Raw genomic sequence first — 121,896 nt, forward strand, 5'->3', positions numbered from 1 at the left:
GGCCGGCTCTCACGGCCGCCGGCAGCTGTTGGAGGAAAATGTGGGCGAAGAGGAATCCCCCGTCGTCCGGTCCGAGAAAGGATAGCATGTGCTCCATCAGTTCGAGAGCCGTACCGCCACCCAGGCCTGAGAGGGAGAGGAGCTTCTCGGCTCGCTCTGCATCGGTGAGGGCATAGCGCCGAAGAAGCAGCTCCTTAAGGGCGGCGTACTTCCCTCGGGTGGGTGGGTCCCGGAGGAGAGTCAACGCACGACGGGTGGCTAGCGGGTCGAGAGAAGCCACCACATGGTGATATTTCGTGTCGTCAGCCGAGATGCCACGAAGGGCGAACTGAGCCTCCACGTGCACGAACCACGACGGGGGATCGTGAAGCCAAAAGTCTGGCAGCTCGAGCGCCACAGCAAATGTAGCTGCAGCCGGAGGCAGAGGGCTGGCGGCTGCTGATGCATCCAGAGCGGAGTCGGCGCCACCATCGGACTGCAGCATGTTCGAGTCAGGGGTCACCAATGTGGAGGTAAACACAGACGACACGAGAGCTCTCGATAAACACTGCTCGTTTATTACTCATCACCACAGAACTGAACACTTTCCCTCCAAAACACAGCAACCACACTTCCTGAGAACTGGGTGTGAGTGGAGCCCTCCAGTGGTCCACCACAATTACAATATTTTATTTATATTTTACTTTGTATCCACCAAGGGCTGCGGGTGATCTGCAGTTTCACCCTTTCCCAAGCTGGAGACATTTTCCTTTTCACACACTTTCCTTGGCTGAACAACGACACAACCTTAATATACCTTATGCATCTCTCTATTTCATTTAATATGTGTTTGTGTGAATTATCTGCTTTCATTCATTCTATTCATTCTGGGCATGGTCTTCGTCCCAACTATGTTTCATTGTTAATACCAGTTTACAGGTTGTTATCCTTGCTATTATCAGTTTGAATACATTACAGTTAAGCTCTAATTTAATTTAGCCTTCTGTTTATTTTACTTTATACCTCTTGTATTTATATTTATTCAGTCGGATCTGTTTCCAGCCCTTTTTAAACTACTTTAAACCACTTTGATCTCTAATTTTCACTTGGTGAGGGATTATTATGTTCTTCCTAGTCTGAACTGCTCTCTTCACCTGAGCTGCTATCCTGTTCTGAGTCACTGTCTTCTTTGTTTCTTACAGTCACGTGCAAGGTGTCCCTTTTTTCCACACTCCCAGCATGCAGCGCTAAAATTACTGTTTGGTGTGTATCTAAGTCTGCCTTTACCTCTTGCTCTTCCAATATGCATTCCTCTCCCTTTCTTTTGGATTATTCCTGCTCCGGCTTATTGTTTTTCTAAACATTTCTCATCAGGTGTTAATTTTACTTGTTTATTTCCCATTTTCAAAGATTTTGCTGGGCCGTCACTGGCACGCTTGACTTCAGAGTGGTTGCTGATACTCCCTTCTACTTCACTTCTAAAAAATGAAGCGGTATCAGTTGAGATAAAACTCAACCGTTGTCCTTTGTCACCAGTACGTGAGCCTCAAGCAAAGAAAACAAAAACTGGAAGTAGATCAGCAGCATATTGTGCTGTAAAATCAACTTACTTCCAGACAAATACACATAGACATTTGCGCCCTTCTACAATTTGTTACGAAGTAATTACAACTACCTCTAAAACCTAAGTCTAATTTGGTTCGTTATGGCGTAATTGCGGCTACTTCTAACCTATTTTACGCGTTTCATTAAACCTTTGCGGTGGTTTAATATACCAAAATAATGTTTCTCACCCTCAGATGTCTCACTGGTGGTTCGGATGGTCAGACTGAATCCCACCGCCGTGGACCAGACTATAAACACCTGCCCGGACCCGAATTCACGTCCCGGGGCTTCCATCTTCCATCAGTGGTCAGTGACAACTCGTACTTTTCGACTCTCCTTTTTCTCCCTCCTCGCGCTCACAGAAACATAACCGGTATTGCAGTCCATTCTCCCTGCAGCACAGACTACACTGCCCATGAGGCTACTTTCTTTCAACACTCTGCCTATTGCCTTCATAATAAATTATTTTGAATAATAATTTTTAAAAATATTTCTTCAAGTCATTAGGCGGCCGCAAGTACAGGTGACATGGGGCGCGAGATTCAGACACAGGCATTAGAGCCTCTTAATGCGTGCTTTCTTTGGGTTTCCACTGGCGTGGAATTACCAAAAATAGAGAGGGCATAGCCTAATATATGAAACAGGGAAAGACTGCCGTGTAATCCATTTATTTCAATAAAGTAACTGTATTCTGAATACCACCTTTTAAAACGGTAACTGTAATGGAATACAGTTACTCATATTTTGTATCTTAAATACGTAACGCCCGTACAATTATTCCATTATGCCCCAACACTGCCGGCAGGGTGCAGGTGTTGATTGGCCAGATGTTGTTCTTCCCATTCAACTGACTATTCAAAACTTGCTTTAGCTTGAAGTTGGCCTTTAGTGTTGTTCTGTCATGGTTGGCTGTGTGGCAGGCAGGCAGGAGTGGTGGACCCAAAATGCAGGACTCTTAGGAAACGAGGTTTAAACTGAAAATGCAGCTTTATTGCTGGAACAAAACTTCAACATAAAATAAAACTCACAAAAGCAAACAAAACTCTAACTGAGGTGCAGGAGGCCTGGAAGTCATGAACACACAGCAAGTTGAGGGTACGACAAGACAGGGAGCACAGGAAAACACAGGGCTTAAATACACAGGGGAGTAATTAGGAAATGGACAACAGGAGGGAGACACAGCTGGGAGAAATTAGGCTAACGAGACAGGAGAGAGGTAAAACTGAACACATTGACATGAGACATGAACTTTCAGAATAAAACAGGAAACTAACAGACACAGAGAACCAGACAGGACACTGAACTTGGCAGGCAGACTCACGAGCAGACACAGTGACACCATGGACAGACAGAGGGAACACAGGCAGGCATGAAACAAACACACTACCACATAGCAAACCTAAACAAAAGACAAGGCAGGATAAACAAGAATATAGAAGAATATAAAGAAACACAAAACACCGAGTCCTCAGACTCAAGACCATGACATGTTCGCCACATCCCCACTGAATTGAAGGCTCTTAGCATTCTATGCATTCCATGATCCACGAGTGGGTCATTGAGTCAACGGCTTTCATTTTCATTTTTCTCCTTGTTTGACTAAGTCTTACCTGTAGGCCATTCTGTGGATACAGTGATGTTAAGGATCTCTGCCTGTAAAATCTCCTCAAACACACGCATAGCAAAGTAGAATATTACCAAGCTCTCAGAGCTTCGCGATTAATAATCAATACTCTTTTGATGTATTTGTTTCGCAACTACTTTCTTCTCCTTTCCCCGTTTGCCACTGATGAACTGATAACACTATCGGAGTTATTACTGTACAACTGTGATATTTAGGAAATCAAAATATCCATATTTTCATTCATTCTTGTGTGTGTGTGTGTGTGTACATGCGCACTCGCATACGCCTTAGAAGAATGAAAAAAGGTACTTCAAACTGTATGATGCAATTTACTTCATAATATCAACATGGCCCCTTAAGGCGAATTCATGACTTTAACATTTGGCTACACAAAGCTGCCCCCTGGTGAGTAAGGAGCCGGCTCGCGTCGTTTACTTCAAAGAGTTGGCTCTAAGAGCCGTTTTTGTGCCATTTCGTTCGCGACCGACACGTCACTAATTTGTATTCAGCCAATCTTGATATCTTATCACTCAGCTTTATTATGCAGCGTTGACCTGCCCCACACTAAGACTAGGGCCTCAACATAGTCAAAATTAACATACTGTCATGTCTTAATTTCCTTTTATTCATGTTGCCACTTCTCCCTCCTCTGTCTTGCTTTAAGAATATACACTCTGTGGTGTCTAAATTTATTTGGAATGGGAAAAGGCCATCAACATTGCTACAGTTTTACTACTGGTCATTCAAAATCAGGGTGCTTAGGGGGTTGTTACTACCAGAGATGGGCAGTAACGCGTTACTGTAATCCGATAACTTTTTTCAAGTAACGAGTAAAGTAAGGGATTACTATTGCAAAAACGGTAATTAGATTACCGTTACTTTCCCGTAGGAACGCTGCGTTACTGCATTACTAAAACCGTGATTTTTTTGCGAGAATGTCTCATGACAGTGACGTAAGTGAGTGGACGTTCATGACAACAGCTGTGTGCAGATCAATGGATAATATATCGAGTGTGGGAGAGAGTATGAGCGTGCAGCGTTTAAAGCGTGGAAGTACTGACCTTACTTTGAGTTTGATTCCATAAAAAGTGACAAAAACATTAGTGTCCATCGTGCGTGGGAAGAAAACTTCTTTTTACAGCGAAAAAAACCTCTAAACTTCCGAGCAAGCACCAAGTGTGCTACGACGTAATGGGAAACTCACAGAGAAACTCGCGGATTCTTCTACTGACCGCTGCGGCACACCTGCACCAGGGTAAACCTCTGCCTACCCCACTCCTGCTTTACAGGTGAAAATAGAGCAACAGGACCGCTAGTCTTTGACTTTATTTATTTTCTGCTGTGTTTTACTTGCATCTATTTGAAAGAGTGAGTGTAAACACACAAAAATATTTTTATTTTATGTGCTGGAATGTGCAGAAAATAGGTTTAAATATTAAACAAATTTCTTCCAGTCAGAGAATGTTGCATATAATTACATTTTTGCTTGATGCATAAAGTTAAAAGATTAAAACTAATAAAACAAGTTTTAAAAAGAGACTTTTCCATTTGATTACATTTTGTATGATGGATTATGTAGAAAAAGTAGAATTGGACTGAAAGCTCTATCGCTTTATCACCTATTCAGGTTGTAAATCGTGTTTTTACAAAGTAACTAAGTAATTAATTACTTTTGAAAATAAGTAATCAGTAAAGTAATGGGATTACTGTTTTGGGGAAGTAATCAGTAATTAGTTACTGATTACTTTTTTCAAGTAACTTGACCAACACTGGTGAGGAGTAATCTGAAGCGAACACAGCAGCCGCCCTGCACAGCGCTACCCTTCCAGCGCGTCACACAGACCCGCCATGTTCCCCCGCAGGAAACAAGTAACGAAGGCATTTGGAAAGGGAGGGGGATAAGTGTGTGCTTATCAGTGTAAGTGTATGTGTGTGCGTGTCCATAGTTCGCCCTGCCAGGCTAAGTAAACAGTCTACCAGCCAACCCAGGTGGCCTTGCATGGAATGGGAAGGAACAGACTAAACACAGTCGTTATCAGGGTGTTTTTGTTCGGCTCCAGCCTTGCAGCTGGTGCCAAAGGGGCTATCCACATGAAGTGATGGTGCTTTTTACTTTAGTGCGAACAGCTCATATGAATTTCAAAGCAGTTCTACAGTCCAACACTGGTCTCTCAATCTCCCGTTGGAGAGCCGCGAGCTTCGCCATACTTGCGTTCTTTGATGTTGTCATTTCTTGTGCTCATGATGTTGGTTTTGACATCTGTTGAGAGGGAAACATGAAGATGAAACCAGAAGATGTCCTTAAGTGGTCATGTGATGTAAACTGTTTAGAACTCATACATATATACCAACAAGACAGTGTACATCACTGTCACAACAGCGTTTGTTGTCATCCAAAGGCTTTATGGTTTTTCCTATAATACCTGGTGGCCACTCTCTAGTCAAAATGCCCTGACCGATTTTTTGTCCCAGTCCAGCTGACCAGGTGGTCAAGGTGCGGCCTCACGGTCTCTTGCTTCTACAGCCGAACAGAGCAGGCGGGCTAAAACTTTGTTATCGGTAAGCTGAAGAAATTAATCTCTAACGAGTTAAAATACCATCTAAACTGATAATGTTCACAAAGTATAATTTTGTACTTGTCGTAGAGGACAGAGTGAAACCAGAAGGTTTACTGAGCTGTGGCTTCATGTAAATGCTGAGCATCCACTCGACGGCGGTAAGCTAAATGTGGCTAATCAGACACGTGATGTGCGGAGTGTGGGTACAGTTGTTGGGTGTCTCTGAAACGCACTGTTGATATGCTATTTAGATCGTTAACCAAGTCATTAACATGTGAAAAGCTGTAAATGGTTAAAACAGCTGAAAATAAGTTTATGAGAGATAATTGTAAGCAGACTTTATGCTGCTTCCTGCTTAATTTTTTGATGTCAATCATTTGTTTTACAATACAGTGGAACCCCGACTTACGAATACCCCATTTAACGAAAAATTCAAGTTACGACGGCACTTAACGGCAATATTTCTGCCCGTGTTACGGCAAAATGCCCGTGTAACAAAATCCGCTGGCTCTGATTGGCTGAGCCCAGAATGCCTACAATGCCCACAATGCCTTCCAAATCATGTGACAACCCCCTTGGCTTTCGTACTTGAGCTTCGCTGTTCCACTTGAACGACGTATTGTTGTTGCAGTTAGCAATTAGCCTATAGCCTATCATTCACTCAAAAGGCACAATGGGTGCTTCGACTTACGAAAATTTTCGACTTATGAAAGACCCTCGGGAACGAATTAATTTCGTAAGTCGGGGTTCAACTGTACTCAGTATTGAATACTTGGAGGTAATTTTTAGTGTATTTCCACTTGTACTAGTAGGCCTATGATACAAGCGGGATTAAGCATATCTATTCTAATACTCCTATTCGTGGACTGAGTCCTTGTGTTTACATGTTATTGAAATTATTTGCACTTTGTTCGCTTTCTGATAAGCGTTTGTTTATTGCTCCAACAATGACTTTATATCTGATGGATCTAATGAATGTTTACCATGAAAAGTGAATTATATGGTGACTATAATTCCTGAATGTTTGAAGCCTTGTAGATAATCTTTAACATTGCTGCAGGTTACAACTTCAGGTCTCAAAGTCAAATGAACACTGCAGCATCACTGAGAGTTAAAAACTGTCTAAATTATTTCACCTTTAATAAAATGGGTGTTCTGTTTTACAAAGTGTAACAATTACATTTAACATCCAGGTATTCATGAAAACAGAATTTAGTAAATTTAACAGAGTTAGAAATTAGCATTGAATTTACACATTACACTATACAATACACTATATTATGTTTATAAATAATGAGTTATGGAAAGTTCAAAAGAATTTTTCATTAAAAAAAACTATATATATATAACTGAGAAAACAGAAGACACTGTGATGAATATTCACATGCTTGTCAGCATCAAAGAGAGACTTCTACTAATTGATTCATTCTACTAAATTATTTTTATGTGAATATACAATAGTAAATAATAATCTATGACAATAAAGAAGGGAAAATGTGAAATGCAGGCATATGAGATGTTTAGAATTTAAACATTACCAGAAACAGTTTAAGAAATTGTTTGTCTTTGTTTTATGGCCATTATGTTGTCATCAATAGAAGAACAGAAATCAAAATTTACATAAATGTCATGACATTTCTATAAATTTGATCTCTTTTCCTCTGTCTAGTATGTAAAATCGGAGAAAAGGTACTCCATTGTCTAGTTTGCATTACAATTTCAAATTATATGCCATACATTTGATAATAGGGCAGTAATACCAGTGTTATTAAACTTGACAACAATATTTTGATATGTTTGAAAATTTCATTCATTTTAAGTCCATATATGATTGGATTTAAAAGAGGATGGAATACAATTGACTGAAACGTCAATGTCAAACGAAGAGTTTTTGATAGATCAGAATCCAGTCGAACTATAATTATATCAAAGAAAATAAAACAAGAAAAGTTGATTAACACCAGCAGGTGGGGTAAACATGTCTTTACAGCTTTTTTCCTCACTTCTCTACAACAATGGTATGATATTCTAATAATCCTGATGTATGTAAAAAGTATGAAAAGCAAAGGTAGAAGGGCAATGTTTATCAACATGACCACACCATATATAGATATTGCTACTGACGGCACACACTGAAGCTTGTAAAGTGAATTATTACAAAAAATTCCTGTCAGAGAAAAGCTACAGAGTTTGACATTCGAATACAACACACCCATCACTGAGGTTTCAAAAGCAGGTATAAGCCAAGCTAAAATCAGACATACATATATAGTTTTTCTATTCATAATAACTGGATATTGCAGGGGTTTACATATAGACACATACCTGTCATATGCCATTGCTGCCAACAGTAAAAAGTCTGAACCAACCGAGGTGTAATATGATAAACCTTGGAAAAGACAGAGTGGATATGATATCATCTGTTTTTCAGACAAAACATCAGATAAGAGCTTTGGATAGATAATCATGCTGTAAAGAACAGAGTTGATTAACAAAGCTGCAATAAATATGTACATTGGCTCGTGAAGGTTTTTGTGAGTCCAGATAAGGAAAACTATAGTGGAATTAAAGCAGAGTATCAGAATATAAAGTGTAAATATGGCCACAAAATAAAGATATCTGTATTTGTGCAATTCTGCAAACCCACCTAGAGTTAACAATGTTACATTTAATTCAACATCCATTCAATGAACAAAAATGTTATTTACTATACAACTAGATGACATAAATGGTATTCATTAAAAAACAAATGAAAAGAAAAGTCTTAATGTATTTGTTACGACCCCCTCTGCTAGGCGTCAGGGGAGGAGTAACATAAACAAGCCCCCCACACAAACTGAGTAAAGTAAAAAGTTTTAATTTCAAACTTTAAACAGAAAACCGACAGGGCTGTTCAACAGACCACTGGGCATATAATTATTACATAAAGAACAAACGAAACAGTCACGCGTAAAAGCTAAGGGTTAACTAAAGCAGGCTGGCAGCACACAAAATAAAAGCTAAGGGTAACTAAGGCAAGCCAGCATCACAAAACTCTAATGAAACTAAGTTCAGCTGTATATCAGGTTTAAACAAAGAGCAACACAGCAAACAGGTTTAACAAACAAGATTCACATGCAAAGCAGACGAGAAGGACACTGCATGTTCACTTCAGAGCAGCAGTTCCCCCTAGTGTGAAGGATCTTCAGCCTTTTATACTCCCAGGTGCAGACAATCAGCCAGTCAATTGGTCATGGAGTGGTCATGGGATCTCCAGGCAGCCAATCGTCCGCGAGGTCTGGCACACTGTGATCTGCATAAAAGAAGGCTGGCACCGGACTCCCAGCAGCCAGTCATCCACGAGTCCTGGCACACTTAGATTTGCATAAGCACAAAAGGGTAGTCTCACTCTCTCCAAGGCCCAGGGCCGTAACACCACTCCCCTTAAAATACAAGACTACGTTTTGTATATACAGATTTCAATATTCATGACAGACAACAAAACAAGTCATACTCACAACCGGGAGAGGCCATCAGCTAGTACATTTTCTGATCCTTTTATATGCCAAATCTCCAAATTGTACTCTTGCAGCAGCAAGCATCGCCAAATAAACAGGGGTACTCATGGACCAAATTAGCTATGTCTTCTTGTTGCTCGGAATGATTTTAACACTTCAGAGTAAGGCAAGCGGGGCTTAGAACCACTGGAGTCATTCAGTTTTAAACCATCAGCCTCGTCTGTGCTTTCTACCTCTGAGTGACTGAAGACGGCCACAGGAGCACAGCTCCCAGTGGGTTTTGGTTAGGGTCGGGAGTGGTATAACTTTAACATGTTTATATGGCAAACACAGGTTTTGCGTCTTCGATTCGGCGTGCTGATTATGTAATCAGTTTCTCCTACTTGTTCGTGTACCTCATAAGGCCCCTCATACTCAGCAGAAAGAGATGATCCGGGGACAGGGAAGAGGACAAGTACTTCATCTCCTGTCTGGAATTGTCGTTTGACAGCAGCCTTATCATAAGCGTGTTTCATTTTTCCTTGTGAAACAGTGAGATGCTGCTTAGCCAGAGCATTAGCCTGACTCAAACGCTCACAGAAATCCTGCACATACTTGGTCACTCCCACTCTAGGGCTCCCTTCCTGGATCAAATTTCTCTTTCATTGATTTAAGCGGGCCACGAGGCGTGTGGCCAAACACTAGTTCAGAGGGACTGAACCCGAGTGACTCTTGGACAGCTTCGCGAGCAGCAAACAACACAAAGGGAATCCCTTCATCCCAATCCACTTTGGCCTCTAAGCAATACTTGCGGAGCATGGCTTTTAAGGTTTGATGCCACCGCTCTAAAGCTCCTTGGGATTCTGGGTGATAGGCAGAAGACACAACCTGTTTGATTTGTAGGTTTTTAGCTACTTGCTTGAATAATTTAGACTGAAAGTTAGAACCTTGATCTTTTATGACGACTTTAGGCAGTCCGAATGTAGAAAAAAACTTAGTAAGGGCTCTCACAACAGACCTTGCCGTAATTTGTGCAGTGGAATAGTCTCAGGGAAACGTGTAGCAGCACACATAATGGTGAGTAAATATTGGTTTCCCGACGTTGTTCTTGGTAATGGACCTACTCAGTCTACTATGACGTGATCAAATGGTTGATCGACTACTCGGATGGGACATAATGGTGCAGGGGGTATAACCTGATTTGGTTTACCCGCAAGTTGACACACATGGCAACTACGGCAGAAAGCAGCCACATCATGTTTCATGCCAGGCCAGAAGAAGTGTTTTAATAGTAACTGATACGTTTTTGTGATGCCTAAATGTCCTGACCACTGGCTTTCATGAGCAAGCGCCAGGATCTTTGACCGATACAGCGTGGGTATGACAATCTGCTTAACCTTACTCCAGTCCACACTCCTAGCACCCAATGGAAACCATTGACGCATTAGCACAGCTTGTTCTATGAAAAAGGCTTGTTGCTCATTCTTAGCTTGCTCAGCACTTACCACATGCTTAAAACATCGCTGCAACAATTCATCAGCCAACTGGGCCGCCGACAGATTTTCTCTGGTTAAAGGCAGTGGTATTTCTTTTACAGATGGACTAGGCTCCTCAGGGTTTACCAAGTCTGGAGAAGACAAAACATTGTTGTCGTCAGGTAACGCGGCACCCTCCTCAGAAAATGAGGACATCAACACAGAATCAGCGAGGGTAACGTCACCATCTTTACGGGCTTGGGCACGAGTAACCACACAGGCTGGGTACAGCTTTGGGGTCACAGAAATATCTGGGCCATTAGAACTGAAGGGCTTATCCAGCACCTCCAGACTAGGACGCACTAATTCGCCCGTAATATCATTTCCTAGCAACATGGCCACCCCCTCTATTGGTAAGGACGGACATACTGCGACAGGGAAAAATCCCGTAATGAGTTCTGATTTGATATAGACCTGGTGAACGGGTCTGGGAGCATAACCCATCTCTATTCCACGCAGCACAACATTAAATCCGCATGCACTGTCTGCTGAGAAAGGTAAAGCACTAGAAAGGATTAAGGTCTGAGACCCTCCGGTGTCTCTCAGTATGCGCACCGATTTTAGATCAGTGAATTTATCAGTTAGCGATACAAAACCATCAAAGATAAATGGATCAATACAAGGGTCTGGCACCTTACCACCACAGTCAAGCACCTCAGGATGGAACGCTGCTTTCACAAAGGCAACACCTTTGGGTTGCTGAGAATTCACTGTTTTGCGTTTCAGGGCCAAACAGTCCGCAATGACAGTAGAAATACTCTCGACTCTATTTAGGGCCTAAGGTTTTAACAGTGCGAGCCTGCTGCGCAGCACTAAACTGTGACTTCTCTTTAACCAGAAAAGAGGACTTATGGGTGAGCACATACTCGTCTGCGAGAACTCCTGCAGTCGCTAAAGTGGTTACTTTCTGTTCATTCAGGTATAACACTATACTCTCTGGAATACACCTTTTAAAGTCTTCCAGCAACATCAATTCACGCAATGAATCATAGTCACTGGCTTTTGACGCAGAGCACCACTTGTCAAAGAGGATACCTTTTTCCTTGGCAAACTCCACATACGTTTTTGGAGGGACGTTTCCTCTGTAGCCGAAATTTCTGCCTGTATACTTCTGGAACCAATTCATATGCTTGCAACACAGCTGATTTAACACAAGAATACTCTAAACTGTCTTTTAAGGGAAGCGCAGCTACCACCTCTTGGGCTTTTCCAGTTAGTTTACACTGTAATAAAAGGGGCCAGATCTCACTAGGCCACTGCAAAGCACCAGCAATGTGCTCAAATGCTGCAAAATAAGAATCCACCTCAGCCTCTTTAAAAGCAGGCACTAAAGAAATGCACTTACTAATATCAAAAGGAGAAGCGGACGAGGAGGTGGAACCGGAATTGTCAGCAGAGACAGATGAGGCTTGAGACTGAGCCTCCAGCTCAAGCTTTCACAGCCTAACGGCTTTATCTGCCTCTATCTCCAGCCTTCTTATTTCGAGCTGAACCCGCCTGTTCTGGGCCTTCTCCTCAGCCTTCAATTGAAGACGTGCCAGCCGCACCTTCAGCCGGGCCCCGTCCCGTGCTTCTGAACTTCCAGAGGAAAGGGGATCATAGCGAGGGAGCATGCACAGCGTCTTCCCCCGCTCATCTCCCACACTGTCATGACCCGTACCATCTTTATGGTCCCCCTCAAATGAGGAAGTTTGACTAGGCTCAGCAGAGACCACAGGCACTTCAGGCAGATCAGGGACTTGCATTAGACCAGCCTCCACCAACTCGTCTACTACCCGCTTTTTCAGGTCACTCTTACGGAGTGTTTTAGAGACCTGTAGCTTAAGGTGTTCTGCAATTTGCAGCAATTCGCATTTGCGGCAGCTCTCAAGGAGCACAACAGATGGAGCTTTTAAAAAATCCTCTAAACAAAATGGAGCCGACATGGCGCTCAAAACAGGGAAGAGGGCAGAAGAAGAAAACAAAATGGAGCAAAACACACGTTCTGGGGAAAAGGAGATCTCAGACGAGCCCCCACTTATGTTACAAACCCCACTGCTAGGCGTCAGGGGAGGAGTAACATAAACAAGCCCCCCACACAAACTGAGTAAAGTAAAAGGTTTTAATTTCAAACTTTAAACAGAAAACCGACAGGGCTGTTCAACAGACCACTGGGCATATAATTATTACATAAAGAACAAACGAAACAGTCACGCGTAAAAGCTAAGGGTTAACTAAAGCAGGCTGGCAGCACACAAAATAAAAGCTAAGGGTAACTAAGGCAAGCCAGTATCACAAAACTCTAATGAAACTAAGTTCAGCTGTATATCAGGTTTAAACAAAGAGCAACACAGCAAACAGGTTTAACAAACAAGCTTCACATGCAAAGCAGACGAGAAGGACACTGCATGTTCACTTCAAAGCAGCAGTTCCCCCTAGTGTGAAGGATCTTCAGCCTTTTATACTCCCAGGTGCAGACAATCAGCCAGTCAATTGGTCATGGAGTGGTCATGGGATCGCCAGGCAGCAAATCGTCCGCGAGGTCTGGCACACTGTGATCTGCATAATCAGAATCAGAATCAGCTTTATTTGTCACAAGCAGGTTGCCCTGCAGTGAAATGGGACCCCCCGACCTTACACACATAACACAGACATCACATGGGGTTACAAGTCGGAGATCGGTAGCGTTACAGAAAAGAACACTGAAATGTACACAACAACGGGAGGGTACAAGAGGAAAAAAAGAGACCTCCACTCATGCTGTGCTTCCATGGTAGGACAGCACGAGAACAGGAAACAAAAAAAACTCCTCTGCAGAAAAAAAAGCACATTAATGGCCACAGCACAACATTATGAAAGACATGACAAGCCACATGGTTGGGTAGGGGATATCATAACACAATAAACACAGTGTGCACATCTGATCTGGGACTGCTGCAATCTTTCGACTGCGCCGCCAGCTGACCCGATGTCCAAATCATGGGGGAGGTAAGCATCGAAGGCGCTGGAAGGGGAGGGGGGATGAGTGAGTGCTTATCAGTGTAAGTGTATGTGTGTGCGTGTCCATAGTTCAGCAGAGACAGTGTCCTTCGCCCTATCAGGCTAAGTAAACAGTCCTCCAGCCAATCCAGGTGGCCTTGCATGGGATGGGAAGAATAGTCATCACACAGTCGTTATCAGGGAGTGATTGTTCGGCTCCAGCCTTGGGCCTGCAGCTGGCGCCGTGGTGGTGTCTGCATTACGATGTTGATTTTGTTGATTTTTTCATGCGAGCAGCCCAGGAGAATGTCAAGCTGCTCTTTAACACTCTGATGCTGGTCTCTCAATCTCCCGTTGGAGAGCCGCGAGCCTCCCCATGATGGTATCAAACTTCTATTCCATGGTGTTGTCATTCTTTTGATTCTGAGACCTCACAACTGCAGTGAGCCGTTCCGCGATGTGTTCCAACTGTCGCTCAAGGGTCTCATTCTGAGCAGGCCTCTCTTTGATGTATCCCCCCATACGCTCAATGGTGTTGTTTTGAGTCTTCACAGCAGCTGTAAGCGTCTCCAAGGTGTTAACCATGCTGCGTTCGTTGTGAGAGGTCGCGCCTCGTCCCATCGTTTCAATTCCAGCGGGCAGCCTTGGGGGGGTTTGAACAGCTGTCATGGTCCGCGGCCCGGCGTCCGGGGTGCTGTTGGGATGCCCACGCCCACGGGCGTGGCTGCTAACTCTACACCTGCATCCCATCCCAGGCGATCACCAGGTGGACTATTTAATCCTGCCCTACCTGCTGCTCCACGCCAGTCCGTAGTCGCCTCTCAGCGGTAACGTACACTTGCGGGAAAAAACCCCTTATGACAAACTGTCCATTGGAACTGACTCTGTTTTACCCTGTGTACTCAGATCACAACTCGGCGTTTTTGCGAGCCACCTGCCTGTCCACCTGTCCGCCTGAGATCCGGAAGCACTATCAGCCTCGCCGTCTCGACCCTTTTGGAGGCCCCCCCCCCCTTCTGGTTCACTCAGCCCGGCTACCTCCGTAAGACGTATACTCCACCTTCCCTCGTATGCTGCCTTTTTTCCGCACCCCAGTAATCTGTTTCTCCTTTTGTTTTGCAGCTTCTCACAGCCCCGCTCTCGGCGTTCCCTGCGCAGTTCACCTCCCCAGCCCCTCGGTTTTTTCTGGCTCCATACGTTGTCTTTTCGGCTACCCTCACGGGACACCTTTAGTTGTAATAAATTTGCTTTCTTTATTCCCTCCTACCCTGGTGTGTGTGTTCTGCTTCTGGGTCCAGCTTGCGCACGGAACTTCGGTTCATGACAACAGCCAGTTCCACTCTCTTATTTCTCCGATAAACCAGGGCCAAGCCAGCTCCGATCAGCAAGAACCCTGTTATCATGGTTCCGAATAGGTAGATATCTTCAGCGTCCTTGATCGACAGGCACATGACCCTCCAGTTCTGCCACCCGTCCATCGTGTATCCGGCAGGGAAAGTCCCTCCAGGGCACTCAGGCTCTCCCGAGCCCAGACTTCTCGTTGAGAAAAGGGTGTCAATAGCATTCAGAGACCAGTTGATCAAATCCATAATTCTCTTTTAGGTTTTAGAGAACGACAGTGAGAGACTGTTCCAGGGAAAGTAATGCACACGAGACAAGACAAGGACACAGAGGCTAAGCAGGGAAGATAGGGGTAAGAAGGCTGGCACAGGACTCCCAGCAGCCAGTCATCCACGAGTCCTGGCACACTTAGATTTGCACAAGCACAAAAGGGTAGTCTCACTCTCTCCGAGACCCAGGGCCGTAACAGTATTGTAGTAATACTTTTCCAGCACCGAACTAAGAAGTAATTGGCTCTGTGGCTTTGTTTTATCAGACAACTTCCCATTCTCAATGGGACTCATTAAGTTCTTCAAGAACATGTAAACAACTTCACCAAACTTTATCAGTTGATATTTTTGTCTGTATGATCTATCATCATACATCATACCTCATACAGAGGTGGGTAGACTTAGTAGTGTAGATAAAATAATAATAAAATATCATTATTATTATTATTTGTATATAACTTTCCATAACCAAAGTGCTTGCTGGTACAGGAGAAGCACTTCTAGTATATATTCTGAGCCCAGGCCATGAAGGACAGGTAATTAGTAAAATCTTAAAATCAATTCTAATGCAATATGCTAATTTTTCTTAGTCTTTAGAAGATGTCTAGCTGCTGTATTTTGCACGATCTACAGTCAATTTAATGCTTTCTGAATGATACCTGTTAGAAGACCATTACATTACTGTATTTTTTGGATTATAAAGGTGCACTTTAAATCCTCTAATTTTCACAAAAATCAACAGTGCACCTTATGTATGAATTCTGGCTGTGCATACTGACCTTGAACCAATTTTATGTGGTACACAGTGCTCAAAAATCTGTGAAAAAATGTCTTAGCACGGGTCCAAAACTCTGTCCGCTTCAGGTCTCAAAGTCAAATGAACACTGCAGCATCACTGAGAGTTAAAAACTGTCTAAATTATTTCACCTTTAATAAAATGGGTGTTCTGTTTTACAAAGTGTCACAATTACATTTAACATCCAGGTCTTCATGAAAACAGAATTTAGTAAATTTAACAGAGTTAGAAATTAGCATTGAATTTACACATTACACTATACAATACACTATATTATGTTTATAAATAATGAGTTATGGAAAGTTCAAAAGAATTTGACTGCCTGCTCAACCATTTGGTTTAGCATATTTTGAGAGACTATATATAATAAACTGGAGCACTTAGCTTAACTCAACCTTATTGAGCCATCTCTACCACTTGGTTGAGTTATGTTATCCTAAAAAAAAAAAACACTAGATGGCACTGTGTCAGGATATGGCAGGCCTCATCTGCCACCCTCCAACCAGGAAATCAGAAAGCAAAAAATCACTCTGGACACATGGACTGTTTTGGCTAAAATTTTTAAAGGTAAGTACATTTTTCTGCAGTATAAACATGTCAGAGTCTTTACTGAACATGATTATGTCATTTGATACCTGAAAATAGCTGTAATAAATCCATAATATTTTTTAAAAACATGCTCAACCAAACGGTTGATTTGTCAATTGATGGTAAGAGTAGCAAAACTTAGCTAATGTTTAGAACTGTTGTTTTAACATATGAAATTGACTATTTACTATTGAATATAAATAATTTAATGATCTATACATGTAAATATGACATGTTTAAATTTGGATTTGCATTGGCACTGTTCGACCAAATCGCACAGGTGGAGCCACTTTGATGACAGACAAAGAGCTGATGAAGAGAGGGCGTGGAGCTTTTGACTACAGGTCTGCTGAAGGTGTGATCGCAGTTAAATGGTTTGACAACAAATGTGTGAACCTGCTAAGTAATGCTTCTGGGATCATGCCACTTTCAACTGTCAAACGCTGGAGCAAAGAGTCCAAGGCGAAAGTTATGATCCCATGCCCATCACTCATCCCTGCATACAATGAGCATATGGGAGGGATAGATCTCTCTGACATGCTGGTACACCTGTACAAGACCCCAGCCAAGTCTACAAGATGGTACCTGCCATTCTTTGGTTACATGCTTGATCTGTCCATTGCAAATTCCTGGCTGGTCTACAAGAGGGAATGTGGACAACTAAACCAGAAACCAATCACACTCAAAAGATTCCGCCTGGCAGTTGCGCATAGCTTGAAACAAGTCAACAAGCCAGCATCCAAAGTTGGCCGACCATCATCCAGCTCTCCACCACCACCAAAGAAACCACAGCCAGATGTGCGATATGACTGCTTTGGGCATTGGCCACTTCACTGTGACAAGCGAGGCCGATGCAATTACTGTCCAAAGGGCGTCTCAAGATGGAAATGCCAAAAATGCAATGTTTTCTTGTGCTTGAATGCCAGTCAGGAATGCTTTGCAGTGTACCACCAGAAGATCTAATCATCAAGGGGTATTGGTGAAGTTGCATGAACGGCAAAAGAAAAGAGCCAGAACTGTTTCAGTGTGTTCTCAAATTTTTCAGTGCAAAATGGCAATGGTATATAATATACCACCAGAATTTTCTGGAAAATAAAATAAAAAATGTTAGTGCTGTTCCAACACTACAGTGAAAAGTTTATGTTAACAACAGGTCAAAAGTGAATTTGTATGTTTATGAATTTTCGGTAATTGCAGATCAAGTTTTTGATCAAATTTACAATATTTTTGTGTTTTATACATTTTGTGGTTTGTTATTATAACGCCCACTGTTGAAATGGAATCCAACAATGTTTGATGTTTTACTACCACAATAAAGTGGGTCAAACACAAAATCGGGTAGTTATTGTTTTGCAAAATGAGTATAACCTTTACTTTTTTCTACTAGTTATGTCTGTAGAACTTTATGTAGTTGTACCATAGAGAGACATCTCAACCGTTTGGTAGAGGGTAATATTTAAAAAACTATAAGGTGTGTATAAATTTTTTTTTTGATTGTGATCATTATTGACCTAAAGGAATAGAAAATATGAACAAATAATTTTTTCATTGTATTTTTCTTGGTGAGGCAGTCAAAGGGTTAAAAAAAACTTTCTTTTTTTTTTAAGTATTGTAAACTTCATGTAGCTGGTGGAGGTGACTTTGCAATTGGTCATGTGGTCAGCCGTCGACCATCACAAGCCACAACGTGAGCGTGTGTCAGTGACTGTCTATCCTTTTTCTACAAATACCTACCACATTACATGAAGAGATACACCAAATGGATAGATGGACAAATTAAAGGCTTCAAAATGTTCTGATGATAGGATCAACAGAAAAATCTAAATTTTTACCCAGAGAAGTGTAAATTTTAATTAGCTTATTTAGCTGCATAAATATATATAACTGAGAAAACAGAAGACACTGTGATGAATATTCACATTTGTCAGCATCAAAGAGAGACTTCTATTAATTGATTCATTCTACTAAATTATTTTTATGTGAATATACAATAGTAAATAATAATCTATGACAATAAAGAAGGGAAAATGTGAAATGCAGGCATATGAGATGTTTAGAATTTAAACATTACCAGAAACAGTTTAAGAAATTGTTTGTCTTTGTTTTATGACCATTATGTTGTCATCAATAGAAGAACAGAAATCAAAATTAACATAAATGTCATGACATTTCTATAAATTTGATCTCTTTTCCTCTGTCTAGTATGTAAAATCGGAGAAAAGGTACTCCATTATCTAGTTTGCATTACAATTTAAAATTATTTGCCATACATTTGATAATAGGGCAGTAATACCAGTGTTATTAAACTTGACAACAATATTTTGATATGTTTGAAAATTTCATTCATTTTAAGTCCATATATGATTGGATTTAAAAGAGGATGGAATAAAATTGATTGAAACGTCAATGTCAAACGAAGAGTTTTTGATAGATCAGAATCCAGTCGAACTATAATTATATCAAAGAAAATAAAACAGGAAAAGTTGATTAACACCAGCAGGTGGGGTAAACATGTCTTTACAGCTTTTTTCCTCACTTCTCTACAACAATGGTATGATATTCTAATAATTCTGATGTATGTAAAAAGTATGAAAAGCAAAGGTAGAAGGGCAATGTTTATCAACATGACCATACTATATATAGATATTGCGACCGAGGGCACACACTGAAGCTTGTAAACTGAAGTGTTACAAAAAATTCCTGTCAGGGTAAAGCTACAGAGTTTGACATTCGAATACAACACACCCAGCACTGAGGTTTCAAAAGCAGGTAAAAGCCAAGCTAAAATCAGACATACATATATAGTTATTCTATTCATAATAACTGGATATTGCAGGGGTTTACATATAGACACATACCTGTCATATGCCATTGCTGCCAACAGTAAAAATTCTGAACCAACCGAGGTGCAATATGATAAACCTTGGAAAAGACAGAGTGGATATGATATCATCTGTTTTTCAGACAAAACATCAGATAAGAGCTTTGGATAGATAATCATGCTGTAAAGAACAGAGTTGATTAACAAAGCTGCAATAAATATGTACATTGGCTCGTGAAGGTTTTTGTGAGTCCAGATAAGGAAAACTATAGTGGAATTAAAGCAGAGTATCAGAATATAAAGTGTAAATATGATCACAAAATAAAGATATCTGTATTTGTGCAATTCTGCAAACCCACCTAGAGTTAACAATGTTACATTTAATTCACCATCCATTCAATGAACAAAAATGTTATTTACTATACAACTAGATGACATAAATGGTATTCATTAAAAATCAAATGAAAAGACAAGTCTTAATGTATTGTAGTAATGCTTTTCCAGCACCGAACTAATAAGTAATTGGCTCTGTGGCTTTGTTTTATCAGACAACTTCCCATTCTCAATGGGACTCATTAAGTTCTTCAAGAACATGTAAACAACGTCACCAAACTTTATCAGTTGATATTTTTGTCTGTATGATCTATCATCATACATCATACCTCATACCAAGGTTATTATCGTTAACAAAAACTAACGTAATAACGAAAACTAGAAGTGAAAAAACATTTTCGTTAACGGAAATAAAAATAAAAACAAAAAAAGGAAAACTAACTAAAACTGTAATAAGTGTTCACAAAACTAACTAAAATTAACTGAATTTATAGCAAAAATGTGTTTAGTTTTCATTGATGTGTGCGTGTCATACAATAGTCATGGGTGAAAATGAAGTTTAGTTTCCAGATTTTTTTCTTGCTGTCTAATTATGCCAGCAGGTGGCAGTACGTTAGTCGAGTCGTCTGTGTTGCTCCGTCCACGCGCAGAATCATGTCAGGAAAAGTCGGGAGAAAGCGCCAGAGTCCAATTTGGGATTACTTTGAATATGACTGTGTTTTGGATAAAGCAAGTGTCTTGTAGTGGAAAGAGACAAATTATGATATCAGATTATAATATATAATATCAGATTGTGAACCACAGTGCAATGTGGAAAGAAAACAATAATTAATGCATTTTAGGAGAATTATATTTCTTACATTTTTTACTGTGGAGAGGGGAACACTTGAAAAAGTTAGCAGAAAAGTGTGGGCTTTTGCCACAAAAGAATGGCAAAGCAACAATCCACTCAACTTTGTCACAGATGTCTGAAGTTACAAAGAACCGTGGTTATCTTTGAGATTTCCATTTCATGTTATTCCCTTCTGACTGCTAGTGGCATTGAACAATGTGAAAGACTCATAACAGCAACTTATCTGTCAGACAGTGGCGTGGGCCCTGCGGTCACATGAACCTGGCAGAACATATAGAAGTCGTTGTCTGGGATGCTGCTGCACAGATTTTCTCCAGTGGAAAAACTGTTATTGTTGCATGACCACACCACAATAGTGACAGATAACAACTGAAAGGGAAGGTGTACCTGGAACTTCTTACATGGGTTTTATTGTGTCAACAGCTCAGTGGGAATTTCACTCTCTGGACAAAGCCTTTTCCCTGTTCTTCACATTACAAAAAACTAAGAGCCGCTCTTTGCATCTGAGTCTAAAAGACTCAGTGCAGTCAAATTCCGTCCAGCAACAAAACTTGCAAACCACAAAAATCTTTGATAACTTTCTCAAAAATTTGATATAGTGTAACAATTACCAGTGATCAACTACCTGAATTGATTTGTTAGACTTACTAAGACATATTTTGAAAAACTAAATTCTGAAACTAATATTGCAATGCCCTGGCGTAGCGATCCCCAGCTACCAAGAATAGCAACTGGGATATGCAACGTCACTTCTCTGGTGGGGAAGGAGCCTGAATTAGTGCATAAGACTGAGAGATACTGATCAGATATAGTTGAGCTCACCTCAACGCATGGCTTGGGCTCTGGAACCATTCTCCTGGAGAGGAGCTGGACTCTGTCTCAGTCTGGAGTTGCCCTCAGTGAGAGGTGGCGGGTTTCAGAGATGGCACGATACCACTTTTTTATGTCCGATACTGATATCATAATTTTGGATATCAGCCGATACTGATATGAATACGATACAGTGTATTTTATAATCAATAAAACGTTTTGGGGTTTTTTTTTAATATCTTGCTGCATTTTGTGAAAGTTCATACTCAAGTTTTAAAAAGCAAAACACTAAAGCTATTAAAAAATACACTGCACCCAAAATATTTCTTTATTCAGCAATACTGATCAGTCTAATAAACTTAAACCTACACCATCCGCTCTAATCTGGTATTTTAAAGAGTACTTAGCAGAAATATTAAACACCCAGCAAAAACCACCCCCACCCTCCATCTCATAATGCTTATTATCGTGCGATTGTGGCTCAAGATTTAGGAGTTTGCCTTGTAATCGGAAGGTTGCCGGTTCAAGCCCCGGCTTGGACAGTCTTGGTCGTTGTGTCCTTGGGCAAGATACTTCACCCGTTGCCTACTGGTGGTGGTCAGAGGGCCTGGTGTCGCCAGCGTCCGGCAGCCTCTCAATATTATATAAACAAAAGTGTCCAACACAATCTGAGTGCTTGTGGGCAAGAATTAGTGTGCAAGTGGGTCGGGGGATTCAGTGAAAGGGCAATGGTAGAGCTCCAGAGAAGCACCCATGATCCTCTCTGCGGCTCTCTTTCTCTAGAAGGTTTTGATGATGGGGGTTGAAGTTCTTGCTCTCCTCAGTTTGTGGAGAAAGTAGAGTTGCTGCTGGGCGTTACTAACCAGTGATGCTGTGTTTTTTGGCTAGGAGAGATCTTTTGAGATGTGCACACCTAGGAACTTTGTGCCGCTAACCCTCTCCACAGCAGCACCATTCATGGTTAGTGGGGTGTGCAGGGTGTGAGTTTTCCTGAAGTCTATGATGATTTCCTTAGTCTTCTCCACATTTAGGGACAGCTTGTTGTTGCACGTCATTGATGATGTGACCTACCACAGTTGTGTCACTTGCAAATTTGATGAATAGGTTGGAGCTGTGTGATGGTGTGCAGTCATGGGTCACCAGAGTGAAAACAAGGGTCTCAACACACATGCAGAGGGAGCCCCCGTGTTCAGCATTCTAGTGCATGAGGTGTTGCTGTCGACCTGTACTGTCTCCTGTCTTCCTGTCAGAAAATGTAGTAGCCAGTTACAGAGTGAGGTGCTGATCCCCAGCAGATCCAGTTAGTGAATGAGTTGCTGGAGAATGATTATGTTGAATGATGAATTGAAGGCAAAAAAATACTGAATACAATTCTAACAAGCTTGAAAGTCAATATGTGTTCAACACAGCTTGAACTCTTTTGAGCAAATTTTACTGAATGTCTTTAAATAGTCTTCAGGAATAGTTCTCCAGGCTTCTTGAAGGGCATCCTAAACCAGTAATGTTGAGGTCCTGGTGCTGTGGACACCAGTCCATGACTGACAGTGTTCTGCAGTGTTGTTGTTTTTTTCGTTGTTGTTGTTTTTTAAATCCAGGTTATTGAAAGCCATTGCTAATTAGATATTTTCTAAATTATATCACATGGTGGATCAAACTCTGACATGACTTATGAAAGTGACCAACATTATTAGAGACAAGGAAACAGAAGCAGGGCTATGGAGTCAGAATACAAACAGACTAAAGAAGTCTCTCCATAAACAATCACTGCCCAGTATTTACATCATAAGTGCCAGAATGCTCAGAAATCAAACAAATAAGTTGGAATTTGTTTGATTCCAACTCATCCCCAGCATGTCCAGTTTGGAAGTCGAGGTATACCATCAGCTCGACTTCCTTCTTTTCTTGTGGCGTTCGTGTCGCATATATATGATGTCAGGGGACGTTTGGCGACATCGCTTTTATGACCCCACTCGGTGGTACTCAATTTAAATTTAAACAAGCTGAGTCAAGTTGAGTTGCCTTGAGCTGATCCGAGTATGTACTGATTGAAAAGGGGTATTACTGTGATCTCTTTGCACAAGAAAACATAGAGAACTACACAACCACTCTCCTGTTTTATATAAAGAACTGTCTGAATAGTGTCACTATTGATATTCTCCTGATAGAAGATTCACCATGGGCGTCTGTACCATGGGCTTGCTTACAAATCCAGGTCTTATGGAAATGTGGAAATTCTTAAAGGGAGATAGTATGTTAATCGTGTAGTATACCCTGAAGAACCTGGAGAGGTTAATTCTCAAACATCTCACAACTCTGGTGAGTAAACTGCTGGATCCCCTGCTGGTCACTTACTATCCTAGAATTGGGGTGAATGATGCAGTCATGTACCTCCTGCACAGATCACTGTCACACCTAGAGAGTACTGGAAGCACTGTGAGAGTCATGTTTTTTTTTTTCTCCCTTCCTAACTGCCACCTCCAGAAATTCTCTGATGATACAGTCATTGATGGATGTCTGAGGGGAACGATCTTGAGTATAGGAAGATCATCACCGACTTCATCATCTGGTGTGAATTCAACCAACCACCATCCATCGCACCAGTGAACATCCATAGTTTGGATATTGATGTGGTCGACACATACAAATTCCTGGGTGTTCACCTTAACAAGTTCCATCTGCTGGGCAAGCTGAGGTATTTTGGGTTATGCAGGACATTGCTGAGGACCTTTTATGACACTGTGAAGGCTTCTGCTACCTTTTATTTTGTTATCTGCCCTGGAGGTGGTAGCACAGAGAGGGACAGGAAACAGACTGATAGACTGGTAAAGAGCGCCACCTCTGTCCTGACCACTCCCATAGATCTCATAGAGGAGCTGGGTGAAAGGAGAAGCCAAGCTTTGCCCATTGTGCACACTCAGCCCATGCATGAGACTGTGGAGGCCCAGAGCACCTCCTTTATCAGTAGGCCGTTACGGACACAAAAAAATATAAATAAGGAGAATCTTGGAGTATTTTATTGTATAAAGTAACCATCTGTACATAGTATAGTACTTGGTCTTTTTTATGTTTCTTATTCTTTTTTTCTATTATATTGTTTTCTAGTATATCTGTAATTCAACTTTTTCTTCCTGCCCCTTTTACTGCTGTTAGAAGTAAATTTCCCTAGTGTGGGATTAAAAAGTCTATATTTCTATGTATAATGCTGGGTGGCTAGAAAGCTATGTTAAACATGGCAGAAATGAAATAAAAAACTTCAGGCAAACATATGTCAGGTCCTTTGGAACTGAGGCCAGGTTTTCTCTGTATGGTGAAACAAAAGGACTTCATTGCTGTAGTTTGGATCAACTAAATCAGATTCAGGATTTAATACAACTTTATTAGCATTTAGATTTTTACATTTTCAAATTACTTACTGACTATATTGTTTTTTCTTGGTGCTATCTGTTGCAGTAGAAAATAGGGCATGTAAAAAAGGCACATTTTACTGTGAGGCTTAACTGAGATTATATGACATGATAATATTTCCCTTTAACAAATACAGCTTAGGTTATAAATGCTGTGGTGTGCAACATGCCTCTTGCTACATACACAAAAAAATCCACCATTAATTCACCAAGTACTGTAAATTAAAGATAAGATACATATGCATGCATTACAACTATTGCAGTGTGTACAGTGTATAGTGTGTGTCAAATACACATTTGATAATTGAAAAAAACAGATTAGCAGATCATGAAAAGTAATAATCAGATTTTACATATTGATCCTATAAAAAGCAGAGGCTTAACATTTCTAACCCTTTAGTTTATCCATCCATCCATTTGCCATAATGGGGCATGTAATGCAGCAGTATTTTTTATAGGAGTTATGTCAGGCATAAAATTTTCATGCTACCATTATGTTGCTTCTATGGAGTGGACTTTTTTGTCCAGCACATCTCACAGATGCTAAACTGAATTGAGAAATGGGGGGTTTAGAGGCCAAGGCAACATCTCAAACTCATTATTGTGCTCCTCAAACCATTCCTGAACCATTTTTGCTTTAAGGCAGGGAACATTATCTTGCACATTATCAGGGAATACAGTTTCCATTAAAGGGTGTACAGTTGTCCCTAACTATAACATGGGACAACTGTTTTTGCAGTGTAATTATCCTCTGCACAGCCTTCCTGTTCTCAGTAGTGGCCCCTTTGTACCAAACACCCAGGCAGTAGGAGACCACGCACTCTACTGAGGGGTGGTAGAAGGCCAGCAGCAGCTTCTGGTTCAGGTTATTCTTCCTCTGGTCCTGGCAGAATAGGACCAGAGGCATTGAGGCATTTGGGATGTTTTGATGGAGCCAGGATGGAGCCAGGATCCAGGATTCAGTTACAATCAGTAAACGACACTCATAGACAAATCTGTTATAGTAGGTTGTGATTGTAGCTCCTCCATTTTCTTTGTGAAGGATCTTGCATTGGTCAGGAAGATGAATAGATACATAACATGCAGGGGCCTGTCCGTCAATGATGGTCCTTCTCCTTGCTCCTCTTCTTTCTTGGGTTTCTGCTCCCTGAGGTATTCAATAAGCAGCTGTGAGTTGTGGACATTAAATCAGGAGAAGGAGCTTTCTTGTCTTGATGTCAGTTGCTTCTATTTCCTTTTTTGGCTAGCTTATTATCCCAGTACAGTGTTGGGAAGGTTACTTTAAAAATGTATTATTCCACTACAGATTACAGAATACATGGCCCAAAATGTATTTTGTAACATATTCCGTTACGTTACTCAACGAGAGTAACGTATTCTGAATACTTTGGATTACTTAATATATTATCATGCTTTTTACAACTACATGAATGTACTATTGCTGTGTGATTTATTACTAATACTGAAGGTTACTCGCCATATCAATACCAACTAGATTTTCAAATCTTAATATAAAATGAGTAAAATTAGGTAAGGCTGCACTTTTTGAAGCCATCTATTATATAAAACTATTCCGCGCATATATAAAACAGGTCAGCAGCTCCGAACCGTAGTAAAGGGACCTCTGGCTAATATGTCGGGTTCCATGTCGGGGTCATAGCCAAAAACCTTTTGGTGGCAGTGGTTATTATTATATTCACATCTCCATCTCCCGTTTCTGGTCGGTGACAACTCGTACTTTTCAACTCTTCTTCTTCTCCCTCCCTCGCTCACAGAAACATAACAGGTATTGCAGTCCATTCTCCCTGCAGCACGCACTACACTGCCCATGAGACTACATTCTTTAGGGCTATGTCTGCAACACTCTGCCTATTGCCTTCGTATTAAATTATTTTGAATAATAATTTTTAAAAATATTTCTTCAAGTCATTAGGCGGCCGCAAGTACAGGTGACAGAGCGAGATTCAGACACAGGCATTAGAGCCTCTTAATGCGTGCTTTCTTTGGGTTTCCACTGGCGTGGAATTACCAAAAATAGAGAGGGCATAGCCTAATATATGAAACAGGGAAAGACTGCCGTGTAATCCATTTATTTCAATAAGGTAACTGTATTCTGAATACCATCTTTTTAAACGGTAACTGTAATGGAATACAGTTACTCATATTTTGTATCTTAAATACGTAACGCCGGTACATGTATTCCGTTACTCCCCAACACTGCCGGCAGGGTGCAGGTGTTGATTGGCCAGATGTTGTTCTTCCCATTCAACTGACTATTCAGAACTTGCTCTAGCTTGAAGTTGGCCTTTAGTGTTGTTTGCCACATCCCCACTGAATTGAAGGCTCTTAGCATTCTATGTATTCCACGATCCACGAGTGGGTCATTGAGTCAACGGCTTTCATTTTCATTTTTCTCCTTGTGTGACTAAGTCTTACCTGTAGGCCATTCTGTGGATACAGTGATGTTAAGGATCTCTGCCTGTAAAAGCTCCTCAAACACATGCATAGCAAAGTAGAATATTACCAAGCTCTCAGAGCTTCGCGAAAGAGTATTGATTCGCGATTCGCGAATCAATACTCTTTTGATGTATTTGTTTCGCAACTGCTTTCTTCTCCTTTCCCCGTTTGCCACTGGTGAACTGATAACACTATCGGAGTTATTACTGTACAACTGTGACATTTAGGAAATCAAAATATTCATATTTTCATTCATTCTTGTGTGTGTGTGTGTGTGTGTGTGTGTGTGTGTGTGTGTGTACATGCGCACTCGCATATGCCTTAGAAGAATGAAAAAAGTTACTTCAAACTGTATGATGCAATTTACTTATAATACTTACTTACTCATAATAATATTATTTACTCATAATATCAACATGGCCCCTTAAGGCGACTTCATGACTTTAACATTTGGCTACACAAAGCTGCCCCCTGGTGATGTAAGCATACCTTAATGAGTCATTAATGACCTATACTGTGCCTTTGCATCTATCTCACTTGCACTGTGGAAAACAACAGGCCAAGCCTCAGAGGAGTGGCCTGACTACAGCCAGTCTCTAAACCTCTAATTATGACCCAGTGGCAACAGTGAGCTCATGGGATGTTCTCCCATTTACCTCTGTAATTACAGGGATCCAGTGGTATTGATCTAATGTGTTATTTCATAACAACCACTCAGTACACCTTTGGGTTTTTATAACAGAGAATTTGTGGTGGTCAACAGGTCATTATGTCTTTTGCCTCTAGAGAGCAATTAAAATGCAGCTTGGTATTAACTCTCACAAATACAAGCTCTTCAACAACAACAATAAACGTACTGTTTATAATAGTAGTTTTCTCTTTCATAAAACAAGTAATGATGCAAATGCACCAAAAGTTTAAGGAGTCAAGTAAATGTTTCTGATTTTCAGAAGAGAGTGAATCTTATATTTTAAATGTAGACTTTCCACAGGTCTACAGCCAACATCTCTTTCAGAATTAATAAATCATTCTTCTTACAGGTTGTGTAAAAATTACATTCAGCGTTTCATGTTCTTTATGACTTTCAGTCTCATGAACCTTGCAGTTCCTTTCTAGAGGGCTGGTGCTGGTAGGGTAACCTCGTACTAAAGATCAGTAAAACTGAAAAATATTATGTTAACTTAACCAGAAAGTATCAGGGGAGAAGATGTGAGTTTTGTCACATCATTATGATAGTCAAAAAAGTCTGAACGAGTCTTGACCACTTCATTTATGCCCAAAGAGATTTTAAAATGTGAATCAGGATCCAGTATTCTCAGGAAATTGCAGTAATTTCACTGTAGTTTTATCGTAAATAAACACATGTCGTTTATACTGTATAGTAAAATTATTATTTTGCTGGACTCCCTTAAAACAGCCATGTGTTATGGTGAGCTGTGTGACAGGCAGGGGTTGGACCCAAACGCAAGTCTCAGACACAAAAACGTAACTAAAAGCGACAGCTTTATTGTTGAAAAAACAAACTAAAACAAAAAGAGGTGAACACTAAGGACACTAACAAAAGATACTAGAACTAACAACTGGACGTGACAGAACATGACACGACATGACATGGCATGACATGACGGGAGAACACACAACTAACAGAAGAAAACACAGACTCTTCACACACTCCCGTTCTCTGTTACCTGTTGGGGGGGGGGGGGGGAGTTTGCTGTCCGATTGAGTCTGGAATGTGGGGCTTCCCTGCTGCTGCGGAGTCGGGGAGGTCTGCTTCTCTCCACCCCAGGGAAGAGGGTAACACCACCTGAGTCTGGGTGCAGTTTCCCCCTCTAGGGGCAAGGGTACCTAGACCTGGGGCATAAAGTACGCTTGGGGAGTGTGATCGTGTGTACAGTGTCTATTTATGTCTGTCTCCACGTTGGGTGAGTGCTGAGTAATTGCATATGAGAGCATGAGGGTGGGAATGGATGTTTGTATCTGTGTGTGCCTGTTTGTCTGTGTCTAAATGTCAGGTTGGGTATCAGACGCCACCTCTCTAGGGACATCTCAGGCCCTCCATGGTATGGAGGCCTATCTCCCCCCCACCACTCCCCTGCCAGTGGCAGACACCCTCAGTCATCGGTGCATTGGTGGTTCTTTGTGTCTGGGGATGGGGGTCCAGGTACGCACTGGCTCACTCCTGGTGGCTGCTTGTCAGGGCCTGGAGCCTGGGGCTTGTTCGGGCCCCTTCGGGGGGTGGGATGCCCTCGGCAGAAAATACCGCTAACAGGGAGAATGCAACAATGAACAGAGGGAGACCGAAGACTTAAATACACATGCAGGATAACAAAGGGATGGGAGACAGGCAGGAACACAGTTGGGACTAATCAGACCAGAAAACATAGGGAAGAAGTTAAACTAAATACAATGAACACAGGACAAAGGACTACGAAAATAAAACAGGAACCAAGAGACACACTCTAAGATGTGGAATGACTAAATACAAAGAACAGGGGGGAGCGAGAGACACGACAGGGAAACAGATCAACTAACACAGAAACAGAACTTAACATGCACAAGAGAGAGACTACATAAGCAACAGGGACACAGTGGAGGCACAGCACACTACCATGACTAAAACTAAACACAAGGATATGAATAAAGCCAGGAAACTGGATGAATGTCCCAGGACCGCGACAAATACTAAACAAAACAAGAACCAAAACCAGGGAGATGAACTACATTTTAGAATAATGTATAAACCATAATCTCAAAAAGACGAAAACGGAAACGACACCATGGAAGAATCCTAATATAATAAATAATAAAATATTAATTCGTCCTGTAGGCCCATCACTCTACAGGAGGAATTAACAGATACTGTTCATAATTTTTATGGATGTAATTTCTAGGCGTAACCAAGTGGTGAAAGGCTTCCGCTTGGGTGGTCTCAGAACCTTGTCACTTCTATTTACATATGATGTGGTTCTGCTGGCTTTAGGTGGTGGCCTTCAGCTTCCACTGGAGCGATTTGCAACCAAGTGTGAAGTAGTGGGAATGAGAATTAGCATGTCCAAGTCTGAGGCCATGGTCCTCACCCAGAAAAGGTTGGAAAGCCCAGTCTGGGTCAGTGCCGAGTTGCTGCCCCAAGTGGAGGAATTTAAGTATCTCGGGGTCTTGTTCACAAGAGAGAGTCGAAGGGATCGGGAGATTGACAGATGGTTTGGTGCTTTGGTTGCAGTAATGCTCTGCTGGTCTGTCGTGGTGAAGAGAAAGCTAAGCGTAAAAGCGAAGCTCTCGATTTACCAGTTGATCTACATCCCTACCCTCACCTATGGTCACAAATTTTGGGAAAATGACCAAAAGAACAAGATTGCGGATATTAGCAGTGGGAATGAGCTTTCTCTGAAGTGTGGCTGGCCTCTCCCTTAGCAATCTGCAGTCTACAAACAAGCATATGATCAGAATCCCCAGTGTGTCAGCTAGGATATTAATATGTGGTTCTGAAAGGAGACATAGTTTCAGGAATGCAGCCACAACACACGACAAATGATCCACTTTAACTTTTTAGGTGGTAGCTTGGAATAGTATTACGTTGTGGCAAGTTAAGAAGCAGAGTTTTTAATTCACATTATGGATAATGTTTCTACAGTGAGAATTTTTAATCTGTTAGCATTCAATGAGACAGCTAATTACAGAGCTGCTCTCTTTTCTGCCACTCTAGTGTGTTACTTTGCAATTGTATTTCTTAATGTCACAGTCATCATGATTATTGTCTTAGATGAAAGCTTACATGAACCTATGTATATTTTAGCTACCTGCCAGAGAGCAGCAGGTAAGCGCATAGCCCCTCCTGATAGCCCTCAATATATACGTGTATTTAAAATTGAAAGGTGGGCAATGGCGTCAGGGGTGAAGTTGTACATCCTGATGGTCTTCTGGATGCCCACCCCCAAGGCCCTATATGTATGTGTTATGAGAGTGTGAGTAATGTGAATGTCTAAGTTGTGGGATAAAATTGAGGCACAGGCAGCCAGAAGGGGACAGAGGGGGGGATGCCTCCCCTGCACCCTGGTGACACACCTGTTGTGGGTTCGAAAATGTTGAGCAATGGAACAAACCAACAGAGGCCCAGAAAAGTTCAGTCAAACAATGATTTATTGAGTACACGCGTGGGAAGATGTATACTGCCACACCAGCATCAATCTTCCCCGAAAAGGTCTATTCACAATGGTTTCATTCATCAGGGTTACGCCCCTTCATGCGTCACAAATGAACATAATATGCATCAGTTATAGTAAATGGTCAATCTTAAACCCCTAAAATTAGACAAAGAAGTTCCTTTTTCTATCACACCTTCCATACAAGGCAATAAGTTGCAAGCGTAAATGGTCCCTGAGGGCTTGTCCTTTTCTTGACTTGTCTTCTGTCACCTGTTACTAGGCAAGCTAAAAGGCACTTACACCATTGATCGCCTGGACAGTCACGCCACGCGAAGCTTAAGAACTTTAATAGACCGAACATCAACTCTCTAGAAGCACAATCCTGCAATGTGTGTATAAAATGATTATAACTGCACCTGTAATGAAAATGTTAATATGTGATTATGATAACACCTGTAATACAAGTTTTAACATAATGCCAACAGCTTCAATAAATGCTTTGATGAAATGATGATGGTTATGAATAGTAGCAGTAAAATATTTCCCTCATCTCCACACACCTTTACCCCAAGGCCCTGCATGTGTGGGTGATTGTGGTGGAGCGGGAAGAGGGAAGCAGCTGGAGATGGGGAGGGAAGGAAGGGAGGGGCAAGTGGCCCCTCCCTGGGGCCAGCTCAAGGTTCAAGGTTCTTTATTTGTCACATGCATAGTTATACAAGTATAACACACAGTGAAATGTAGCCTGACACGCTCCTCGACATGTGCAAAAATTGGGGGGGGGGGGGGGTGTAGAGGAAGAATATTATATATATATATACAGACATATAGTATATACACTGGGTGAATGTGCAGTAGTAGCAGCAAGCAGGTGAATTCTGTACATTAATATGAATAGACATCTGACTATTTTACAGGATAGACAATATAAACATATTTAAAATTAAAGGAATTGAAATGTACATTGTGCCTTGGTTTAGTGTCTGGAAGAGTCCTGTCTCAGTCAATTATAGATGATGTGAGAGGGCGGGTGTGTGTGTTTAGGGCACGGATGGCTTGGGGATAGAAGCTCCTCTTGAGTCTCTCTGTCCTTGCCCGGAAGATGCGGAACCTTCTACCAGATTGCAGAAGTTGGAACAGTTTGTTGCCAGGATGGGACGGGTCCTTCAGTATCTGGCACTATTGTGTTAAACGCTGAACTGTAATCAACAAACAGCATTCTCACATAGTCACCCTGTTTCTTGTCCACGTGGCTGAGAGTGGTGTGTAGGACGTGGGTGATGGCATCCTCTGTGGATCTGTTGGATCTGTAGGCGAACTGCAGCGGATCTGTGGTGTCTGGGATGGAGGAGGAGATGATGTTCTTCAGCAGCCTCTCAAACACCTTCATTACTACCGAGGTCAGTGCAACTGGCCGGTAATCGTTCAGGGATGAGGGTTTGCTGTTCTTGGGCACAGGGATGATGGTGGATCTTTTGAAGCATGTGGGGACCACAGACTTCGCCAGGGACTCGTTGAAGATGTAAGTGAACACACCTGCTAGCTGGTCAGCACAGCAGCGCAGCAGACGGCCGGTGATGCCGTCTGGCCCCGCCGCTTTCCTTGTGTTCACTCTCCTCAGTGCCGCTCGGACGTCATGCTCCGCGATGCTGGTCACCGGGCTCTCGCTGATGACGTCACTGTCCTCGGTAGTCAGGCGGTAGATAGCATTAGCCGCCTGGCTAACCTCGAAACGGGCGTAGAACTGATTCAGCTCGTTGGTGAATGCAGAGTCGGCGTTGATCGGCGCAGTGTCCCTGGCTTTGTAGTCCGTAATGGTGCGTAGTCCGTGCCACATACTCCCCGGCTGACCTAGTAGACACCCCCATACCCTGGAACCCACCTGGGCAAGGGGGCCCAGGCCCATCTGGACCATCCGTCTTGAATGTTTCTAGCTAATAATGACTATTTTAAAAATACATAAGCAGTACATTTTCAGGAAATAACAAAAGTAATATTTTTGTCCACTATAAAAATATTGTGGAGATTCACAAGCATTCATGCAAAATGAAAATAATTATAAGGCAATGTAAATAAAACAGAATGCAATGATTTGCAAGTCTAATAACCCCATATTTTATTCAAAATAAGATACAGGCTTATTAGACCTCCCCCCCCCCAATTAACCCTATATTTTCATTGGGGGGCGGGGTGGGGCTATCCCAGCTGTCTTAAGGCAAGATGCAGTGCTAACAAATAGACACAGACAACCATTCACACCCACACCTAATTTTGAGTTTCCAATTAACCTAACCCCACTAACTGCATGTCTTGGGACTGTGGAAGGAAGCCGGAATACCCGGAGAGGACCCTCATAAACACGGGAAGAACATGCAAACTCCACACAGAATGACCCCGGCCTGATGTTGGAATTGAAGTCAGGAAATTCTAGGTGTGAGGCAACAGTGCTAACCAAAATTTCATGAAAAATATTAGCTCATTTTGAATTTGATGGCAGCAACAAGTCTCAAGGAATTTGGGACAGGGCCATATTCACTACTGTGTAGCATTCCCTTTCTATAAACATCTGAAAACAGAGTTTTCAAAACCATCAAAAGCAAGAAAACACATAAGTTAGCTACTAAACAATGGAGTAAGTTAAGAAGGTTAAATGATCAAACTTTTCACAGAGTAAGCGTAAACAGTCACACATCCACCTAACAGCATGCAACGCAAAAAGTTCCTCTGGTACGGGAATGCTTTTCTCCTTGGACTTAAGTACTCCGGCCTAATTGCTAAATAGAATCAGCTGTAAAGAAGGGCAGCGTCTAAGACTGGAAAGACAGCAAGACCACACCCACTGAGTCAAAATCACAGAGGCCCTTATATGGCCCTAATAATCTCCCTTTATCCTAGTCATGACACGAAATCTATATTCCTAATTTATCACTTAATTTATCACTTGATCACGTATTGTTATGTGAATTTTGCAAAGAACTGTAGCTGGTCAGTTATTGAGAAAGAATTGCTGGAAAAACATGGTACTACTTTTCCATGTTTTCTTGCATCTGTTTTTGTTATATGTCCCCTCTCTCTTTCTTTGTGTTTTTGTCTACCACTGATCCTTCAGAAAGCAGAATAATCCTGGAGGAGGTGACCCAGTGACCATTACCCTGCAATAACCCCCAACACACACATACACAAAGCAGACACAGGCTGGCCTCACCCAGATGTTGCAGTGGGATTTAATGCACCAGAAGTACTGTTATTCTTTGCTGCCACTCTGATTCTGGTTGGCTTGCTGACCTGCTGTTTGTATGTGCCAACAGTTATTGTGAGAATCAAGACCAATGTTCCGCTTATGAGGACATTAAAGATAAGGGATCATTTTGTTGATCTTCACATCGTGACAAACCTGCCGCTTGTCACGGCTCTGTCTTAGGCTTTGATTTGGAATTAAGGGAAGATTAAGATAAAGGGCAGGGTAATGCATTATGCCACAAAGGGTTCTCACAAAGACAGCTATATAAACATGTGTGATTATACTGTGTGTGTGGGGGGGGGCTAAAAGCAGTGAAGAGTTAAGAAGCTTTGTGATTTGATGACTTACTTAAAGTGAATGAGAGAGTGAGTTGATGAGGATGGCTGAAGAATACAACGAGAAAGCAGGAACTAGAATAAAAGTGGACATGGGAACACTGACAGGGTTAGCGATAAAAACTTCAAGCTGATAACGAAATGTTTTTTTAAAATATTGCAAAAATCAGCAAACAGGGAAGAGAGAAGGGGGAGCAGGAGACAGCGCAAGGGAGTGAGAGAGGGAGATTGGTGGTTGGTGGATTAAGTCGGGTCAGAGAGGATTAGTGTCAGTTCAGGTTTGGTAGTAAACTCACATTCATGTTGTTGCCGTTGACTGCTTCTGACACACTCGCCCTACTGGTTCCTTTCAACTGAGAAATCCCACACTGAACAATTGGACCACAGGAAGGGAATGTGAGTTTACCTTTTTTGACACTTCTGACTCTTGTAGTGCAATTGATTAAAAAAAATCAGACTAAGCATATACAGCCTTCCTGCTTGCTCTATGGGGCTTTACTTACAGCTGATGAGCAAATAAGCTGAGTGCTTATTTGCTCACTGTACTTTTTATATGCCTTTTTGGGTTTGCTTAGTAGCACAGCATTTGAAATACCAAGAACTTGAGGGATGAGGGATGAAGGATTTACGCACATACAGAATAATCACAAAGAAATACTAATAAATGCTGCCATCCACTATGGGACCCTCCTGGCGATAATGTAGACACAATAAAATATTGCATATTTTATATACAATAGCATAGCAACAAAGTTCTCCCTGGTGTATATAGGTCTGGATTCAATTTATTTTTTAAATGATAATATGTATCTTACATGATTGATAAGCAACACCAACAGAAATAGTCCAAAAGAAGTTCCGTGAAACTGTGTAACGAGTTTCACAGAACCCAAGGTTTCGTGACTAATGGAAGCTCTTCCCGGACAGTGTAAGTGGAAACGGAAGTTGAGCCGAGATAAGCAGCTGAAGAATAGCCGTAACCTGAAATTAGTCCACATTTAGTAACCTGCTGCTGTAACAGGAAGTTCTAAAGTAGGATAAGCTGCATTTAAAACATTCACTTCATTCATTGTTTCCCTCTCTGCTGTTCAAAGGAACATAATTTTTAAACATTGCTCTGCAATTTTGATCATTTGTTGTTCTTTTTTAAAAATAAATTTTAACATTAACATTTTATTTGTAAAATATTCATTTTATGTATTTATTCAAAGTAACCCCTAATAACGACCAAAACTACACAATAAAAATAAAAAATAAAAACAATCACAGCATGATTTAAGTTAGTTATTTGGACACCATTTGAGGTAGAATGTGTATTACAACATGGTATAAAGATACACCTATTTTCTACAGCCATAACATTTAATCATAATAGTAAGACTTTGCTATGATCTCTCAAAAGTTACAGACTCTTAACTTTGAAGTACAATTAACTTAAAAACTACTCATTTTATCCAGCTGCAGTCAAATTGTTCAGGGCATCAAGATCTGTTGTTGATCAATTTTGAATGAAAATCATGGTTATCAGCCATAACTTCCAAACTCTGAAGATTATATCCATACCAAGTAGTAATTTTGAGTGTTTTCATGCCTTGAAAACATGAAGATCAACCTGATATTCTGCCTAAGGTGAAATGCTTTTGGAATGAAAATGTAAATGTGTCATCTTTCTTTGTCTGTTGTAATAAAACAAGATGATAGTCACACAACATGAATTGAATTATGTTTAATAATGACATGGGTACTAACTAAAGATTGTTAAATTATCTAGATTTGTTTTATTTTTAATATGTAAAACATGAGGTTGTTACATAAATCTGTTTTTTATTTCTTTCTCCATATCTTTTCAGTGGAATAACCCTTTCATTCTCTTCTGAACAATTACCATGAAACAAGCAATGGAGGATGGTGAGAAGCACATACACGTATACAGACAAATTCAGTAGACTTGAATTCACCTGTCTCAGTCATGAGTAGGTGCTTACTTGAAAAGACTTATTATAAAAGAAGGGTCAGGGCTTCTCTATAATGTTAATCCTGTCTGGTTCTGTCGGCTTTTCACCTTCTGCTCAGGAGAAATGTGAACCCTCAAACATCTGCTGTGATATTAAAGGCAATTATATTAAAGACATTCATTGGAATCTGTCAGTCACAGTGTAATTAATCATGCAGTACCCCAGTTTTAATAATAATAGATTGGATTTATATAGCGCTTTTCTAGGCACCCAAAGCGCTTTACAATACCACTATTCATTCACTCTCACATTCATACACTGGTGGAGGCAAGCTACAGTTATAGCCACAGCTGCCCTGGGGCAGACTGACAGAAGCGAGGCTGCCATATCGCGCCATCGGTCCCTCTGGCTAACACCAGTAGGCAAGTAGGGTAAAGTGTCTTGCCCAAGGACACAACGACCAGGACAGAGAGCCCAGGGATTGAACCGGCGACCTTCCGGTTACAAATGCGATTCCCAACCCCCTGAGCCACGGTCGCCCTAATGCCCCAATTCTAACTATTTCTGACAATACCAAGTGAAAGATAAAGAGACAGTTAAGCAAACACTGGAACAATACAGTAATCAAACCAAATTTGGACAATATGAGAGCACTTTTATTTTTCAATTACTAAAAAACTTTCTCCACTGATATTATTGTACCAATGTGAAATAAAGTAATATGGAAATGTGGTTTTACTCTAAGCACTTGAACCACTTTTTAATGTCAACATTTCAGACAATGCAAATTTGTTCCCCAAGCTAACCAACTTGAATTAGCTACGGATCACTTCAGCATCTGTACTGGATAGCAGTATCTCCAGTTTGTTTAAGCAAATATTTGATTTGTACGATTATTTATCTTCTGTGCTGCCTTGACTACACTCTAAAGCCTCACTCTATCCGCCTTAGTGCAGCTGCCATACCATACTGTGATATATGTCAGCAGGCTCTCAATGAAGTGGTAGAAGGTCAGCAGCTGGTTGGAGTCCAGTTTGCACTTCCTGAACTGCTGCATAGGCATAAGTGCCATATGATTGTGTGTGTAATTTGATTAATTAGTTGCAAGTGCTTTGAGCACTCAGCTGTGTAGAAAGGTAGTGCATAACTACCAGTCCATTTACCAAGAATTCCCTGTGTCTTCCCTAATTCCCTATGTCATCATTTGTTTTTCTCTTTTTTAAATTATGCACATGTGTTCAGGTGTCAGTGTGGTACTGTCCAGTGTGGTGAAGGATGTTGACCAAGCTGTTAGCAGGAACATTAATGGTGCTCAGCTTTTGCATGAACTACTGAGTGCACCGTGGCTTTGTGCCCTGCTGAAGGTACATGATTCAAAGGTCCTGGCGTAAAAGACATACACCTACCATCTGTCTGCAAACTAAAAGTTATCATTTGGTGCTTTGTCTCCAGATTTATGAGTGCCTGTTAAAGTTCCAGAGACTGACACCAAGCCCCGTTTTGCCTTATGCTGCAGGACTCTCACATGAGGTGTGTATATATACAACACAACAAACAAGCAGCCATAGACGAAATATTTAGATCCCTAAATATCAGTCATTAGTGTTCTGTAAAATATCACCTTATCACAGCGGATTCAATTGGAATTTTAATCCTGCATCTTGCAAAAGGTAACAAAATTAAAACTAAGTAAGCCTGATAATGTAATCAATACAGAAAACAACCAGAACATGTCTGCTTTCTGTAAATAATACAAAGCACAACAGGAGACACCCTCTCTACATTTACATTTAGATTTAAACCTTTCCTTTTTGAAAAAGTTTTTAGAGGATGTGGATCAAGTGACCAGATGACTGTGATAAGTCATTTTAACCTCCTAGGACCTGGCGTCCACATATTAGGACATCACACTTTGGGTTATTTAGACCAAAATACTCAATTTTGCTCTACAAGGGCCTGATATCCACATTATGCTGCTACTGTTCTATCGAAACAGTAGGTGGTTAAAGTCATTAAAATTATGTCTGGATCTAAAGTTTCTTCTGGAAATATTTCCATAGAAATAAGTGTTTTTAGGTCTCTTGCTTTCCTTTTACATATGTCTGGTATTCTGTCTTGCCAGTATAATGTAATTTAACATCTAATTCAGGAATCTTCTTAATTTTTCATTAGGTCATAACTGCAATACTGACAGCTCAAAAGCCTTCAGCGCCAGCTAGAGAGTTGTGCAGCCTCCTGAGCTCACCTCATATCCAGGTACATACATACATGTATATATATATATATATATATTAGGGGTGCAACGATACACAAAATTCACGGTTCAGTTCGATACTTTGGTGTCACGGTTCGATATTTCTTGATACAAAAAAAATGTTCATGTATTTTTAATTTGTCATTTATTAAAATTATAAATATATATTTTAACTCAAAAGTACAGTTTTTAAATTTAATGTTACTGAAACAACAAAGTAATAAAAAAAATAATAAATCTATCTGATCGAGAAATCACTCATCTTTGGAAAAGAGAGTTTATTACAGAGAAATGGCTCTTTCCAAAATAAAAGCTATACTATCCGCTTCTTCTGGGCTATATTCTCAGCAGCATATTAAACATATCAGGTCCCCATAAGGAGAATCATGTGCTAACGGCTGTCTAAATGACTCGGGTAAAGTTTGTAGCATGCGTGCTTGTTGTTTTTGTCTGCTTCCACTTGTCTTTGCACTAGGATGATGTCGGTGTAAATGTGCAGTCATATTCGTTGTGTTCCTACTAGTGCTGTCAGCGTTAATCTCGTTGAAATGACGTTAACGCCACAACACGACAACGTGGGGCTGGACGACCAACACGTTAACGAGCTAACTGCGCTAACGCAGTAGTTCCCACCCATGTAATTGAACATTGCGTGGCACATCCGACATACTGTTTTACTTTTGTCCATGACTCGCTTACCTTCAGGGTCATACGTCACATGAAAACCAAAATAGTTCCAAACGCCAGATCTGAATGAGGGTGGGGGAGGTTAAATTTGCCATGTTGCGACGAGAGCTTAACTTGTGTCTCGCGAGCTTGCCCTGCGGTCAGTGAATCTGCGTTCGACTACTCCGCCTAGGCTGCACTGCTGAGCGCAGATCCACTGAGCGCTCAACACAGACAGCATCATCAGAAGAAAAGTTGATAAAATAAATTAAAAATTTTGTATTGTTCGATACATATGCGTACCGAACCGAAAGCACTGTATCGAACGGTTCAATATCGATACGAGTATTGTTGCACCCCTAATATATATATATATAGATTCATTTTATATATTCATTTTAGAATCCATGTTCATCATGGCATGCCTTTCTTAACTTATAACTTATATTTGAAGTTTCTGGTTACCCATTACTGATTATCTATCTCTCTGTATATCAGGCTCTCTTGTCATCTCATGACAGTGTTGCACAGTCAGACTATGAGCCTCTCTTACCCCCTCTGCCTGATGAAATACCAGAGGATGAGGAGGCAATGAGGATTGTGTGTCTTGTAAAGAACAACCAGCCTCTGGTAAGACATAAGCATTTTCCTCATAAATGTAAACTTTTGCTCAGAAATATAGTTTTGTTTGCAGTTCTTGAGTTTACACGAAGGACCTTATGTATATATTTCCTATGAGTATATATTCCTTTTTAAATTGTAAAAGGAGTAAAAGGAGTTAAAAATCCTGGTAGCTTTAGTGCAATCAGTCACCCATGTCAGGAATTCATAGCAGGCAGAGGTGTACATTTGTCTTTTCTCTTTTCAATTATAACTACTCAGAATAATTTGACCAAAAGGTCCTTTGAGAGTATGTGAATGAGTTGATGAATAAATCATTCAAGACCAGTGTTTCATCCAACAATAATTTTTTGATGACCTATTACTAGTATTTTTTTAACTGTCAGCTATAGAAACCTATAAATATACATAAATGTGTTTTTGTCATTTTTTGTCCTTGTTTTTTGTTTTAGATAAGCTAAGGTACCTTAGCTTTCTATTTACATGGCGTTATTAGTCTCAATATCTATGTTGTCCAAAACTCTCTGAAAGAAAAATGACAAAAAACATTGCTTATAAGCACAATCCAGAGAGTGATTACATTTTCAAACAAACCAAACAAATTAGTAATATATTCCTGGAAGATAGGGATGCAGAAATGATCACTTTTGTTAAACAGAATCTATGAAGTCAACAAGATGGCTTGTTGACTTCATAGATTCGATGACAAATCTGAAGGTAGCCTTGCAGGGTGCCCTCAGATTAGTCATAAAGTAGTTAAGTCTTAAATTGCTTAACTATAAATTACATTATGTTAACTTTAAAATGTTCTAATAAACCCTAAAAACTCAAAGTTTCTCATCTTTCATTCATTAAGAGTGGAGAAGAGTGTAGAAGGAGTGTAGGAGAAATTCACAGCCGCTGGAGCAGCCTGCACCGCTTTACATTGGAACGCCTCATCCCTGCAAGAAGAGCTCAGTCAGGGGAGGAGCTCAGAGTGCCCGAAAGTGAAGCAAAGCTTCCCCTTGTTCATAAAGACGGCAGGTCCCACCCCTTTCTCCCTTGCTATGAATCCACAGGAAGTTGCTATTTGTGTTCGCCAACTGTAAAACTTGGGAACAAAGGACTCAATCAGTCAGCTCCCTCTGTTTTGAACCCTGCTACCTGCACTGGTAAGAGGAGGAAGAACAGATGATGACAGTCCATACAATCACCAATCATCTGACCATTTTCATTTGATCATTCTTTGTCTGTATTTAAGCCATCAAATATAAAAAACAATGGCAACATATCATAGAAACGCAGGCCATCCATCAGTACCTTCACTAATCATAATCGAGGATTCATTCTTTCTTGTATCTAATCATTCTAGTATTTGGTACTTTCTGGGCAAATATTTTCATATGTCTAGCAATGGCAATGAAAGGCAACAACCACTTCATCTATCTTGGTGTTATTCCTCAGTGCAACCAAGTGTTCATTTCTTCATGAACCTGCCATCATCTGGCAGTCTATAAGTCTTTTGGCCTTTCCTGCCATTACATTTCTTTTCAGACATAGTTTGCTAATGTCTTTCTGTTCTCTTGAACTGCAAATTTATTTGGTGGTTCATTTTCAGAGGAACTCAAACCCAATGGGAAAGATGGTGCTTCAACCAGAGAGAGCAGTGATGACTACGCATACCCACCTCCTCCAATCCCAGCTTACAGTTTTAGCCTTCCCAACTCTCCTGTGTTGTACAAAAAAAATTCTACAGGAGGACAGTCAAAAAATATCCCCACACCTGGAAGGACCTCCTCTTGTCGTGGCATGAACCCTCTTAGATCTCGCACTGCTCCTTCTAGTCCTGCAGCTAGAAGGAGTACTCAGGAACAAGGGGTCAGCACTATCTCCAGAAGAGATGGTTGTCAAACCACTCAAACCAGACCTCATAACACACATCAGGAAGAGTCTTTAAATCATCCATTAATGTTCCACTACGCTACAGCTCCTCGTCACAATGAATGCCAGAACATATCAAAACGTAAACAAAATGCGCAGCAGCAGCAGCAATCAAGACACCATAATCAGCCTGCTGAACTCAAGAAACAGTGCAGTGTGGAAGAGCTTAGGTCCACTGTTCAGATGGTGGCCAGCAGTATTGAACACAATAGTCAGGATGTACGCCAACTTGGTGAGAGGATGGTGGCAGCATCAGAGATGATCACAGACAGCGTGGAAGAGAACGCCCAGGCACTTAACCTGCTTGCCGAGGTGGTGGACAAGCTTCAGGGGCTAATCGTAACCAAAAAACACCTCGAGTCATCTCCTCCACAGAGAAAGACACAACAATATCCACCCTCACCTCCTCCAAGGGTCTCCTCATTATCTCCAAAACTTGTCCGCAAATCTCCAATACCATACCCAGGCCCACTCTCACCATCCTCTTCCACTACTTTCTCCTCTTCTTCATCCACAAGTTCTTGTGCAGATGACTTTACAACATCTAGGAGTCCAACACAAATTAATGGTGGATCCAAAAGGATGGTGGCAGCTCCTCAGAGGGCAGGTAGGGGTGGTAATAATGGACAAGTGAGGTTCAACACTGGAACCATTTCAAGAGCTCCTCTGGAGGACCAACAAGACTGTAAGAGTACAGGCTGCTTAAAAACAAAGAAGAAGAAAAAGAAAGAGTAACTAGACTAAAAACAAACCTTTTCATCTCTTTCCAGCATTTGTATTGGAAAAACTGTGACAGTGACAAAAATACCTAATGTTTTAGTCTAAAAAGAAATATCAGCTACAACAACATATGGACTTTTTTTTTTTTTAATTTGAAGACTTTTTCGATTTTTCAAACAATCACTCAAAGGAACAAAAGCAAACAATATAAAGGTACAAAGCAATTTCTTTCTGTCTTATTTTCTTCATCTAGTCCAACTATTCTTAGAAAGTATGACAGCTTTCATTTTTTTCATCAGCTCTGATTTATTATTTTGGGTTCTTGACTATGATGGTCTGAATATATACATTGAGAAAAAAAGGAGGAAAGTGTTTAGGGTTAAATTTATTTTTAATAATATTTGCTATGGATTATTTTGTACATGTTGAACTGCATTCATCTTGACTTATTGTTTGTATATTTACGTGGTATCTATTGCACATCAAATACAGCAATAAAACCCTGTGGAAACACCTAAGAAGTTTTACATTATTCCACATATAGAAACATCAAAATTAATTTTCATGAGCACTGTTTTAGCGCCTGGTTGGAGCTTATGTAATTTGCATTTTTTAAAATAATTTATCATTTTCATTTCCCAAAACTATGGTAGAAAATTTGCAGGACTACTAAAGTTATCCTTAATTTTCATGAGCCCTTGCTACCAGTTTGCTTCTAGCAATGGCCTGTAGTGGACATAGTATTGTGTTGATAGTGTTTACCTTTAGAGTCCCCATGATATTTTGATGTAATGCAAAATGAGTTAATATCAAATGCCCAAGCATTAAAATATAAAGAAAAAAACCCTTTAGTTATCTATTTAACTTTGATCTACCACCAGCACTAAACTGTGTGGTTTTGAGTTGAATGTATTATGTTAGTGTGTATATTAATATTCCTCACAAAATGGCACAAAAATGGAAGGCCTTATAAAAAAAAGTAATAATAACTGGCGTACAAGAAGAGCTTTTACTTAATTTGCTGATTTTTTAATGAGGATCTCATGAAGAGAAAATGTGTTTAAACAAAGTATTTATTATTTACTTTTAAAATTGTGTACTTTTAAAAATTAATTTAGTCAAAATTTTCCATTTGCTAATCTTAGAAGACATTTTGCCTTTGCCTTAAGATCTCTTGTCACTATTTTTGCTTGCTTTTTACTTTGTTGTTAAATTTTGAACAACTCTCTATCTGTTAGGGTGCAACTATAAGAAAGGATGAGGCGACGGGAGATATCTCTATTGCCCGGGTGATTCATGGAGGATTGGCTGACCGCAGTGGTATACAAGTATTTTAAGTGTGTGTGTGTGTCTGTGTGTGTTACATGTTTAGACAGCTTTGTGAGGACAGAAAATTGACATGCCACTATACTTATACAGTCGCTTATAACAAAATGTCCGTTCGAGTTTGAAGGTGAATGTGGTTTTAGTGTCAGGGTTACAATTAGGTTATGGTTAGGTTTAGGCTGAGGGTTAAAGAAAGCAGTATGTCAATGAGATGTCCTCACTAAGATATGAAAATGTGTGCATGTGTGTGTGTGCACGCGCGTGTGTGTGTTGCATGTGCATTTTTGCTTATGTCTGTGTGTGAGAGATGAAAACATCACGCCTAGCAATAATATGTCTTAATAAATATGGGTTTTTGCCTGTATCAGGACTTCTACATCCTGGAGACCTATTAGTGGAGGTAAATGGAAACCCAGTGGTGGGCCTGGAACCAGAACAGGTCATCCATATACTGGTATGTTATCAGCATCTGCTAAAAATAAAAAAAACATTTTAAAAAGAAAATACTATTATCAATGCTATTGTATAAATTTTAGAAATACTAAAGGCAGTTTTTACCACCTCATTCAAAAGCCATTTAAAGTAAAAAAAAAAAAAAAGAAGAAGAAAAAAAAAAGAAAACGAAAATGTTAAACACAAGCTTTATAGTATTAATAATATGTATAAATGATAGTATGACAACATGCTTGGTGAAAGCGTGTACATTTGATTATTAAAAATAATTCTCACCATGTATACTTCTTGTGTATGACTTTCCCTGTCAGGCCAATTCCCAAGGCACTATCCTGTTTAAAATCATTCCAAATCCATCTCAGGCCATCCTCAGCCAGACACCAGTAAGAAACACACACTTTATCACTTTACCTCCAGTATCACTTTATTAAAAGCACATTTTGTTGACATTAAACTTATTTATGAGCAGGAAAATCCCTGTACAATTACTGACATGATTCACTGATTGTTATTTTCCAGGCTGGTGTTCCAGGTTTAAAAACATGATTTCCCTCAGTACATCTGTGAATGTTTCACTTTTTGATTAATTTATTTTTTAATCTGCAATAAAACAAAGTTTATCTGTCTGTCTTCCAGGTATGTATGAGGGCAATGGTAGACTACTGCCCTCTGCAGGATTTTTCCATCCCATGTCCAGATGCAGGAATGGCATTCAGCAGAGGAGACCTTCTTCAGGTGGTTGACCAGTCAGATGGACAGTGGTGGCAGGCCAGGAAACTGCCATGTGCTACATCCTGCGCTGGTCTGATTCCCTCGGCCAGCATGCTGAAGAGGTGAGACGCACTCACATACTGTGAAGATGTGACGAACTTACAGGCCGCAGCCAGAGGAAGCGGTTAGTTTACAGATCTGACATTATGAGAGTAAGAAAACATTTATAACATAATTCTAAGTAACTTTAAAGGGCTACATCACTTTTATTCTGCACATTTAACTGATGGCAAAGCCTTAACACTGTTAGGTAAAGTTAGCTTATAATAATGTCAGAAAGAATATATCTTTGCAGTTTGGCTCCATGATTTTAGCTGAAGACTCTAATACATTGGTTGCATTTAACAATTTATTTCTCTTTCTACAGTAAACAGAGGGAACAATGGTGGTGTCAGCCTTTACAGGTTCATACCTGCATCAGACCACGTGAGGAATCATGGTTGTTATTATTAAACGTGTGCTTATTTAATGGTTTATATATTATATGTACATTTATTGCAGAGTTGTTTGTAACTTGGATATTTCTCAGTAATGCCTAAAGTTTTACAAACCAGTGTGATTATATGAAGCACTTTTAATGTATTTTTTAGTCTTTAAAATATTTGAAAGATAAGTCAGTCACTACAAAAATAATGTTATTTTAAGTCGGTGTGTGCATAAAAGTTTTTTTTTCTCACCTGTGTGTAAATCTCTACCTGCTGTGACATAAAATGAGCAATGCTTTTAACGGCTGTTTATTTTTTCTGTTAACCCTGCTGCTCTTAGTGACCCTGACTGCTAACGGTGGGTGTGACATGTGAAACATCATCCATGATAGTCATTTAATGTCGTAGTTTAGTTCATTTTATTTTTCTGAGTGTGCTTGTTTGTTAGCTTGTTTTGATGACACCTTTTTTTTTTATTATTCAGCTTTTTTATTACTGTTATCTGCACTAACCTGTCAGTTAATTCCTAACACAGAGAGGTGTCGCTTAGGCTAATAATAAACCACCAATAACAAAAACAAGAAACCACAGAAGACTTTTTTTTTAAATCATTGAATAAAACTATAGTAATTGAGGTCTCTGAGACTATTAACAGAAACAATAATCTATACTACTGGTATACAATATCTCCCAAACATCACTTGTTCGTCATGTTAGGGAATATCTTGTAGTCAAAACCAGCTATCCATGCATGCATACTTATCCAGAGTCAATCACAGCTTTCATAGGATGAGAATTCTATGAGAAATCTATCCACAGGTCACCAATCTACCAAAGAGAGAAATACAACCATTCGCACACATGAATCACCAATTGAACTACAGTGTTAATTAAGCTGCTTCTGCAGCTGCTTATTTCATCTTCTCAGAGATCTCAAAGGTAGAAACAAGAGCTAAGATCATGCCAGGCTGCTCCTTTCACAGTAACTGAAGTGTGTTATGTTGTGTTACAGTCTGTCACATTAACACTTTCAACCAAACATAGTTTTTGTGCCTTTCAGCCATACAGTATGTTGTCTTTGTTGGTGTATTTAAACCCAGCTACATGTATATGAAAATAAGCTTTAACTAACTTTTCTGTTATTTTGTTCCAGAGGAAAATCCTGCAAATTCTGATGAGAAACATGCAATAACAGGTGAACATAATAAATACATATTCATATATATTTTAAATATTTAGTTTTTATATACGAAAGCTATGCATTATTCAACAACCCATTGAATGTCACTATTTTTATTTATTTTTTTCAGATCTGGTGGAAATAAATTTTGGTAGGTAAGTCTGTCCAGTGATGAATGTGTAAAAAGTGCAACCTTTTGATTGCATGACACTCATTGCTGTTCCTTTCTATTTCTTAGTGGGGGTTTTTCTCATATTTATGTCTATTGAGTTTCTCATCAATACTTCAGAGTGACAGACAACCAAACAACAAATTCTTTACACATGAATAAAAAAATTTTTTCACAAATTATCATAAAAACAATGATGCAGAAAACTGTTGTGCCTCATGTGAACAGTGCTAGTTGAAAAGATAAATTATTTAAAACAAACAAACAAAAAAATATATGTATTATATTAAAAAAAAATCCCCACTCGCCCCTGTGGGCAGTCAATCCTTCAAGCTCGGGTCCTCTACCAGAGGCCTGGGAGCTTGAGGGTCCTGCGCAGTATCTTAGCTGTTCCTAGGACTGCGCTCTTCTGGACAGAGATCTCCGCTGTTGTTCCCGGGATCTGCTGGAGCCACTCGCATAGCTTGGGAGTCACCGCACCTAGTGCTCCGATTACCACTGGGACCACCGTCACCTTCACCCTCCACATCTTTTCGAGCTCTTCTCTGAGCCCTTGGTATTTCTCGAGCTTCTCGTGTTCCTTCTTTCTGATGTTGCTGCCATTCGGAACCGCTACATCGATCACTACGGCCATCTTCTCATGTTTGTCTACCACCACTACATCTGTATCTGGAAGTCCCACAGGATCTTAGCTCGGTCATTCTCCATCACCCTTGGGGGCATCTCCCATTTTGACCCCAGGACTTCCAGGTTATACTCGGCACAGATGTTCCTGTACACTATGCCGGCCACTTGGTTATGGTGTTCCATGTATGCCTTGCCTGCTAGCATCTTACACCCTGCTGTTATGTGCTGGATTGTCTCTGGAGCATCTTTACACAGCCTGCACCTGGGGTCTTGCCTGGTGTGATAGACCCCAGCCTCAATGGATCTTGTGCTTAGTGCTTGTTCCTGTGCTGCCATGATTAGTGCCTCTGTGCTGTCTTTCAGTCCAGCTTTGTCCAGCCACTGGTAGGATTTCTGGATATCAGCCACCTTCTCTACCTGCCGGTGGTACATACCGTGCAGGGGCCTGTCCTTCCATGATGGTTCCTCGCCTTCCTCCACTTTCTTGGGTTTCTGCTGCCTGAGGTATTCATTGAGCACGCTGTCAGTTAGGGCCATCTTCGTGATGTATTCTTGGATGTTCGTTGTCTCATCCTGGACTGTGGTGCTGACACTCACCAGTCCCCGGTCCCCTTCCTTCCGCTTAGCGTACAGCCTCAGGGTGCTGGACTTGGGGTGAAACCCTCCATGCATGGTAAGGAGCTTTCTTGTCTTGATGTTAGTGGCTTCTATCTCCACCTTTGGCCAACTTATTATGCCAGCAGGGTACCTGATCACGGGCAGGGCGTAGGTGTTGATAGCCCGGATCTTGTTCTTACCATTCAGCTGATTCCTCAGGACTTGCCTGACCCTCTGCATGTACTTGGTGGTTGCAGCTTTCCTAGCGGCCTCTTCATGGTTCCCATTCACCTGTGGGATCCCCAGGTACTTGTAACTGTCCTCTATGTCTGCAATGTTGCCTTCTGGTAGTTTGATCCCCTCCATTCTGACTACCTTCCCTCTCTTTGTTACCATTCGACTACACTTCTCCAGTCCGAACGACATTCCGATGTCATTGCTGTATATCCTGGTGGTGTGGATCAGTGAATCAATGTCTCGTTCACTCTTGGCATACAGCTTGATGTCATCCATGTACAGGAGGTGGCTGACAACTGCTCCATTCCGTAGTCAGTATCCGTAGCCAGTCTTGTCATTTATCTCACTGAGGGGGTTAAGGCCTATGCAGAACAGCAGTGGGGACAGAGCATCTCCTTGGTAGATCCCGCACTTGATGGTGACTTGTGCTATGGGCTTGAGGTTGGCCTCCAGTGTTGTCCGCCACATCCCCATTGAGTTCCTGATGAAGGCTCTCAGGGTCCGGTTAATCTTATATAGTTCTAGGCATTCCAGGATCCAGGTGTGGGGCATTGAGTCATAGGCCTTCTTGTAATCAATCCAGGCAGGACAGGTTGGTCAGTCTGGTCCTGCAGTCTCGGCTGACTGCTTGGTCTGCCAGTAGCTGTTGTTTTGTGCCTCTGGTATTCTTGTCCATCCCTTTCTGTGCCCCGCTTATGTGTTGACCCATATGCCTGTTCATCTTAGCCACTATGATACCTGACAGGAGCTTCGACATGGTGCTGAGGCAGGTTATTGGTCGGTAGTTGGAGGGGATCGGTGCCTTCTGGGGGTCCTTGAGGATCAGGACTGTCCAGCCTTCGGTTAGCCATTCCGGGTGTCTCTCGTCAACTAGCAGCTGGTTCATTTGTGCTGCCAGGCGCTTGTGGAGTGCAGTCAGCTTCTTCAGCCAGTAGGCGTGAACCATGTCAGGGCCTGTTGCTGTCCAACTCTTAATACTGGAGACCCTTTCTTGGATATCTGCCACGGTGATGGTTACTGGACCCTGTTCGGGGAGGTCGCTGTGGTCTGCCTTCAGATCCACTAGCCACTGAGCATTGCCGTTATGGGTTGCGTCCTTCTTCTATATGCTCTTCCAGTATTGCTCCGTCTCCAGACTTGGTGGTGCTGTTCTCTTATTGTTCCCTTGCCACTGAGAGTACACCTTTGCTGGTTCTGTGGAGAAGAGAGATGGACCGATCCGATATTACGTATCTGTATCAGTCCGATACTGACCTAAATTACTGGATCGGATATCGGAGAGAAATAAAAAATGTAATCCGATCCATTAAATATCAGAAAAGCACCTCACAAAACTTGCAACATGGCGTAACTCGGCTCATAACCGTAGCATGTCGGAGCAGTGTGCTCACGTGATAGAGCGGCTATGTGTATTTGTAGCCTCGCTACAAAACCAGAATTTCATCTCCGATGAAGTGATCCCAGAGAGAAGTAAAGCAAGTGTGTAAGTTCATCTCTGAATGTTTATAAAGCATTCCACCGTTAAGCTTAACAACTGATATATGGAGCGACTGCCTTTTAATGAATAATTATCTGAATCTTACACCCAAAGTTGTAATCTTGTGTAAAATATATAGAAGTCCATTACTGTATATAGTAACTGTTAAGTCTAATATACCCTAGTAAGCTATACTACCTTTTCCTTTGGGAAGATACCATTTGTGCAGTATGCAATTCTGTAGAATACAGATGTTGAATTTATTTAATTATTCTTGAAAAATAATTTATTTCTGTGCATTTTTTTTCCACACTGCATCAAATTAAAGTTGATTACGTCGATTAAGCATCATGAGGTGGAGGGTGGGGGGTGGTTCCCTATTTTTTTTGCTGGGAGTTTGTAACCCTATTAGTTAGGTTGCTTAATATTTCTGCTGAGTACTCTTTAAAATACCAGAATAGGGAGGATGGAGTAGGTTTAAGTTTATTAGATTGATCAGTATTGCTGAACTATGAAATATTTTGTTGTATTTTTTACATACAGGTATAACACAATAGCTTTAGTGTTGTTGTTTATTTAAACTTGAGTATGAACTTATACAAAATGCAGCAAGATATTAAAAAAACAGTTTTATTGATTAAAAAACACACTATATCGGATTCATATCGGTATCGGCAGATATCAAAATTTATGATATCGGTATCGGACATAAAAAAGTGGTATCGTGCCATCTCTAGTGGAGAACAGCTGGTTTATTCTCCTGCCTTCTATCTCTCTGGTGTACCTCCTCAAGTGGCTGGCCAAGGCTGTGAGTCTTTGCTTGGCAGTTTCCAAGGCCTCCGGTATGGACAGTTTCCTGTACTTCTTAGGCACCTTCCTCATTGCGCCTTTCTGCATCTCCGATAGTTGGCTAACCTCCCTCCGTGCTACCTTGATCTTAGCCTCTAGCCTCCTTCTCCATGGAGGGTACTGCCCCTTGTGGCTGTTCAACTTGTAGCCAAGCATCTCGCTGATCACTGCTGCCGTATTGTAGATCAGCTTGTTAGTGTCGGTAATCGTGGCTGTAGGTATCGTTCGTAGTGCTGCATTAACATCATCTAGCAGACCTTCTGAGGGTACTTCACGTAATCTTGGTAACCGGCTATGGGGGGTCCAGGTTTCAAGCTTGGCCATGATCCTATCTTTCAGGTCAGTTCATCTCACACTCAACGATCCTTCTCCTATCGCACTTGGGGCATGGTACCCAATCTCGGGTGGCCCCCCTGACCTGGCGTCCTGGCTCCCCCTTGCCGTAGCATTTATGTTGTACCTCATCAATCTCTAGCTGTGAGAGCAGTCCCTTCTTTCGAATGTTGGAACACTGAGCTACTAGTTGTTTCGCCGTCATTGTGGATGTTGGGTATCGAAGAATCCATAGGTCCCTCATCCTATTCATCTAACCCCTTCCGCCAGGGTTACTTGCGTAGTAGCATTCCAACAACGCCTTGTTTTTGTCTCTTGCCCACCGATGCCTTCTTGTTCCAGTAGCCCACTTCTCGTCAGGGTGCCCTGGTTCCTCAACACCTGACGCGGACCTTGTTGAACTTGTACTACTGGAACTTGTTGAGGACGCGGCCAGGAATCCCGTCCGGACCAGTAGCTTTGCGTGCGTTCACCTTCCTAAAGCACTTCTGCACATCCTCCTCAGACATAGTGTGCGCGCTGACGTCATCCGCAGTGCGCACACTGTCCGGTCTCATGGTGTTCGCTGTGTCGAATCTAGCGCAGAATACGTTTAGATCCTCACACAGAGACGCCGTGGTCTGCGGTGTGCTGGTTTTCCCTCTAAAGTCTGCGATTGTGTTTAGTCCCTGCCACATACTCCGAGGGTTGTCAAACTGTTGCTCCACCCTGTCCCTGTACTCATGTTTGGCTGCTTTGATCGTCTTCCGGAGTTGGTAATGTGCATGTTTGTAGTCCGATGTGTTCGCGGAGGCAAAAGCGGTGCTCCGTGCCGCGCGAACATCTCCAGGGTTTTTGATTTGGGAAGGATTTAACTGTTCTGGATGGGACGACATCTTCCACGCATTTCCTGATGAATCCGCAGACTGAATCTGTGTACTCATCAATATCATTAGCAGCCACGTGAAACATTTCCCAGTCCGCATGATCAAAACAGTCCCACAGCGTAGACTCTTTTTGTATATGTACTTGTTTATTCCGAGTCATAATTCGAAAAAATTATTTTAATGAAAATTTTAAATGGCAGTAATTTAGGTGCATTTTTAATATGACCATGAAAATTAAGGTCAGGCTTACAAACAAAAAATAAAATGTAGTAAATACATATAAAAATAAATGCTTACTTGTTTCTGTACTTAATAAAAAGAAGAAATGTACTGCCTGGTGATAAATCTAGGAGTTTGAATGTTTCTTTCCTTCAGATGAAGCTGAATCTGATGTTACTGATGGAATCTACCTGGGTAAGACATATATGCTATTCAGATAATTAGGTAGTATTTAAATAGTCATTAAGTGGGTAGCACTGATAATAAAATCTATACTGAAGGATGGATTTAATAAGACAAGTTATTATTTAATAATAGTTTCCTACAATCTAATGAAATCATATCTATAGAAAATATATATTATCAATAATAAATCATTTTACTGCTGTCTCTAAACTTTGGTAACGTTCACCTTATAAGGAGAAGTGTGTGTGAGAAGTGTGTCAAGTTTATTAAGCGAAACTAAAAGTGCTCTTTAACCTCACCAGCTGGTTTCCGTCGAAGTTTCCGTGTCTGGAAGAGGACTTCCTACAGGAAGCGACGACAGTCGTGCACCACCTGCTCCCCCAACACCAATGCTTTGTCCACACCCTATGAGGAAGTGGTGTTGTACCAGCGCCCTCCTCAGGAGAACCACCGCCTCATCATCCTCGTTGGTGAGATGAATAGCTGCATTAATAACACATGAATGCTTCCATTAGAAATCAATCACTGCCTCCCAGTTGACCCTGAAATTATGGAATGTCGGTAAAATGTTTCAAATAGACCTGCCACCTCATGTCAAAAGACCACTGCAGCACAAAATTGCTGAACAGAATACAGATTAACAAAATCTGAGATTATCAATTGATCTTGAGACCCTCTGTAATAGAAGCCTCTCTGTATGCTTAGATTTTTCACTGGTTTCTTGAACACTGAATTGCTGGCAGAACTACAGTAGTCCTTTGAATTAAGTACTTATCTAATTATAATACATACAATAAATAATGCTTTACTTTATGTACTGTTCAACACACTGGTCTCATCCTTGTATCAGGAGAATGTTTGAAATCATTTCACTTCTACTGTTAACAGCACCTGCTGTTTTCTCCTTGTTTGAAAAGGTTTATTCTCCAGCATTCTTGTCCGTCTCTGTATGTATATCTTTGGAAGTCTGAAGGAGATTCCTACCAGTCCATTATTTGTTCTTCTGCACAGGTGCTTCAGGAGTTGGAGTAAATGAACTTAGGAAGAGACTCATCAAACTGAATCCTTCGACATTCCAGGGACCAGTGCCTCGTATGTGCCTTTTACTTAACACGTGTGAGGTTTTCCTACAGAAATCAAATGAACCTGTTCTTCTCATTTTAAATGACAATAAAAAGAGGGCTATACATTTAAAAAAAAAAAGAAATATATGTTTTTGTTTTGTTTGTTTTTAAACATCTGGAATATTATCATGGACTGTGTGTGAAGATGGTTGTGAGATTTGAAGTCACCTGTTGGTTTGCAGTTGAGCCCAGTTTGGTATAATTACTTATGAGAAGTGTCCTGTGACTTCCAGATAAGAAGCATGACTTACTGGCTTTTACACTCTTGAAAAAAAAATATTTAGCTCAATAGCGGAGGAGGTAGTAAAGTCATGAAAGTGATTTTACCTGCTTTACATAATTATTAGGGGTGCAACCTTACACAAAATTCACGGTTCGGTTCGATACTTTGGTGTCACGGTTCGATATTTTTTCGATACAAAAAAAATGTTCATGCTTTTTTAATTTGTCATTTATTAAAATTATAAATATATATTTTAACTCAAACGTACAGTTTTTAAATTTAATGTTACTGAAACAACAAAGGGATAAAATAATAAATCTATCTGATCGAGAAATCACTCATCTTTGGAAAAGAGAGTTTATTACAGAGGAATGGCTCTTTCCAAAATAAAAGCTATACTATACGCTTCTTCTGGGCTATATTCTCAGCAGCATATTAAACATATCAGGTCCCCATAAGGAGAAGCACGTGCTAACGGCTGTCTAAATGACTCGGGTAAAGTTTGTAGCATGCGTGCTTGTTGTTTTTGTCTGCTTCCACTTGTCTTTGCACTAGGATGATGTCGGCATAAATGTGCAGTCATATTCATTTTGTTCCCACTAGTGCTGTCAGCGTTAATCTGAAATAACGTTAACGTCACAACACGCCAAATCTCCGTTAACGAGCTACCGCGGATCGCCCCGTGCGTGGGGCTGGACGGCGTCAACACGTTAACAAGCAAACTGCACTAACGCAGTAGTTCCCACCCATGTAATTGAGCATTGCGTGACACATCCAACATACTGTTTTACTTTTGTCCATGACGCGCTTACCTTCAGGGTCATACTTCACATGAAAACCAAAATAGTTCCAAATGCCAGATCTGAATGAGGGTGGGGGAGGTTAAATTTGCCATGTTGTAACAAGAGCTTAACTTCTGTCTTGCTAGCTTGCGCTGCGCTCAGTGGATCTGCGCTCGACAGTGCAGCCTAGGCGGAGTAGTCGAACGCAGATCCACTGAGCTCTCAACACAGACAGCATCGTCAGAAGAAAAGTTGATAAAATAAATTAAATAATTTTGTATTGTTCGATACATATGCGTACCGAACCGAAAGCACTGTATCGAACGGTTCAATGTCGATACGAGTATCGTTGCACCCCTAATAATTATACTGCTGTTTTCACTGTGACTAATTATTAATATAAACATTCTGATTGGTCTGTTCTTCTAGACACCACTCGCTCAATCAGAGCAGGAGAGCAGAACGGTAGAGAGTACCACTTTGTTACCAAAGAACTGTTTGAGTACATGGTCTGCAACCACAGGCAAGATTTTATTCCTTTACTATAAATTTTGCTAATGTTCTTGGTGTTGATTGTCATGACTTTTGGGGCTTTTTGTTCAAATTTTAGGGAATTATATAAGTTTATTATTTATTTAACTATAATTGTATGCTGTTTTTGCACGTGTGGATGTATGAATGTGTGTGTGTACATGTGTTCAGATTTTTGGAATATGGGGAGAGTAAAGGTCAGCTGTATGGAATTAGCACTGATGCCATTGATGAGGTGCTAAAACGAGGGCGGATGTGTATCATTGACGCCGAGCCCCATGTGAGTTTCATGTAACACAGATTCACTTATTTCATGTATTCTGAACAGTCTCTAAGTTTTCTGTGAAGCTTTTTGTTTGCATATGATTGAAAAAGCTTTGGTGTTAATATAGTATTTTATTTCCAGAGCATCCAGCTGTTGCGAACAAGGAAATTTAAACCCTATGTAATTTTCATCAAACCACCCAGCCCAGACAGACTCAGGGAAACTCGGAGAAATGCTCGAATCATCGCCAATTATGCCAACAGAGTTTTCTCAGTAAGAGCATAAAAAAAAAAAAAGTGTCTGTGTGTGTGAGTGAGAGAACAGCTGCTTATGAAAAAGAAAAGCAAAAGAATGAATGTTATTTAAAACTGACAATAATAATAATAATAATGTCGTTTTAGGAGGAAGACTTTGCAGAGCTTGAAGAGACATCAAAGCCGATTGAAGCAAAGTACAAGCAGTTTTTTGACAGCGTCCTGGTGAACGATGACCTACAGGACGCTTGCATAGAGCTCTGTTCCATCATTCAGCAGGCACAGGATGAACCACAGTGGATACCTGTAAGCTGGGGAAGAGCAGAGGATTAGCACAGGGGAAGAATAAAATACTAAAGAGATACGAAATGACAATGTGAAAGTGAAATAAGAAGAAACAGGCAGAAATAAATATTTAAAGACACGGTGAAATCCTCAGAGCAGAACATAAGGATAATACATTTATAAGGGATGAACAGATAATCAGTCATATGATTATGATGTGACACTATCCATGATGTCATATCTTTGCAATTTGGGAACAAAACTCTTTATTTGTATCCAGTGGTTGGTAACCCTAGCAACAGTTTGTTGTTTCATGTTACATGCTGTTACATAGTGTTGAACACTACACTTTAATTATATTCCATATAATCACTCCCACTTTTGATGCTGTTTTTTTTCAGTGACAGCTGTTCAATGTATTTACTTTCAGTCTTTGCCTCTCTGTGCTGTAGTGATATCTTATTGGTATGTTATTGGTATGTTGTGGTTTAGAGGCTAAGTAGGCTGCATTTTTAATTTGAAATGTATGTCATATGGAATGTAATTAAGTACAGTTACTGTCATATAAAGGTACTTGCACTTTACTTGAGCATTTCCAAATTGGTCACCTTTGTGCTTTTGCTCCACAACATTTCAAAGATATACACCACAACATTCACTTAAAGTCTTTGGTATTTGTGTTAATATAATATTCAGATTTTACATATCAAACAAGTCAGTTAAAAGTTTAAAGTGTTACCAGCAGGAGCAGCTACAGCAGTTAAATGATATCTGAACATTAATTCAGCAGTAGTTACATATTCTTATCCTGTAGGCAAATTCAGTATCTTGTTGGCTTTTTTGTAAAAAATAATGGTGACCACCAGTGCTACCACTCAGCCTCTTGGTAGACACAACTATGGTATCAATTTCAAACTCCTACGCCGCCTTGTTCTCAAGTTATCGCATTCACAAACTTAGGTGTCTATGCTGCCTGCCTGCCCAGCAGCATGACTGAGAATGTCGAAAAGACAAAATTGCCACTTCTTCAGCTCAATAATAAGAAATAAAGAATATCTAAGACAACAAAAGGAATACACAATGAGAATATCTCAAAGATACATTCATGTGAAGATAAGTGATATACATCCATATTACACAGTACCCAGTATGTGCTGGTAGTAGTATCCACACAAACTCCACTAATTCAGCAGTCTGTCATGTTTCACTGACTGGTACAAAAACATAGCAGAACGATTACACTCTTGTGTAACAGTTGCCAAGGAATCCTTTTCATCAAATTCTAATGATTTAAAGGTGTAATGCAGTTAGTAAAATGGCATTCATTTGTGATTAGCCTTTTCCTTCTTGAATAAATATAAAACAAGACCTTGAGAAAAATATTTTGCTTGACTGATTTTATTTGTAGCTCTTTGGTCAAGAAAATAACTTCCTTTTGCTATGAATGTAGAACGTCTTATTAACACAGTACATATGTTTCATCACAGCAATTGTATTTTAATGGCATTGCATTTACATGTATATGATACAATAAAGTAATTAAAACCAAAATGTTACAAATAATAGTAATAGTGAAAAAAAATTGTTGTACTGTCATGTAAGTTGCACACTGCTGTTACATTAACATCAAACTGGTCCTATTCCTTCACCTAAAAGTTACCAAAACTTAAAATTAAATCAACGGGGAACTAACTGCTTTTGATCTTCACATTGTGTTAAAACATCTTTGCAGACAGTTAAGATGTTTAATTACCTGACCTTCATAGAAGCAAAATATAAAGTATTCACTGTACCTGTATGATGGACGTGACTGAAACTGATAGCTTACATTTCTCCTGTGATGTTTTGCATAACGTCCAGGTTTTTCCACTTTGGAAAATTTGCAGCACAAGGGGATAACACATCTTTTTGTCCAGTGTGTTAACTGTTTTCGAGAAGCTTTTATTATTTGCCATGTTTAAACAACAGAACAACCCAGGTTGTTCATTGTTGGTCTTAAAGGCACAGTTTTATCATTGTTTAAATATCTATCAGAGAGGTCCTTTTCTGTTACTATTGGACAATACTCCACTTCCTTTGCCCCAATTTGTTGTGGCGTGCCTCAGGGGTCTGTTTTGGGTCCAACTCTGTTCTTGTCACAGTCTGGCGAGGGCAGACTGTATGAATTGATGAGAAGGACCCAAAACGCAGACCCCAAGGAACAGGGAACAAAACTTGAATGTTAACAAAAAGCAAGCCGTTTAGTGAGGCTGGTAAAAGGTACAAACAAAAGGCAAGGCAAACTGAAGAAAAATTAACACAAACCTAAACTGGGAAATCTAAACAGCACCCTAAAGAACTCAAACATATCATCCAAATAAACTAAAACTCAAAACGCTGGGTCAGACCCAGGAAAGTGACACTTCTCCTTATACATGCTGCCTTTGGGATTTATTTTTAGGAAATGCAACATCCCCTTTCACTGTTATGCTGATGCCCCCCAAATTTACTTCCCCTTCAAACTGGGTGTTTCTGTTCCACTGTAATGTTAAAGACTGGTTAGCACAAAATTTTCTCATCCTAAATGTAAATGAGACTGAAGTTATTGTTTTTGGAAGTCATTCAACTTCTGATAAGTTAACTGTTACCCTCAGTTCACTTGCTTGTCATCATTCTCACACTGTAAGAAATCTTGGGAGTGTTTTTAGATAGCTTTTATTAATTAGAGAGGCAAGTGTCCACAGTTCAAACCAGTTTTTATCTGTTATGTGAAGCTTTATCTCCCTCCAAAAGACCTAGAAACACTTATTCATGCCTTCATCACCTCTAGACTGGACTACTGCAATTCTCTCTATTTTGGTCTTCACCACTCATGTCTTGCAGTTAGTCCAAAATACTGCTCATCATTTAACAGATGTTAGAATGTATGAATGTATCACTCCAGTTTCAGCAAATTTACACTGGCTCCCTGTCAAATACCATATTACTTTTAAGATTTTTTTTTTTTACTTAACTTTTAAAGTTTTAAATAATATGGCACCCAGCTATTTAAGCAAACTCCTCAACATTTATAACCCCAAAAGAGCACTGAGAGCTCTTAATATAACCGAGGTCTCGATTGAATCCTATTCAGTCTTTTAAATTGCGTCTTAAAACTCCCCTTTTTTCCATTTTAAACCTCTTATAGTCCCACACGTTGGAAATTTTGTAGTCCTCTGCATTTAATCCCTTCACTCAGTGAAGCAGTGGGCAGCTACCAATCCAGCGCCTGGGGAGCAGTGTGTAGAGACTGTAACTTGCTCAAGGGTACCTCAGGGTAGCTTGGATTCGGTGGAATCAAGTCCCCGACCTTCCGATCAAGGGGCGACCACTCTACCTGAACTATCCCCGCCTCCCACAATGTTGGCTTTTAACTCAAGTTAATAACCTCAGACCTGTTTTTTAATGTTAATACAATGTCCTCTCATTTATCTGTATTTGTTTCTCTATTTTCTTCTCTTGTTCCTAACTGATTGTGAAGCACTTAGGTCAACTCTCTTTCTTTTAAATGTGCTATAAAAATAAAGTTTGAATTGAATTGAATTGAAGTTCATTGGACACAAGGCCGAGTGGAATGTGATTGATTGGTGATTTCAGTGCATCTTTGTGAGATTAATGTATATGCAGATTGCCTGCTCACTTTCATTATACTTTTATGATCCACACAGTGGGTAATGAGCAACTTCAAGGGACAAGATCTAGACCTTCTGCTGAGTTTTGAATTTTGTTGTATATCTGTCTTTTCATGTAACATTAGTCATTCAGACTATTCCAGGAAACTTCAAACTTCAAACTTAAACTGTGTTATAGAAATGTTATTAGAAGTGACACTTCTGGGTTCAACACATACAGTATGACTTCCGATAAAACTTCTGTAAAAGACAAGAAGGAACTAAGCTAAAAACTTCCTCATTTATGCTTCAAGTAACGTGTACTGCAGAGCCGACTCTCTAAAAGAAAGCTGACTATCTCAGGAGAGATGGAGGAAATCTATGTCAATGTTCAACATGGCAAGTCAGTCAACAGAAGCTCTTCAACAATTCAAACAGGTAAGAATTTCCAGTTTGATGGAGATTGTCAAAGGACTGAAATCCCCCAAACCTCATCCATCTAGGACTTGAAGTAATGTGATGAATAGGAACTCAGCGGGGTAACCATGTACATAGTTAAAAACAAGTTGTAAGTGTTGTGAAACTGGAGTCTCTGGAGCGGTCTCAGCAATATAATATTTCAGAGTGTTCCAGGCGGTTAATTATGGCCAAACAACTGTAATCTAAAAATTGGAGCCACAAGTCTTTTCTTTGCTGCTAATTTTTTGTGATGTTGAATTATGGACGTTGGAGGAACTATGAGACCATAGTGGTATTTAGTGGCAGTTATCCCATTTCATCTATTATGATTAGTCTTGGTGATTTATAGAAATTGGCTTTCGTGATTTAAATGAATATCTTACCTGCATTTAAAGTCTAAATTGTGTTGTTAAACGGTAAAGGTTAAAATATGTGTATGGCTATTACAGCTTTTATTGCTTCTAAGAGGTTGCTCTAGCCCACAAGCTGACCGTCGCTTAGGGCGTTTATTTCTTGGCCTGCTACTTTAGGGAAACAAGGTGGAGTGACTGACTGTACTTGACTAACAGAGTTGCTTAATCAGAGTATGTTATCAGAGACAGTGGTATCATTATCTAGATGTAGGCATTTAGGATGTCTCCTTTAATTAGTTTCTAGTAATTCTAACTCAGAGCCTTAAGACGGACAACCAGTCCAGACTTACTGTACCGCAGTAACTGAGTATATGTTGCATATGTTGCATTATGTGAAAGACATCTCTGACTTTTTTTTTTCTTATCAGGTCCAAAGAGCTCTGACGGGAAGTTTCACAAAGCTGTTATTCTTACTTTGGGGCTGCTGAGTGTTTCCCTGTTGGTTGGGCTCATTGGCCTTGGTCTTCACTGTGAGTTTTGTTCACATTTAGCTTTATTCAGTTCATTTTTATATTCTGTATTCCGTATTCATACGGGCAGTTTATGCCAAGCCTTCAGTGCTCGTTTAGTTCGCTCATCTATGAGAACACAGTCATCAGTTATCATCGAATTATTTATAACTTCATTACATCACTGTATATAATTAGAAAATAATAAGAAAAAATGGCTGTTCATGAATACAAAACAAATAAAAATAACAACAGATATTTATTGTTCTTCTACACTAGCTTCATTGTCATTGTATGAGAGAAAATAACAAATTATAGGCACTGTTAGAATAGCTGTTTTTATTTACAGATACGGAAGTCAATGGATTCCAGTGACTCCAAAGTGCCACTGCATTAAACATTGTTTGGCCAAATGTATTTCTAAACAGCGTACATGTAATGTACACATGAACACATGTACACATCAAATAATTTCAGTCGCTGAAAGGACCAAGCTGCAGGCACCCCGTTATTCCAATATTAACTGACACCATCTTTCTTAGGTGGCAACTATGGTGTCATTTTTGTGCCTCTATTCTAACTGCACGTAAAAAAAAAACTTTGCAAGCACAAATGTTGCATTTTGTGGAGTAAATTATTTTTGAGCGAAGAAAAGTGTAGCTTAAACTAGATTAAAACCAACAGTGGTCTTAAAAAATTATATATTTTAAAATGAAATAATTAAACATACTAACCGAAAATGCATTGCAATAGCTAGCAAGCTGACTGGAGACCGTAACAGCCAATCAGAATTTTCACATCCAAGTCTGTGATTGGTTGGTTGGTACACCTAGAATGGTGTACAGAGAGTTGAGCGTGCACCGAGCAGAGATGTTGTGAGCATGAACGTCACACTGAGAACAGCCAGCAACTGAGCAAGAGGGGCTGTTATTGTGTTATATGCATAATAGCAAACACTGAAATACATTTCTTGCACGCAGAAATGAATTTTGTTTGCGCCAATTAAACGTTTCTTCACTCAAAATAATTTTCTCCTCAAAATGCAACATTTGCACTTGCAAATTTTAAAAAAAATTTAACCTGCACTCATAGAACAGAGGCACAATAATAATGCCATAGGTAACATATGTTGTAACAAAGCCTGTCAGTATTGACCAACTCAGTTGTTAGTTTTGTCCTTAACATAATAAACATAAATATGTCGTTTTCTAAATGTTTTTATTTCCAGATCACAGTGAAGCTGCACATTTCTCTTTTCTCAAAAACAACCTGACCGAGCATCTCCAGGCCTCTATTAATGCGATGTCATTCATGACCAGAGAGAGAGACCTGCTGAATTCAAGCATCACTGAGTTAAAGAAAGAACTAATTTTAACCAGACAGAGAGAGAAAACTTGTCCAGCAGGATGGAGGATATTTAGTAGTTCTTGTTATTTCCTCTCCAATGACTCTGGTTCATGGACAAGAGCCAGACAGGACTGCAAAGACAAAGGAGCAGATCTAGTTGTCATTGACTGCAACAAGGAGCAGGTACTTCCCTAACAGTTGACCAGACTGCTTAGTTAATGATATGACCATAATCATAATAATGTGTAAGTAAATAAACGCAGTAACTACAGATCGAATTGCGTCCAATGATCTTTAAGAATGACATTCTTAAAGTTGTTTTAGCTGAATGGAAAGCCATGTGTGTGGGTTTGTTTGTTTGTTTTTAACTGGAAAGTTTCTGGTGTTTTTAGTGTTTATTGAGTCATACTCAGCATGTATCTTCTTCCATCATGGTGGGGTGAGTTGATGCCAAATAGTAGGATTTTGGAGAAAGAGAAGGAAGTTAGTCAGAACTGAGGAGACTGCACTGCCAGAAGGCTACATTGGAGACACTGAGGACAGCTAGAAGTACCTTAGAATTATACAAATTGCAACCATGAAGAGGCCGCTAGAAAAGCCACAACCAAATACCAGCAGAGTGTCAAGTCCTAAGGTATCAATTGAATGGCAAGAACAAGATCTGCTGAATCACCACGTACAACCTGCCAGTCATCATATACTCTACTGGAATAACCAGCTCGCCAAAGGAGAAGATAGAAGTCCCTGACATCAAGACAAGAAAGCTCTTTACCATGTATGGAGGGTTTCACCCCACGTCCTGCACCCTGACATTTTATGTGAAGCTAAAGGAAGGAGGATAAGGACCAGTGATTGTCAGAACCATCATCCAGAATGAAACAACAAAAATGGGTACATCAGGAAGATGGCCACAATTAATTTGTGCTTGGCGAATACCTCAGGCATTAGAAACCTGAGAAAAAAAGATGAGCAAGAACATCATGGAAGGACAGTATGTACTACGGGCAGATAGAAGAAGTGGCTGATATCAAAAAATCCTACCAGTGGCTGGACAAAGTTGGATAGAAAGACAGCATGGAGGCTCTAATCATGGTAGCACATGAACAAGCCCTGTGCATAAGACTGAAGGCGGGGGTCTATGGTGGTCTTAGTCTCAAGGTCAAAATGGGGTACAATACCCCTAATGTAATTTAATGTATAATAGCTTAATTTTCTGTTTAATGGTTTTATAATAATGATTCAATTTTTAAAATATCATTTGTATCTTTTTTTATCATTAAAAACAGACTTTTCTCTCCAAGTTAACAAAGTCAGAAACATGGAGCTGGATTGGTTTGATGGATGGGAGCAATGAGGGAACCTGGAAATGGGTTGATGGATCTTCTCTCACTCTAAGGTTACAGGCCCTTCTTTATTTTATTCCTTTTTTTCCCTTTCTTAAATATAATTTTTACCATGTATTAAATGAGAAAGAAATCAAATTTTAAAAATAATTTGTGTAGAAATTTACTGATGTAAAAAAATGTTTGTTTTTGTTGTTGTTTGTTTTTCTTTAAAAATGTTTACAAAGTATGCAAATCACCACATATCACTGTTTCTTTTCACTTTTTTTATCACTTTTGGATTTGAAGAGTATCCCATTTTGAACAAAAGAAAAGGATTAGGTAGTTTGCATTACTTGTTGTGCAGATCATAAGATATCACAAGCAATGCTGGCTGCTCAGCATGCAAAGAATGTTCTGTATTTATTTGTCATACATACAAGTGTTTATGGTTTTAGAGAATGAATCTGTCAAGAATCACATTTGATTTTTAAGCCCCACCCACATTTTATCGTGCATGTATTCTACGTATTAACTTTACACTTTGAAACTACCTCTGTACATCAGCTGTTTGCCAGAGATGCGGTTCTGAGTTGGTTGCTTTTACAGTTTGCTCATTTACTTTTTATTTGCTACATTAATCTGTGCATGTGTATAATCACCTACAGATCATAAACATCAATGTTCTGCTTGGCTTCTACTCTGGTCTTCCATCAGTCTTGCATCAAAGAGCATGGATTTATCCATGGTGTGCTTTTGCAAATAACCGCAAAATTCTGCTGGGCTCTAAAGTGATCCAGGTCCAGGCTTTGATAATGGGACGTTGAAATGTGCATGACAACAGAAAGTATAGATGGATTCTCATTGCTGTTTCCACAGACAATACTCAACTGTTGCCACAAGGTGGCAGTAATTTACATGATAAAGGCAAATAGCATGATCTTCTGTCCCTTTATGGGAGAGACTTGATATAATTTAATGGGGCGGCATTCAAGCAGGCCAAGAACTGCATCTGAGTTAAAACATACCAATGAAAAAACGTACCATGGCATACGCAGATGAACCACAACAGACAAGCGATTGACAGGAATCCCAAAATATTTATATTTGATCCTGGAATTCTTGACAGTATTTTGACACATACCAGCAAGCATACATGGTGAACAGGCCAGTGTTTTTGCCACTCTAAACTGTTCTAGACTAAACCTTAAAATCACTGTCAAAAAAAAAATGTAATAATAACTTTAAAAAGTATACACTTGTCGAACTCCAGGCCTCGAGGGCCGGTGTCCTGCAGGTTTTAGATATCACCCTGAGTCAACACACCTGAATCAAATGATTCATTCGTTACCAGGCCTCTGGAGAGCTTCAAGACATGTTGAGGAGGTAATTTAGCCATTTGAGTCAGCTGTGTTGGATTAAGGACACATCTAAAACCTGCAGGACACCGGCCCTCGACGCCTGGAGTTCGACACGTGTGCACTAGAACAAAAATGACATTAACCAAACTAAACCACCATACTACACGTGAGCATATTACTACCACTTATGCCACTTAAAGCCTTTATTGTATCATACACCATACATAGAACTTTGAGGTTAAATAATGACTTGCGATGTCTCTGTTCATTAAGACTAAATCATTTAGATTTGCTAAACCCATAAAGCAGAGGAGGTGCCTTACACACACAAAAAACCAAAGATTTATTTTGCGCAGTACAAATATCAGTGTTACTGGAGTTGTCATTTTTAGGCTCAGTACAGAAAAAAATGTAAATGTGTACAAAAATGGGAATCATGGAAAGACTTCTAATATTAGAGATTAACAGTGTCACCATTGTCTTGTTCTGAAACCTGTTAGGTACTGGGAGGCTGAGCAGCCTGATAACGGTGGTGGTGATCCAAAGTGGGGTGAAGAAGACTGTGCACATATTAGAACTGGCAAGGATACAGAAGAAAACTGGAACGACCGCTCATGTGATGCTACTCTGAGGTGGATCTGTGAGAAACTGGCTTAGAATAGAATAGAATAGAATAGAATTCAACTTTATTGTCATTGCACATGCACAGGTACAGGGCAACGAAATGCAGTTTGCATCCATCCAGAAGTGCTTTAGTGATATAGATATATTACAATATATATTAGCAATAATATAGATATGTGAGTATATTACAGAAATGGGTCTATTATGGTATGTTATAATGTACACGGTATGAAGTATGTTGTGAATATTCTATAACTATAAGTATGTACAGGCTGTAGTGAGTACAAGCTATGAACAGGATATAAATATGAAAAACTATACAGAATATGAAATAAGTAACTTTACAGATAGCACTGAGCTATATGTTTACATGCTTTTGAAAGGCATAGTGCCAGTTCCATCTCATCAAGAATATTTATTAAAAAGGTTTATTAAAATGTTCAGAGTACCTGAAACCAGTTATGCCATGGTTACTAGACACTGTCTGTATTTATGTAGATTTAAATGGAAGAAGAGCTGTACAGTAACTCCAGAGGTAGAGGTAGAGAGTCACTGTAATTTCAAGAAATAAAATCTTTACTCCAAGTAGAAAAGCCATAGTTCATGAAAACCTATGACTATTTAAGACTTAGTTAAAAAAGAAAAGAAAAAAAGGTTAAATTCCAAACATAAAAACAGATACACTGTATATAAAAGATAGTTGCACAATGCAGGTTTAAAATGAAGTCAGGGTGGAAATGTCATATACCTGTCTTTTTTTTTCTACTGACCAGCAGAGGGCAACCTTGTAGCTGTCTAGAACTCGACTTCTGGCTTGATTTAAAACCTCAGTATATATTTTTCTAATGACTTTATGGTCTCATTCAGTAGTATTATGACTTTATCATGTTTAGTTTGGAAAGTGCCATTTAAAAAATACCATGCCATATAAATAAAAACATGCTTGTGGATGAAACTCTATCAAATGATATACAAGTTAATATTCTATCAATACCATACTAAACCTGTACCCGTGAAGCACACATAAACACATACTGTGTTGTTATCCACAAATCTCTGAGGAAAGTTTCCAGCACATTTTTAAATCTATGCAACAAAGAAGTAAGGCAGTTCTGGATGGAAAAAATTCTAATTCTAGTTTTGATGCCTTCAGTGAGAATCTACAATGTAAAATAAAGCCAAAAAAACATTAAATGAGTGGGTGTGTCCAAAATTTTGATTGGTAGTGTATGATGACTTGCCTTCAGTCTGCAGAATCTTCCTCATCTGAGGTGCAGGAGCATTGCAGCAGCCAATCCCTAGGGATCCCCTAAGGATCAATAAAGTATTCTGATTCTGATTGTGATTATTTTGTGGCGACCCCATGCAATTACATCTCCATATTGTCACCCTACATTTGTAAGTGTCACATTCACGATGGTGGAATCTCCAGCAGTGTGCCCTCTGCAGTCCCAGTCTGCCAATACCAGGCTCTCCTTCTGCATGCAAGTTTCATCCAGAAAAGACGACAGCAGGAATACTCACTGACTGGAATGCCCTCAAGAGTAAAATTATGTTTAATTGGAACATGAACATTATTGCTTAATACACCTCCTTTATTATTGGACTACTTTTCATGGCTGAATTGTAGTTCCTTTTATCTAAAAACAAAAAACAAAAAACCAATGTTAAGTACATTATACTCAAAAGAATCATATCAATCAATCAATCAATCAATCTTTATTTATAAAGCACTTTTCATACAGCAATGTAGCACAAAGTGCCTTACATGGTTAAAAGCAGCCCACCCCACCCCGCCCTCCAACTCACTCCCCACACTCTTATTAACATAAACAATCATGGATACATACACACACATCACCCCCCCCCCAACACACACACACACACACACACACTTTGGGCTGGACAGACATGAGCCAGGTGATGCACATTTTAATTCCAGTGAAAAATACTATGTATTCCATTTTTGTTTACATTTAAGTTTATTGCTTGAACTGTTCTTTCCTTGCCATGTGTTTTCTTAATGTTGAACAATATTTTCTGACACAAATAAATAGAAAACGATCATATGCATGATTTTCTTGTCATATTCTCTCAAAATTAGTGTAGTAAACTATTGCAAAAAAAGTAGAAAGAAAGTAAAATTATTTAGGAAATATATAGGAAAAACTTATCAAAAGGTTATAACACAGATTTTCGTTTGTAAAACGTCTTCTAAATTAACAGGTAAATAGATAACTGACTAAATAAAATGTCCACATGAAATGTACATATGAGATACAGACTTTTATAGATGTAAAGGTTCTAACAAATGACAGTTTAAAATATTGCTACAGTGTCTCCAGCTGTTTATTGTTCCTCATCTTCCATCAAGTAGAAACCAGGGATGGAAATTTTCTCCCAGGCTTCAGAAGCAGCAATGTTTGCATCGTCATTATCATCATCGTTTCCTGACAGCTTAATAGCTTTAAGGTAGGGCTCACAGATGTTTTTTGCTTTTTCTGTTGCCATTTCTTTTAGTTTGTCGTTTAGGTGAATACTGACTTCCTCTGCTAGAAGGTCTTCAAATACTACACTGTAGTAAGGCTGACAGCGTGGCCTTGTTTTAAAACAGCTGCAAGACAGTCTTTTAATTTCACAGGTCGTCCAGACAAATAAAAAACCACAGATGAGAAAAAGACCATAATCCTGGAAAAGAAAAAAAAAGATACAGTTTGAAAACAATTCACATACTTGTTTTAAGTGTAGGTTTGTTCTTTTAGTCAAGTTCAAGTTTATTTCAACTCTTTTCGCATTTCTTAACATTCAGCTTCCAATAACCTGGCAGTACATAAAGGTCTTTTGAGCATGGACAGTTGTTAAAGTGATGTTTTCTTTCTCTATTGTCAGTCAGACACACAGCTTTTGAATTTTGCGCAAGCATCCACTTGATGCTCTGAGCGCACTAAGTAAAACATTGTGATACTTTCCTTACATGGAGGTACACTGTAAAAAAAAAAATCTGTCAAATTTACGGTAAAATACCGGCAGCTGTGGTTGCCAGGAATATACCGTGTAAAAAATGTGGAATCTGTAAAAGACAATACGGTATACTGGTTTTGTAACCCTAATTTTTAAGGTAGACAACGTATTATTTTACCAAAATCATGATAGAAAAAACCAAATATATTTGTCAATTATACAGCAATTTAATGTAAAAAATGCAACTTTCCATAGCTTTTTACGGATATTTGCAGTAAAAAAAAAAGTTATAATATAATAATATTTACAGTAATTTGTTGTTAATTTAACAGTAATAGGATAGACCCTATTATTGTAAATAACTGTAAAAATAACAGAAATATGTTAAACCTTATTAAAACCTTTGACAGTAAAAAACACAGTGAAATTGTATAACAAATTACAGCATTTTATTTTGACCAGATACATTTTACGGTAAATTCCTGGCAACCACAGCTGCCGGTATTTTACCGCTAAAAATACAGTACAATATGAGGAACATAAATGGTTTACCGTACATTTTACATTTGCAACCGCTAAATATAGAAAAATCTAAAGATGCTCATATACAACCAAGGTAGAGAATATTACTGATAAACAATGAGAAAATTTGACATACCATTTGAAAACAGACTAAACATATCATTTTCTCCATTCCTACAAAACAGCATAGATCTTGAGAATACAGCATGTGTCCATATATATGGCTGGTAATCCATGGAGGAATGAATAAACATGAAACAAAATATTACCTGCCCCTGACCTATCAACAGTAATGAGTCACTGGGTCCTGCCTTGGTGAAGGAAAGGACTCGGTGGAGTTTCTAATGCGCATGGTGTTGAAGATACAAGCTCTGCAGGAGTACTTCAATGTCCATCAGGAGTTCACTTTGGACTGGCAGGATCCCCTCTGCAGCAAAAAAAATGGACAAAGCTTGATCAGTGGCTTGAGCAAAATGCACAGAAATGAACAAAACGTGCTGCCAAAAACAGATCTAATGATAAATGATTTCTTAAGTGTAAAATATACAGTTCTTAAAGGATAGCTATTGTCAAAATGCAACCTGGGCTGTTTTTTTTTTTGTTTTGTTTTTTTTACTGTAAACGAGACAAGCATATATCTAAAAGCATAATTACGACAAACGAGCCGTTTTTGAGATTGACCGTGATTTTGTTTTGTGGTCAATAGCCAGTGAATGGGAATACTAGGGGGCCGGGGCATAAATTTGAGCACATCAAAATCGATACAGTAAAAAAACAGCCCAGGTTGCGTTTTGGCAATAGTTATACTTTAAATCTACTTATGTAAAAGTAATACATAGACAACGCAGCCCTAATCACAATCATAATTTGTTGGAAAACGTATTTAAGTTTCGTATTGATTTATCATAGAACTTGAAGTTAATGGCTGAATGCATGGTGATGAGACCTATCATTCAATCTGCATTTTATAGCGTGTGAAACTGCTCACCTGGACATGAACCTGAGCTCGGCTGATTAAGATTAGTGTCTCCTGTCCATCTTTCTTTAGCAAAACTTGAATAATACCACTGCTTACCTCTCATTGAATCTTTGGGTGCAGACTTAATTGAAGAGCCTCGTATAAACAGGCAGGGTGTGATGTTTAGGGAAACCAAAGAATACAGACGCCATCATTTCTGCCAGAAGACTCATGGGGTGCAACGAAGCTTTCATTGTGGACTGGCTAGATACCTTCTGCATTCAGAAAGAAAACAAGGGCATACACCATAAACAATAATAACTGACAAAAATAATGAGACAAGAAATTAAAGTAACAAAATAAGTGCAAATCAAGTTTCCCTGTGTTGCAGTGTAGCTGAATGTTTTTCAACAATTTGATTTACGGTAAAACACATACCAAATATTTCCAGCCAAGGTTTGTTTCAATCTTCAGCATGTTTTTCCTGCCATTGTCTTGAAACTGTTTCATCTGTCCCTCTCATTTGATGCTGTTTACAAAAACAAAACAGCAATATTGTAAAGGGAAAAAGGAAAATTAATTTAATGGAAAAAAAAAAGATTATGACCTGAAATCTCACCATTTCCTGAGAGTCACAGGTCCTTTGAGTATCCTTATGGTTTCTGCTCAAATTCAGTGTCTGAAAAGGGAAGGAACAAAACAAACCTTTTTAATCATAATAAAGACAAAATAAGATTTAGAGACAGACGACAAAGAAATGTGTAAAATATCTTCTTGAATCTGTTTACTTTACTAACCTTGAAAGAGACTCTTGGGTCTTAGCTGTGCCACCACCCTTAAACCTTAAAACAGATGGAGACGATATGCTGGCCTGGCTTGAAATTTCCATATTTGGTGCTGTAAAACAATATCACAAACAATAGATTAATTGTACTTTTTGGACCTTGGCCAAAGCATAATAGAAAAAACAGAAAGCCCTTCATGGCTATTGTGCAATGAAATCATAATACTTACTGGTTTGTTTCTCAGATGTCTCCACTCCTAATGATTGTAGTGCCTCCAGTACAATTTCAAGGATTGAGGCAGACAGGTCCGGCAGCACCTTAGTAATGGAACTCCTTATGCTGTCCCCCATTTCCAAGATGTCTGATAAAAGAATGTGAATAAAGGTCAATTTACACCAAGTGGTACCTTTGGTCTTAAAATATGAAGCTGATCTTGCTTGATACTACACTTTTATACAGTGTTTCGTAAGTACCAAACTAACAGCACCATTATTGTGACAGCACACTGTGTTTCAATGGAACCATTTGGTACCCATACTTCATGTAAGATGTTAATGGATAGAAATCAATTAAGTCAATGGGTTTTGACCAAAAAAATCATTTTATTTAAAACAGCTTACTATCACTTATGTCACACAGAACATCAGCAGGAGGCTCAGTAGAGGGCTCTTCTGATTTCTGCCACAGATCAGACTCTAGCAGACATCTCAAAGTCTCTCTTAAAGGCACATAATAGGCAAACCTATCTTTTCTGTTTTCATCTCTCCCTAAAAATATTTTCTTTGGTTCCACATAGTTGAAGGCTTTTTTAAAGATCTGAGCTCTGGAGTGCACTGTCCTCAATGGCCCGGTATGACATGCAGAAAAAAGATCATAGCTTTTGACAGACTCGCAGACTTTGTTGATGTCCTCTTCTGATAACGATGTGTCATCTTTTGACAGTGATGCAAGTTTACCCAAACTGTATGTCTGTCCCAACTCATGCATGTTCTGCATTTCCTCTACAATGTTCTGTATGGTTGAAGCAGGCAGTAGAAACTGACCCTGCAATTTTAAGTAGAATAGTGAAACGTTTCTCAGAAAAAGATCACAGAATTCAGGGGGCATTTCCATGTTATCTTCATGTGTAATAGACTGTGCAGCAGGCTCGGAAATCAAGGGTACAAAGTCATCTGATGTGGTTGGAACAGATGATGATTGACATGCAGACTCTCTATATAAATCACCAATGCTGCTGTCTGAAAACTCTGTGTTTACGTGACATGTGAGCAGTAAAAGATGATTTAACTCTAAAGGTATTTGTGCATCCTCTTACTGGTCAAGTGACCACGTGTCCGATGTTCAGATGAGCTATTAACTCTTTAGAGTTCTGACACTGATGTTCACACATCGCCATTGCACATGTAAACGAAGAAACCACCACCACACCAGTGACATGGGTGGGGGCAGAGTGTCTTCGGTAAAAATGAGCCTTAAACGCGCCATACCTGGTGTATGTCTGCTTGCAGCCTGCTTCAATACACCGAAAGAAACAACGTGGCTCATTCCGATGCAGTTTACAATGAAGCACGTAGCCCCTTGATGACTGAACTACCTTACCACAGAAATTACACGTTAACATAACTCCATGTACTTTGGTAATTCCTCCCTAGCGAATTAAGCACGCCATATACAGAAACTAATCCAGAGCAATGCTTCCCTCGCAACAGTAATGCTAACTCAACTCACAAATGCTAACTAAATTCACAACCTCACTCATAAAAAAACGAACTGCTAAAATTATCTATAAACGCTGGGCTGGTGGATTTTTATAACAGAGATAACTTGAAGTCGCATGTACTCACCTCACCTCGAACTAATTGTAAGCTGCCAGGATGTCTACAAATTCCAAAGATGCTGTGGTCCAAGCAGCAATAAATGGCGCTAATATACCAGTTCAAAACTGTGTCCGTTAGCGAAGCCAACTTGAGTCTCCTGCATGAAAACAGAGCGGTTGGCACACAGCTCAGCAGCGCGCCGCGCTATTGGTCATTTTCAGGTGACGTCATCCCGCAATGTAACGTCGCTCTTTGTTTCTTTAGGAGGTTCGAATTTGATCAGAAGTCACGTCTGCAGACCGCTGCAGCCATGTCTTGCCTTGCTTCCCCTTTTTTTGGTGAAATGGTTCGCTCATACTGCACAATGTTGCTACCAGATTTTTTTTCTCTGCAATTCGAACGTAAAACGTCTGTACACAGTTTACCAGCAGTTTAGCTACCAATCAACAGCGATCACACAAATTCAAAATTTAAGGGCGACCCACTTAAGGTGGTCTGATAATATGGCGTGTAACACAACAACATAAAGTTGTTTTAAAATAATAATTAAAAAAAGATTATTGAAATCAATTTTATTCACAACCATAAACTTTATTTTTAACATCTTCTTTTGCTGTTGATTTTTTTATCAGAAGGTTAACAATAATATACTGCAGGCCTAACTTTTAATCTGTATATCAGTATCTGAATTTTAAAATAAAAAAATACTATCAGTTTTATTGTCTTTCACTGCTGATATTTGCTTTTTTTTAATGGTATGTACTGGTTGTATTATTACGGTGGACCCTATTTTTTAACATCTTGTTTCTGTAAAAATGAATGTTTTTGTTTGCTTAAAAATCTACAGCTTTATACTGTGAATTCCAATGTGCACAACCCCAAAAGATGTAGTTTTACTCAAATAATACCGTAAAATCTAAGTTTTTCAGACATTTTCAACATTACAATATGTAACTGTAAAATGTATGCATATTTATTTGTTTTCACAGAAAATATTTATAATTTCAACATTTTATTACAGTAAAAAACAAAGTTTTATCCAGTCTCATAATTAACGGTTATTCAATCTATTTAATACAGTAAAAGGAAGTTTTTGCTTTTACGCTCCATTACCGTTGGAATTTGACGGTGTTTTGCTGTATATTTTACTGACTTTTTTTACAGTGTAGAACTAAAATGCTTTTAAATGTAACAAAATTTCATTGTCTTACATTTTTTAACATATGAATTTTAGTTTAAAAATGATGTTAGTCAAATTGATGTTGCATGATTGTTGTGTGTTGTTACTTACAAGTGATTGAGTCATATAGTCTCCTATAATCCGTTGCTCCTCATAGGTCAGATTTTGTTTGCATGGAATTCCAGTCTGGTTCTTGTTGAAGTTTGTCTTTAGGCAAACGAACCAGTCTCCATCAAAAAGAACAGCAGATATCCATACAGCCGCCAAACTGATCCACTTAATGAAAACCTTACAGACATAGCTGCCAACACACATAGCACATCTCGAGAAAGAGTGACACCAGTAAAAAATCTTTCTTTGGTGAAAAGGTTCAACAATGATGACAATAAAGGCGAGGATCAAAGGCGGCAGAACCATGTACAGTACACCATTTGGATGCAGGCCCGGTTCACACGAGCATAAAAAATGCATGTTAAAAATGTACTGCAGGATGTAGAAGATGACTATGAGCACCAAAACACCCACAGAATTTCTGATTACTTGAAGAAGTTTGTAAGTAAACTCCGGAAATGCCATCCTGGATGAAATTAGTATTAGATGTCTTAAGTTAGTAAGTTAGATTTTTGAAATGTTCCTCCTCCAATGGCTGAGTGAAAATGAAAAAAAAATTCTGAAGCATAAAGCATATACTACCATTATATTGCCTTTAAATACATTATGTGCCCATGGTTTACCACAATGGGGCTGTTTTAAGCACTTTCAGAATGATGCAAATCTTGGTTTTCACTTCTCAAATACATTTTTAGGGTTTTCCAGACAGATTCTATTCACTAATGAACAACATCACGGGGGGAAATTTCAGGAAATACACATTAAAGTTATTCAAACAATATAGTGATATGGTTAATAAGATATCAGGTTAAAGTTGGTTAACTGTGACCAGTAATAAAAATGACCTAACTCAAGGAATGTGTTGTGTCTACACCAACAACTTGTCTCATAACAGCAATTGTAAATTGTATCATAAGCTACTTTGTTACTGGCAGCTTGTTGTAAAAACACATTTATTCACATGTTTTTAGTTTAATCTATAAAACAAGCAGTTTAACTGGCATAAAACGGTATTTTTGCAATATGATGAAAACTTATAACTAAGAAATGGTAGGTATTAAAAAAAAAACTATCTACAGCAGCTGGACAGTATCTGAAAGTCATGTTCTAGAGAAATAGAAAAATAATCAGCAAATACCTGGCACAGGATGTGAGAGATACACCTAGCACTTTGCCAAGGTAAGAAGGAAAAACTCCCTTTTTAAAGCCACGGCCAGTTGGGTGGGAAGAGAAAAGCAAAGAAAGACAGGACAAAGGATACACATGGGAGAGAACCACAGTTTAAATTTAGTTTTTAGAGGTATAAACACATGGAGACCAAAAAGAGAGGTGTGAAGAAGAAGCCCTCAGAGCCTTTAGGCAACCTTGGCCTATAGCAGTGAAACTAAGGGAGGATTCAGGGTCACTTGATCAAGCCCTAACTATATGCTTTATCAAAAAGGAAAGTTTTGAGCCTAATCTAAAATGTAGAGAGAGTGGCTGTCTCCTGAATTCAACCTGAATCTTTTTCCACAGGAAAGGAGCCTGGGAGCTGAAGGTTGTGCCTCCCATTCTACTTTTAAAAACTCTAGAAACCACAAGTAAGCTCACAGTCTGAGAGCAAAATGCTTGGAATAATACAGTACTATTTAAGAAATCAAGTGTCCTGGTTATTCAAGACCTTGCATGTAAGGATGTGGATTTTAAATCCAAGTCTGGAATTAAGCGGGAGCCAGTGAAGAGAAGGGAGAATTGTGCTCTCTCTTTCAAGTCCCTGTCAGTACTTTCACTGCAGCGTTCTTGACTAACTGAATGCTTTTCAAAGAACTTTTAGACAATGATGAATCACAGTCGTCCAGCCTAATAAATGCACCAAGTAACACCATGCATGAAAATACAATAACATCTAGAAAGCACCTGGTAGGAAAAGGCTTCATTTTTCAGCATGACTGTGATACCAAACACACTGTCAATACAGTAAAAGCAAAGCTAGATAGAAAAATTCCCAATGGAGCACTATCAGTCATTGACTGGCCTCCCAAGTGCCACCAATAAAGAGCTTTGACTATCTTTCCAGAATCATGGAGCACTAGTCCTGAAGACATCTGAAAATTACAAGAATGCTTGCATAAGTTGAGGCTGTGTTGAAGAATAAAGGTGGACATACTAACTGTTAGCTTTCAAGCTTGTTAGAACTGAGGTAAGGGCAAAAAAAAGATTTGCTTTAATGGTTTGTGGCTTGTGTGCTATAATTTCATGTATGTTTGTGTAATTTGATCATTTTGAGCATTCATTTTTATAGCAAAATAACATTTTACATAATGCGCACCTTTCTAACACTAATCTTTAACAAGGATTGTCAACAAAGTAGGATTTTGGTTGCAGTTATCTACTACAAAATGCTTGCACCAAGAATATATGTGTCACGGACCCGGCTCTGGGGACTCGGGGTCCGTGGGCAGTGGGGACTGTGACTGTTGTTGTTATTGTTATTATTATTATTATTTGGTGTGTTGTCTGCACTGCCCCTGTGCACATCTGTGTGTGTGTATTGCCTTTCTGCTGTGGCCAAGTTACAGGCACCTTCAGCCCTGGGGGCGTGGCCTAACTTGAGGGCTGGCCACACCCGAAGTCCTGGCCGCACACCTGCTCCTCATCTGGGCTCGTTGGGGGAGCTATTTAGATGAGTGATGGAGCTTCCACCGGCGTGGGATTATTGCGTTGGACTACACGTCAGTCTTCTAGCATAGTCAAGTGTGAGTGTATGCCTGCTGGGACAAGTGTGTAACGGCTGCCTCTATTGTTTTTCCCTCAGGAGGAGTGTGGGACAAGAAGGAGCAGTGAGCACGGGGAGTGCAGGGACACTGGAGCAGAGAGCACTACACGGGGACTTTAGGGAAGAAGACACTACACGGGAGTCTGGGAAACTGGGGATTCATTGTTGTTTACTTCACCACCTTGTAAATAAACACTGTTGCACTGAAGAGTCCGGCGTTTGGGTCCTATTTCCCCATCTCCCCACGGTCTGCCAGCCAGACCGTGACAATATGTGTTTGTTGTTTGCTACAAAGCAAAAACTAAGCCTTTCATTTTGTTTTATGGCTTAACAGTTTAAAAACTCTAGATTTCACAGTTGCATGCTCACATCTCTTGAAAAACTAAAATAAAAACTAAAAAAGAAAATGTTTCTTGTTTCATAAGATCATATGATGTGACATACATGTGCTTAAGTTTCAGTTTGATGTACACATTTGAGGTTGGCAGAATTTCTCAGTGGTCAAGAGGACTCATTCCCATACCCTGTGTATTTAAGCCCTGTGTTTTCCCATGCTCGGTGTCGCGTCGTACCCTCAGATTATGCCTGTGTGTTAGGACTCGTAATGTCTTCACTTGTCACACAAGTGTTGCATGCCACATTTCTTTCGATACTGTAGTTCAGTCCAAGCAGATATTAGTATGAATGAGGCTAATCGTCTGTTTTGAAATGTCAAAAATATCACCAGAGATTCTCATCATCTATTTTTTTCTTTTGTTATTTTAGTGAACAATGTTTGGTCCTTTTCATAAATAAACAAGTGTTACGTATGTTCTCTTTTTCCTCGACAGATCAAATTTTGTCCACCTTGAGTAAATTTGCCAAACCCAGGGTGCTACTCTTTTTCCTTGTATGCATATTATGCTTTTGCCGTAATAAAACCAGCAGCAGTCGGTACTGCATGCTATAAATATATACATGAAAAACATATTCTATGTCATAACTACTGTAAAAATGCTTTTCTGAATGTAATCCCTTCACTTTGTAAAAGCTTAACTAACATCACAAAAATAATCTCTTTCTCTTGTAAATCAGTCACATGAACTTTTATTTTGATAAGATAAACGAGCTAGATGATGACCTGTCAACCAAAATGAAGAACACACCTTAAAAGTAATATTTACTTATGGTGTTGTATTGTAATTTTCTAAGTGCTGTGAGAGAGGCTGAGCAGACAGTTCTGTGCAGGCTGCTAACAGACAGCAGCAGAAATATATTACTTGGATAAAAAAGTGGATAAAGAATAAATAATTGCCTTTTTTCTTGGTCTCAAGAGATTTCATCAGGAGCCATGGCCACGCTCGGACAAATCATCTTCTACAGGTGCGACCATGAGGAATATTTAGTGTTGTCATTCAACTTTGAAAATATTTAGGTGTCTCCAGTGGTAACCGAGTATGTTTGCTTTTACTGCACCAGTAGAGAAAGAAAACATCTCACTTTGATGTTATTTGACAGCTGTAGTTGCTGATTACTTCTAAAGTTTCAGATTATAATACAACAACATGTTATTAAAGATTAAACTTATGCTTCACAACTAGTTTAATATGTGATCCCTAACAAAATAAAAGTTGCTGACAGTCTGTCAAAGAGATATTTCTCCTTTAAATATTAACATTTTTGAACCACAAAGAAAACACTTACAGAAGAATTGAAAACAATCTCCAGCTTTCTTATTGCAATGGGGTTTTTTGTCCTGATCATCACGAGACCCAAAAGACCCAATGCATGGAGCCCAAACCCTACAGTTCCAGGAAGAATAATAGAAGCTATTTGAAGAACTGCTATGAAACTAATCCTTAAAAACTAATACTATGTGTTTTGTTACAATTGCACTTGTGTTTTTCTTGTTGTACAGCATGCTCGTCATCATCGTCATACTGAGTTTCTTCATCATCCTCTTCTTCTCTCTGGCCTTCTCAAGTAAGACCCACAGATCTGTTTGGATCCTCTTGTCATTAGTGATGGCTCTGTGAGGCCTGGGGTGATACATGGGTGTGCTCACCACGTGCTGTGTTTGTCTAAACTAAAATACAGTCAATCCATGTGGACGGCAACACGGCACGGCATCGAGTGTTTAACTGTGAATATTCATTTGTGTCTGCATGTGTGATGATCGGTAAATATTTGTAAGTGAGGCTGACTTTCCACTTGACAGAAATAATGTTGATAGCCAAGTAACACATATACTCTATATTCATGTTTCATTTCCTTGAGAAAATGTTTATGTGTGTTTAGGTATGCTCGACTGGTGCCGGTTTAACATGGTATTAAGGGAATATTGACTTTAAATATCATTTGATAGTTTCATTCATAAACATGGTGCGCCTGAGTATTTACTGTGGAATCCTGTCCTATATGAACCTGTGAAATTGGTATTTTGGCCATCACCTTGTTGATGTCTTGAAAGTGGGCGTGACTATATTTTAGAAGAATGTGTGAAGCTGATATCTAGCTAGCATTCAAGCTAGATTAATTCGCATGTTAGTTTTATTAAGTTACAAATTTATTAAATATGCACAATGTTATTACCTGAAAAAAGGACTTCTTTTTTTAATTTAACTGAATGCCAAAAAAGATCTGATTGTGAACCAAAGGACACGCCATGCTCATACAGTAGTGAGTCATCAGTCACAGAGTAAAAAGCATACCGCACTTTGAGTGGGTTATTTTTATAAATGGCACGATAATTTCCAAGCTAAACATGATAAAGTCATAATACTACTGACTGAGACCATAAAGGCATTAGGAAAATATTTACTGAGGTTATAAATCAAGTGAGAAGTAGATTCCTTTTCCTGACAGCTACAATGGTTGCCCTCTGCTGGTCAGTAGAAAGAAGACAGGTATAGGACATTTCAACCCTGGCTTTGTTTTTCAGACCTGTATGCTAGAAGCATCTTTTATATACAGTCTATCTATCTGTGTCTTTAGAATTTAATCACTTTTACTAACTCAGACCCCTAAATAGTCATAGCTTTGCTTGAACTATCTCTTGAAATCACAGTCTCTATCTCTCTCTCAGGATATGTGAATGTGAAAAATGTGAACTTATCCTTAAAATCTTCCTGCTAAAAGTTTTATAACTGCCAAAAGCAAACAACACTTTCACTAAATATCATTTAAATCGGTTATTAAGTTGTCAACAAATTGGAACTGATTCAAATGTGCTAGTCTATAATATGTGTATAAAATGTCCACATCCCACAGAGCCCCAGTCCAATGTGATAAGCAGCAGTACAAAGCCTGTCGCCAACCTTGGTGAGGATCAGCTGCTCAGCTGCTATCTTGACACACAAACTTCCCAAGACAAAGTGACAGTGACCTGGAAGAAGACCGACCTGACCGGCCTGGTTTACTTTTATCAGAATGGAGCTCCGGATCTGACGAATCAGGCGTCACAGTTCAGTGGGAGAACTCAGCTCTTCCCTCAGGCTGTAGTCACAGGCAATGCCTCTCTGCTGCTGAGGAATGTGAGACACAGTGATGAGGGGAAGTACACATGCAGCATCAGCTCCTCTAAAGGTGGAGGAGAGGTCAGCATTCAACTCAGAACAGCAGGTAGGATGACTCACTCTTCAAGATTAATTGTGTGTTTATCTAAACATTCTTTATTGGCATTCATTAGCAGCATGGTTTGCAACACATTGGAATAAGATGGTATAAGGGCATTTCTAGTTTTTGTAATGCTGGGAATTTTAACCAACGTGCTGTTCTGAGTAATGTGAGTACTGAGTGAAGCTTCACTCTTAATTGCAATATTAACTCATTCACTGCCAGCCATTTTCAAATCAGGTAACTCCCCACTGCCATTGACGTCTATAGACGTCAATGGCAGTGAATGAGTTAATTGAGGATTTTTTTTCTTCCCTCTTTTATTACATCAGCTTTTTCAGCACCCACTTTCACCTTCTCAAATGGCACCCTGTCTGCTGAGGCAGTCAGGTGGTTCCCTAAGCCAAGCGTTTCATGGTTAAACCAAACTGAGAACATCCTGAATGGAAGCTCCACTTTCACAGAAAACTCTGAGGGGATATTCAGCATTTTCAGCACACTGCTGTCGGTCCAAGTCAGTGACACCTACAGCTTCAGGATTGAAAACAACTTGGTGATGTCTCTTTCTGAGGCAACTATATCAGGTAGTCTATATACTTTTACATTGACCTGATACCAAACACATTTGTACTAAAGGACTAAAATTCATCCTTTGACCTATCTTTTATTTATGGAGGCGTAACACTAAGTCAGAGGAATATTTCTTCAATTTAAATCAAATCTACCAGAAAATAAAAGCAAATATATGTATTAATAAATATATAGCTAGGCAAATAATATTATAGGAAAAAAAATAAATTATTTTTCTTATTTTTTCAGGCTCGGACGTTTCATGGAGGACTTATTTCACCTTCAGTGCTGCTTCATTCCGTCCAGTTGGATCACTTTATCTCATTATTATGACCAGTTTCCTCTGCATCTATTATGTGACCTTTTGACACACTAATGTACACAAAAAAACACAACAAATATAGACAGATACTTCCCCTGGCTGCATATGTGTGTGCATGTGCTGCATTTAAGGTCAGGATATGTCCAAAGTAAAGACTGATATTCACAAAAGCGGTCCTCTTTGAAGATTGTGTAGCTTTACTTTAATGTAATTTATTACTGCGTGTGTTACAGTTGTGTAGTGCCATTTAACTCTGTGCTGGATGTTTTTAATAATTTATCTATTAACTTTTAATATTATTTTTTACATCCTCTAATGCATTTACAGTGTGTGAACTGAGAGTTCCATTTAAATTATGTCAGTAAAGTTCAGCTATCTTGACTTTGAAATTTTACTTTAATGCAGACATGTAACATAATGAAATACAGAAATATAGAAACAAAACAAGAAAAACATTGAAACATTTACATTTTAGCACATTTTCTGTGACAGTTTTAATGTCTAATTCTAGAAGCACTCACTTTATTTCTTTAGAAAGCTCTACCTCTAGAGCATAGGTGTCAAACTCTGGCCCGTGGGCCAAATTTGGCCCGCAGCCTAATTACATTTGGCCCGCGAAGCCATACCAAATTACTATCAGAGCTGGCCTACTGGTATTATACAGCTAATATATATATTGTTTAGTATTAAGCTTTGCTTGTTCCATATTCAGTTTTTCAGCAAAATGTGTTTTAGTCCAAAAGAAAAGATTCATTCTTATATCTGGAGGAATAAATATATTTCAATAAATATTAACGTTAGCCTGCGACTTTGTTCCAGTTTTGAATTTTGGCCCACTGTGTATTTGAGTTTGACACCCCTGCTCTAGAGTTACCTTACACCTTTCATTTAAATCTAAAAACTACAGACAGTGTCCAGTAACCGTGGCAGAACTGGTTTCAGGTAATCTGAACCTTTCAAATAAACCTTAAACACCTCAGTCTACAGAAATCTGTAGATTCCTCTTGTATTTTGTGAGGATGATGTTTGCAGCTGTTTATTCATACTCGATTTATACTGTTGTTCTATTTCCATCATCTGATGTTTTTATAAATGCTTATTGCTCTAATTCCTCTCAACAAATATATTTTCACCCAATGAGACTCTGATTAATGACGGAATTTTAAAAAAATTAAATAATTAAAGTTTTATTTTTGAAAAATACTTTTTGTGATGTCAAGGGTGATAGTGTTGCTTTAAAATGTTTTTTTTTTTTTTTAACTTAAAACCTTTGAAAGTAAATCCTGGGGAATTGATGATTGTGTCCTCCTGTCTGTAGTGACACTAACTTTGCCTGATTAGAAGTCTGCATTTGGGTCCTTTCCACATCCACAGCACGAACGGTTTATCCCTGGTGGTAGGTGTCAGTTTAATTTCTCTGGTCTGCAGAGGTCCTCCATCAAATGTGTTTTCTGCATCAATTTATGATGAAAAACCTGTTACATAAAGGAAAACACAAAGCTAAAAAATCAGCCAATAGTTCAACATAATGCAGTGAGTCACATCGCGTATTGTTTTTCAAGTATTTGGTATTGTCAGCTTTTTTCTTTTAGTATTATCTTATTATTAAATTATTAAATTAAATATTATTACAGTATCATCTATGTATCTGCCTGGTGTCCGGCTGGTTTTGTGCCTTTTGTTACCTGCTTAAATGTGCAAATGTCACCTATTTCCATTATTTTAGTTGATTTATCTGCTCCTGGATTTTATTTCGACTTACTGTGTTTCAGCAAGATCTCATGTGCCAAACTTTTTCACACATCCATGTTTCACACCGATTTTTAGGAATCGCGTACATCTCCACTAGATTATTGAGGCTGACTGAAAAGGAGAAGTGTGAGCAACACTTCCTTAAGATTAGTTTGTCATCTAGCAACAGCACTTCGAAACTGGAACAAACTTGGCTCACACATTGTTCACAATCTCTCCTCCCTTTTCCTCCTTTGCGTTAAATGTGGCTTCTTCTTCTTCTTTTCTAAGTAATTATGCTTCTTTAATGTTTTTCTTCGGGTGAACTGAATCAGTTGTTAGAAATCCTGGTGCCATGCTGTAAACACAGCCAGCTATTTTTGGTGTTGATGCCATTGTCCCAAAAGGTGATTTCGTATGTTCCACAGATTATAGGACGACGGGTCATTTACAGCAGTTTGAACCAGCGGTCCCCAACCTTTTTTGCGCCACGGACCGGTCTAATGTCCGACAGTATTTTCACAGACCGGTCATTAAGGTGTCGCGGATAAAAACAACAAAAAATGATACAACCAAGACAAAAACTGTGATATTTTGTAAATAATAAACGCGAATTCACTGTGTAATTGTGTAACTATTTTAGCAGCGTCCTATGGGGCGCCGTTTGTAAAGTGAAACATGCTGAAATTAACGGCAACATTTTTCCACATTTAGCTCAAAACAATTTTTTACAACATTTAGTAAAATATTTGTAACTTTTCATATTTAAAACAGAATTTTAAATGTTAAATCTAAATTTTAAATATTCAATCTAAATGTTAAATGTTAAATCTAAATATTATATTTACATCTAAATGTTAAATCTAAATATTATATTTAAATCTAAATCTAAATGTTAAATCTAAATATTATATTTACATCTAAATGTTAAATCTAAATGTTAAATGTTAAATCTAAATATTATATTTAAATCTAAATCTAAATGTTAAATCTAAATGCTAAATGTTAAATGTTAAATCTAAATGTTTAGGCTACATGCAAATTTATTGCACGGATCAGCGGAAATACCAAAATAAAGCTTCCGAAAACCTCCGGTGCAAAAGTGTGCCGGTAGTGGTCAGACACGTTCTCACTCCCAAAGCGTAATAATTTTCGCTAGGTAACAAATTGTCAACATTTTATGCTTTCGGGTACCCAACACGTTCCTAAATTACGGCATCGGAAAAAGGAGAGCACATGAGAACCGTTTGGACTCAATCTACACATGTTCGTTCATTTTCTAAAAATTGCTTTGGAAAACACTATTTTACGTCATTTAACTGCTAGTAAAGGTTACGAATAAGGTTATAGTTAGGGATAAGGTTAGGTTTAGGGCTGGAACACATGGCTGGAACGTCTATTATGGCGGGACCGTCATTCCACTGGAATTCAGCCATAACCCGACCATGAGAAAGCACGTCCAGCGATTTAGCTGAAAACATCGGAAGATCCGTTTTGTCGGCCATCCAAAGGTTTAGCAGTAGTGCACTCTTAGCAGCTGCAGTCTCCACTTCACAATCGCTGCAGCACATGTCCAGCAAAATCGCTGGACATGCTCGTAGGCAAGAAGTGAAGCAGCACATGGCGGGGAGAAGTGAGGAGGAGAACAGACACAATTTTGCACCGGAGGTTTTCGGGAAGCTTTTATTTTGGTATTTCCGTTGATCGTACAATAAATTTGCATATTAGCCTAAACATTTAGGTTTAACATTTAACATTTAGCATTTAGATTATATAATATATATATATATATATATAATATTTAACATTTGATGAAAAGTTACAAATATTTTACTAAATGTTGTAAAAAATTACTCGAAAAAATATGTTTTTGTAAGGTTTTGAGCTAAATGTGGAAAAATGTTGCCGTTAATTTCAGCATGTTTCACTTTACAAAACGGCGCCCCATAGCGTCCTCCTGAAATGCGCCAACAACATTAAGAGTAACGTCCTCCTCTCTGCCCCTTAATGCTCTCTGGTCGCTATGGTAACGTAAATATTTTTTTTCAAAATAAGACACAACTACAACACGGGAAAAGACCCAGGCAAACCGAGTTAACGATAAAAACCCTGAAAAACGTAAATTTCACACCCGAGCATCAACTCTCGCGGCCCGGTACCAAACGACTCGCGGACCGGTACCGGTCCGTGGCCCGGGGGACCGCTGGTTTAAATGCAGGCAGTGAGTGGATATATCTTCCACCGTCCTGCCGGTAGATGGGGGCAGTCAAAGTCCCACACTGTGCTGAAGACTTCGGTAAAGTTTTGGACCACCCCGGATAGCCCGGGAGAGGTTTCCTATTGGTCTGCCAATGAGAGAGGTGTCAAATGTCCCATGGAGCAGTAAACTTCTCATGATCAAAAGTGGAGCTTTCGAATGGCCTTTTAATTAATGAATGGGGTGGATTGCCGCAGTGCAGAAAACGTGTGATTTATTATGCAGAAAGGGGATTATACAGAAGTTTCCTTCAGCTCTGACAACTTTTTCGAACTCGCTGGGGTGTTTTTCCCCTTTATTCTTGCTCCAGAAATCACCCAAACTGAACAATGTCGCAGTCTGAGCAGAAAGAAACGTCGGAGCAGGGAGCACAGAGCTCTGGACGCGAGCAGAGCGACGTGTTGGTGAATCCCAGAGCGGTGTGTAAGGTGTGTAAGCGCCTGTACCGGGACCCTAAAATCCTGCCGTGTCTGCACACGTTCTGCTCTGACTGCATCGCTCAGCTGGAGCCGTTTTCGGTGTCTTCACGTATACAACGGGATGTTCCGGAGGGCGGTAAGCGGGACAAACCACTGGAGGCAGACCGACCCGCCGTCACTATCACGGTGCTCTGCCCTGACTGTGACTCAGAGGTAGACCTCCCTCCGTCCGGGCCCGTCGGGCTGAGTACCGACCACTTAGCGCTGGACGAAGTATTCGTGGAGACCCTGGAAACGGACGGCCCGCTGGGATGCGACCTGTGCGGAGAAGGAGGTGCTGGGAGCCGCTGCGAGGTGTGCTCCGTCAACCTGTGCGAGTTCTGCTGCCAAGCGCATAGGTACAGTTAGCTCCGAGGCTAGTTTTTAATTCTGTTTTGCTATTATGCCTTAGCTCAGTTTTCTTTATCCCTTCGTACATCCCACATGCTGTTTTTTGTTTATTTGTTTTTTGCTGTCTAATGTATTAAATTAGGTTTTTACCGTGTTTAAAATTTTTAATCTATTACTTCTACTGCTTGATAAAATGTTTGGTTTTCGTTTGAGTCTGTTCCACAGACTGTAAATGGAAGATGGCTATTGCAAAAACGTCATCCATTCCTTTTTGAGATCTCCTTTTTAAAGTGTCAGGCTGTGCATCTTAGGCTACTGTGGCCCTGAGAGGTCAAAAAGCACACTGCTGTTTGGTGACAAAAATTTGCAAATTATGCAGCATGTTTTATTCATTAAGACCTGGATCCTTCCTCAATTCTCAAGTACGCGAGTCCGGACTTGCCAAGAACACGATCATGGACACACGATTTGTACAACTGGAACACCAGCATACTTGATGATGTCTCAGGTCAGGAGTTTTTGCTGCCGTCCCCTCTTAATTTAACTGTGATTAATATGTTATGAAGCTTAACTTAAATCTCAGCCAAACCGATCTACCCAGGAACAAATAAAACACTGAAATAAACCAAACATTAACAATTAGAAATGATCTAAGTGACTTATATATCATGTTTAACCTCAGTAGCGAAATCACTTTTAATAAAAATTGTGTACATGTATGCCTTAATAAAAACAAACAGGTGAGATGTTAGAAGGCTTTTATTTTTATTTTAGTGGACACTCAAAAATTACAATAGACAGCTGCTGGGGTTTGGAAGAGAACTGAACAAATATTTAAAATATAATCTGATCATTTTGAAGCAGCCTTCAGAATCTCCACGTATTAACATGCTGTTTTTCTTCCTGGTGAAAATGTTTCCTCCTGAATTGAAATATATCTCTGTAAACGATGTGCCAGGAGTCCGCTGTTCTCACCGGCTCTTGTGATCCTCAACCTCCCGGTCTGCTATGGAGCTGGTTGGTAACAGACGTCTCCGAAATCGGATCACGTTTAGAAATATTTGATATCTTGATAAATCGAGCAGATCTTTGAAGTTTACACAGCTTCATTCTCGCTTGAAAATAACTTAAAAGTTTATTTTGTGACCCAGAAAGAGTAATATTTAAAAGTTTTTAGCTGCGCTCCTCTGCCATTGCTGCATTTGGGTTTTGGACTAAATGCATTCTGGGAAATTTAGCTGTACCAAGTACACACAAGTCACCACCGATGCATGCTCGATAAAACAGGCAGAGCGAGAACACATCCGGAAATTTTTTGCATTTTCGGCTTGACGCGTACTTTGAATTGGAACAGTACTTGGTCTCCGACTGATGACGTATCACGAGTTAACAAGAACGCAAGTACGCATATCGAGACAGGCCCCTGGAGTTACTGGCTGAGATCATAAACTGTATATATTAGGAACTGATGGTGGTTTTCTCAGATACTTTTATTCAACTGGATATTTTGTTTATTTGTTTGTTTGTCTTTTGTGTTTGTCCTAACAGTGGCACAACACTAATGGTTAGGCATGACTTATTAAAGGCTGTTTTGTGCTACTCTCTGCACTGCAGTCAGTTACAGTGGAAATTTGAGGGTTTTTTTTTAAATATATATTCTGCTTTGAAGAGACTGAGGTTTAAATTGTATTTTACTCTGTTCTTCTTCATCACTAACTGATCTTGTTTACGTATGTCTTCAAGATTGATTCTGAGCCGTTCTGTGCACTAACACACTAACACTGTCTGCACAGACAGTAGCAGACATCCTGGGAAATCCAGATCTGTGTTCTGACTTAAAGATGTGCTCATATGTCTGTGTGTCCTCAGACGGCAGAAGCGAACAGCATCTCACTCCATTCAGGCTCTGGAGGAGCTGAAGGCTTGTGGTCGTCTGGTCCGGCCTGTCCTCTGCACCCTGCACCCGGGACAGGAGCTGCGGCTTTTCTGTCAGCCCTGCGACCTGCCCGTCTGCCTGGAGTGTGCCGCCACGCTGCACCGCGACCACCGCTGCTGCCCCACACGTGATGTTATCGATCGCCATGGGGACCGCATCAGAGAGCTGGTTAACGTGCACCTTCGACCCCGACTCGAGCGACTGGAGGAGTCACTGCAGAAGGTGAAGACTGCCATTTTATTGGGAAGATATACAGACTTTTGAGCCAGTGTCCCAATACCTTCTGTCGTTGCCGGCGCTTCATGTTTACAACAAGTGGCATGAAATTTGGGTAGCTCACAGTTAAACAAAGGGCACCGCCACTGTCACCTCAGAGGAGAAAAAAAGCCACATACTCGTTCTGAAAACCTGTTCTAGCACAGTTTGTTAAGCTTATTATTTTAAATACCCAGTATCTGCTTTTAGAACTATAATATACATTTCCACTGGCACAGGTGGAAGCATCTCAGGAGACTCTGCAGGCACGAGTTGAGGCCACAGCCAGTGAGGTGAGGGCATTCGCACGAGGTTACGCCAGCGCAGTGGAGGCCCACTGTCTGTCTCTGCTGCGGCGTCTGGAGGAGCTCCGAGTCCAACGGAGGTATGAAAACATGCATACTGACCAGCTTAAACTTAGCGGGGATTTGACGATTCTCTAGATCCTGGGTTTCCCATATTACATTAGATCAGTGGTTCCCAAACTTTTTTTGCTAGGCCCCCCTTTGTTTTACAAAAATGCCCCCCCGCACGCACAAACACAAACACAAACACATCCTCCAACCACACACACCCATATTTTGCTCCATTGCGGTTTATTTCACACCTCAAACATTTAGTAAACAATTAAGCAAATACAAGTAAACTGCAATAAATTACAGGTAGTAATAAAATAAACCACTAACTCTTTTATGCTACGTCCACACCTACACGGGTATTTTTGAAAACGCAGCTGTTTCGTCCACACGGAAACGGCGTTTCAAATCACCGAAAACTGAGATTTTTAAAACTCCTTTTTTGCGTTTCCGTGTGGACGAGGAATACAGAGTTCGTCACGCAACGTCAAAGGGATGTGCCTTTTTTCATGTCACGCTGTGCGCCACGCTATTGTTTACATGAGAGGAATTGCAGAAACAAAATACTGTTACTGTTAATCTGACTATCTTCAGGTTTTACACTCTTACACACATGCAGTTACTGTCCCTCCATTTACAAAGGCAGAGGCGTCACTGTGTGATTATTTTACATGTAGTTAGGGTTTTTTTTTCCTGTGTAATAATATTCAACATTGCTATCAATACATTTTTCAAAAAGTGCCTCTCTGTGCAAAATGGGTTTAAAAACATAAACAGCTGTGAGGTACTGTTTGTCTGTGATTTGAACCGGGGGACAAATCGTGGCAGGATCAGTCTGATATCATTTGTATCCCACTGTAACTTTACTGTAAAAAGAGCTAACGTCTCCAAAATGTCAGGAGTAGTTAGTCATTACAAGTGTTTGTGAACTAAAAATCAAGAATGTGGGATACTGTTTGTCCGTGATTTGAAGAGCCCAGCGCTGCTCCCAACGAAGGGAAAACCAATTCTGCAGGGGAGAGCTACCTCGGCACTTGTGCAGGTGAAACCAAAGGGCAGACATGCTTCACCATATTTTCTAGTCTTTGGCTTAGAATGAAGTTGGTTTGGAAACATATTCAGCTATGCTTCCTCTCCTGCTTTGCGTTTGTGTGGGCGCCCGTGATAGCAGTGTCCAAGCGTCCCCCCCAGGGAGCGGGCCCCACACTTTGGGAAGGTCTGCATTAGATTATGAATAAAACATGAAATTTTGTTGTTTTTCCAGTGGCATTCTCTACCTCATAGTTTTTAGAAAACACAGTTCTCATCAGAATACTGTGCTTTAACCACCGTAGCGCCACATGGCTAGTTGAGAAAGCAAAGTGCATAGATGGCTAATTAGCATATCATTACCGTTCCCAAAGCTATTTCTCAAGAGGAGACAGGAGCTTATTGCCACAGCAGGACACAATGCTGTTCATGAATCAATTTCCTCGCACTGCCTAAAGATGAATGCACCACCCCAGGACTGAATAGTTTACAGAGTAGTTACTGATTATGATATAGAGTCACCAAAGTTGTGGTTAAGATTAACAGGTTATTACAGTTTTGTTTTGTTTTTAGTATTACAACCTCATCAGTGTTTAGATTATAAAGTCAGACCCAGAAAATAAAACCCAGGAAATCTTCTGCTAAGTGTTCGTGGATCCATTTCAACACATTTTTGTGCCAGTATATATAAAAAGTCAATAAGCTGAGCGGCTGCAGTTTCACTGGGAGTGTGTTTGATATCGATGCTGTTGTCTTATTGTCTAATGTCCAAATGCTCTTTTTAGCTGATTCCAAGTGGATGTTGTCTTCACTGGACTTTAAAGTGTTTCTCATTTTGTGAAGCTGTTGACTTACTGTAACCCCAGCGCGTTTGAAATCTCCTGAAACAGAGCTAATTCTGTGTGTTTTAAACTGATCATAACCTTTTAATCACACAAAAATGAACCAGAATTAAACAAGCATAAGCAATCCATTTATTTCTTGAATATTGTAATACAGTAATTATTCACTGCCATGCCACAGAAACCACAGAGAGTCTACCAAGAATATTGTGAGGAAATGCTTTCAACTTTTGCTTGTCTAACTTCTGTTTACCAGGAACCACCTCCACTTACAGGGGGTGCAGCTTCAGCAGGCTCTGCTGGACATCCGAGGCAGTGTGGAGTTCGCAGAGCGGCTCCTGAGTTGCGGGTCTGACGCTGAGATCCTCAGTGCCAAAGGAGTGACCTTGAGAAGACTCACCAGCCTGGCAGAGAGGGGTTATGACCCCCACCCAGCAACCGTTGCCCCTGACGATGGCAGCAGTATATCCTTCATGCCCAGGGAACCCGCAGGGGAGGTGGAGGGCTACCCTGTGGTCGGGGTAATCAACTCTAAGACGGTGGATGTCAGCAGGTGCACCATTGAAGGAGAAGGTAAAAGACAGTTTCAACCATGTGTACAGAAGGTTAGGAATCCATACTTGCTTCAATAACACTCTTAAATAAATCACGGAAAACTATTTTCAGGGTCATGTGTACATATTGTATTTTTTTTTTTTTTTAGTGTTTTTACCGGCGATAAAACCAATTGTTGGTCTGTGCTATGGACAAGTTTGACACCTTTTCTCCTCCACAAATTTAAGCCGATATCACTTTAGCCCCTCCTATTTTTATAAATTCTGCACTGAGCTTTGAGGTCTCCGATATCACTGAAATGCAGCCAGATGTTGCTTGTTTTACATTTGCACTCATTTCTTCACTTTTTTCGACACCCTGTGTACCTGGCCTGTACCACTACCACTTGCTGTGTTCAGAACATCTGCCCCGCTTCGTTATTTCACATAATGGTATGATCCTTGTCTGCCTGCATATTATTGGCCGCATTGTGTCCCCATCAAAATAAAGTCTGACCCCTGCCTGCATAGATTAGTAGGGCTGAATATTCGGCTCCCACATACTGACGGGCCATTAATATACATATATACATATGAATTTATCTTGCAGGCCGGATATAATTGTATCATGGGCCAGATGTTTGACACCCCTGCCCTAAACCATATCAGCGACTTTCAAGACTCAAAGATGCAGCATACACAGAAGTGCCAGAAAAGTGTAGTTCCTCAAATTGCCACTTGAGGCTGGCTCCAAAAATTACTCACTTTCCATAGACCTCCATGTTAAATTCCCCATCTTTAGAGCAGAAGTAAACATGTTGACAGCGTGCCACAAAAACTTGTTTTGGTCTCTGTGGGAAATTTTTGTACTTCATGACAACCACGCAGGTGAATTTTTATGCAAATCAACCATTTTAATTGTGTTAAAGGTAAAATTTGTGCCTTACTGGACTGTTTTGAGTCATAGTTGGGTGACATTTCGCGTGATTCCGGATTCAGTTTTTTTAAAAAAGACAGTAAATATGATTAAAGCATGTTTTAGGTGGACAGATCCCACATAATGTCTCAGTAAATTACAAACACCATGCTAACCAGACTACCTCCTGGGCTGCCCTCTTACCCAAATACATTCATGCCAAGTTTAAAGAAACAGACAAAATGTCAAACTGAAGGTTTTAAAACGTTAATCTACAAAAAAGTCATCATAGTGGGAGCCCCATCCATGACTGATAGTGATGCATTATATGTTTTTCTATGCAGGTATGCATACTGCATTTGCACTGTTTGTGTCATTGCTACACAATGACACCGTCCCCAATCAGACGCTTTCCCAGTTGTACTGCATTGGGGATCAGAAATGTGATGATACTTTTCTGTGTTCATAATTCATTTCCACAAGTTTCCAAAAGCCACTGGCTGAACTGCGTCCAGTTCTTACATTAGCCTTTTTCCCCATTTCCTTCCTTAAAAATGGCTTCTTGACAGCCACTCTTCCACTGAGTCCACATCAGGACTTTTGCACTGTATTGTAAGTTTAGCTTTGAGTTTGCTAAAAGCTAACTCGACTCTTTTACCAATGACTTTTGCTTTGTTTTAACATGAAAACACCTTTAGGCATTTCTGTTTTTATATTCAAGGAACCAGATGACCTGAAGCTGAGAGTCACATGAACTGAGTAATATTTTAAAAGAGTGTGTAACAGTGACAAAAGCAAATTCATTTAAACTCAGAACTCTTGTTTTTCTAGCCACATCAGTTTAGAGACCGAAGGTTGGTGTGAGGCAGAGACGACAGTACAGACTCATGCAGCACATAAAGACTGTTGTTTTGTCTCTGGGGACTTTGGCTTAAAGGCAGAAATTCCTTCTGGAGTGAAGGAATGTTTAGGTGTCTGAAGAGGCCTGCAGGCAGTGCACAAACATAACGGACACATGCAGTGTTGGAGGAACGGGGATCAGCAAGAGTACAGGGCAGCTTTTGAGCGACACAATATTTACGACTTTCCTTTTGTGTTAAAATGTTTTATAATAGAGGAGAAGCATGCACACGTGGAAGGTTTGCTTGCTTTTCCTTTTGTTTAAATGATTGCTTCTACTGCTGTCCTTAGTAAGTTAACAGTTAATCAGAAAACTAATGTGAGGAGACAGAAATATGCCCAAAGGCTCTCCTTGTGACAGTCTGTGTGATCTAAATCACCTCATTTGTTATTGTAGAAATAATCATTTGCGCATCAGTTGATTATGCAAACTGCAGCCCTTATTCATTGCTCAGAAAAGCACCCAGGTACTGCCACAGTTCCCATCCTTCCACCACACACATGCAGACGCAGCAAGCAGGAGATTTGTAGCAGCGTTTCTCTCTCTGTATTAGGGCTCGGATTAAAGCAGTGTTTACTTGTGATAAATGGGAAACCAAAGCAAATTTGGACTTCTTTGTTGAGTCTCGTTGGTATCCAAGAGCCGCTGCCAATGTTTGCCAAAGAGTCAGTCTGCCATGTGATGTCAGGCAGTCCGTTTGTGTGGGGGCTTGCTTGAGTCTGTATTAAAGTCGTGTGTACTGCATTAGATGTAGAGCCGTACACAGCTCTCTGGTCCCTGCAGCAACCTCTTCATTTATCCAGCTTTACTTTGGGCTGACTTCGGTTGCTAAAGCTTCTACGTTTTTTTCCTCCAGATTGAGGATCAATGCATCAGATAAACCAGCTTTTTCCAGCTTTAAGTTGTTTATTCTTCCCAAATTGACTGCAATCAGTTTAACACAGTGTGACACTCTCAATTTAGGGGTTCAGATTTCAGTCTTGAGTATAGGAAAGTGGACATCGCAGAGGCTTACCAACGATTATCCCCTCTTTGTGCGAAAAGAAGATTTGAAGTGTTGAAATGGACTGCAAGACTGAGCAGCACAGGTGAATTGTGGGTGAGAAGAGCTGTGTCTTTAGTGGTGACAGCTGCTAGTACTCAGCTTAGCAAGAAGACGAACAGAGATTCACAGATAATGCAACCGTATGTTCAATCAATTTACTGTCAAGACGCACCTAACTTACCCCTCTGTCCGCTCAGCGCCAATGCCACTTTATATGTGCTGAAGAGAGTGCTGAAAGGTTGGATGAAACAACCCTCTCAGCACTCCCTATTTATTTTATTTGCATTAAATCTTTTAATATTGGTGTATATCAGAAATAATTGTATGTTGATAATGATAAAAATCTGTAATAGGCCAGTATCAGCTCATATTAGCTAAGCTATATGTAACTTAGGCTCCACTGGAATGCAGTGTTTAGGTTAAAATGGGAAGATGTTATTTAAAAAAATAACTGCAAAAATCTAACGTAAAGACATTTAAATATATTGCATGCAGATAAAAACTCTGGCGCCCAAGAAGAGGTTTTCACCTTTCACCAAGGAATCAGTAAGCTAAGTATACTCTTACTGTTTCCATAGGAATAAAGAAGGTCCATACTAACCAGGGGCTGCTAATCTAATCCACTGATCATCAGGAAGAAAAGCAGAGGTTTGGGCAATTTACTAGTCCGAAGTGCTGGGTATTTCTGGGAAGGGTTATAAATGTATTTCCAAACTTTTCAATTCAATCATTTTGCAGTGAGAAACATTATTGACAAGTGGAAAACATTCAAGACAGTTCCAGGTTTTCCCAGGATGTTCGTGCATTGCTTGGAGAAATTGAAAAATAACCTGAGTGCTACATCTCAGTCCTCAGCTAACGTGTCAAAATTCATAAAAGTACAATTAGAAAAAGACTAAACAAATGACTTTATTGGAAGGTCTGCAAAGTTTCATCAGAAAAGACCACAAGAGTTCTGGAACTGCACAATGGTGGAGGGGTGTTGATCTGAGCTTCCTTGACCTTGCAGTCAGTCAGAAGCTAATGAATCATGCAGTGTTCTTACTTTTTGCATAGATTCTTATGAAAACTGTATATTCCCTGTATATGCAGACCAGTCATGCTCCCATTGTGTATTCACCCCCAAAGGCCCAGTTTGAGCCAGAAAAAACCCTGACACTGTGTATTCATGAATTCTCGTTGTCATTTTCGTTAGTTAAAGCAATTTAAAAGCTGTCCATTGAAGTCTTTAAATAATTGGGTTTTCCTGACCAGCATAATAACACAAATATTTAAAATGTATTGATAATAAATCTACTTTTGGTCATCAGCTTCAGCCTCACTGCTAGAGGGGGCACGTAAACATGCATGTGATCATCATGATCCAAATGATGAATAATTCCAGCTTGAGATTAGGCATAATTGCAAAAGTCATCTGTACACAATACAATGTATACAAACATGAAAAGTAACCATGAGATCACTCTCACACAACTCTGTCATGTTAGTCAGATTCACCCTGGGTCCACCTCGAGCAGCTTTCTGCGAGTGAAATTAGAAGAATATAAATGTTGTGTCTGAGCATCAAGTTCAGAGAGCACACGTGTCTTCTTGGTGTGGCTCATATATAGCAGAAATTTAAAATCAGCACCTTTCAACTTCAGCAGGAGTCCCGTAACGCAATAGTGCTGCACCGTTATTAACGACAGTTCGTCCCCTTAACCAGTACTCCCATTCATCATCAGTGAAGGAGCCGCTGGAGTTAGTTCCATTAGCATCCAAAGAGCTCTCCCTGCAGCTGCTGGAAAACACTGAATAATAACAAATGAAAACACAGCGTGGGATCATTTGTTATCAAACTGCTAATGGACTCTGACGAGCAGGCGCAAAGCGGCATTAATCATTGGAGTGAACACAGGTGATGCGCGCTGTAACACGACAGAAACAGCTGATGAATATCTTGAACGAGACAGCGGAACAAGTTAATGAAATGCTAAATAATGACGCAGAGGTGTTTGAGAAATTCGACAATGCTGAAGTCCAGCTGCACCTGAAGTCCCCTCCACATGCAGTTCGTTCATCTGGACACTGACCTGCGTAAGCGCTCAGCGGAGGGCTGTATTGAGATTGTGCATCTGTGTGACTGAAACCTGTAGAGGCACAAGACAAATGTCCAGGTGTCTCAGTGTCGTAGTGTGTCTGAATGATAAAGTGCCTCATTTATTCTTTGTAGTTTTTTTTGTCCTTCTTTGTACTGTTACCAACTTTTCTCTACCTTGAAACATCTTTTCTGGGTGTTTGTGTGTCTGTGTGCTCTTGCCATTTGTGAAATCTCTGCATATGAAGAGGTTGTGTCCATGTATTTAACCTTTACATATCATAAATAAACCGATAAACAAGATGCCTCCAAACTCCCAGGTTAAAATGCTCCAACGTACCAGCATGAAAAAACATGTTTACAGAGTGATAGGTTGTGTAAACCATCATATAAATTGTATGGTTGGTGATTTTCTTTATAGTTCATTCATTTGGACACCGGGATAGTTTGGGCCATTGACAGGTGTGCTGACATAGGCGCTGTAGCTCGAATATTGCCTCCTAGGCTTCATGCTACAGTCACACTAGGGAAAACAGTAGTTGGAGACTGAAGCGCAGCTAAATTTATTGCTTTGCACTTCAAAGCAACCATTTCAAAGGCAGCTCACCATCAGCTGCTGTCTTCAAAGCAGCAGTGGTGCATCAAGACAGCAATAAAATGGCAAGAAGACAGAGTCAGAGTCTACTCTCTGTCAGGTTTTGATTGAATGGGGTCTATTTGTCAACTACATGCAATCTATCTGGGATCAAATGGCAATCAACTGTAATAAATCACAAATCTTTTGCCACCTGTTGCAAAACTGTTCCTGTGAACATGAAGAGAAGTTTGCATTAAACAAAATTCACATTAACTTACATTTAGTCCACTCAGAAGCTCGTAGATTAGAAATTTAAATTTCCTTGATAAATAGTGACGTAATTGCTTCAGGACGGCACTTCAGTGGCAAAATTCTAAATGTGACTATGGTGCTCGGTGTCCTTGCTTTTATATAGGACTGAAACCAGATTAGAACCAGTTGAGTCCGCTAGTGCAAAGAGATGCAGACAAGTTGTGCTCATCAGCCCAGACTGACTGTTTGATCACAGAGTGGTGTCAGTCTGTCTGCCATTCTAAATTCAACGGCAGTTACTGCAGAGCATCGTTACCTCCCACCAGGTAACCAGCTTCTGATCACAAGTCATCTGCTTTATCTGCTTTATCAATTTGTAGTTGGTCACTGAATAAAAATAAAACAATTAAATGACATCACCATTATTAACTACCTTTCCTGGAAGGGCTGTTCTATATAACGATATATATCGGATGACGATATGAAAACGTCTATCGTTTCATTTTACACTATCGTTTGTTTCATGGTGTCGCAAAATAAACTGTTTACAGCAAAAAATATTCATCATTTTGATGGTCACTGTGTAGAATTTCTTAAGTTCTATCTTTCTCTTATATTTAATATAACCACAATGCAGACAGACAAGCAACTCTTTTTATGCGTTGCCATTAGCAACAACGACGGTAAAACCATTGTTTGACTCTGCCGTCCCCTTGTTGATTTTCTACATAAACCTTTCAAAATAAAACTGAAGAGCCTGCTGAGATTTTTCAAAATAAACTGAATCACATGAAATGTTTTGTCAGAGTGTTTACAGATGGGAAGCTAAAAAGAGCTGTCAGGTGTAATAAATACTCACAAAGAAAATTGCGGCCATTTCAACTTTAGTAACACGACTCCAGGTAAACAACGCCCAGCTGAAAACACTTCACGCGAGTCGAGTTGCCCAAGATTCACAGAATTTACAGAAAATGTAAAATTTTTGTGATATATATCATTGTCAGGATGATAAATGTCTTATATCGGGATATGAGATTTAGGTCATATCGCACAGCCCTGTTTCCTAGTCACAACCAGACTGCCATTCTGTTTTTATTCTAGTGTGGCTGAGCCAGCAGTGAGCCCCTAAACCTGACCTCTGCACTGTGCTTGTGGTGATTCTTAGTAGAAATCTATAAAAATATGACCGCTGTGACGTACAGCCTTAGCTGATAACTTAGAGCACCATTCTTTCCTCTAAATACGATAACTTTTAGGTCTAAAAATATAGAAATATATATACACATAATTTCCAGCGGTAACAGCAGTGAACAGGCTTCAGAATGCTGAGTCCAAAACCAGTGTGTTATGTTACAGTGGTAATCTTTTATATACAGTTTATGGAAGATCCCTACATCAACTTATGACTGCGTACTTTTGTCCTGGTGCTCTTTTCACTAATGGGCTACATCTCTGAGCTGTAATTAAGGTAAATGATAATGACAGGCAACTTTGTGGCAGTTTGGGACAGCCATGTTTTTTCAGCAACCTCAGGACTCAGCCTTGTGTTGATCCGTGGTACACTTTTAGTCAAGCGGTAGTTTTTTGTTACTCAGCACAGTCTTCGGGATTCTAACCTTTAACCCTGTGTTGGTCACAGGCCTGCAGGAAGGCACGGAGGGCCAGCTGGGCCACTTCACCCTGGTGTGCCGAGACTCAGCTGGAGAACAGTTGGCGCGAGGTGGAGAGCACGTCCTCGTGAGCGTCGTTCACACAGAGAAGAAAAACTGGTGAGTGGGGGACAGCGTGTGGCGTGCCTGGTCAGCATTTTAACTCTCTGAGCATTTCTGACTCAGCAAATCATACAGAAGACACATTTAGTTTAAAAAAAACCAAAACGTTTTTTGAAACTTAACTGCTGAAGTGTCCCAGAGCAAGGACCTAATTTAAAAAAAAACAACAAACTGATCATGTGACTGAAGTGATGTGAGGTTTTAAAACTCTCAAGAAGGAGGTGCAGCTGCCAGCACACAGCAGCTTCAGTGTCAAGGCTGTTGAAGATTTTTTTTTTTTTTTTTTTGGCCGTGTGACACCCCCGGCTGCTCAGAACAGGTCAACAGAGTACTCTAAGCCTGAGTGCTGTGCTATTTTTGTTACTTGGGTTGAAAGAGGCACACTCTTATTGACCTCCGTAACATCACATGAATCATTTTTATTCACATTCACGATCAAACAGTGTGTAACTTTGAAAACAAGGGCAGCAATATCAGGAAGGCTAGTATCTGTTTAGTATCTGCCAACACAGCCGTCTGATCCATGAATGTCTTTGAGTTATTACCTAAAGTCAGCACGTGTGTGATCACTGGTGTTTTGGATGTCTGAAATAAGTTAACCTTCAGACTGAGAGGCTGATATACATCAGAGTATGACTCAAAGCTCGGACAGGTCATCCATGCTCTCAGAATGAGCAGATTCAGAATCCAGCACTGATGTTTTGAGAGCAGTTTACATCTATGTGCTATCAATTGCGGTTTTAAAGTGATATTTTATATTATTAATAAAATGTTTTTTATTTTCCATCAGTAAAGTGGAGACGACTGTGACTGACAACAGTGACGGGTCCTACAGTGTGTCATACACACCACAGCAGCCAGGAGCGTACTCTGTGTGGGTTTGTGTCAAAGCCCAACATGTCAAGGTATTTTAAACTAAAGTGTCGAGACTGTAAGTTTTAATTTGGTTTGTTTCTCTTACGCCCCGTCTAAGGGGCCAGGACACAAAATGAGATGGGGACAACAAACTTACCCAAGACTCAAGCAGCCACAGTTTTTTCACAGTTTCATAATTAAGGCCATCTTCAGTTGATACATAGGTACACACTTTCACTTCCTGGGGTTTGCCTACAAGTTTACACTATAACAAAAGAGGCTAAAACTGCTTTAGCCAACACAGTGCGGTTGCTGTACACTTGAAAACATCATGAATTAACTTCAGTTTCATGAAATGGTGTGATCAGTTTTAGATATTTAGAGATCTCCAACTCAGACGCTCTCATACAGAGATTCAGGCCATCACCTCCTTTATATAAAGGGATTACCCAAAGCTGTTCACTAGATATACCTGACACAGGTTCCACACAGACACCAGCAGCAAGGATGCCAGCAACCTCCACGACCTTCGAATCCACCCCTGGTTCGGCCTCGTGGGCAACCCTTATTCTGCTGTGGCCTCCTCAGAAGGAAGCCTTGCAGCTTCCTTCTGTGAAGGTCGGACGCCTTTGTCCACCAACTCTGCACACAGAGAGGCCTTCAGCTCTGCTTTACAAGCACTACAGAGCATTTGAATGTCACAAAAAATAGCCACTGTAAGTAAATCTGCCCCCAAAATATCTAAAGAAAAAATTACCCCCCACACTAAAGAAAACAAAAAACACACACACAAAATAACCGCCAAGCAAGAAAAACCGAGGACAAGCCCCCGTCTCATCTAGGAAACCATGACTGGAGTCAGTCACCTGTACGCCACACCATTCGCAGCCAGGCACCTGCAGAGTCTAATTAGTTTCCTCCTTATATAATATTTACATGTTGAAACAAAAATATAACCGCTGTCGAAACAGTTTGAAAACAGTAGCTGCGTTTCACAGCTGAGATATGAATTATTGAAATAATAAGCTGACTGCTAGACGGAGCCATGGCCTTGCTAGCAGTGCACAGCTCGTCACTTCAGGGCTCTACATCCTCCTGACAAATCAAGTTATTATGCACAACGTTGTCCTTAAGCAAGAAGAATCCCTGTAACGGCTCTTGTGCCAGCCGACACTGGTTGACTGCCTCTGTGCTGTCTGTCTCTGCAGGGCTCTCCATTTGTTCTGAATGTGAAGAGGAAGTTCAGGCGTCACAGAGGGACGTTTCACTGCTGCTCCTTCTGCTCCAGCGGAGGAGCCAAAGAGGCTCGCTGCGGCTGCCCGGGAACCATGCCAGGTACGCAGCAGATAACTTTCATATGTCCTGTCTGAAGGAGCAGGTGTACAGTGAACAAACTTCGGGGTACACTGTGCTGTTGACTAGAACACACAGATGAAGAACAAAATTAAATTAAGATTTTCACAGAATCTCGGCACCATCATCTGTGCATCTGTGTTTTTAAGCTAAACCAGCTTTCCTTACACTCTCCGTGTTCTATTATATTTCAGGTTATTTGATTCATAAAAGAAGCAGATGTTTGAAATATAGTTCCTTAGCATCACACATGTCTTTTGTGTGTAATTTGAGTTAAATAGAGACAATTGCTGTTACTGAAATGTTTCCCGTCACTATGGAAATCATTGTTTCTCTCTGCATTTACTTACACTCTGAAATATGTTTAAAGCCACTGTGGTAAATGTAGGTAAACGTAGACCTATTACAAACTGATAAACTGGAAAAACAAATTTCCATATGAGCTGGCGATAATTAACGTACAGATGTAATCATTCTATCCACACCTGCTATAATTCAGCTCCAAAATCTCTGTCTAAAGGAGCCTGTAAGCAACGAATGAGGAAAAAGCTTAAATCAGTCTTTTGTATTTTGTCTCTCATCATTTCATCTGCCATCGAATGTCCGTCTGACTGCAGGAGGATTTAAAGGCTGCGGTCATGGTCATAAAGGACATCCCGGGAAGCCTCACTGGTCTTGCTGTGGCAGCACCACGGAGCAGTCGGAGTGCTTGCCCCAGAGCGTGCTGGCTGCCGTTTCCCCTCGCAGCCACCTGCGAACTGTGGAGCTCTGAGGCGACACAGAGCCGAGACCTGTCAGGACGATGCGGTTTCATAAAAAGATGGCAGAAATGGAAAGGTTAGAGCTGCGGGGAACTAACCTTGAGGTTGTCGGCGTAAACCTTGGACCAACTTGAAAAGGTCAGACAAGGGAAGTGAAAGTAACCTAGTGAGGCAGGACATCAGAGTCACTGCATGTCAGGCTTAATGTGATACAGTATCCAGCCAGCTGTTAGAGACTAACAAGGGACACAGACAGTCCTCAGTGTAGTCCACATTGTAAAAGTGCCTTTATGTGTCGGCTTATCATGCTCACGCTGGAGGAGAAAGGAGAAAGAAGAAGCATCGATCACAGCAGGACAGAAATGTGTTTAAAGCCTTGCTGAAAGGAAGCGGAGCAACAGCTGACAGTTTACAAGTTTTTAACCTTTTAATCAGCTCGGAAGTTCTGAGGTGCTAAAATAAATTTTTGATTCATGATTTTAATGGTCAGTAAAAAAAAAAACAGCCAGAATCAACGGATTGTGGAATATTTTATGTCTTTTTATATCAAACAGTCAGAGGAAGTAATCCTAAATATACTTTCGTAAATATAGCCATGGTACACCACCACTCCCTACATGGCACCTTGCCTGTGTAGACAGCAAAAAATGGCTGTAATGCTATTTTTCCCCCCAAAGAATTTTGATGGATTTTTCTTTATAGTTCCTTTGTTCTTTCAGTTCTGAAATAATGTAACTATTATTGTAACTGTTATGAGGTATAAGGTAGTGGAACAACAGTCTATGTGTCAAGAAATGCTTTTATGCATCTCCTTACAGTGCTGTTACAAATATGGACACATGTTAAATAATGAGATCAATGTTTTAACAGCTGATCATGTGAGCCAAAGCTCAAGCTTCAGGGTTTTTTTTATTACTCTTGTTTCTGCATGATGTCAGTGACAGCAGATACCCCTATGGATGTGGCTCTGGCTGCGAGCACAGCAGCCCCGCCCACCTGCTGTTCAAACCTGCTGTTTACAAGGGGTAGCCAATCAGAAGAAAAGCTAGCTTGAAGGGCGAGGGAAAGGAGCTAAAACAGCTCATTTCAGACAGGGATTAATTTTGAATAACGGGAATATTTGTCATATAAATATTGACTAATTACTTGAGTTCCAAGTAGTTGTGTATTATAACAATACCTACTGTGTCTTCATTGGTAACAACTTAGTCATAATTGTGCCTTTTACTGGATTATTTGTATGTAATAGTCACAAAACAGGTGATTACACATAGCATTACTAATAATTCATAACTATTTCCTACAAATTTACATATTACAGCCTACTCAAGTTTTATGTCTAAGTATTAAATCAGGTAGATAAATACATTTTTGTTAAAAAATAATAATAAAACATTATGTGTAGCTACAAGGAAATCATTATATGCACAACTACTGCCAAGTACTGCAAAAATATGTTTGCTCGACAACATTTGATTCAATGATTAATTTGTAAGCTAATCCATAAGGTAAGGAAAGGCCGTTGCATGGAAACAATCCAAAGTGTAAATTCATTCGCTGTTCCAAATGCAAACATCTGATTGTTTTTGCAAGCCACAGCATCTGTCCTGTCCTGTGTGCATGTGAACAATTTTATATCCAATGGCTGTTAGTGCTACCGGAACAACGAAGAAACTCATTAAAATATTCACACAAAAGGTTTTTTCCTCAAGTGTCTTTAGGAATTCAATTCCCGCAAGCTTCAAGCCTTTATCTGGAAAGCACTGTGACCATGAAGGTGCAGACAGACACTGCTTAGAATACAGACTCGTTTTTCTTCTGAGCGTTATAATGAGCCACTTTTTCTGTATTCAGAATGCAACATGCATGTTGCACTTGAGTGGAAGGAACATGATGATTTTTACGTAGCATGTGCTCAATATGAAGTTGTAAAAATGAAATTTACAACTAATTTTTCTACTTGTGGGCCAATATCTGCAGAATGACAGAGAAGCTGTCACACACTGAGATCTGGAAGTGTTTCCATCAGACTCTGACTTACACATTCATCTGGATGTATTAGCAGGTAACTTGTCCTGGTGCTGTATTATTATTATTACTTTTTTTTTTTTTAAACTTGTTTACATCTAATAAAGAGGTTTTTTGTCACTTCTTATATCATGCTTCAGTTATTTTTTGAAAATTACATATAGAATCATTTAGGAATGAATATGTTGTTTTGCATATAATACATCTGTAATATTTAATTTAGAGGGCTACTGCTTCTTAGGTCACTTTTTTGTTTTGTGGTCAGTGCAGCAGATTGTAAAGGCAAAGGCTGATAACAGGGGAGGGTGGGCAGTGGATGGCAATGATTCAGCAACAACCTTCTGGTCTGGACAGAATGCATGAATTCAAGCAGCAATGGGCTGTTTTTGGCGAAAATGTGGTGCTTTTGGGATTGTGTGGTCTGGTTGTGCCCTAAAGTGGCCCATGTGGTAAATGGTTAATATGGACCTGGTGCAACAAATAAAAAGACAAATATACGCCTACATTTAATTTATCAAAGGTAGACAGTTTATCATAAAACATATGTGGCCACTTTTAGAAAAGCTGTGGCTCAGTAAGCTTTGAGTAATCTGGATGGGACCCTGAAGTGGCCGTAGTCTAACACAGCAAATGTAGCCCACTACTGTGCGCTGGTTAATTAGGTTGTGAGTCTAATGTGGCCCACATTTGAAATAGTAAGTATGGCCCAAATATTGTTGTAAAGGATTGTAAATATTGTGGCACTTTCCAGATGAAAACTGTCTGAAATGTGGCCTGAAAACATAATACTTGGTAATCTGTGTGAACCTTATGTTTATAGTGAGGGCCAGGTCTGCGCCATGTTCCTTCATTATTAACATTTAATCTTTGTAAGTCATTTTAGAAAAATTCTTTGTCTTAATCTGTTACCTGGTGTCCTGTTTACGTATAGGGGTATGGAAAGGATCACGTCCACCTCTTTTTTTTTTTTTTTTTTTTTTTTTTTTAATCCAATTTTTTGCCTTTTTCTTTTTTTTTTTTTAAAGGTATTTCCTTCTTTGGAATAAATTAAAGCTACAGATTATAATTCCAAAGGTACTGGAGGTTGATTATCTTATGATCCTCTGAGGTTGGTTGTTTCCCCTTGGTCTCAAACTCGAGCTGTTCTCATACAAGGTGAATGTGTTAACCACTACACTGTGGAATATGATTTATTCCTATAAGAATAGAAATGAAGACTTAGTTTGCACAAAGCGTCTTAGAAACTTTAACTTTGCCCTCTCTGACTTTGTAAATACTTCATAGCAATACCTCTTTCCACCACTAGATCGCAGCAGAGAGTTGTTTTTTTGCTCTGGTCTTCCAGAACTAATTCTCCTGATCCTCTGCGTCTGACATCAAGTTTTCCACACTTTATTCCTACAAATCATTCATAATCAGCATTTTCACAAGCCGTCTTTACCGCAGAGCTGATGAATACTGCATTATCGTTGGAAAATGTCTAAAGCGCTTTTAGACTGACTCTCTTTCTATGAAAGTTTGATGAATGGGGATCTGTTCCACTAAAAGCCACTTCACAGGAAGTTACATCAGCGATGTCAGCAGTGACACTGCTTAATTAAACACAGTGATCAGTCGGTTAACAGCAACTTGGAAACGAACGATCCCCTGATGTTCATCCTAACGCTCAGGAAGAGAAGTCATGGCCGGAAATGTTAGGACACTGCAGGTAAGGACACATGCACACACACATTAGATGAGGGCAGCTTTGGGTTAAGGATGATAAAGTGCTTCAAACCTGTCGTCATTATTGATTCCTCTCCTTCTCAGCCTCTGTACTTTCAGTGGACCCAATCTAAAAGAACTTGAGCGTACTCACACCAAATTAGAACAATGACAGTAAAAGGCAGGATACTCACCAGTCCTCTGAAGCACATTGAGAAGGACTTGTGCCAGACCTCATAAACCTCCTTCACCCATCATTGAGCTCTCAAGTAATGTACCTTGTAATTGAGAGACTCAGTGACCACGGTACAATATTGTCTCACAGCTGAGAGACATCTTTTCTCATATTTAATCTCTTACCTTTTGTGCCTTTTATGTTCTCACGCTTTGCCAGTTACTCTAACCCTGAGAGATAGAGAGATTCAAAGTTCAGCTCTAAATTCAGAGCCTGAATCAGGTTTTCAGCATCCAAGTGATTGAGGAGTGATTGCAATTTTAAAAAAACAATAAGTTAACATATCATGTATTTTACATAACATCAGGTGTCAATATGTAGGATTTTTGTGGCCATATGCTACATATCATTAAATCATTTTACATGATACACAATGATACAATGAGCTTGATAATTCAGAAGGGGCTCAGAGTACAAGCACTCCTCCTCCATATTGAAAGGAGCCAGCTGAGGTGGTTAGGAGTGATTAGGATGCCTCCAAACTGTGGTGTTCATTATGTTTTACCAGGAGAGAGCCCCGGGGCAGACACAGGACACGCTGGAGGGATGTTTCTTGGTTTGCTTGGAAACACTTTGGTATTCCCCCAGATGAGTTGGAGGAGGTGGTTGGGCATCCTACTGCTGCTCCCACCAACTGAACTTGAATAAGAAACAGGACATTTTCCATGACTGTTAAAATAAAGATTCAATTATTTGTAATATAATTGCGGCAGAGGCGTGGTCCCTGGCTCAGCTGTAGGGGAGGGGTAGTGCAGTGAGCCCAACGGGTATGTCCCTGATATATAGCAAAGCCGGAGCCCAGAGAGTAGGAGTGTGTGCTGGAGATCAGCTGGAAAGCTGGTGGACCGGAGGCCGAATCATATAAACGGCACATGTGTGATATTCCAATAAACACTCTTCAAACATGAACAACATACCAGTGTGTCGGGTCAGTCTTTACAGTACTAAACTTGTATTTCCCTGAGTCAAAGAGAGAAATGCAGAAAATCTGACCTCCAGCTGATCAATGGATATAGTCACTCTTCTACACAAAGCAACAATTTGCATCTGTCCTGTTCAAGTATGGGACATGCAATTTGTTGTATCACCAACCTCTAAGCTTCAGATCATGGACTGATACCCTAACATTTTGGTTTGCAGTTCTCATCTAAACATTGCACGTGCGTGTTTGCCAAACAAACAAACAAACCCTTTTCTCTCATCGATTACCCCACAAATGTAGGCCAAGCTGAAGATTGAAAGTATCTCCTCAACCTCCCTGGACAGGAGAGTAAGCAGATACAAACTGTTGTTTAGTTTTGTTTGCATTCTGATGCAAATTTTACTTGAGCTTCTGTGCAAATGCAAATAATGCAATAAAGAAATAGGTCAGATATATTTGGGATCAGTTCATTATGTTCCTTTTGCAGATTGCCATATGGTACCAACTGTTTATTTACATTTGTAGCTGAACCCTTTGTAAAAGTTTTCTTTAGAGACCAGAATTGGTGTCAGTGGTGCAGTCGTCCTCTCATTTCACAATCTGGGAAAATGACACACAGTGTTTGAAGACAAGAAGAAAAAAAGAGAAACTCGGGTTCAGGATGGAGATGCTCATAACCTCCCACAGCATCAAGTCACCTTAAATCCAGTGTTGTGACAGCACCTGACATCCTTCTCTTAGAGACACTTTATCTGTGGGCTGCATGAGAGCAGCACTAGCTTCCATCATTGTCAGGACATGCACACACTCGTGCACACACTGTATACTGAAGGTCACCTGAAACAAAGTCTGGGGAGGACTTTTTTTAAGAATACATCCTGTTGGAGGATCCTTGTGTGTCAAGATGTGAATAATAAATCTTGTTATGTTAAAGCGAGTGCGGTGTCAATAATGCAGTGGGAACACAGAATCTTATCTCCAGAGCAAGTTGCAACGGAAGAAAAGTCCTCCAGTCTGAACAACCTCAAAGCACAGATGTATTCCTTCTACATTTATTGAACCTGCAAGCTTCGGTTTCGCTCTCTTTTTAAATTTCAGAAAAATGCACACACTTCAGTTTGCATGTGTGTGTATGTTTGCAAGCACACCAGTGTGTAATCCATTGAGACTCCAGGTCTTTCAAGTTGAACACTGTGTAACCTGATTATAGACAAGGAGGTTAGGCCACAGTCATGACAGTAATATACTTACAGGGTTCTAAATGGAGCCTAACCAGCTCCCAGTGAAAAGAAGTGGAGTTGGTAAAAGCCATTAAAGCCTGTTTTCTACTGAGCCACTGAAGTCTAAGTTCACAAACACACTGCTGATGGAGCAATATGAGAACCATATGGCTTTCAAATTGATAACAATTGCCATATAAAGAGGTTGCAGCAACATGAGATCAGTGACAAAGTGTTATGTGACCAGCAACAGGGACACTGTAAAAAGCCCGGCTTTTGTTACTCTAACATGTACTTGAATGCTGAGTGAGAAAATATTTAAGAAACCACTGACCTAACCCAAGATCATTTTTAATAGTAGACTAAGATAACCTGAGTAGATATGAAATGATCATTGAATTTATTAAAGGGAAAAGTTATCCAATCCTATCTGGCCCTGTGTGAACAATTATATGCCCAACCCTAAACTTAATAACTTGTTGTGTAACCTTGGTAGCAAGAAGTGGAGTCAAGTTTTTGCAATAGCTGGCAAGGAGTCTTTCACATCACTGTGGAATGTGATGTGGGCCGACTCTTCTTTGCAGAATAATTTATTTCATACACACTGGAGGGTTTTTGAATGGCTTGATAATTAAGGTCATGTCAAATCATCTCAATCACATCTCTAAGTACTGACTTTGGCCAGGCCAGTCCAAAACCATAATTTTGTTTTTCCTTTTTGACCCATTCAGAAGTGGACTTAAAGGTGTGATCATTGTCCTGCTGCATAACCCAAGTGGGCTTGAACTTCAGTGCACAAACTAGCTGGATATTTTCATTCAGGATTTTCTGGTAGAGAGCAGAACTCATGGTTCCTTATTTATGGCAAGTCATTCAGTTCCTGAAGCAGTAAAGCAGAGCCAGACCATTACCCTACCACCACCATGTTTTACTGTTGGTATGCTGTTCATTATATGAAACGCTGTGTTAGTTTTATGCCAGATGTAGTTCAACTTAAACATTCCAAAAATAGGGGGGGGGGGGGGTCCAGTAAACTTCAGTGTTGAGGCTTTCATCCTCCTCAGTGAGCACAGCACAGTCCAGGAACTGTAGCCTGTTTTATTTGGTATCCTCCTTGAAGTTTACCAGAAACCCACACATACAGAGACCAGTACCTACTCCTTTACTCCCACCGCCCTCTGGAACACAAACTTGGGCTCATCAGGACTCTACAACACCAGACAGAAAATGTTCCCTTTAAGGAAAAATTGAAAAAAAGAACACACAAGTAAAGAAAGCTCTTTAACATGGGCTTTTCCCAACTGGGCCTTCCTCAAATCACTAAAGGTGCACTGGAAAGAAGGTCAGACACCACCCAGGGAGAAACAGAATGACAAAGGGAACAACATTGCCATCCCTTATGTAGCAGGTTTATCAAAGAAACTCAGGTGAATGATATCCCACTTCACTTCAGACCGAACCACACCCTTAAACAAAAACTAGTTCATCCCAGGAACAAAATTTCCAAACACAAGCTAAGCAGCATAGCGTATGCTACGCAGTGCAGTGAGGAGTGCTTATACCTTTACACTGGAGAAACCAAACTCCACTCCATAAACACTCTTTTCTGTTGTCTTCTATGGGACAACGTCAACTTCCAACTTCAACAAACAAGCTGTACATCTGCACCTAAAGGACACAGTTCACTGATTTAAGGATGCCAATATTCACATTTTGGACCAAAAACACAGATGGTTTAAAGAAAGGGAAGTCCACTGTCCACTGTGAAGGACCCTCAATGAACAGAGGTGGTGGCTTAACTATACAAACTATTAGCCACCAACAGTGCAGTCTTGAGGTCCCTTCCTGAGTGCTTCAACTTCCCCTCTCAAACCTTTCCCTTAGGTGAGCTCAACCACCACCAGCCACCTTGAATCCCTGGTGATGGTAATGACCAGTGCCTTTTATCACACCTTGTCCAAACCCCGCTAGGGTTTAAATATCTGGGCCTCTCTACCATTTGTTTTTAGAACTGAACAAGCCTCTTGGGTGTACGCTGAAACATCTTCGCAAACCTAAAGTAGTTTTTTTTTCCAAGCTCTAGAGACTACTACAAACTGGATGACTGAGAACCTACACAGTCACTCTGATACACTCATTTCTGATCCTGTTCATCCTGATCATTCCTACTGTTTACTGTCTGTAGTGAAGCAAGTCAATCCTAAATAAGAAAAATGATTCCTTGGTCATGGTTGTAAATTCTGATCAACTAGTTCATTTGACATTTGAATGCTGTAATACATGTATGAAGAAAATCTGTATGCTAAAAATTGATAACCAATAAAAATCATTTTACATCTCTTTTGGACTTTGCGTCTTACAAACTCACTGATTGACTTAAACTGCAAAGGCAAAGTTTAAGAGCAAGTATCAAGGTGCTGTGCAAGGACACATGAAAATGCTGTATCATAAACTCCAGTAAAATGATCGTTCAGAAATGTCAAAAACTAGAAACCAAAATGAAAGAGTTATAGAAAAAAAAAACAAAAGAGTAAACAGGTACTCCAGTAAGTATAGATAGGTTTTAAAAAGCTTTTTCCCACCTCTGTGGCACTGACCTAGTTTCAGCTGTTGAAAATCAAACAGTCACCATCCACCTTTCTCTTGAGCCTCGGCTGTGAAACTATTAACAGCGTTTGCTTGCCTGACCACAGCAGTCTTGGTGAAGAACATGAGGTGAAAAGATCAGAAATATAAATAGGAGATAAAACACGAAGGCTCTGAACAGTAACAAAAAGAATCCTCAGCACAACTATAAAATAAAGTGTCTCCAATGTTGAAAAGCAACAAAAGGCTACCACACACAAACCAATGCTACTGCAGCAGCGTGGATGGCTCTTAGCTTGGAGCTGCAAACCAGTGGCAGATCTAGAAAATTATACATGGGGGGCAAAAGAAGGGCAAGATGTCTAGGCAGGGTGGCACACACACCTCTTCAGTGAAGTATGTGTAAATAGAGTCAACAAAATATCCACAAAAACACAAAACTGGTTATTGTATCGCTGTCTCTTCTACAAAAACATGGAAATTTTTAGGTATAAATAGGACAAAAAAGTCCCCATAAATAAATACAGAAATAAATAAATACAGAACAAAAATACAGAAAAAGAGCTTAAAATACTGCACAGGACTGATTTCAGCCATCACGTTTAGGCCCATTGTTCCTTCACTGGGCTGGTTTCAGTCATTACGCAATGTACTGTTTATAAGATTGGGGCAACCTACAGTCAGCTGAGACTGAAGAAGTCACTTGGATGAGTGATGAAACATTTCTCCCACAGAATGCTACATCCAGATGAACAGAATCAACTTTTGGAGGTTTAGGCTTAAGGTAACAGTTGATGTGCTGGGCAGCATAACGTCTCACAAAGACACCCAAATCTACTGCTTTGGTACGCTGCTTTTCTATGCTAAGGATAGTTGGATTGCTCAGACGATCATCTCGCCATGGTTAAGCGGAGGTGATTTATTACAAGCTTTAAAGTATAAAAACAGCAAGCAATTAGTTTTTACAAGTATTTTAACCCTTTAAAACCTACCATAGAACCAAGTCCGCCAGAGCTTATAGTATATTTTTACATGCTGTGGAGCCATTTTTGGTAGCATTTCAAGTTGATATACATCAATACAACTGTTATAGCCCAAATTTTAATATGTCTGCATTAAGTGCATAGTAATTACATAAATTGCAAAAAAGTGCAATAAACTACAAAAAAATTTAAAATCTTTTTGTTTTTTTAACATATATTTGTAGTTAGAGAAATTTAAGAGGCTTATCCCTCAAAACTGTAAATACAAAAAAGTTGCACAAAATAGTTTCCCACCACAGGAAATTTATTTTGAGTGTCTTCATAGTTTTATTTTTGAAATACACCAATTTTTATACACTGCAGGAAAAACGAAAATAAATATTATAATGCAAATTTGCAAAAAAGCAGCATATGCATCAAAATAAACTATTTCCAGCAGTGCAATATGAGTCCTCAGCATCCCAGAAACGACACAGAAAGTCATAAAGTCAAACATAACTTTTAAAAACACTAGTATAGGCTCATAAGGCCCTGAAAGTAAAAAACTACATTTCCGCAAAATGACGTCACTTCCGGTTTCGGGCAGGTCATGGCGGACATGCGATAGTTCACGCTGATGGACGTAGGAAGTGTTATGAACAGCTGATTGGATCGGCAAAGCGTGTTTCTGGAATATTATGTTTTGTTGCTGCAAGTGCTTTTTATGCAGTTTTTGCAAAGCTATATGTGGAAGGAAACCGTGACCTAGGACAAGCTGATGGCATAAGATGTAAGTACAACTCCTCCGGTTTCATATGCAAAAAAAATTATTGCGCTAGCTCACGTGGTTGCAGAGCTACCGGGATTTAAAAATAGTTACGCAAAACGGAGCGTGCTGCTCAGACCGGCTTTAAAGGGTTAAGGACATAAAAGATAGGGGGTAGCTAAGGGGGCAAGGCTTTACAGTAGGAGGGCAGTTGTCCACCCCGCCCCTCTGTAGATACACCTCTGGTGCAAACTAGAAAACAGTGACATCTTCTTACAGGAAAAGAAGCTTTCCACTATACAGTTTTATGTAAATGAATTATAATTTACAGCCGGCTAGAATATTGTAATCTTGTAGGGTTAATTGAACTGAATACAAGACAAACTTGCTGTCTTAAAAACTCCAGAAAGTGCAAGTAAACACAAAAGGCACTCAGTCTAATGAAATCAAATGTAATTTGTCATTCTAACTTTGCTGGCCTGTAAAGCCGTATGTCACTGACAAGACAGCAACCTTATCTCAAATAAGGTCCCCTGTTTTAAAGATACCGAGAGGTGATATTATAGAAGAGGATGTGTGTCCAAATGGATACGTATTGTTTTCCAATAGAACTCCGGAGCAACAGAAATGATTGATCACGCCCATTCGGAATAGGAGAAAAGGATTTAGAATCAAAGATAAACAACAGACCGGGATTAGATTAATAGGACTGAAAATCGAAACCCATAGTGATGTGTTTTGGTGTGTTGAGGAGCAGATGTATATTAATTTGGATTTATCAATACACTGCCGATAAATAGAAAATAGGTTGGAAATAAACAGGAAAAAGAGGATATTGGCGTTGCTAAATCTAAGAAGTAGATAGTTACCAGTATGGCAAAACAGTGTCATGGATTATTGTTTGCTTCTTCAGGATTAATTTAAAAAGAGATTAAGAGACAAAATACTTCAACATGCAGCCTTAAAATCAAATGAACAACTTTTTGAAAATTGCCCTCGCTCAACTGGTGAGGTCATTCAGTCTGCTACTTAACATACAGTATGTGAACTCTGTTGTCAGCCAGACTGAAGCCTGTTTGGCAGCAGTGAATATGAGGATACAGTGCTGTCACTGTTTCTGAGCTCCCTGAATTCTGCCATTCTTGCTTTTCACATACAAAATATATTGAATATTTTCTACGCTGCATCTTCTAGTTTTCATTCTCAGCTCCACACTCACCTGAGTTTCTGTGTGAGTTCTATTGTAAAACATGGCTGCTATCAACAGCAAAATGAAAAACCTACTTCAAATATTCAAATAATAATATCTGTTATGAAGTTTTGGTGAAGATTAAGTATTCTAGTACTGATTTTAAGCACGGCACACTGGCGTGTTAAAGTGAGCGTAAAACTTCCTGCTAAACTGTTGACAGTGTTTTCCATCTTTATGCATCAATCTGCTGTGCTCTGAGGTTACAATTAAAAAGATTAACTACTTAAAGCAATCCGCATGCTCTATCGGTTTTTAATTAGCCTACATCTTGCTAATTGTCTGATACGCATCACTGCATAGGTCCCTGATGAAACACGCTGTATTACGTGATACATATGGAATCAAGACAGAATGATTTACATTCATCAAAATAGCATTTACCATTAGAGTGCAAAAATGCATAAATGAATCAATATATTAGCATTCGCACGTGTTAATTATGAACAAACACTTGGTCATTTTCATGAATTACCATATATTTTATATGGATGAACTCAAATGATGGTCTGTGTAGCATCAGATGTCATCTGTGGGCCAGATCGGACTGAGCAATGCTAAACACTTATTGGCTAGTGACTCACATGAGTCACTCACATGAAAGGAATACCCTGCTTTATCTTCCTTCTCCACTCTAATCAGCCCTGTCACTGTTGGTTTAAACCGGTGCTTAAGAGTATGCTGGACTCGCTGCAGTCTTCTCCTGAATGATAGGTTTAGCCAGTCAGAAACAAACCCTCCATATTATTGTTGCTGGAGGAGTCAAAGAAGAAAGAGGAAGTAAGGAAATCACTGAGCTGTTTTATTTTCCACTTTTCTCCAAAGTTTTCTCCCTAAAGTCTCACTTTTTCAATGTATTACAATATCTCCTTCTTTTTACTCTGAACTCATGTACAGATATGTGATAGAAATGGCTTGCATGACAGGTTATACAAATGAAAAGGTGCATGAAAAGCCAAGATGACACCAAAGTGTGGCGTATCTGAGGATTTCTGTAACCGCAAACCTGTCTGAAACCCTACAACATGTTTCTCCCTGAAAATGTACACTGTCACGGATTCCCTGTGTGGCAGGCAGTGGTTGGACCCAAACACAGGACTCTGAGACAATGAATTAACTTAAGGAGGCAGCTTTTATTCACTGTAACAAAATACTCAAACACACAAGAAAACATAAACCTAACACTGGAAAGTGGAAACTAGGAATTAGGAGCAGACAAGGAATTACAAGGGAAAACGAGGAGCACAGGGAGCCATAGCATAGCCATAGCAACGTGGATGACGTGACAACGAGCAGAGGGGGGACTGAGGACTTAAATACACAGAGGATAACAAGAGAATGGGAAACAGGAAAGTACACAGCTGGAACTAATCAAACATAACATGATGGGAGGAAATGAACCTGGACCCAATGAACACAGGATGAGAGACTGTCAAAATAAAACAGGAAACACACTGAGACGCAGACACACGAGCTTGACACGGGAACTCGGTACACGAACACCGCAGATAAACGAACATGAAGACAAGGGTGAATAAAAGAGCAACATGGAACATGGGGGAGGCACAGTAACAGAAACCTAAAGACTAGAAATTGCAAATATAACACAAGCAGAAAACAACTCAACTTTAAATATTACTCAAACCAGAATTAAACTGTCCAAATGCAAAAACAATGGGCCACGGACCCAGGACCATGACAGACACAGCTCACAACTATTGTAATTGTTCAGTACCTCCTGTGCATTTCCAACTTTTTTTGTGAGGGAAGGCAAGGGCAAAGGCAAGCATAAACCAAGCTTTAGATTCATTACCAAAGTTCTACCTTTGATAGATTTTTAGGGGTTGTTTTGTAAAACTTTGAGAATTATCAGAGGCGGGATTGTATCTTATCCAGGTAACCTTTAAGGTTAACCCTGGTTTTCTTGTACCAGGGAAGATGGTTCAGTTCTTACCAGGGTACACTGCCATCGTAACCATTGTGAAATCATCAGTTATGAAATCACTCCTCAGTGACCAATCAGAGCTCCTGAAAATAGCATCGCCATCCCTGGACTGCTTGGAATGCATTTTGTTGATTCCACTACCACTTTAACCACTTGAATCTACTCTTCCCAACCATCAGTTCAATGTCGAGCTTGGTATCGGCTTGGTATACGCACATCGGTCACTACATTATGCCAGCTCTCAATATTCATCAAATGACTCCAACGGCAGACACCTTCGCCATCTCCACGCCATCTACCCTTTACTTCAGGATCTCCTGCTCTATTTTTACACTCCATTACAATGCTTTTGACAACCTGGCACACTCGAGGTCCAAGTCTATGTTTCTTCTTCGGATTCCTGCACTGCTCAGAGTTTAACTCTTCCACAATCAAATTCAGAATAAATCTTCATCTCTGCGACAGGAACCTTCACTCAGTCTCCAAGAATACCTTACCTTCTCTTTAAAATGAAGTAAAACCAACCAATCAGGCAGCCCCACTTTTGTTATTTTATTTAAAACTAACCTCATCCCTAAGCTCCTATGAATTATTAGCCCATTACCTCAAACTTGGAAAATCCCAGCACCCCTCATCTTCAGACCCTCTGCTTATCACAAAGTCCGGCTATGTTGCTACCAGGTCCTCACACATACTTCACATTCGCTGATTCTCAAGGTCATGGACCGCTGGTCATTGCAAGCCTACCAATTATATTTAACAGTCGTCAAAACCTTTATAACACTCACTCATTACTGCTTCTATAGGATGCCTTCCTTTGGGATCTCCATGGTCCAGCAGACAATGCCGGTGCCAGCTAAGGCTTTCCCTTAATCCACAACCTCAGTTCATGCTTTTTCCACCTGCCAATGTGGTCCCAGTGAGTGAAAATCTTTTAAAACTTGATTTTGGGGTAAAGTCAGCAAATTTTGAAAAAAATTTAAAGAAAGATTTGCATACAATTCTGAACATAAAAGCTATGACCACTACATACAGAGAGGTTGCTTTTAAAGAGAGTGTAACATTTTCGTTTGGAAAATTATCCCACTTTTATTTGGTAGATATTTAAGTATCCATACAGCACTACATAAAGAAGATGTGCTCTACAGAGTCATGTGAACAGAGCTCTGTCTATGCCAAACCCCCTCCAGTGTCTCAGCATCACTTCTGTTAACAGTGTAGGAAGGCACTGCGTCGCACCATTAACTGGAATGTCAAATATCATATGTGAAGTGGAGTCTCTTCTCAGCAATATATGCAGCTGTCGCCACCGGAGCATGGGATTAGCATTTCAGACACACAATTCCTCTACAGACATGCACGTGCATGCCAATGTCCACCAGAGTCAGTGGTTGCTGACCTTGCCTGAGCACTGACAGGCAGGTTCTGTGGTGCGGCGCATTATTCACAGGGGTGAAACTGTCATAATTCACCCTTTCAGCTTGTCAAGCGAGGAGCTGAAGGGCAGGAATCTTTGGTGCATATTTACAAGCTGGAATACAGCATCTCATGCTTTGCCAAGACCTCCTGTAAACATTTGTGTCCCCTTTGTGTTGTTTTGCTACTTATTCCGCCTCCTTTACACAAAGGGGATAGAATGAGCAGCATTTGCCTTTGCAGCTTTGTTCTTTGTGGGTGTGAAATGTGTGATAAATCCTCCCCAGTCCAGCAATCCATCCCCATGACAATGATAATCAAAGATGCACTGAAGCAAAGGACACCATACCTTCTCTACACACCCTCCATCTCTAGAACTTGGCTGTGATTTGGAAACTGTCAGCCTTTTTGTGTCTGCTCAGCTCTTTTTTTTGTGAGCGTGTCTCCGTGCTTTCACACCAGCCCTGGCATCAAATTTAACCAGGAGAAAGGGTGACTCATAGGGATGCCTCTCTCCTACGGGAGGCCTTTGCAGCGATTACGGCACTGCACACCACACCATTGCCACTAATTTACTCACTGAGGGGTGTCCTGTAAATCACAGTGGGCCCGTTGTTGCTGCTGTGGGGAGTGAGGCCACTGGTGGCAGCTCAAGGACCAGCTGACGGACTCGGCTGCTTGCTGTCTCCACACTCAGCAAAACACTGCAACTGTCTTTATGGCTGGACTCTATACGTGGATAGATTGCCTGTCACAGAGGATCTCACTTTGGCATATAAGCTGGTGCTGCCAAAGCTCAGACTAACTGCCTGCTAAGCTCTAATGCAGCAGGGAGTGGCCTCAGGGTGACACATAAGAAATACAGTCCTTTTCAAACAAAGCCTTGGTGAAGACAATGGCTGTGGAGTATTTGAAGTGTGTGTCTACTGATGCGATCGATACTGTGTTATAAATCAGAAGTATTATTATATTATCGTAACACTTAAAAGTTAAATTTACTCAAGTTTAAAAGGACAAATTTTTCTGCCATCACAAGCAAATCTGAGGAAATCAGATAGGTCTGTACCTGGATTCAAGGTATCATCTTTCTGCTAATCAATATACTGTGTTTACATATAATAAGACACCTGAGCATGGACACCTACATAAAAAAAAAGCCATGGCAAGCCATACTAGGGTTAGTAATTTCATTTCAAAACAAAATTCAGTCAGGACCAAATATTGATCAAAAGATCAATCTGCGGACATTCACTGGCATGGCTCTGTTCTGGCACATCTCTATCCTTTCACAACAATGCGTGGAATCATATGGAGGAGAGACCAGAGCTCCACATCCTTTGTGTCCTTACATGGACAGCTACGAAAGATGGGAAGATCAGCAGCAAGACCCGAGCAAGAAAAGAAAGAAACTGATAAAGTCTGAAAAGGCACAGGAAGGAGATACTGGGGTGGATGTGGGTTACAAAGATGCTTGCAGATGCACAACAATTGTTTTTAGGCCCAAGCAACCTAAAGAGCATGCCCGATATGAGATAGCGAGCTAGTTGTATAATATTGCCACAAGTATTTGTTCATCTGCCTTTACACACATATGAACTTGAGTGATATATACAGCAATATCACCTTCAACTCTTCTGGTCAGGTCACAAAGTTTAGGAGTGTGTTTACAGGAATTTTGGGACCATTCTTCTAGCATATTTGTGAGGACAGACACTGTTGTTGCATGGGCAAATTATTCCATAATTTTGGAGCCACAATAGAGAAGGCCCTGTCCCCTCTGAGCTTCCTCCTGGATCTCAGTACCTCCAGGAGCAGCTGGTCAGCTGACCTGAGAGACCGACAGGGTATGTGGGGATGAAGAAGCTCAGAGAGGTAAGGCGGGGTAAGACTGTGAAGGCATTTAAAAACAAACATAAGAATTTTAAAATTAACTCTAAAAGACACAGGCAGCCAGTGCAGAGAGGCTAGCACGGAGGTTATATGCTCTCTTTTTCGAGTTCCTGTTAGGAGTCGTGCAGCCGCATTTTGAACCAGCTGCAGACGTGAGAGCAATGACTGACTGACCCCCACATAAAGTGAGTTACAGTAGTCCAGGAAAGAAATAAAAGCATGGATCACTGTTTCAAGGTGCTGCCTCGAAAGAAAAGATTTTACTCTTGCCAGTCGCCTTAAATGATAAAAACTGGACTTCACCACTGCTCTGATTTGGTTGTCTAATTTAAAATCACTGTCCAACTTAAAACCAAGGTCAGTAACAACAGGTTTAAAATAGACTTCCAGGGATCCTAAATCAACAGAGGAGGACTCACAGGGACCACTGGGTCCAAACACCAACACTTCTGTTTTCTTTTCATTAAAATGTAAAAAGTTTAGAGCCAACCAAGCTTTAATGTCATCTAGACATGTCAAGAGAGGTTTTATGGAGATGCCATCCTTGTGCTTTAGTGGCAAATAAATTTGGCAGTCATCGGCATAACAATGAAATGTCGCATGACAGAGGAGCAGAAGACGATTCGTAACCGAGAAGGCTGACAGAGAAAGTTCTATTTGACAAATAAGACCTAAACCAATTAAGTGCAGTGCCACCAATACCCACTACATTATGTAATCGAGAAATTAGAATATTGTGGTTTACGGTGTCAAAGGCAGCAGTTAGGTCAAGCAAGACAAGAACAACATGGTTACCAGAATCACATGCCAGAAGGATGTCATTAAAAACCCTTAATAATGCAGATTCTGTGCTGTGAAGGGTTTTAAAACCTGATTGAAAAACCTCAAAGATGCCATTTTCATCTAGAAAATCTTTCAGTTGACTAAAAACAATTTTTCTCTAAAACCTTGGAGACTAAAGGCAGCTTGGAAATAGGCCTATAGTTCGCTAAAACTGTGTGATCAAGGCCAGGTTTCTTAAGCAGTGGCTGTACTACTGCATGTTTGCAGGAACCACACCAGAAGACAGACTGCTGTTAATAATGTCAAGGAGATACTGTCCTATACTAGGAGAAATGTCTTTAAAGGATTGTGGAGGGACAGGATCCCGTGGGGAACCTGTGGGCTTAATATGGCAAACCACATCCTCTAAAGTGGAGAGCGTCACAAGCTCAAACTGAGTGAAAACAGCAGCGCAAGGGACAGAGACAGAGGGGTCAGAGTCAGGAGCTGTGATAAGAGCCCTGGTGGTGACAACCTTTTCAATAAAAAATTTCAGAAAATCATTGCAAATCTCAAATCTCATACATCGGATTGTCAGACAGAAAACTGTGATTTGAGCACGTCTCAACTGCTCTAGAGTCCAGTGGCAGCATGTTTTACACCACTACATCCAACACCTTGCATTGTGCTTGGTGTTGTAAGGCTTGGATGCAGCTGCTTAGCCGTGGAAACCCATTCCATGAAGCTCTCTGTGCACTGTTCTTGAGCTAATCTGAAGGCCACATAAAGTTTGGAGGTCTGTTGCAATTGACTCTGTTCAATATGCATCTCAGAATCCACCCTGCTCTGTGATTTTATGTGGTCTACCACTTCTGAGTCACTTCCACTTTGTTATAAAAGTACTAACAGTTGACTGTGGAATATTTAGTTGTGAGGAAATTTCATAACTGGACTTGTTGTACAGCTTCCACCTTGTCACGGTACCACCCTGGAATTCACTAATCTCCTGAGAGCGACTCATTCTTTCACAAACGTTTGTAGAAGCAGCCTGCATGCAACATCAGAATTCAAAGATTTAGACAGGTGAGTAAATGCTTTTGGCAATATTGTGTATAAAAAGGATATGAACTGATGTGGGCTGGATTTCATCTGCTCATTTGCAGCTGAGCTGACTCTGAGGCCTGGTTGAACTAATGCCACGCTCAGTTTCTGTCAAGTTCACAGGGAAGCAAAAGGAAAAGTAAGGGGATTTTTATCCGTGAGTGTGTGCACAAGATTAATGCCTTCTTTGAAATATTTTGGTCTAAACGAAGCGGTAGTCTTACTGAAACACAAAAATCTCTTTCTAGAAACAATGCCTCAGGCACTGTAGATAATCCACAGACCTCACTGTGAACTGTTTTCACTCTAGACGTAGTTGTACAAAAGAAACAGTCCCCCTGAAATCTTTACAGAGATGATCACACTCGTGCTACAGTATTGCACAGCCACTGTTCAAGCTCAGCAGACCTACTTATTGCTTTCCATCATCCAATTCTGGGTAATGTGCACTTATGTTGAAATGGTGTGTTGTATATTTATGTGGTCACCTTGTACTTTACTCTTGTTCCACCAGAGCGAGAGACCAGAGTTTGGTGACCCAATGCATGCCACACTAGAACAAATCATGGTCACCTTTAGCCGGTGGCTCATCTTGTGAGAGTTTGCGGTTCAGCCAGGTTTATGGCCCTCGCCCAAGTCACACCACAGGAAAGCCAGCTATTGAGCAGCAGGAGAAGTGTCATCGCTGAGGTTCCCTAACAAATTACACCCTTCACTTGTGGAGAAAGCTCAGCGAGCTCTTGGCGGGGAGCATGCTGTTGGCTGGGGTGAGGGGAAAACTGCTCTGAGAGTGCAAGAAACGCTCCTGAAAGCAAAGTGACACCTGTCTCATATTCAGTGGTGTCTCTCCTTTGAAAAAGAAGACAGATCACTCATTGTTGGTGGCCAAAATAGGAAAGACGTTCCGAACACACCGGAGGGACTAATATGGATAAACTGTGTCGTTCTGGGCAACACAGACAATGCTGCATTTTTATTCAGATTGTTCAGTTTTGTGCACTGGCCATATGTAAATATACAGTTTCAGGAAGGGCAGTGAATAGAGCTGCTGCTGCATCTTTCTTTTTCTTTTGCATATTTATGCCAAGAAACTGTATGGTTCAAATTTCTGTCACTACTGATGTTGGATACAGTTTATGCATGTGTTCCCCTAAATGTAATTTCCTTAATCACTGTCTTCAAAGGAAGAGGGTGTAAAGCGTGATTGAAACATGTTTAGATGAAGTAAGTTGAG

The 121,896-nt window shown here is 40.1% G+C and overlaps 5 protein-coding genes and 1 long non-coding RNA gene across 11 annotated transcripts; 4 read left to right on the forward strand and 2 right to left on the reverse strand.

The window, feature by feature from the left end:
- Positions 1-7,490: 7,490 nt before the first annotated feature.
- Positions 7,491-8,657, reverse strand: LOC120735375 (olfactory receptor 6N2-like). The gene has a single exon (XM_040034713.1). It carries the CDS (start codon positions 8,448-8,450, stop codon positions 7,491-7,493), a length of 960 nt encoding a protein of 319 aa, XP_039890647.1. The 5' UTR covers positions 8,451-8,657.
- Positions 8,658-35,325: 26,668 nt separating this feature from the next.
- LOC120735456 (MAGUK p55 subfamily member 4-like) lies at positions 35,326-57,896 on the forward strand. Its single transcript, XM_040034855.1, has 21 exons — positions 35,326-35,521; positions 36,976-37,033; positions 38,323-38,444; positions 38,533-38,610; positions 39,253-39,336; positions 40,499-40,630; positions 44,500-44,581; positions 44,956-45,041; positions 45,352-45,423; positions 45,677-45,873; positions 46,179-46,237; positions 46,577-46,594; positions 47,390-47,431; positions 47,547-47,567; positions 52,947-52,985; positions 53,279-53,446; positions 53,988-54,068; positions 55,535-55,628; positions 55,808-55,916; positions 56,043-56,174; positions 56,303-57,896. Exons 2-21 carry the CDS (start codon positions 37,012-37,014, stop codon positions 56,486-56,488), a joined length of 1,824 nt encoding a protein of 607 aa, XP_039890789.1. The 5' UTR covers positions 35,326-35,521; positions 36,976-37,011; the 3' UTR covers positions 56,489-57,896.
- A 2,409-nt stretch (positions 57,897-60,305) lies between these two features.
- LOC120735376 (CD209 antigen-like protein C) lies at positions 60,306-66,077 on the forward strand. Its single transcript, XM_040034714.1, has 5 exons — positions 60,306-60,507; positions 61,310-61,411; positions 62,619-62,920; positions 64,039-64,133; positions 65,921-66,077. Exons 1-5 carry the CDS (start codon positions 60,438-60,440, stop codon positions 66,075-66,077), a joined length of 726 nt encoding a protein of 241 aa, XP_039890648.1. The 5' UTR covers positions 60,306-60,437.
- A 3,355-nt stretch (positions 66,078-69,432) lies between these two features.
- Positions 69,433-73,557, reverse strand: LOC120735455. 4 transcript variants are annotated; one of them, XR_005696254.1, is made up of 7 exons: positions 73,120-73,557; positions 71,500-71,631; positions 71,283-71,382; positions 71,105-71,164; positions 70,924-71,014; positions 70,603-70,760; positions 69,433-69,954 (listed from the first exon to the last, which is right to left on the reverse strand). It is a non-coding gene; the product is annotated as an uncharacterized LOC120735455 (long non-coding RNA). The 4 variants fall into 4 exon arrangements; XR_005696253.1 differs by having other exon boundaries at positions 73,115-73,557; XR_005696255.1 differs by lacking the exon at positions 73,120-73,557 and having other exon boundaries at positions 69,433-69,939; positions 71,500-72,601.
- Positions 73,558-77,740: 4,183 nt separating this feature from the next.
- On the forward strand, positions 77,741-82,265 carry vtcn1 (V-set domain containing T cell activation inhibitor 1). 2 transcript variants are annotated; one of them, XM_040034862.1, is made up of 5 exons: positions 77,741-78,495; positions 79,031-79,095; positions 80,383-80,733; positions 81,060-81,311; positions 81,547-82,265. In XM_040034862.1, the coding sequence occupies exons 1-5, from the start codon at positions 78,464-78,466 to the stop codon at positions 81,663-81,665; spliced, it is 819 nt and encodes a 272-aa protein (XP_039890796.1). In that variant the 5' UTR covers positions 77,741-78,463; the 3' UTR covers positions 81,666-82,265. The 2 variants fall into 2 exon arrangements, with proteins under 2 accessions (XP_039890796.1, XP_039890795.1); XM_040034861.1 differs by lacking the exon at positions 77,741-78,495 and having other exon boundaries at positions 78,502-79,095.
- A 3,246-nt stretch (positions 82,266-85,511) lies between these two features.
- On the forward strand, positions 85,512-104,031 carry trim45 (tripartite motif containing 45). Of its 2 annotated transcripts, XR_005696248.1 has the most exons (9): positions 85,512-86,424; positions 88,286-88,574; positions 88,847-88,992; positions 91,091-91,407; positions 98,775-98,904; positions 99,698-99,812; positions 100,971-101,097; positions 101,733-101,952; positions 103,857-104,031. XR_005696248.1 is itself a non-coding variant. In XM_040034843.1 (8 exons), the coding sequence occupies exons 1-8, from the start codon at positions 85,937-85,939 to the stop codon at positions 101,885-101,887; spliced, it is 1,767 nt and encodes a 588-aa protein (XP_039890777.1). In that variant the 5' UTR covers positions 85,512-85,936; the 3' UTR covers positions 101,888-104,031. The 2 variants fall into 2 exon arrangements, 1 of the variants encoding a protein (XP_039890777.1); XM_040034843.1 differs by having other exon boundaries at positions 101,733-104,031.
- Positions 104,032-121,896: the final 17,865 nt, after the last annotated feature.

The sequence above is a fragment of the Simochromis diagramma genome, unplaced genomic scaffold, assembly GCF_900408965.1.
Source record: "Simochromis diagramma unplaced genomic scaffold, fSimDia1.1 OVJJ01000091.1, whole genome shotgun sequence".
NCBI lineage: Eukaryota > Metazoa > Chordata > Actinopteri > Cichliformes > Cichlidae > Simochromis > Simochromis diagramma.

What these genes read in the sequence shown, in the direction of transcription:
- LOC120735375 (XM_040034713.1), bottom strand. Translation starts at nt 8,450, where the DNA reads ATGGATGTTGAATTAAATGTAACATTGTTAACTCTAGGTGGGTTTGCA.
- LOC120735456 (XM_040034855.1), top strand. Translation starts at nt 37,012, where the DNA reads ATGAAACAAGCAATGGAGGATG. An exon ending in CTGCAGGACTCTCACATGAG is followed by an intron (nt 38,611 to 39,252) that starts GTGTGTATATAT and finishes ATTTTTCATTAG; the next exon opens with GTCATAACTGCAATACTGAC. An exon ending in TAAAGAACAACCAGCCTCTG is followed by an intron (nt 40,631 to 44,499) that starts GTAAGACATAAG and finishes TCTATCTGTTAG; the next exon opens with GGTGCAACTATAAGAAAGGA.
- LOC120735376 (XM_040034714.1), top strand. Translation starts at nt 60,438, where the DNA reads ATGGAGGAAATCTATGTCAATGTTCAACATGGCAAGTCAGTCAACAGA. An exon ending in CTCTTCAACAATTCAAACAG is followed by an intron (nt 60,508 to 61,309) that starts GTAAGAATTTCC and finishes TTTTCTTATCAG; the next exon opens with GTCCAAAGAGCTCTGACGGG. An exon ending in TTGACTGCAACAAGGAGCAG is followed by an intron (nt 62,921 to 64,038) that starts GTACTTCCCTAA and finishes TTTCTCTCCAAG; the next exon opens with TTAACAAAGTCAGAAACATG.
- vtcn1 (XM_040034861.1), top strand. Translation starts at nt 78,987, where the DNA reads ATGTGTTTTGTTACAATTGCACTTGTGTTTTTCTTGTTGTACAGCATG. An exon ending in CTTCTCTCTGGCCTTCTCAA is followed by an intron (nt 79,096 to 80,382) that starts GTAAGACCCACA and finishes CACATCCCACAG; the next exon opens with AGCCCCAGTCCAATGTGATA. An exon ending in CATTCAACTCAGAACAGCAG is followed by an intron (nt 80,734 to 81,059) that starts GTAGGATGACTC and finishes TTATTACATCAG; the next exon opens with CTTTTTCAGCACCCACTTTC.
- trim45 (XM_040034843.1), top strand. Translation starts at nt 85,937, where the DNA reads ATGTCGCAGTCTGAGCAGAAAGAAACGTCGGAGCAGGGAGCACAGAGC. An exon ending in TGGAGGAGTCACTGCAGAAG is followed by an intron (nt 88,575 to 88,846) that starts GTGAAGACTGCC and finishes CCACTGGCACAG; the next exon opens with GTGGAAGCATCTCAGGAGAC. An exon ending in TCAAAGCCCAACATGTCAAG is followed by an intron (nt 99,813 to 100,970) that starts GTATTTTAAACT and finishes CTGTCTCTGCAG; the next exon opens with GGCTCTCCATTTGTTCTGAA.